Genomic DNA, 139,678 nt, shown 5'->3' with positions numbered 1-139,678 from the left:
AGAAGCTGGCTTGGAGAGAAGCCAGGAGAAGCTGGGGTTTGGTCCAGGCCTGCGGTGACAGAGTGAGCTAAGACAGGAAACATAAGAGGGGCAGAAAGCAGACCTGAAGGTGGCTACTGGTGGGGGCTCTAGGATGGCCCCTGGGCTTCTGAGGGGCCATCTTTCCTAGCTTCCATCCTCCCCATCCTCCCCCCATCCCAGCCCATTCCTGCAGCTCTGGCTTTGAACTGAAAGGAGAGACCAGCTGGTCCAACATGAAGGGACCTGGGGAGTTGGGGGAGGGCACACCTTGGAAGTTTCTCTCAGGCTGGAAGACCATCTGTTTCCGGACCCGGGTCAGCATGAGAGAGGCCCCGCCCCAGCCAGCATCCATCACCACCTGACAGGCCACCTGCCACCTCCCCGCCCACTCCTGCCCTCTCCTCTGCCAGCTCCCAGCTAACCACAGACAAAGGACTCACAGCCCTGGGCTGTTGTGGACCGGGGCAGCAACAGGGAGGAGCAAAAAGGAGGTCTCTGCACCCATCATTGAGGGAGCATGGGATCATGGGGAGCACAGAGACCATGCCACAACCTGGGTTTTGGCCTTGCAGCTCCCCTTTTGGCTAAAGGATCAAAATTGTGGCTGTTCTTTCAGCTGGCACCAATTGCTCACTGTCATGGTCCTGCAAGATGTTCATGAGCCTAGGATAATGTTTGAAGCATGTGGGACCTGGCTGTAAAACACAAGGAAAAAATTGCAAAATCAAAATTAAATAAATGTCTAATTAAATGTCTGCAACACAGAACATGATGTCAGTCAGTCAACTGCAATTTGGCTTTTATCTGGTTATATATAATTTACATTTGATGTTGCTGCAATTTAATATGCTTGACAAATGTGGAGCTCACAAGGACATGCAACCCAATATTCCTGGTCTCAGTTTTCCCTTCTCTGAAACAGGCCTTGTCATACAGACTGCATCAGGTGATGGGTTCTTATCTCAGTCATGTCTTGGTTCTGCTTTTGGTAGTCTTTTTGATTCTCTGCATCTTATTTTCTTCCTTCTGGTATTAAGTGACAGAACTGGGCATGGTGATACACACCATGAGGCAGGCGGATTCTGAGTTCATGGCAAGCCTGAACTATGCAGAGACCCTACCTCAAAAACAAAACAAAACAAAAAACCCCAAAAATTAAACCAAACCAAACCAAACCAAACCAAATTTTAAAAAATTCCCCCAAGTGGTAAGGATGCAACTCAATGGTAGAGCACTTGCTTAGCACACACAAGGCCTGGGCTCCATCCCTACGCCACAATGAACAAATACACAGTAGATTTAATACTAGAGGGTTGTGCACACACAGGCTAACACACACTGGGTAGAGGTCTCTGGCTCCTGATCACCAGGCAGCCTCTCTTGAAAACTCCTAGAAGCCCATCCTATTCCATATCCCACTCTGAAAGACAGTTGAAAGTTAAGCATAGTGGCACATGCCTGTAATCTCAGCACTCTCCTAGCACTTAGGAGGTTTAGGCAGGAGAATCACAAGTTCAAGGCCTGCAACGAGCTCTTGTTTCAAAAACTAAAAAAAAAAAAAAAAAAAAAAAAAAAAGCATGTCTGAACCATGCACCAGTGGCTCACATTTATAATCCTAGCTACTCAAGAGGCTGAAATCTGAGGATCAAAATTGAAAGTCAGCCTGGACAGGAAAATCTGTAAGACTTTTCTCTCCAATAAGCTACCCAAAAGCCAGAAAAGTTGTGCCAGTGCCAGCCTTGGGCAAAAACACTCAGGGGTAGCAAACAGACCCTGAGTTCAAGCAGTAAAACTGGCACTCAAAGAAAAAAGTCTGGGGGTATGGTTCAGCTATAGAGTGCTTGCCTAGCAAGTTCAAGGTGCTGAAATCAAACCCCTGGACCATGAAGAAGAAGAAGAAGGAGGAGGAGAAGGAGGAGGAGGAGGAGGAGGAGTAGGAGGAGGAGGAGGAGGGAGGAAGGGAGGGGTGGGGGAAGGGGGAGGAGGAGGGGAGAGCAAGAGAGAGCACAGCAAGCAAGGAAAGAAAGAAAAGGAAAGAAAAAAGAAAGAAAGGAAAGAAAAAAACAAGCAAGGAAGCAAACAACAAGCAAGCAAGAAGGCAGGAAGAAAGAAGAAAGGAAAGAAGGAAGAAAGAAAAGAAAAGCTTTGAAAGATGTTGTTCCCATGAACAGAACTCAAATGCCTCCCCCCCCCCCCCCCCCGAGAAAGAAACTTCATCTCAAGAAAAGGGCTCTGGACTTTGGGGAAGGGAGTATACATTCACTTTTCCCCCAAAATATATTCCCAGTCCACCCTTCACTCCAATGCCACCATGTGGTGCGGGTGACTGTCATCTCGTATCTGGACAGCCATGCCAGCCTTCTCTGTGGGCTCCCTGCAACCGCTCCACATGGCAACCAGCAGGGTATTTTTAAAAACCTGTGGGATTGTGTCATCCTTCTTGTAAAACTTTCCAAGGTCCTCTTATCACACTTGGACTCAAACCCAAGCCTCTCCCCTTGGCTTGCAGACTCCAAACCATCTGCCTGCCTTTTTCTCCCACATTTCAAACCATTGTTCTCTTTGTTCTTCCCACTCCAATGCTGGGGTGGTCCCTCCTAGACCCTGCATCTGGGTCATCTTGAGTCTGTACTAGGCAGGGTTCATGGCCCAGACCCAGGTCTCCATCCAGACAGTCACACACGGCCTCCACTGGTCCTCAGACCCCGGATCATTGTCTCTTGTGTGTCTGTGGCTCAGATCTGCCACATCTGTCTTCTGGATCCAGGTCAGCTCTTTATTTGATCCTCCATCAGTCCATTGGGATGCTAGAACAGCCCACCTGTGTCTGTTCCTTGAATGAGTCTCACGGTTCAAGGTGTGATTTTAGATAAGTGCTCTCAGATACTCTGTCTACCTGTCAGTCTGACGCTGGATCTTGGTTAGCCTGTCTGTCCCTGTGGCTACCACTGTCTTCCTGTCTGTCTTGGGTCTTGGCTGCATTCATGGATCGGTCTGTCTGTCTGTCTGGATCTACCTATCCCTTGCTGCCTGGTCCATCTGCTGGTTTGCTGCTCAGCTCGTGGCTCCGTGTGACTGCCAGTTTTCCAGCCATTCTACCCTGCCGGCTCCTCCTCTCCGTGACTCTGGGTCCCTCTCTGTCTGTCTGTGTCTCTCACATCCTCGGCTCCTCCATCTGTTGGTCTCTCCATGTTTCATTTCCGAGTGTGTGTTCTCCCCCTCCCCACACCCCCTCACAACTCTGGGCCAAAACCACAGCAGCTTCCAGCGGCTCCCCAGCTCTGCCATCCAGAAAGCAGCCTCCAGGGGCTCTCTCCCCTCCAGGTGGGCCAGCCCTGTAGACCCTGAAGGCTCCTCAGGGAGGGGCTGGAGAGACAACGGATGTGTAAGACCTGCTCTGCAAGGCACAGCGTGCAGGTGTTAGCAGTAATGCCAACATCTGCATTTATTAAGTGCCAATTGTATGACTGGCTGTTTTGACCCTTTTTTATCGCATTAAGTTGCATATTCCTCAGAACAAATGTTTGAGGTGGGCAATACAACCACCCCATTTTACAGATGGCAGAACCAAGACCTAGCAAGGGAGACTAGTGAGGATTTTTTTTTTTTTTTTTTTTTTTTTTTTTGCCTATCCTGGGCTTAAACTCAGGGCCTAGATGCTGTCCCCAAGCTTGCTTTCCCCCACCCCCTTTTTGGGGCTTGGATTCTGGGCCTAGGTGCTGTCCCTGAGCTCCTTTTTGCTCAAGGCTCATGTGCTACCACTTGAGCCACAGCGCCATGGATTTTTCTGTGATTAACTGGAGATGAGATTCTCGCGGACTTTCCTGCCCCAGCTGGCTTCAAACTGTGATCCTTAGATCTCAGCCTCCTGTGTAGCTAGGGTTACTGGTGCCTGGCTAACAGGGAGAGTTTTAAACAAAAGAGTGCATTTTAGAGTGAGCACTTGCTGTAGAAGACAGGAGATCCAATGCCCAGATGGTCCAGAGGCAGTTGGCAGGCATTTGGAGAAATGATTTGCCGAAGGTCAAACGGCCAGAAAGCTCAGAGCTGTGTCTTAGGTCAGGACTAACTGACCCCTGCAATCCTGCCATGGGGCATGTGTCAAGCTGAGCCAGCCACTCATGGGCTTGTGGTCACCTCACATGCTGTGTGGTCCTGGAAGCTTCTGGGAGGATGCCCTAAGACCCCCTCCTCCATCAGCTCACCCCTCAATTCTGAGCACTCCTGCAAGGATGCAAAAAATAGGACCTTCCTGGGATTGGCAGCCAAATGGATCCTAAATGTCAGTAAAGAATGTGATTTTACACGTTTTTCTCCCATTTCGTGTGCTGCTGGGTGCCAAGCTGTCTCCCTCCTCCTCAGCAGCCCCCCACCTCTTCACAGAGTCACCCCTTCTTTTGCTAAGATGAAGCCAAACACTTGCTAGCCACTAGTTTCAGGCTCTGGATGAAAAGCCAAGACCTAAAGCCAATGGTCCTTGTTTTTGTCCAGCAGAAAAAACAGGCAACTGCTAGCAAATAAAGCATCTGGGAACACATCCTGGTCTCTCAGATCTCTCACTGTATGAGTGCAGCCAGCTTTCCTCCTCTCTCTAGACCTCAGTTTCCCCTTCTGTGAAGTGGGTTGGCAAAGTGGGTGGAGGGTAGAGACTAAAAGTCAGGACTCCATAGTCTAAGAATGCAAGGCTGTTTTTGGTTCCTTCTTTCTCTCTTTTCCTGCTATCCTGTGGAGTTGAGATACTATGAGCTAGTGAGAGAGAGGGTTAGATGCCAGTCTTCTGGTGACATCTGAAGGTACAAGTTGGACTGTGAAATTCCTGACAAGTAGAGGCAGAGACTCAAACATCAAAGTTCAGAGGAGCTGAACTACCTCAGAATCTACCATGAAGACATGCCCTGACTGGAGGGGCAGCCACTCAACACTTCTCACCAGCTGTCCTGGAGTGTGAAGTTCCAATGACTGGAGTTTCAGTCATTGGGTTTTTGTTTGTTTGTTTTTTTCTCCATGCAATTTTTCAAGGATAACCAGAAATCAGGATATTGATTCCAAAAAGAGAGTGAGTCCTAATTTGGAAACTTTAGCAACTAATTAAAGAAACACCATATGAACTTTAAAAAAGCTATGATTCCTTTTTATAGGTGTGATAGCACTATTACATATTTTAAATGTTTTTAAGTCTGTTTTTAGATAGATTGAATTATGTCTGAAGGCAACAATTTGAGGTCTGAGATTTGCTCCAAAATGATCTGAAGGGAAGGAAATGGGATGGGTTCTAGACCTATGTTCTCAACACCTACACCTGCAACACAAGTTATATACAATTAACTTAAAATTCAATACAAGTAAAAGTTCAGAGCTGGGGCTGGGAAGGTGGCTCAGTGGTAGAGTGCTTGCCTTGCATGCATGTGGCCCTGGGTTCGATTCCTCAGCACCACATAAGCAAAAAGAAAAAAGCCGGAAGTGGCACTGTGGCTCAAGGGGTAGAACGCTAGCCTTGAGCTGAAGAGCTGAGGGACAGTGCCCAGGCCCAGAGTTCAGGCTCCATGACCGGACCGAAAAAACAAAACAAAAAAACAGTTTAGAGCTAGGCATTAGTGACACATGCCTGTAATCCTAGCTCTTTGGAAGGCAAAGAACAGGAGGATTGTGGTTTGAGGTCAGCGTAAGCAGAAAAGTTTGCAAGACCACTTCTGAACCTCTATCTGGGAGCAGTGACAGGCACCAAGCTACATAGGAGGCTGAGAACTGGAGGAAAAGTTCCGAAGTTCCAAAGTTCCAAGCCAGCTCAGGTAGAAAAATATGAGAGACCCCCATCTTAAAGGAGGGAAACTGGATACCACTGCATGCAACTGTGGTCCCAGCAATGACAGGGAGCCTAAAGTAGGCAGATTCAGTTTAAGCATGTGCCAGGCCAGGTCACACGACCTTAGCTCAAAAAATAACCAATGAAAACCAGGGTCAGAGGTGTGGCTTGGCGATATTGTGGCAGCCTCGCAAATGGCTCTAGTTCAGTCCCTCAGTCCTATGGCCCATTCCAGAGCCATAGGTATTGGATGGTGTGGACACAGAACATCCCTGTCCTCATAGAGGTAGAGAAGCCTGTAATTGTATAGCAGGTGGTGGTAGGTGGGTTGGATCATTAGCCTAATCTCTACTTCTGTATGTGTATACATTTTTATTTGATGAAAAGTTGCAATGAGTACATTACTTTTGGGGGACAATAAAAAATATTTATTGAGCCGGGCACTGGTGGCCTCATGCCTGCAATTCTAGCTACTCAGGAGGCTGAGATCTGAGGGCTGTGGTTCAAAGCCAGCCCAGGCAGGAAAGTCCCTGAGATTTTTATCTCCAATGAACCACAAAAGCTGGAAGTGGAGCTATGGCTCAAGTGCTAGCCTTGAGTTAAAACTCTGGGCCAGTCCCAGGCCCAGAATTCAAGCTCTGGGACCAGCAAAAAAATAAAAATATTTATTAAAACAACAAAAAAAGCCAAAACCAAGTAAGCAATGCTGCCTGGTGCTGTCGTTCAGTTGTAGAGTGCTTGCCTAGCAAGAGTGAGGACCTAAATCCATCTCTGTACTGTGAAAGGGAACAACTAAATAAAACTAAAAATGCCACTGATCTACAACCTGGGATGTGGCTGCTCAGCATCCCAGAACAGAGCGTCATAAAGCCCTAAGTTAAAGCACAGATCCTCCTTCTTCCTTTCCCTCTCCTTTGATTTCCTTTTTTATTCTCTCTTCCCTCCTTTCTTCCTTCCTTCCTTTTCTTTTCAGGAGGAGCAGTATTGGGGATCAAACTCAGTGCTAGGCAAGCATTCTACTCTGACCCACAGATTATTAAAACTGTATGTAGCTTTAGGATCACCTAGTTTGTCCCTTGGCCTGAAGTATAAGCCCCTGCTACCTCATCCCTGTCAGTCAGCTACTTCCCTCAGAACTACCGCTGGTGGGTAGTGAGTTCCTGCCTGCTCTGTTTCTGGGCAGCTTGAGTGACATGGGGTTCTGGCTTTTGTTCAAAAGCTTCTGCCTCCCTGTAACCTTGGGTCAACATCTACACACACTTTATCTGGAGCCACAGAACAAGGTCGTTCCTCACTAGGATCAGTGTTGTGGGGATCATCAAGAGTAAGGGCTCTTCGTACCTCTCTCCCATCCCCACTCTTGTTACTAAGCAAGCAAGATGCTATTTGGGCCAGTAATAATAGCCACGTTGTGTATTATGTGACAAGCCTCATACATTTACATGGCTCAAAATGTCTTTCTTTACAGGACATTACCATCATCTCCATTTCAGAGATGAGATGGGGCTCTGGCTAGCACAGCAACTTGCCCTGGGGTCATAATGGCTAGGAAGTCATGGTGTCTGTCTAGATCTATAGAGAGATGGCATCATCTCTATTTCCTTGCCTATCTCCTAGGAGAAACTCAGCCAGAACCCGTTGGACTTTCCAGATGAGGTAATCAAACTCTGAGACAGCGAAACAACTTGCCCAAGCTGCTGATCCCAAAGGTTTTAACTCAGTTCATATCAACAATTATTAGCACCACCTGTCTAGAAGGAGTTTCCTTGTCAGCCCCATCCGCACCCTCCCTGAACCCAGCCCTGTGTTACTCCTTTCACTTCTTCAGTGTTGCCCACTGACGGTGGAAGGCTGAGGCGGGAGGCCTCACAGGCTTCAGTGCTGTGCCCCTGACTACAGAGGGCTGGCTCCCTCCCCGCCTGAGCTCAGCCACTGCATCCACAGCCCCGAAACCTGTTCCAGCAGTCTCTGTGCCCCACATCCTGGTGTGGACCCCACCAGCCTTGGACACAAGGCCACCAAGGATAAAAGAACCCCATCAGAGCTGTGGGGCAGAAGAGTGAACCATAGTGTTAGGGAGGGGACCTGCAGTGGGGGTGGACAAGGATGTCTGAGAAGAAGAGCCCAGAATGTTAACAGTGAATACTTTCCTGATGTGTTTCTTCTGTTTCCCAAACATGGCTGATTATAGTGTAAGAGTTCGCACAGCTGGCTGAGGGCTGGCATGCTTAGTGGTGATGCATGCAGGCCTGATCACATGGCTTCCAACGCTGACTTTACCACTTCCTAACTGGGAGGCCACTCTTTTCTGTGCCTCTAGTTTCACATGTCTAAATAGGCCAACAAGGTGTGCTGAGTGCTCAGTGCTGAGTACTGCACAAAACATGCTCCACATATTAAGTCAGTAAGTCCGTAATATGGTCGTCGATACAAGGACCATTATCCCCATTCAGAGCCTAGAGAAGTTAATGACTTGCCCAGGACCACACAGCTTAGAAGCTGCAGCGCCAGGATCAGCTTAGAAGCAGCAGCGCCAGGATTTTGACTCTTGAGACCTTGTTCTTTATCACTGCACTCTCTGCCAGGGTTGTCGTGAAGATGAATGAGTTAATCTACATCTTTCTGTTTGTTATTTTGAGATAGGATGGCTTGGAACAATTTTCCTGCCTCTGACTCTAGTGCTGAGATTACGATGTGTGCAACCTTACCCAGCTTCCTCTAAGTGTCAATAAATGATAACTATGACTTTCAGTATTACTTGACTTCAAAAACAACACAAGTAAATGTTTACATGTATTCTTGATTAAAAACCAGCATAAAAATCTTTAAGCAACACAAGAAATACCTAGTCAGTAAGTGGAAATTCCTTTTCACCACTCCTCTGCCCTAATAGATAATGGGGTGGGGAGTTTTTCTTTAAGCTGCTCTATAATGCTGGAAATAACCAACCAAGGAGAGTTCTTCCATTAGCACTTTCCTTGTAGACTGTGCGGGGCACAGGTGGTTCACATCTGTAATTGTAGCTACGCTGGAAGCTGGGATCTGAAGATCACAGTTCAAAGCCAGCCCAGAAAAGAAAGTCCATGAAGCTGTTATTTCCAACTAACCACCAAGAAGCTGGAAGTGGAGCTGGGGCTCAAGTGGTAGAGCACTAGTCTTGAGCAAAGACAGAGCCCAGGTCCTCAGTTCAAGCCCTGGGACAGGCATACTCACACATACAAAGGCAATGACTTGCCTGGTTACAGGCGTGAGAGATGGGATCTGAGGACAGAGGGTGGGTTCAGAAAAGGTAGAAAGGAAGCTGCTAGAGGCAGCTTCTCAGACTGGGAAAATGATGGATGGCTTTGGGGGAAGGGAAACAACAGCAGATCATCCTGGGGCTATAGCAGCAAGGAGACAGGGGTGGGGGGCCCAGAGCCTTGAAGCCAAGCTAAAGCCTTTGGACTCCTTAGTGACGGGGAGGGGGAGGAGCTGGGGCTCCAGAGCAGCAGTTATAACATGGCTTTGAGTTATAGACAAGGATCCGGGATGGGATGGGAGGTAGGGAGGTTGGCAACCTGAGGCTTGCAAGATTTCCCAGGGGAGGAATTTGGACTCCCACACAAAGGCAGAGTAGTGAATGGAGGGGCCAGAGTGGATCCGAAACTGCCTCCTCCTCTCCCCAGAGACCTCTGCCCCAGCTGCCAGAGTTCAAAGCCATTTCCTGGCAGCCCTCCCTCCTCCAACTCCCCTGGGTTTCTCCTGTGTGGTCTTTATAGATCAAACAGGGGACATGGGGGCCCAACTGCCGCCTTAGTGTCTGTTAGGAGCAGCTCTAATGGCCTGCTGCAGCCGGATGGGCAGGGGGAGGAGGCTGGGTGGGGTGCGCAGTGTGCTGGAGGGGAGGTTGGCTGGAACAACCAGAGCAAGGAGGAACCTTCGTGGAGGGTCAAAGTCCAAGTTCAAGGGTTGTGATCAAAACGAAATCCTGATTTATCCAAACAAAATCCTAAAAAAAAAAATAAAAATAAAACGATATTCAGAGCTGCCCAGGTGCAAATGATGGTGAGAGGAACAGGACACACAATTTGAAAGCCACCAGAGGGCCCAACCCCTGATTCATTTACACATAGCAATGTACACAGCTATGGCTAATGGTAATTGCTGAGTACATCCTGTTCAGAGCACTATGGTAAGCACTACATACACGTTATTTCATTTGTTACACCCCAAGCCACACTGGGTAGGTACTGTTGCTGATGTCCGTTTGCAGATAACTAAACAAAGAAGTTATGCCCCTTGCCCAGAGTCACAGGACGTGGTAGACATAGGACCATGACTGATTCCAGAAAGTGGGTTCAAAACATTAACTCTCTGACCCCAGTGGAGAAACTGAGGACCAAAGAAGGACAGAGGTCTTTTTAGCTCAGCCTGAAGCATGCTCCTTCCCTCTCACATCTCCTTCATGAGACCCCTCCTGGGTCTCCAGGCTTAGCCTGGTATCCCTCTAGTCTATTCACCATCCAACAGCCAGAGTAGATATTGAAAACTGTAGATCAGACCCTGCCTTTCCTCTGGTTAGATTCTCTAGGGTCCCCTTTCATGGATTATAGGTGCTGTATGATCAGGATGGCCAGTCTGTCCATCATCTCTGATGGACAGACTCCCTTCATTCTATTGCCTCCACTTGAGCCTTCTTCTTGCCTTCTGCTTCCCTTGACCTGAAACAACCTTCAAAATCCACTCTTTCTCTCTTCTGCTCACTTTCTCTACCCTCTGACCGTGTGCCACCTCCTTAAAGAGATCTCAGCTGACCAGCTCATCTCAATGAGCTACACCCTGCTCCCTGCCACTCCCTACTCATCACCCAGTTTCATCTCTTCCTGGGGCACTTACCTCTATCTGGCCCATTACAGTTCATATTACATATGTGAAATATATATTCTATTTTGCTTGTTGGCCTCTTCCATTAGACTATTGAGCTCCAAGAGACAGAAATTGGCTTGTTCATTGTCCTAGGCTTGGCACTCAGAACAGGACTTGATGTATAGCAGGTGTTCCATAAATATCTACTAAATAAATGATTGCAGATTAAGCACACATCTGTGGTGTCCCTACGGCTTCAGGGTCCCCCTGGTTCCTCACTGGCCACTGCTCCGTGAACACACCTTGCCCTCACAGGAAACAAATTCTGGCTGACAGCACTATAATGATCACAGGGTTTGAACACTTAATGATGGGGCCAGCCCTTTACTAAACCCCTGATATACACCTCATTAAACTCCACCCAAGTTGTGGGTAGATACCATTAGGGTCCCTACTTTAGAAGGGCTGAGAGATGGTCAAGGATTTGAACTGGGAACAATTCAAGCTCTTAGACAAGAGCTAGCTTCCCAGAGGGAAGACCTAGAACCTGACTTCCACACAGGGCAGGTCACTGACTCATTTCAGAACTCTCTGGAGCAGGGCTTGTTAGTAGTCTAGACATGAAAAGGTTGTTAGCTCCCTGTCCCCAAAGCTCAACTGCCTCCCTCCCCACCTCTTTTTGAGGTGTCCAAATCCTGAGAGTCTGTGAAGATTTCCATGCCAGGTTGTCGTACAGTAATTGGCTTAGAAAGCCATGCTTATCTGGGTAAAGCTGGGGCCCATGAGTTCAAGATTAGGGAAAGCAGGATTCACAGCTTACTGCTCCACTACTCACAAGGTCAGGAAATAGGGTAAGGACTTTAATTGGTTTAACAGCCATTCAGTGGCTTACCAGATCAGAGGGCTGATGGGAAAGGAAAGGAGAGATGAAGACACAGGCTGGTGTCCAGCTCATGGACAGATTCCTGCCTTACCTGTCCTCTCGGGGATCTAACCTGTCACTGATGGAAGCCCAGTTCTGCATTTCCTCTAGCATAATCAGTATGTGATGCCAGGGACAGAGCTGGAACTGGGGATTGTACGAAGGCAGATAGGTACCACACCTCTCCCCACTGAAAGTGAGTGGGTGATCTTGGACAAATCACTTGACTGTGACCTGCACTTCCTTATCTCACAAATGGGTTTGACAAATAGCCATCAGAGGGAAGATTTCAAGGTGAGGCGAGAACAGTCTTCTAGAACACCTTGCATGGTCTCTGGTAGGTCATGGTTATGTATGCAGTATTAGTGAGTTCCTTCATTGGACGCTAAAAAAATTATAACATCTTCTGTGGGAAAAGGACCTCATCAATAGTGAGGAGCTTGCTTGAGGTTACAAAGAAGACAAACCCACAAATGTGTTTCCTTTCATTGATACTATTTTTAAGAATCTTAATTAGTAGCTGAAAATTGGGAGAGTTCATGCAAAAAAAGAAAGATTCAGTTTCACATTTCTCTTGAGAAATCAAGACTTGACTGTACTGGCCCAAAATTTCCCACAGCACTGTTGAAGAAGCAAGGCAGTAGCTTCCACTTGTCTGGAACCCTTCTTGCCCTGTGATGGCCCCTTGTCTGATACCCCATGGTCTTGACTTTATATATCCCACCTGACCCCTCAAAGCATTTCAGTGGTTGATTAAGCAATGTACAAGGCTAAAGAGCTGGGGGCAAAAAATCTTTACAATTGAAAATCGTTTTGCAAATAAGGGTTATGAGATCAGGAAGTGAAAATTTGGTTAGCCAATCAGGCTTGACCCTGGAGTGGGCCCAGGCCCACCTCTCTTTCCCCATTGGCCCAGGCCCTCCACTCCAAACATCTGCATAAACACCTGATATGCCAACTCAACATGTGCCAACATTGCTTTAATTTCTAGGAAATCTATCCCTGGTGGCTTCTGTATATCATCTCTGAATTTTCCCCATTCAGCCAAACTCTTCAGCTGGTTTAGAGTATGGAACAAGAGTCCTGAGACTTTAGCCTTGATAATAGATCCAGAGTCAGAATTCTAGCCTGGGTAAGGAGACCTAATGTGGATTTTGCATTTTTAGTAGCCATTTCTATGCAGCATCTCCTAATGGACTGCAGTATCTAAATTCAGAGAGGACAGTTGGCTGTCACCAGGTCCTTCCAGAACTCTGCAGACCTCAGTCCTGCTTGCTACTCTCTTTAAGTGATCTCTAGTCTGGGCAGAAAAATGCACCCAGCAGGTCACTATTTCAGAGCCTCTCTGGAGTGAAGGGCTTGTTAAACATAGAAGAGTATTTTTTTGGAGGGAGTCGGAGAGCCCAAATCTACCTTGATAACCTGGTAAGTTGTTCTGAGCAGAACCTTGATACCCAACTCCATGCTGGGACATTATAGAGTACCAGAAAGGCACTTTCTACCTCATTTCATTAACAAATATAATCTCATTTTTCACACAATGGGGGAACTAAGGTCCAGAGATAGGAAAACCCTGGTCCAAGGTCACTGTCCTGTCCTTCTCTCAGTCCCAAATCTGGCACTTTCCCACAATACATATCACCTTTCCTCACCCTTACCTACAGGGTTGGGCTCCCCTATTTCTTTCACATTCTTATCTCCATGCAACAGAAGCCTGGCTTTCTATCATCCAAGAATCTTGGCATCTCAGACCCATAATTCTTCAAGCTTTGGGGGAATACTTTAGAGACAGAATTAGTAGCAGTGTGGGTAAATTGAACTTGGGCTCTGAAGGCAGAGTCTCAAGTCCCGGCTAATTCTAAACCCTCACTGTGTGACCTTGGGCAAGGATGTCCTCTCTCATAGCCTGCATTCCTTCATCTGTCAGGTATAAACTGCAATATTGACCGCCTGGCAAGATTATTAGGAGGGACAGAGGAGACAAAGCAGCTTTAAAGGCAATTGGCAAGCTGCAGCACAAGGTGAGTACTTAATAAAATAATTGTTACAGAACATTAGGGCTCTGGTGCCTACGTGAGTGCCTAGAGAAATGATCCAGATGTAATCAAAGAGTAGGCAAACTAGAACACATATACCCTTCTCTAAATGGTTACAGGCTTGGTACTGCTAGAGCCAATTTTTTGTGAGAATTGCTGGGAGTCTGTTTTAAAAATACTATACAACCTACACCAAACACTTCCATAAGCCAGATTCCACCCCTAAGCCGTTAGATTGTTATTCCTGAAAACTCATCTCAAACTAACTCTCTCACTTTACAAATGGGAAACTGTAGATATAGTGGAAATAATTCTTTTCTTCTCTTTTTCCTTTTTTAAAAGTATACTTCAGTATAGAGACTGAACCCAGGAAATAGCACATTTATCTAAGAAACCATGGATCTCCATGGACTCTCAATCATTTCAATTTCTCACTCTTCTGAGATTCCCTGGCCTGTGGTCATTTTTTGTCCTATTGAGGGAACCCAAGTTTATGTTCAAGAAAGGGAAGACCTATTAGCTTCTTCAAGTGGATGCTGAATGGGGAGGAAGGTAGCCAGTGTGTCATGGGGCAGTTGGCCCACTTTAGGTCGAAGGGAAAGGGGGAAGCTTTGGCTACCAAGAATAGGAAGTTACCATTTCAGAATCTAAAAATAACTTTCACCATCTGTCCACTCGGGCACAGAATGATAAATGCAGATTAGTTCCTGGATGTAGACACGAATATTTTTGTATATCAAGCTAATAATATTACCACCACCTTGTGTGTTTAGCACTCCACCCTTTTGCCCCCAGGGCAAGCTAAGTAGATACATGCAGCGTCTTGGCAGGCATAGATGGGGAAACCAAGGCAGAGAGCGACTGGAGAACACATCAAGGGTGACACAGCAAGTGAACAGCTGGGACAAACCCTGGGAGTCCTGTTTCCTACCCTCAGGCCAGAACAGTTTTCTGAGTCAGACAGAATGCTTTAACAAGTAGCAAAATAAATAATACAACAGCAATAATCATGTTTTATATTTATAGAGACTTTTCCCTACTGTTCACCAACATCTACTGTAATCATAATTATTACATTCCCCAAATAAACTCCTTACACATACCTTCTCTCATCTGACCATCCCATCAGATAAGAAAACTATAATGGTGAGCTAATGAGATGAGAAGAGAAGGGATTCACGCTCATTTCCCAGGTAAGGAAACCTGGGGCTGGAGGGAGGAGAAGGTTTTGCCTAAGATAACATAGTAAGTAAATTTATTCTGTCACTGCACAGCGCAGCCCAAGGTACCAGAACAATTCACATTCAAGAGGAGCCCTCAGTTTAGAATTCACCCTCTCTCCAATTAACTCAGCCCAGCAGGCACCCTTCATCCTGGCAGAGGAAGAGGCCTGGAAATGAGCAGTTTGAACAAAGCCTCAGTATTTCCCACCATCTCAGGATTAAAGGGCAGCCAGTGGCCATAGAGTGTCAGGTTCACGATTCCAAATCCTCTTGACCCTTTTTGGAGAAGGAGGTTACTGATCGAGTCCTTAGGAAGTAGAAGCCAGAGAGCTTCCTAGGTGGGTCCAGCACCCCCCCACACACACCTTTCTCTCAAAAGAAGCTCCAGAAGTTTAGGCGGGATAGTCATTTAACTGCCTCCAATGTCTCTCCAGGAAGGCTGGACAGGGGCTGCTATTGAAAAAAAAAATGAGCTTCTTTGAGAGCAAGGAAGGACTTCTGAGATCTTTCCTAAGTCCAGACTCTGCATACTCCCAGAGAAGGGGAGGATCAGAGTGGTGGGGAGCCCTGTGACCCTGTTCCAAGCCTCGCACCCATCCTCAAAATCCCCCGGTTCTCCTCATTCACACAACCTCGAGGGTCTCCTTCCCTCCTTTCCTGCCTCCTCCTCTGCCCCTTGCAATGGCCAGATCCGAATGGATGGCTCCGGGGCTGGACAGGGTTCGGGGTCAGAGGTCAGGAGGTGCAGGAGAAGAAATGAAAGCTGCAACGAAGTGGGGCGGGGCCGAGGTCAGGCCAGGACGGGGTGGGGGTGGGGGGCGGAAAGGTCAGAGCAGGAATGGGGTGCAGGCAGCTACTTGCGCCCCCACCCCACCCCTTATCTCCTGGGGCTCAGCCCCCTCCACCTGCTCGTCTCCTACCTCCAGACCTGGCCGAGCTGCAGGAGGTGGACGAGGGTCTGCAGCAGCCAGACGCAGAGGCGGCAGCAGCGGCGGCGGTGGCGGGCCGAGGAGGGCGCGGGCCGGGGGCGCCCGGGCTCCGAGCCGCCTTCCTTGGTCCTGAAGGCGCCGGCGCTGTCCTTGGTGCCGATGGCGACGCCCGCGCCCGCGGCGCTGTCCTTGGTGCTGACGGCCGGCCCCGGGGCCCCGGCGGGCTCGGCGTAATCGTAGACGAACCAGCGGAAGCTGAGCAGCTGCACCACGAGCGAGGGCAGGAGCACGAAGAGCAGGGTGAGGCCGAAGTAGGTGCGCTGCCCCTGCAGGTAGTACGAGGCCGCCAGCCACAGGTCGGTGGCGCCGTCGGAGAAGAACACGAGCAGCGCGCACAGCACCCAGCAGCAGTCCCGCAGCTCGTACCGCGGGCCCGGGCCTCCCGCCTCGGCCCCCGCCGCGGCCCCGGCCCCGGCCCCGGCCGCCGCCTCCTCGCGCCCGCCCGCGCTGCCCCGCGCCGCTCCGGGCGCCCCCTCCGGCCCCGGGCCGGCCGCGGCCGCCGCTCCATCCGACTTCGCGGCCATGTTGGCGGAGCAGGAGGCGGGGAGCGACTTCCGGGCGGCGGAGGAGAGGGGGTGCGGTGCGGAGCGGGGAGGGCCCGGGCGGGCGGGCGGCTCCCGCCTCCTCCCCCTCCGCCTCCTCCCTGCTCTCCCTCCCCTCCGGTCCCTTCTCCTCCTCTCCTTCCTCCCCCCTCCTCCCCTCTTCCCTCCCCCCTTCAATTATTCATTCCTCCCGGCGCCGCGCCGCCCCTCCCCCGCCCGCCCGCCCGGGCAGAGGGCGGATGGGCGGCCCCCCCCCGAGACCCGGGAGCGGGGTTGCAGGGCTGGGGGAGCACCCCAGGTCACCTCTGCCTCCGTCCCTTGCCACATGCTCTCAACCTTTCACCTTCCTTCTTTTTCTTTTATTGCCACCCCCCACCCCCACCCCCGCCATCCTATCCCCATCCTCTTCCTCCGCAGATTTACCTCTGAGAGCCCGGTGGGGATGAAGTGGGGGTAGGTGGGGGGGGTAGCTTAACAGGCCTGGGCGCCCCTCCCTCCCCAACAACCCTTTAGCCATCACTAGGTGAGAACGTGGACCGTGCCACTTGCTAGTTTCTGAGCGTTCACTTCGTGTGCCCTCCCCTCCTTTGATCTTGAGAGGTCCTCGCTTTTATTGTCTTCCTCTAGAACCCGGGGAAAACTACAGTTCTGAGTTGCTGTCACTTCCTTGCTCTCTCTTTCCCTCCCTAGGGGACCGCTTTCCTCTGGCCACTGTCTTAGTGGGGGGGGGGGGAGGGAGGGGACATCCAGAAGGAAGATGGGTGGGAGGGAAGAGCAGGTGTAAAGTGCTGCCCCTCCCCCCACCACTGGAGGAAGTCTGGATCCTGGATCTAAGATGCTGGGGAGATGGGAAAGATGGGACTGGAGCGTTTTTGACCTGTGAGGTAGCCCTTAACTAGCCCACAACGGGGAAACCACGGAAGAATTTGAGCAGGGGACATAGGTGGTCATGTCAGGATTTAGAAAGAAGATGCAGCAGCCAGAGTAGCAAAGTGATCCCAGAGAAAAAATAGCGGAGATCCCTGATAAGTGGTTAGTCCCTCACACATCCTGTACTTGTTCCACCCCCTCCCGCAACACCTTAGCTTAGTTAGATTGGGTTTATTATACAAACACTGTCTAATAGTTCCTCTTCCGTGCTGTTCTAAGCATTGTGCAATTACGACCTCATGTTATTATTGCAATTTATGAGGGAGTTTACATATCTCCACCCATTTTACAGGAGATAAAATTGAGTCACAGAGAAGTTAATGTATTTGGTTCAGAGCCACACACTTAGTAAGTATTAGAGCCAAATTCAGGCCAATTCATCATATGGTTTCAGAGGCGAGATAGCAAATGTTGCTGTCTTGATGAAGTGAGGAAGGGAGGGTGGAGGAGGGAAGAGGACAGGGGGAGGAAGCGAAGTGAAGGACCACCCTGCCTTGGAGTGACAGGGAAGAGAAGATGAAAGGAGACAGCTGCCCTGCGTTAGGAAGGAGCAGCCATCTGCAGTCCTGCAGCCTGGCATCCCTTCCGTGTCCAGGGACTGTTTTGGTCTCAGTAATGCTCAGGAGGTTGGGGTACCAGCTGTTGCCCAAAGCTGAAAGCTGAGTGGGGAGAGTTAGGGATTCAAGGAGTTTTCCAGACTGGATTCAAAGCTGATAGCTCACGTTTTGACTAGCAGAGGGTGAAAGGTCTGAGTGTCACTGGGACTTAGAATAAGCATCTCTGCCTTTTGTCTCCTCGAACCTTGGGCAGGGAGACTTGTGGAAGGCACAGAGTCCTGAGTGGTAGGTACCGGGCAGCTCTGGCCCTGGCCACTGTCAGCACTCTGGGACAATTTCTGAGTGTGTCTGGACACTGGTACATGGATGGAGGCTGGCAGAGTTAGGCTCCCTTTGACCCCTGCCTCAAATGAAGGCAGCCCTTCTATTCCTCAGGCCTCCCTTTATCAGCATTGACCCATTCAAACAGGCAATGGAGGTCAGGTTTTTCTTGTTTGTTTGTTTTTTTTGTGGTCGTGGGGCCTGAACTCTGCGCCTGGGCACTGTCCCTCAGCTCTTCAGCTCAAGGCTAGAGTTCTACCACTTGAGCCATAGTGCCACTTCCGGCTTTTTTGGCTTATGAGGTGCTTAGGAATTGAACCCAGAGCCTCACGTATGCATGCAAGGCAAGCGCTCTACCACTGAGCCACCTTCCAAGCCCCGGAGACCAGATTTTTAGGTCTAATACTCTTAAGCCAGAAAAATCTTGGTTTGACATCCAACTATCCCTTCATGCCTCCCTAACTTTCGGTAAGTCATTCAATTGCTCTTACCTTCAGAGATAAGTGAGATGGGAGATATCCACCATCTTCCTTTAGGGCTATGGTGATGATAATTAATGGGAATTTTTAACTAGGATGAAGCTTCAGACAGGAAGCCCTCCTAGATTTCCCACCCATTTTCCCTGTTCCTATCCCTCAAAGAAATCTCCCTGACATTCTCCAGTTATGAAGTCTCTAATATACCACTCCTCCTTCACATCAGCATATTGATAGCTTGTCTGTTTGGATTTGTCTTTCCAGCCAAAACCCTCTGTGAGGGTTACAATAATTCATCTGCTTTCTTCCCCACCTGATCTCTGAGTGTCCAGTTCTATGGCTGGAACTTAATGGAAATTGGGTAAAAATCACTGAATAAGTTATTGAACGGATGAGTGGGAGTCAACTCTGAAATAGGTTCCCCTTTCTCTCCTCACTTTATAAAGGTAACTTATACAGGCAGGGGCAATACCTTGTGGAAATAAGCCCTTCTGAGTATCTACAGCTGTACAAACGTCTAAATCTGCTACTTCTATTTATTTGTTTGCTTAGTGTCAGTAATGGGGCTTGACTTCAGCACTGTCCCCTTAGCTTCTTCACTCAAGGCTGCTGCCTTTACCACTTGAGCCACACCTCCATATTTGGCTTTTTACTGGTTAATCGGATACAAGATTCTCACAGACTTTCCTGCTTGGTTAGCTTTAAGCAGCAATCCTCAGAATCTCAGCCTCCTGAGTAGCAAGGTTTACAAGTGTGAGCCACCAGCATCCAACCTTGAACTTACTACTTGCTATTCTTTTTTTTTTTCAATTCAGCTCAAGGCTCATGTTCCACCACTTGAGCCATAACGCCACTTCTAGTTTTCTGGTGGTTTTTTAATTGTGATTAAGTGATTACATAATTTCCCAAATTTTACAGTATTGTGGGATAGTGATGCTCATTTAAAGTCACAAACTCATTCTAACCTTCCTGGAGCAAAGTGTTTATCACGGTCTATAACATATAACGGCGTTCACATATACACCATACATGTGATCAGCAGCATGGGGTTATTTAGTAGTGATTACACCAGATGAGTGGAAGTTCTTTGTTTCTTTTTTTTGGGGGGGGGGTTCGGTTGCGGGGCCTGAACTCTGGGCCTGGGCGCTGTCCCTCAGCTCTTCAGCTCAAGGTTAGTGAGCCACAGCACCACTTCCGGCTTTTCTTTTCTGCTTATGTGGTGCTGAGGAATCAAACCCAGGGTCTCATGCATACAAGGCAAGCACTCTACCGCTGAGCCACCTTCCCAGCCCAGTTCTTTGTTTCTTGAGTCCTGTTAATTTTGTTGTATCACCTAACATTTTGGATTTAACACCCACTTATCAGGGAGCCCATGTACCGTTTGTCTCTTTGTTCTTGGCTTACCTTGCTCAACGTGACTTCTTCTAGCTCCATCCATTTCCCTGCGAATGCCATTATTTTGTCATTTCTAATGGCTGCGTAATATTCCATTGTGTATAGATACCACAATTTTTGGGTCCATTCATCTGTGGTGGGGCATCTTGGTTGTTTCCATATCCTGGCTATTGTGAACAGTGCTACAATAAACATGGAGGTGCATGTGTCCTTGTATATTGGTTCCTGTTGTTCAAGGTAGATGCCTAGAAGTGGTATGACTAGGTCATAAGGAAGGTCAATATTTAGCTTTCTGAGGACCTTCCAACTACTTGCTATTCTTAAACCAACCATTTTTAAGGTAGAAACTGAACCAGAAGGAAGTGCAAGGGCATTTGTTAGGAAATAACAACATTCAGGAGCCCTGTGCTAGAGTTTAGGTGACTAGAGAAAGTATCATATAGGAAGGACTCAATGGGAGACTGAAGTGTAGGTTAGTCATGGAGTTGACCCCACTTTCCAGAGGTACTGTGGAGGAGACTCCTCCCCAAAGAAGCGTGGACTGGTGTATTCTAAGTAGCCCACAGGTGCAGATATCCTGATGGGGACCAACAGGGGTGTACCCATGTGATGGTGAGGGGGTAGTCATATTTCTTTGTTTGGCCATGGGACTTGAACTCAAGGCCTGGGTGCTGTCCCTCAGCTCTTCAGCTCAAGGCTAGCGCTCTACCACTTGAACCACTTCCAGTTTTCTGGTGGTTTACTGATCTCACAGACTTTCCTGGCTGGGCTGGCTTTGAACCACGATCCTCAGATCTCAGCCTCCTGAGTAGTTAGGATTACAGGCGTGAGCCACTGGCTCCCAGAGGGGCATAGACATCTTGAAGAACATTTCTACAATGGAGCTAAGCCAGGCACATTTAAGAGCTAAGAGAGCTGGAAGCCAGTGGCTCACACCTGTAATCCTAGCTATTCAGGAGGCTGAGATCTGAGGATCTTGACTCAAAAAACCCAGCACATGCAGGAAATCTTGTGACACTCATCCCCAATTACCAAAAAGGCAAAAGTGGAGGTGTGGCACAAATGCTAGAGGGCCAATCTTGAGCAGAAAAAGCTAAAGTACAGCACACAGGGCCTGAGCTTAAGCCCTAGTAGTGGGCATGGGCGCGCACGTGTGTACATGCACACACACACACACACACACACACACACACACACACACACACACAGAGCTAAGAGAGCCAGAACTGGCTGGTGTGGAGGGAGAAGAGAAGGTGGGCCACAGCTGGACAGAACTGCACAGGTCCTTGGAGACCTTATGTAGTTGTCTAAGCCATTCCCACTTCACAGATGGAGACTCTGAGGTCCATAGAGAAGCTCTGAATTAGCAAGAGACGCTTTTCTGTAGTCCTCAAAGGCATGGTCTCTGGGCTGTTAGGAGCAGCTCTCACTGCCTTTCCAGACTGGGAGGGGCCCACAGAGGGATCCTTGCTTACTCATCCTCTGCCTTGGGCCACTTGCTAATCATTTCTCTTCAGTTCCTCTGGAAATATTTGCACCTGTGCAAACCATGCATGAGATAATTGATACTACATTGCTTGGAACAGCAAATATTGGTTATGACCCAAATGCCCATCAGGAGCCTGGCTAAATAAACCGTGGTGCTCGTGATTGTGGAAAAGCTGGAGCAGTGAACACTCTGTGTCCTAATAAGCAAAGGCCTTGGGGAGAAGGCAGCACAAACAGTGGTGGAGCAGGGTGGAAAGGTGGGAGGAGGATAAAAACTATGTCTGTTTTTAGTGTATTCCTCTATGCACAAAGAAACTTGGGAAGTTCATGCAAGAAAGTAAGAGATGATTACAAGGCACTGGGCAGTAAAGAGTAAGGATGGAAGAGAGATTTTGTATAATTTTTTTCTACAGTCATGCGGATGTATTTGCTTATTAGTAAAAATAAAGCAGTAAGGAGGATAGCCAGATGTTGTAAACGGGATGCTCAGGTTCTCTAATTATACAAGAGAAGTTAGAACTCTCCATTTTACTGTAAGATATCTTGAATTTGAATCAGACTCCAGGTTTTCTCAAATGCTTTTCAGGTCGATAAATAAGTCAGTGGGTCAGACATGGCCTGAGGGCCCCCAGTCTTCAGCCTCGGCTTTGACAGCTTCCTGCTCCCAGGGCTGGAGTTCTCAGCCCATTGCCACCCCCTGTCCTTGTATGGGCAGGTGCAGGTCCCAAAGCACTTCACCCTACTCCTGTCTTGGCCCCTTTCCAACTCCTTCCCCCTTGAAGCTGAGATGTTTGGGGCTTTTAACTCAAGATCTGGAAGGCAGAGAGGGGTTATGAACTCTTGGATAATTCTCTCCCCTGGGGTGCTGCAGGCATCAAGGCCCAGCTGCTTCCCGTGCCCACCCATCTGTCCCTGGGAGGTAGGGACAGGAGTGGGCCTGGCTGTGATGGGGGTGGGTGGGATTCCTGATCTGAGTCTCAGACCGACTCTGGGCTTTGTTAAGACCCAGACTCCCAGGGGAGAAACCTTGAGATGTCAAAAGAGAAAAGGTGATGGCTGTACCTGCTTGGTATATGCCCAGAAGTCTGTCAGATTACCAAATTCCAAAGCTGGGAAGGCCTTGAAGGCCCATCGTGTTCAACCCCCTTGCAGAACACTTGAGGAGACTAACCCCTGCTCCCCATCACACTTCCCCAGCAACACGGGTCACCTCTCCTGGATGCCTGGACTGTCCTGGCCGCCTCCTGATTGGTTTCTCTATAATCCCTCTCTCCCCTTCTAACTTCCAACTCCCTCATCAGCCTTTTGAAAAAGGAAACCTGACTATGCTTAGCCATTACTGCTTACTTTCTGACTACTTCCTTCTTTCCTTTGAGCGAAAGTCCTGAGCCCTGCCTATAAATCCCTGTTCTATCCTCCTTCCTCGTCTCTCCTCCTACCGTCTTTCACCTACTCTGTTCTAGTCACAGAGGCTACTTGCAGGTCTTTTTGTTGTTGTTGTTTTGGGAGATAGAACACAGGGCCTTGTACCACACAAGAAGCCAAACCTTCCTTGCTGTTCTTTAAAAACAAAAAGGCGGGCTGGAAAGGTGGCTCAGTGGTAGAGTGCTTGCCTTGCATGCTCGAGGCCCTGGGTTCGATTCCTCAGCACCACGTAAGCAAAAAGAAAAAAAAGCCGGAAGTGGTGCTGTGGCTCAAGTGGTGGAGCACTAGCCTTGAGCTGAAGAGCTGAGGGACAGCGCCCAGGCCCAGAGTTCAGGCCCCATGACCAGACTCAAAAAAAAAAAAAAAGGCATTTTGTGTGTGTGTGTGTGTGTGTGTGTGTGTGTGTGTGCGCGCGCGCGCGTGCATGTGTGTATGTGAACACCAGTGCTGGGGATTGAACTCAGGACCTCATGCTCTTGCTTGGCTGGTACTCAAGGATGGCACTTTACTACTTGAGCCACCCCTCCACTTCTGGCTTTTTGACAGTTAATTGAAGATAAGAATCTCACAGACTTTTCTTTCCCAGGCTGGCTTTGAGCTATGATTTTCAGATCTCAGCATCCTGAATAGTTAGGATTATAGGTTTGAGTTACTATGCCTCTTCTCTCTCCCACCTTATCATGTTTGTCCAGTTATTATTATTATTGTTGTTGTTGTTGTTCAGTCTGTAACTCATGGCCTATTAGGCCAGCCCTCCACCGCTTGAACCATGTCCCCAGACCCTTACTGTTCCTGTAACAAGCCAGGCTTCCTCTTGTGTAGGGCTTTTCTGTTTTTTTTTTTTTTTTCTGTGTCTCAGGGATTTACAAACCATGGTTCTCTAAACTATGACCTCCTCAGAAGGGTTTTATTGATTACCTCAATGCACACTCTTTATGTTGCTTCCTGTCTTATTTTCTTTTATTCATTGCATTTATTGTGACCCAACACCACCATACATAGGTGTTTGTTTCTTGTGTGGCATGTGAAGGCAGCAAACACATCCGCATTGTTCCTGCTGCATCCCCAGCACAAGGCAATGTTCGGTGACCACTGCCAGCTACCACAAGAAAGGGCACAGGTCTGCAATTTAAGTGACAACCCATCCCAACTCTGCTATTACAACCTGAAGCCAGTCGCCTACCTCTCTAGCATGGATCCCTCATTTGTAAAACTAGGAAATCACGAAACCCCTTCCAGCCTAACAATCCTGGTATGTCTTCTCTATTCCAGTATCTGGGACCTGTCAAGTCTGAAAGTCATTTAAATAAACACAACTGTTTTGGCTTCTTTGTTGAGGAGTTAATACCATCACGTGATTAAAAACTCAAAAGTAGCCAGGCACTAGTGGCTCATGCCTGTAATCCTAACTACTCAGGAGGCTGAAATCTAAGAATCACGGTTTGAAGCCAGCCTGGACAGAAAAGTTTGTGAGACTCCTCAGTTAACCCCCACAGAACCAAAAGAGCTCAGGGACAGTGCCCAGACCCCGAGTTCAAGCCCCATGATTGATAAAGAACGCATATGTGCGTGCGTTTGTGCGCATGGGCCTCCCCAAATACAAAACAACCCTCAAAAGCGCAAAGAGGACACATTAAAAACGTCTTCCTTGCCCTGTCCTCAGCCATCTCCCTTCCAGAGGTGACCAATGGTACACGTTTCTGTGTCTTTCTCCTCTCTCTCTCTACCTCTCTTCTCTCTCTCATTAACCCATATCCATATTTACTACCACCATTTAAAAGGAAATGACAACTTAATCATATCCAGCACTATACCTTGCCTCCCCCAGTGGGATGTGTGTATGTATGTCTATGTGTATGTGTGTGTGTGCACATGCGTGCATATGTGTGTGCATGTGGATGCATGTGCTGGTAATGAGGATTGAACTCTGGGCCACACACTCTCGTTTGGCTTTTTCACTCAAGATTGACACACTACCACCTGAGCCATAGCTCTACTTCTGGATTTTTTGCTAGTTAATGGAAATAAGAGTCTCATGGACTTTTCTGCTCAACCTGTGGCTTTGAACCACAACCCTCAGATCTCAGCCTTCTGAATAGCTAAGTGTACCTAGAGTTTACACTGAGTCATGGAGAGCCCCTTGATGCCTCTCATGACATTGAACTTGTCACTGTATGGATGACCTGTAACCTACTTCACCAGGTCCCCAAACTGTAAGCACTAAGATTGTCGCCATGCTGTGACAATACGTCAGTAAGTAAATTGGTGGATGCATCATTTTGCCCATCTTTGGAGTAAATTCCTAACTATAGACTTGCTGATTTGATAGTCTATGTCATTTATATTTTGACAGATGTTCTCCTTAGGGACAGCACCAATTTGTCCTTCCAACACTCACTGAAGGAAGGTGCTTGGAAAAGGCCTTTTCCTTTGGACTACAGTAAGGTCTCCAGATGCCTTACAGATGCATGCGTCTCTGAGAGTGCTCAGTGCAATTCCTGACACAGGGCAGGACCACTAGCTACTAAGGCAGATGTTTTCCTCTGCTGAGTGGTATTGTAGGGACAGAGACTATCTGCCTTGGTTATTGCCATAATACACTTCCTGGTGAGTAGCCGGTCTCCTAAGTATTTATGGAGTAAGTGCATCCATTTTCCAGTTTTTTTTCCTACCCACGAGTCCTCCATTATGATCTTCCTCTGTCTTCCTACTAAGCCTCTCCTATTTTCTGGCCCCTGATTTTTGGGCTCCAGCCACTCAGGAGCCTCCTTCAGGCTCTCCTTTGCCACAGTGCCTTTGCACCTCATTCCTTCCTCCTCTGGCTGATGCATTCCCCTCATCCTATTCTTACCTAACACCTCTATTTGCTTAGTTTATTCCTAATCGTTTTTAGATCTCAGCTTAAATGTCACTTTCTCGAGAAAGCTTTCTTGACCCTCTGAATTAAGTTAGGACTTGCCTCTTTGGACTCAGATTTTGAGTCTTTACACAATTAGAAATGATTCAGCTTGAATGTCAATCTTGTCTTCAGGGCTAATCTTGTCCTGGGCCCAAGGGGCCAGAATACATTGCGTCTCCAAGGCTCACACTATTAGAACACTCAATAACCATCACCTTGCATGCATGAGTGAATCCCAACACCCATTTTACAGATGGGTTCAGACATAGATCCCCACCTAAGAGGACATATTTTGACTCCATTCCATTCTTTTACCAGAAGGAGGAGTCATTCCTGCCAGGTTCTGGTTGGTAAAGAGGTGGAGGGAGGGAGACTGGATCCTTCCCACTCTCCAGAATCATAGATCTCTGGCTCAATCAATCATTCTGCAGACTTCTCCCCTTAGTCCCCTCTGAGTTCATTGAGTTCATGTACCCGCCTCGGGGATCACAGGTTGGTGTGAAAGCTAACTCCATGAAATAAATGGTCTGATCCAAAACAGGAAGAAGTGAGGACCAAAGTACTTTAGGGAGTCCTTGGGGAGAGGGGGCAGGAGGACATCGTCAGGACCTGGTGGAGGGGGGCAGTTTTCCAGGAGGAGGGTCCTTGGGGGACACATTAAGCACTTAGCAAGCAAGGAAGGCAAGCAAAGGATGTGCCAGGTGTGGGCACAGCCTGTGCAAGGGCAGAGGGGAAGGAAAGCCAGTGTGCATTGAGAGACTAGGGTTTGAGAAGAGCAGAGGTCAGGAACCAGCCTGTACTAGCTGCTCAGGAGGCTGAGCTCTATGGATCACAGTTTGAAGTCCGCCTGGGCAGGAAAGTTAACTGGAGACTCTCATCTCCAGTTAACCAGCAAAAAGGTGGAAGTGGATCGGTGGCTCAAGTGGTAGAATACTAGTCTTGAGTGGAAAAAGCCTCAGTCCAACGCAGAGAGAGAGAGAGAGAGAGAGAGAGAGAGAGAGAGAGAGAGAGAGAGAGAGAGAGAGAGAGAGAGAGAGAGAGAGAGAGAGAAATCAGTAACAGTAGGACTTACAGCTCAAGCATTGTTATGTATGTTAAAAAATGCACCCCCAAAGCTGGGCACCGGTGGCTCATACCTGCAATTCTAGCTACTCAGAAGGCTGAGATCTGAGAATCTTGGTTCAAAGCCAGCTCAGTGAGAAAGTCTTATCTCCACTCTTATCTCTTACCTCCAATTAACCACCTGAAAACTGGAAGTGGAGCTGTGGCTCAAAGTGGTGGAGCACTAGCCTTGAGCAACATAGCTCAGGGACAATGCCCAGGTCCTGAGTTTAAGCCCCAAGACCAGAGGGAAAAAAAGCACTCCCAAAGACTAGGACCTTTGTTCAAGTGATAGAGAGCTTGCCTATAATTTACAATTGCTGGGTTCAATATTCAGTGCCACCAAAATAAAAACAAAACCCCACATATCTAGTTCATTTAATATATAGAAAAACAGAACATGACCAACGATTGGGCCCCCAGGTCACATCTGACAGAAACACACCAAAGACACTCTTAGGAATGTTTGTGAATAATTAATGCACTGTTTGTGATGATCCCAAGCTGGAAACTACACTCCTGTCCATAACATAGGCCAGCTTAATTCAGGCACATAAAAGCCTCACAGCATTGAAGTGAACCATCTACAACCACACACATGAAGGAAAGGCAGTCAGACACAGAAGAGCCTTCACCGTGTATTCCATGTTACCATGGTCAAAGCCCAGCAGAGCTAACTGTGGTGTGGTCACCCTTGGGCGCAGTGGGAGAGCTTGAGGAATCTCTGTTCTGTTCCTTGATCCTCCTATTGGTGACATGGGTGTGTTCAGAGATGGAAAGTTCACAAACAGTTCTACAATGACCTGGGGTTGAGTCATGAGCAGTAAGATGAACTCAACCCTCTGTACTTCAGGGAATATTTTAAAAGTACACATTTGAATTGAGGAATTGAGGTGCACAATGACCATGTGTTAATTCACTCAAAATATTTTGCAGCTGTTGGAAAAGAGGAGAGTAATTGGAATACACCACTCAAAGATGTTCCAAACATGTTCCTCCACGTCCTCCTGCCCACTCCATGCTTGGGGTAAGAATAAATTCTCAGGACTTCGCATGAATGAATGTAGGATGTGAAGGCAACAAGGAAGGCCAGCTGTAGGAAGCATGAAGTGCTCTGGGCTTGTACTCTCTTTGGGGTCACTTCATATTTTTCAAGTCAAGCCATGGGGCCATCTGTTGCCTGGTGAAGATCGAAGCATGGAGAATTGGGAGACATGTCCCCATCTGGCGTCCCCATCTGGCTGTATGACCTCGGCAGGCTTGTGGCCCCTTTCTTGGCCTTGATGTCCTCATCTGCCCAATGGGAATCGGCTTTCTGCCTTATGCAGCGATGTAGGAGGATGAAGGGAGGGGCGGAGGAAGAATCCTATGAATGGGAGGGATTATTCTCTGGGTCAGGGGAGGACGGGGAGGGAGGCCTTGTTTCCACCTGCCAAGCCCACAAAGGAAGTGGGGGGAGGAGTTAGAGACCACCCAGGCCAGCACCCAGCATCTATGGAACAGGAGTAGAGGCGTGGCATCCTGGATCACTGCACAGGCTAGAGCTGGTAGAACAGCCACCCAGGCTGCCTAGGGAATTGGGATACTTAGTGGCTGCTCTTCTGTGCTTTCCCTGCCCCTGTGCAGCAGCTGCAGCCTGTTAACCTCTAAAACCCCAGCAGCACCCTCCCACCCCCACCCAATACATACAGCCCCCAGGACAGTGGCCACCTTCCTCTTTCAACTCATGTGCTCCCATTAGAGCCAGAGGGGCTCTTATGGGCAAACCCCATCAGGTCTAGGCTTGGTCAACCTCCTCCCGGAACTCCCATGGAGCTGAGAACATCACCCCCACCATCTTTGCAGACAACACCCAATGCCAAACTTCTGGAATAGAGCTAGGAACATGGAACAGAAAGGGTCTGCCTTGATTAGAATTCTAGCTCATCTCATTCATTCACTCTGAAATGTTTATTGAGCATCTACTGGACAGTAACTGTTCTAGACGTTCAAGATATATCAGTGAACAAATGAGATAAAAATTCCTTTCCTCTGTCCAACACTGGTGGCTCACACCTAGCTACTTGGGAAGCCGAGAAGACTGAGGTTCAAAGTCAACTCAGGCAGGGAAGTCCCTGAGACTCTTATCTCCACTTGATTACCAAAAAGCCAAAAGTAGAACTGTGGCTCAAGAAGTAGAGTGCTGGCTTTGAGCAAAAACACAAACAAACAAGCAAAAAAGCAACAGCAACAACAAATCTCAGGAACAGCACCCAGGCCCTGAGTTCAAGCCCCAGGAAAGGCACCAAAAAGGAAAAGGACCAGAAAGGGGAGGGGAGTGTTGTTCCTGTTGTCCCAGTCTCCAAACAACACAGCCCCAGGAGTCACATCCCTGACTGGGCTGGCTGAAGCAGGGACATGCCCCGGTGAGGTTAGGGAAGACTGAAGAACCATCCTGCCCTGACACTGAATCATCTCTTCAAAATCCTGGCCATGTGGCCATCAGCCTTGATGTACCTGTTTTCTGTGATGGGAACTGGGTCCCACAGTTAGCTCTGTTCAGCCCTGCATTCACTCACTCACTGGGCACCATAGTGTACCAGGCAACTTGGTTCTAGAGAAACTAGCTCCATTCCAGAATGTGTGCAGAGACCCGAGATCCTCCTCCCCTGACCCCATAGGTCACCACTCCTGCTGCCCAAGGACGTGACCCTGACGGCTGATGGCAGCAGCCTCCTCTTGGGTCTCCCACGGAGGGGCAAGGATGCTGGGAGATGCAACCACTAATTCTTCTTTCTTCTTGTCAAAGGTCTATGCCTGCAGCCTGTAACTCAGTGGTGTTCTCTGCTCACCCTGAAACAGGAAGCAGAGACAAGCAGTAGCCACAGGCATATACAGCAAGCATCCGGGGAAAGCTTTGTCTATTTGGGTGGGGTTCTGTCAGCCTTTTTCTGTCTTGCTCTGACTGCATCTCCTACAGTCTCCCCATCACTCATCTTGTTCTGCCTGCACTAGCCTCAAAGGCTCATCCCAGGGTCTTTATACTTGCTGCTGTTCCTGATGCCTGCAATGCGGGCCACCAGCAATCCACATGGTCTACCCTTCTCCTCCACATCTTGCTTCAATGCCTCCTCCTCAGAGAAGCCCTCCCCCACCACCTTCTATCCAACAGCTCCTGTGTCATTCCCCTCCACTTGTCTTGCTGTTTTTTCTCCATAGCACTCATCATCACCCAATATATTTATTGATCCTTCATTTGTTTGTTATCGGTCTCACCTACCAGCCTGGGAGCTCTCTGAAGGCCAGCAATTATGTCTGGTTTTGCTTCTGATGAGTTTGATTCCCTATTACACATTTGATGAAAGTGAACTAAGCAACTTAAGGGCAGCAATGGGAGGGAGAGATTGAGAGAGAGAAAAAAGGAACTGCTTAAGCAAAAGAAATGTACATATCACCCAATCTGGAAAAAATAGTTGTAGTGTTCAAGTTTGTAGAGTTCATAAGCTTTATAGACCATGATTGTGTTTGTGACTTTAAGTCTCGTTATCCCACAATACTGTGACATTTGTAAAATTTTTGTAATCACTTAATCTCAATAAAGAAAAAAAAAAGTTCTGAAACCTAAGTGATCTCAGAGTCCTGAACCTGACCATCTTGAAGCTGTAACACCCACCCCCAACTTCCAATAGCCAGGGCTGGTCTCTAGGGCCTGTCACAGCAAAAAACCTGCTAGTGTGGAAATTTGCCTCAATTCCTCCCATCCAGGTCCATCTGGCAGGGGTCAGGGGTGGGTCTTCTTTTGGCCCCAAGGTAGAAAAGCTCCAGGGCTAGGGCCCAGGCTCTAGAGAATGTCTGGTAAGGCCTATCTTTCTTTGGCAAGTGTCCCCACTTCTTTCGCAGGGCCTGTGCCTGCATTTCTGAAGCAGAAGGTGTTTACACAAAACATCCTGGGTTTGGCGACAAATTCACCCTCCATGAAGAATCCTTAATGAATCTCCTCCTCTCTCTCTATGCCAGGCGGCTGCAGAAGAAACTAGCTCTGTCTCTCTGAGTCCAAGGCAGCCCAAGGCCAGGCAAAGAGAGATGCTGTAGGCACTGCCGGGACCGCAGCTCAGGGAAGACAGCTGTGGGATGGGGGAACAGAACCGCTCCAGATCCAGGTTTGCATCCAACTGGCTTTGTGAGGAGGAATAGCCCTTCTGGTCTCAATCTGCAGCTGTGTAATGGAGCCATGACCATCTGGTCTATACAAAAATGGTGGTGAATTCAAGGAAGACGGTGTGTGAAGAGCCTAAGTTACCAGGAGTCAAAAGAATAAAAGGCCATTATCAGGGAGGCAGGAGGTCAAAGTCCTCACTTTCCTCTGCATCTTGGGTTTTGCAGCTATACAATGAGAGGTTTGGGCAAAAAATATCTCTAACTCCTCCCCCTCCTCCTCCCCCCTCCCCGCCCCCCCCCCCCCGTGGTTCTTTTGGGCATCCTCAGCATGCCGCCTCTGGGAAGTCCTCCTGGATCCTCTGGCACACATTCTCTTTTCAGCCCTCGTAGGGCTGTTTTTCTGTGCTGGCATCGCTCACTGTTCCATGTTTCATTGTTCATTGTCCATAGTTTTCCACCACCTCCTGTGGGTCCCCATCAATTGGTTGGCTCAACAAAGGGTTGTAATGACGACTGTGGTCAGATGAAATGTAAAAGGTTTACTGCTGCTTTTCCACGCTCTTATCACTACCCTCCATAGTATGTAATTGTTTTCTCATTCATTGTCAATGCTTCCCACTAGGATGAGAGAGGGCAAAAGTGTTGCTTTGTCCGCTGCGCCTGCATTCTCAGCATCAGAAACCGCGCACAGTCTGTGCTCAAGCGGCAGGTAAAGGCAGTGCGGCGGACAGTACCCTCCGCGCTCTGCAAGGGGCGCTCCTACCCCACCCCAAGGCTAGGCCCCTCCTCTTGCGTTCTACCGACGCGCGTGCGCTGGTGCCTGCTTGACGCCAGTCTTCTCATTGCGCAGGCGCGCCGGAAGCCCAGCGCAGCGCATGCGCAGAAGGAGTCCGAGGCGTCGGCTCTGGAGGAGCCTAACTGGAAGCCGCTCGGGGTCCTGACCGCGGGCAGAGCTAGTGCGCGCCATGCTGTCCCCGGAGGCGGAGCGGGTGCTGCAGTACCTGGTAGAGGTGGAGGAGCTCGCGGAGGAGGTGCTGGCGGACAAGCGGCAGGTGAGAGGCGGCGCGGCAGGGCCGCGGGGAGGGGCCCGGGCCGGGGTGAAGGGCCCGGCGCGCATCCCGAGCCCCGCCGCCGGCGCAGCCCTTCCTTGGTTCGGCCGGTGTGAAGCGAACGCCTGCTCCGTGCTAGGCGCTCCCTTTCCCCTCTGCTCCTTCTCCCCGGGGCTGGATCGGAGACTCGAGGCCTGAGGACAGCTGTGATTGGCCGGGTGAGGACATGGAGAAGGTGGGACCCCGGCTAGGCAGGGCCTGGGGGACTCGCACAGGCAGTTTGGAGTGTGGTGCTCATTCAAGGGCAAGTCAGAGAGTCGAGGATGCTGGTGATGCAGGATTCGGGAGTTTAGGATTGGAAAGGAACCGGGAGGAGTTTTATAGGGGCGCAGAGTTAGTGGCAGGGTCTGAGACCCTCAAGGGGCCACTGCCACCGACACGGGTGCTGGTGATGGGGAGTGAACGAGTGGCCAGGGAATTTTGGAGTTGGACGCAGGAGGCAGTGTCCTGCCATGGGGGAAGGGCCTAAGGAGTCCCTCTTGTCTCCATTGAGTAGGTGTGGGGGATGGGAAGGATTGGGGGAAGTATCTTCTAAATTAAATACTGTATCACGGTGTGCCCAAGGAGAATAACAGCAGTTAAAGTTTGCCTAGTGTATTGGGGCTCGCCTGTCGTTTCAGCACTCTGAGGCTGAAGACCTTGCAGATCAGCCTAGGCTATATAGCGAGACCTCTCCCAAAGCACTAAAGGAAAAAAAAAAATTCAGGTACTTAACCTATGTCAGGTACTGCTAAACATATTTAGTTCTTGTCCAGAAACCTCTGGCTTTTCAGAGGACATAAGATAAAATAACACAACAGTTAGCTGGCAGCAGGATTCACACCTAGGTGTTTGAGCCCCACAACTGTCACTCAAGCAGTGCTCTGTACTGCCACCTCACTCCTTACACCAATGAAGTAATCAGAATACTGGTCTGCTCCTGGTTTCAGATTGTGGACCTAGACACCAAAAGGAATCAGAACCGAGAAGGCCTGCGGGCCCTGCAGAGAGATCTCAGCCTCTCTGGTAAGTTGGGACTTCCTCACTGTAGCCCTGGAGGCCTAGTCAGTCTTCTTTTGAAGACCTATGTTGTTCCTAATAGAAACCAGGCAGAAGGCCACAGAAATGACTCAGCCTCCTCGGCAATTAAAACAGCTTGTGAAGACGAGGGAGCAAATATTGCAGGTCTGACACAGACTGGCTCAGGATTTTAGCTGCTCACTTGAGTGACAGGCCATTAGCTCCTTGCTCATCGATGACAAGTTGACATTGGAGAGTGCTGGCAGCATGTGAAAGTGATGCTTTCGCTTTTGTAATACAGATAAGAAAAAGTGTAAAATATATAGCTGTAAATTGTGAGAAAGCTAAAGATGGAATTGGACATGGGTGGATTGGGAACATCCAGGAGGAAGGGTGGGATGAGTTCTTTAATGGGACTACTGGTGTGACAGTAAGCAAACAGGGAGGAGCCTGTAGAAATGAGCAACAACCAGGCCGTAATCAAGGGCTTTGGGAGCAAAAAGAAGATGTCTGTGTTTTGTTTAAAGTGCACTTGCATGTATAAAATTTTACACGTAGCAGCAAGACTCCATAAAACCCAGATCCCCATGAACTTTCCAGTATCATTCCCTCATCTCAAATTGTTGATTCACACTGGTCTCTTCATTATTCCTGACACCTAGCATACTGCAGATCTTTATCATTTCCTCGGTCCCATTTCATTTCCTTAGATATCTTCAGGGCCATACCCTCACTTTTTTCAGTTCTCTGTCCAAGTGTTAACATCAGTGAGGCCTCAGATAAACTGGTGTAGCTCTGGCATCAGTAACAAGTTCCTCCCCTACTCCAGCATTCCCTGTCCCCCTTAGCCAGCTTCATCTCTCACTACAGTTCTTAGTACTGTCTGACAAATCATTTGTTGATCCCATCTTTCACTATGAGGGTAGGAACGGTCTTGTCCTGCTATGTTCTCAACATCTAAAACAATGCCTGACAGGTAGTAGGTGCTAAAAAGCATTCCTGTTGAAGAAATGATCACATGATCACTTGTTATTTCAGAAGATGTGATGGTTTGCTTCGGGAACATGTTTATCAAGATGCCTCATTGTCAGACAAAGGAGATGATTGAGAAAGGTAGGACCTGGGGATGGGTCAGGAATGGCACTGCTTTTCCCAGAGCTGAGAGGCAGATTTTGGGCAGTTTGATGGGTGGTGGCTGTGTTACAGAGTTCAGATTGCTTAGGATTTTCATGCCTGATCTGCCACTGTGGGTTATTTCCTCATCTGTAATTTGGGAGACATCTATGTAACAAAGTTGTGAAGCTAGATAAAATGGTATGTGTATATCTAACATAGTCTTGCTTGTCAGTGAGGAACAAGTTGGATTGCAAATAACAGGAAACCCAGCAAGTTGAGGCTCATGAAAATGCAGGTCTATTTCTCACATAAGGAGTTACCCAGAGGACTGACACACAGCTGCCTGGCAGTGTCACCATAGCATATTCTCGTCATCATTGTGCCATCCTCACAGTATTGGAGTCCTTGTGCCCATGTGCCAGGTTTCAAGGGAAGGATAAAAAGCTTTCTCCCTTTCTCCATATGTGACCTTTGCCTTCTGTTTGAAAAGAAGGACATCCTGCCAGTATTTCACTATGGCTCCTCAAAGCTGTAAGGGAACCTGGGCCAGTAAGCTTTTAATTTCTGACCCCTTACAGTTGACATAGTTGAAAAATGGAGATTGGGGGACAACAGATGTCTAGGGCCTGCCACTGCCTGGGCACTTAATATGAATTACTTAAGGTCCCCAAGCTGAGAGATTCTGGGTGTTTTTGAGATGCATAAAGGCACAGAAGCTGTAAATGGTTCTTGGCTGGGAAAGAGCAGGTTAGGCATAATTTCTCCTGCATATCTTTGAAGGTTTACAGGCCAAGAAGAGGACCACAGGACCCTTTTTTATCTCTGCAGGCTTATCTCTTACCCCTCCCTGCTTGCTTACTCAGCCACAACCACTAGCCTCATCAAAGAACCCATGCCATCCTTGCTGGATAGTCTCACTCAGCACCCATCTGTGTCCAATTCCATAAGACAGTGTTTCTCCAGTCTCTGTTGATTGATTGATTGATTGATTGATTGATGCTGGTCCTGTTGCTTGAACTCAGGACCTGCGCACTGTCCCTGAACTATTTTGTACAAGGCTAGTACTCTACCATTTGATCTACAGTTCCACTTCTAGCTTTTTGGTGGTTAATTAGAGATAAGAGCCTTCCTGGAGCTTCAAATCATAATCCTCAGATCTCTGAGTGTCTAGGATTACAAGTGTGATCCACTGGCACCTGGCTTTCATACCTTTCAAACCAAGATTCTAATAGAAGAAATTGGATTTAACTTGAAGCAGAGCTTTCCAGCTATTCTGTTGAGATATATACATGGATTGTGTTTTGACTTTTGGCAGGTGTTACTGTGTATGCAAGGTAGCTTTGGACAGGCATCACTGCTTAGATTCAGGATCTCCTGGGCCCTACTGGTCTATAATTGTGGTCTAATCACTATACCTACAAGTGTTCTAGGTCACTATTAGGGTTATCAAGGACTGACACAGGCTATACAAGCTCATAAGACACCTCCTTATTTACAATGGGAAATAGAATCATTGCCAAGGCATGAAGCTTGGCCAGTCAGAGCTTCTCCCTGTCAGAAAGTGTACAAATCTGAGGGAAGGCTGTCTGCCCATACCATCACTTGTAGCTGGTAGAATGTCGCACCAGTTGTTCATTGATTATCAAACTTTTTTTCCCCAAGACTGAGGATTGAACTTGGCCTCACACTTGCTAATAAGCAAGCCCCATTTTGTGTTGATTTTCAAGGTATGATCTTGCTTTATGCCCAGGCCAGTGTGCATGATGATCCTCCTATTTGTATGTCCTTGTGTCACTGGGGATGGCAGGTGCTTGCCACTGTGCCCAGCCAGTTGAGATCTAGTCTCAGGAACTTCTTTTAGCCTGGGGCTGGTCTTGAATTGTGATCACCTGATCTTTGTTTCCAAAGTAGCCAGGATTACAGGCTATTGTGCTCCATTACACACTTTGAATAGTGAAATAAAAATCAGTGAGCCAAAAGTTGGGGCTGGGTACTCAAATTCTGTCCAGGATTGCCTCTGGTATAGCCTTGTCCTCTGCCCACCTCTTTCTTCAGATCAGGACCACCTGGATAAAGAAATAGAAAAACTCCGAAAACAACTTAAAGTGAAGGTCAACCGCCTCTTTGAGGCTCAAGGTATTAGCCTGGGGGAACTGGCAACCATGGGTGGGGATGGGGGGAATGAACCATCAGTATGTACTCTTGAAGGGCAGCAGGGAACAGCCCCTCAGCAGTGGAGATTTAGCTGGGGCTGAATGTGAATGGCACTGGGACAGTAGCAATGGTTATCTGTAGCCACCCACAGGTAGAGCAGCCTGGGAGGTTTGTGGGTCTTTTTTTTTTTTTTTTTTTTGTCGGTCGTGGGGCTTGAACTCTGGGCCTGAGTGCTGTCCCTCAGCTCTTCAGCTCAAGGCGAGCGCTCTACCACTTGAGCTACTGCGCCACTTCCAGTTTTCTGGTGGTTTATTGGAGATAGGAGTCTCACGGTCTTTCCTGCCCGGGCTGGCTTTGAACCGCGATCCTCAGATCTCAGCCTCCTGAGTAGCTAGGATTACAGGCGTGAGCCACCAGCTCCCGGCAGGTTTGTGGGTCTTATTGCTGCCACAGCTGCTTTTCTAGACCCCAGGAGATGCCTGGGATGATCTCTCATCACATGCTGGAGTGTGGTGTGGGGATCAGGCTAGCTTACCCTGAGGAAACTCAGAAAGCCTTAATCTGGTGGTCAGGGTCAGAGCTGAAATTCTAAATAAACCCAGGCAGTGTGAGCAGGTCACAGTTGTGGTAGATTTGGGGGTTTCTGGGTGGGAGTCATGACTGCAGGTTCCTGACCGTCAGGATCAGTGTGGATGTGCACCATCCCAGGCATTATGGAGTCTGAGGCCCATCAGTCAGACCTAAGGCTGAATTTGACAGCACTCCTGCAGTGTTAGCTGCTGGCCTGGGGTGGGGGTAGGGGTAGGTCTGGGTCTAGAACCAGCAGGATGTTCAGCTTGCTCATGGAATCCATTAATCTTCTTCCTCCAGGCAAACCGGAACTGAAAGGTTTTAACCTGAATCCCCTCAACCAGGATGAGCTCAAAGCTCTTAAGGTCATCTTGAAAGGATGAGATTCAAGTGTGAAGATGGGGGAACCTATTGCCAGCACCCCTCTGGACAGGAGGACCTGGGTGTTCAAACCTTGAGACCTAGAAGACAATGACACTTTGTGTCTGTGGTTCCTCTGCAGAAGTTCTTTTTGTAGTTCTCAACTGCTTAGTGGTGGCAGGAGGGATCCCTCAGCCTGTCCCTGCCTGCCTGCCTGGCCATCAGGACTTGGTGGTCACAAGACCTATTGACAGGCCTTGGCAGCTGCTAGTAGGTGTGTGGGGGTGTGGGAGCGACCACAGCAGGCATTTCTCAACAGTAGCCTGCTGTTCAGATGGCCTCAGCAGGGAGGGAACAGAGCAGGAGCTTCATTTGGGGTTCTCTGTTCCTTTCAAAGGGGAGAGGCATTTTCACCCTGCTAGAATATAGCAGGAGGCCGGCAGGTGCCTCTTAGTGCTCCATGTTCATCAAGCTTTTGCAGCAGACACACTTCTTCCCTGCTGCCTCTGGCTTTGCCCTTTGTCTTGCTGCCTTCTGGAGCAGGGGCTGCTTATCCATTGTGACCCTTACAGGGTCCTGCCATGGGGCTTCCTCCTTATGGCTCACAGGGAGTGCACCCCACTGCCTCTGCAAACAGGGCCTGGCCAGTGCTGTCCCGAGTCCCAGCCACCGTCCTGGTCTGCAGTCCTGATGTGAGGGCTGAATTGTGCTTTGTATTCACTGAGGGCTCGATAAGCGTTACCCATGCAGATGAACAGCTTCTAGTCACCTTGTTCAGCCCAGCATCCTTGTATGGTACCACCTATGAAAAGATGTAGTGCTGCCTTGAAATGCTGCCAGGACTGGCACATGGCAAAACTGAAGGGTGGGAGCATTTTGCCAAGTCCGTCCCAGACCACAGACCTGCATCTTAGCTTTGTTTTGTTTTTGGTGCTGGCCCTGGGACTTGAGCTTTTCAGCTCACTTTCCCTGAGCTTTTCAGCTCAAGGCTAGCTCTCTGCTACTCTGAGCCACAGCTCCACATCTTGCTTTATGGTAGTTAATTGGAGATAAGAGTCTTACAGACTTTTTTGCTTGGCCTGGCACTTCTTGAGTTTTATACTAGTCCCCGTGTTCTTTCCTGTAGTAGGTGAGCAAGAAGAAGCTCCCTTTCCATCCACAGAGGAGTGGTTCAGGGATCCACATTCCTGTGGGGCATTACAGACAGTGTGGAAGCTCCTTGAAGACTGGATTGGGACAAGATGCACTGAGACAAGCCACGGCAGGACAGTGTAGACTTGTTCCCTGAGGACCGCAGCTGCTGGGTTGGAACACAAGGGTAGAAGGGAAGGCGCACTAAACGGTACCTGCCGGCCTCCTGCTGGTACTCTAGCAGGGTGAAAATGCTTCTCCCCTTTGAAAGGAACAGAACCCCAAATGAAGCTCCTGCTCTGCTCTGCTGAGGAGATTTGAACTTTAAATCCTGTGACTATGGCATGTTTTAAAATACAAATGTAAAAATATAGAGAAGAGCAGAACCCACCTTAGTAGATGCTGTCTTATATAACTGCCTGGCTTAGTTTCTCCATCAGAACATCATCCCCAAAATGCATCCAAGTCAGAGTGCCTAGCTATCTCATGCACCTCTTTGGGGTTTCTTGTTTGAAGTTGGAAGCTGGGGTTTTTTAAATCAGAAAGCTAGGACTGACAGCAAGATGGTGTGGACTGCCTTCCCAGTCCTCACCTTAGCCATGGGAGAAATGGGCATGCACTGACCAGCATCATCTCATGGATGATAGTCAGGAGGGTCCATGGTGTCCTTCTCTGACATAAGGTTGGGTGTTGCAGAGGAGAAGATGGGTTCTGGGCTCAGCACATTCTCAGGTTCCCAGGAAACACTCTTAACTGCTTTGCAAGCATGCACAAGACAAATTCCCTAGCCCCAGGGACCCTTTCTGCAGGCTGAGATGTCCAAATGCCAACATTGCAGCCAGCAGCCTCCCCTGAGCCAGGCCCAATGCCCAGTGACTCCAAGGAAGGCCTATACTCATTTATTAGGTGTGATCTCTGAGTGACAGAACTCCCTGCCCTTGTCCTCATTGGCCCAGTCACCAGGGCCTGTCTAGGTTAAACCCATCCAGTCCTAGGGATTGGCTGCCTCCTGGTGCAAAGGTGCCCAGGGCCCTGGGAGATGCAGGGGACTGGCCACGCAGCAAACTGCAGCTGCTTAGCCAGCAGAGCTGCTGCTGCCAGTGAGAAGAAGGTAAACACTGCGAGGTGCGCTGTACTGCAGGGAACGGGAAAGGCCTCGCCACACCTACCAGGGCCTCCTCCCACCTCAGCTGGGTCAGCTGGGGGTTTTCTTCTGCACTTGAAGGGAGTGGAACAGCTGCCTCAACTGTTTTTTCCGGTCGTTGATGCAGCCTGAAAGAGAAGTGGGGTGGTTGGCAGGTGGTTGTCCTGGGACAAGGGGGTGAAGGGGCTTGTGTGCCCTTAGCTGTTAAGCAGAGACAGCAGGAGTCTCTTGAAGCCACAAAAAGCTCATTCCAGCCCTGCCCTGCCCTCCAGCAGGTCATCACTGGAAGACCAGCCTTGTTCAGAGAGCCCTGGGAGCATCAGCAAAGGCTCTTAACCCATCCCACACTACCTTGCCTCCTGGTTTTGCTCAGTGAATGCATAAGGTAGCACAGTGCCTGGTGTCTAGTGGAGTGCACTGTCAGCTTTCTTTCCTGACAGGCCCTGCTAGTGGCCCCTGGCCACACAGTCTGTGGAGTGGCTACCTCCACCTTCACCTGCAACCTGCTTCCTGCTGGCCCTCAGAGCTGGTTGATAGGGCAACTCCAGGGCCATTTAACCTTGATGACACCGATGGCGCTCACAATGCTGCTGGGGCACTTGAGTATCTGTAGCCTCAAGTGGGAGGCAACTATCATCCCAGCACCTAAAACCCCAGCCCTGCCTCAGGTGCTCACTAGCCCTCAAGGCTTCACTGAGCTCAGCCAGAAGGTGCACCACAAACCTCCCCAGGATTTTGTTTTGCTTTTGGTTCTGGTCCTAGGCACTGTCCATGAGCTTTTGTGCTTAGGGATGGTCCACCACCACTTTGAGCCACAGCAAGTGTGATGTCCTGAGTTCAAACCTCAGTATTTCCCCAAAAACAAGACAACCAGAAAACTGATGTCTGTCAGAGGTAAACATACAGGTCTGGCTGGATTTTGAGGATCAAAAGTTTCAAAGCCAGCTTGGGCAGCAAAGTCTGTGAGATTATCTCCAATAAACTAGTCAGAAAAAGCCAGAAGTGGCACTGTGGCTCAAAAGTGGTAGAGGACTAGCCTTGAGCAAAAAGGAGCTTAGGGATAGTGTCCAGGCCCAGAGTTCAAACCCCAGGACTGGCCAAAAAAAGGGTGAATATATTCTTTTTTTCCAAAAATGCATGAGATTGTTAATGATGGTTTCACCTGGATGATTCCACCACCACCCCCATTTTCTCTTTAGTTTTCAAACATTCTACAGGGAGTGTGAATAGCTGTTACAATCAAGGAAACTTCACATTTTAAAAATCAACTTTAAGCCTGGTGTCAGTAGCGCACGCCTGTAATCTAAGCTACTCAGGAGGCTGAGATCTGAGGATCGTTCAAAGCTAGTCTGGGCAGAAAAGTCCATGAGACTCATCTCCAAAAAGCCACTCAGTAAAATGGAAGTGTTGCTGTGGCTCAAGTGGTAGAGCCCTTGCCTTGAGCTGAAGAGCTGATGGACAGTGCCTAGGCCTAGAGTTCAAGACACATGACCGACAAAAACAAAAAATCAACTTTAGTGATGTGCTGATGTCTCATGCCTGTAATTCTAGCTACTCAGGATGCTGAGACCCACGAATCACAGTTCAAAGACAGTCCAGGCAGTCCCTGGGACCCTTCTCTCCAACGAACCACCAGGAAACCAGAAGTATTACTGTGACTCAAAGTGGTAGAGCACTAGCCTTGAGCAAGAACTCAGGGACAGTGCTCAGGCCCCAAGTTCAAGCCCCACGACCGACAAAAATAAATAACAACTCTGGACTTGAGTTCCAGAGTTGTCCTCATATTACACATATTTTGTTTGTTTTCTGATAAAGTCTTTTGAAATCTACCTTTTAACATTACTAATCACATCACACAGTGTCCTAGGTATATATACAAGTGATCCCATGTCTATTTTACAGAGATTAAGTCTTGCCCAAGATTACACAGCTGCAGAGATTGAGGTGCAATTCAATTTCTCTGGTGCACCAAGCTATCTAGACCGCAGGGCACCTCCCATGCCAGTTGCAGGCTCCCCCTCCCCCAACATACCCAGATGTGTGTTGGTCACAAAGGTTCCTATCCCTGACAGGTCTGGCGTCCCCTCCTCTCTGCTGACAGGGCCATCATTCCACATGAGGTCAAAGCCCCCGACTCGCTTTTCCCTTCCCGTGAGCCTGGACAGGCAAGAGATACAAGGGTTAAAGAAGATGCTGCTTTGCCTGATGCTGATGGTTCATACCTGTAATCCTAGCTACTCAGGAGGCTGATAGAGGATTGTGGTTCAAAGCCAGCCTGGACAGGAAAATCTGTGAGACACTTTTCTCCAATTAACCACCAGAAAACCAGAAGTGGCACTGTGGCTCAAAGTGGTACAGCATTAGTCTTGCATAAAGAGCTCAGGGGCAACACCTGAGTTCAAGCCCCATAAGAAAGAAGAGGGGCTGGGAAGGTGGCTCAGTGGTAGAGCGCTTGCCAAGCATGCATGAGGCCCTGGGTTCTATTCCTCAGCACCACATACACAAAAACAAACAACAAAGTGGTCCTGTGGCTCAAGTGGTAGAGTGTTAACCTTGAGCTGCAGAGCTCAGGGACAGCACCCAGGCTTAGAGTTCAAGACCCATGACCGGCAAGCAAAAAAAAAAAAAAAAAAAAAAAAAAAAAATGGGAGGGAGAGAAAGAAGATGTATCTGATGGAGATCTCAAGTCAGGTCATCCTGGTCCTGAAGCCCACTGTTGACCACTTTGGCCCAACCATTCCTAGGTGTTTCTTCGGGTCTCTGGGGGTTGTCTGTGTGTGTCTGTGTGTCTGGGTTTCCCCGAGGCCCCCACACTTGCCCCTGGAAACATGCTACTCTTTGTGATTTATGGTTTAAGTCTGCCTTCCTCCCCAGACCCCAGTTCCATGAAGGCAGGAACTAGGTCATGTCATGTTTGGCTTGGTGCACAGCAGGGCTCAAGTATGTATGGAATGAATAGTGGATGTCACATTCCTCCACTCCTGTCTGCCTCAGTTTTTCCTGTAAGAACCTCTTCCTTCCCTCCCCGGTCACCTGGGAAGTGGGCATAAGATCTAGGCGTGGTCAAGCAGTCACAAGGAGTGATTCAGGGATGGGCATGTGACTTGGTCTCAGCAAGGACAATTTCAAATTCTGGGGAATAAGTGGAAGAAAACTTATATGGTAGGAGGGAAGGTGAGATGGGGGGGGGGGAAGAGAAAGAACATTTAAGTATATACCAGAACAAGTGTAAGTATGAGTACACAGGCACATGGCAGGGGGCAGGCAAACCATCACTGAGCACCTGAATTTGCCCCTTCCTAAAGCCTGCCCCTAACTCTTTCCACTGTATGCACATCGTCAGAGCTTATTGCTTACTAGCCTCCTACCAGGCATCTACTGTGACCCAGGCGCTTCCCAGTGCCTTGTGTTGATAAATTAATCCCACCACCCTGGGAGATCCTCATGTTTCCTATTTTACAGATGAGAAAATTGAGGCTTCCAGAGCCCCAGAGTCATAGGGTGGCGGTGGGGGGGGGGGAGCGGTTCCTGAGTGAGTTCTGCTACTTTGAGTCCGTTTCCTGGAAAGGTTGAATTCTTAAGTCAGGATTGGAGCCTGTGGATGCCTCAGTTTCTCCACCTGGGAATGGGGGCATCACAAGGTTCTGAGTACTCTCTCCCATGGGGGAGAGAGGGACAGGCAGCGATGGGCAGTGACCACACATACACACACCTGGCTTCCATGTCCACCACGTTCAGAGTGTCCTCCAGCAGGCAGGTCTTCAGCTCGTAGTCTTCCTGGCTGCTGGCAGTGAGTGACGGGGACGCGTTGACCTCCAGGAGCCACCTAGGGAAGACAGGGAGGGAGCAGCTGAGTCACTGGGTGCCCAGAGCCCTGTGGTATTTCATTGAGGCAACAGGGGGTGTGGACCCCTCTCCCAGCTCACCGGGACGGGGATGGGGGGTGGGGGGGAGACTGGTGGGAGAACCATGCCCTTTAGTGAAAGTTCTACTATGGCTGGACCTGGAAAGGCAGAGGGAGGGTGGCCACAGTCAGCTGGAAAAGGCAGCCCGTCATCTAAAGGGCTACAGCCTTGTGGGCGTATGAGCCCAGTATTGTAAGAGCGAATGATTCCCCCCCCCCTTTTGTTTTTTGGTGCTTGTTCTGAGGCTTGAACTCAGGCCTGGGCACTGTCCCTGAGCTTCTTTTGCTCAAGGCTAGCACTCTGCCACTTGAACCACAGTGCCATTTCAAGCTTTTTTCTGTGTATGTGGTACTGAGGAATCAAACCCATGGCTCTGTGCATGCTAGGTAAACACTCTTAACTACTAAGCCACCTTCCCAGCCCTTTCAGCTTTTTTTTTTTTTAAATCATGTAGAGTCTCACAGACTTTCCTGCCTGAGCTGGCTTAGATCTCAGCCTCCTGAGTAGTTAGGATTACAGGTGTGAGCCATCAGTGCCCAGCTCCATCCTAATTTCTATGTAAACATCAATTTTTAGAGCTTATCGGCCAATTTAAATTAAACACGTAATAACATTCTGAATATCAAATCTGGCCAAGTCCTTGCACGTGCAGGCCAAGAGTGCAGGATTCTAACTTGGGATGGTCTCGTGTTCTAGAAAACTCTGTGAGGGTACAGAGAAGGAAGGCTCCCAGCAAAAGACAAGGGAGCATGGACACCCTCCTTTCACAATTTGCCACTTCCTCCCACACCCCCCCCCAGTATGCACCCTAAATTGCAGCCATTCTTGCCGCAGGGCCTAAAGGAGAGAAATCATGAGTGTGGGCTGAATTAGGGTTTGCTCTTGTGCCCTCCTTCCTGTCTCCCTTGGCAAAGATGTGGTAGGCCAGGGCATCCAGCTGTACTGGGGCATGGGGGGAGCCCAGTGCAGGCACTGAGACCCGGGGCCTGGCTTTACCCTTGACTTGCCACTAAGCTCAGGCTCTCTGAAGCACCCAGGAGTCTGCACGCTGCGTGTGTGCTGTGCGGCCGTCTCAGTGGTCCCTGCCAGCTCATGCTTGTTCTCTTGCTAACTCCCACCCTCTAGGGTGCTGTGGGAGCGTGCCGCATTCTTGGCAGGGCCTGTTCAAGATTTCCTTACACAGCATTTTGCCTCCTCCATGTGCCAAGACTTCCAGAGGTGAAATTTCTTGCCTGGTATAAAGGGTGTATCTCTGACTCAGCTGACCATCAGGACATGCTCTAAGAGAAGGCGACAGCTCATTTACTCCTAACCAACTTCTAAGGACAGGCATGGGGCACAGATCCATTATACAGACTGGCAATCTAAGGCCCAGCAAAGGTTGGGTGCCCAAGTTTCCACTACTAGGAAGTGGCAGAGCTGGTATCCAAACCCGGGTGTTCTGAGTGGCGTGTGGGAAGAACCATGGGCCCCGGTCCTCGGCCCCGTCCACTCACGGCTTGAGGTCCTGGTCGATGAGGATGTCGTAGCCATAGAGCTCGAAGCAGTGTTTGTCGCTGATGATCACCTTCTGCACACTCTGCAGGCTCTTGACAAAGATGTTGTCCATGTCGCTGAAGAGCACCTCCACCACCTGGGGGCCGTGCTTGGAGGCCAGGTACTGCCGAAAGCGCTGGAGCATCCACTTACAGCCCTGGAACAAGCAGCAGGGGTGCAAGAGGGTTATCTGGAGGGGCAAGAGGGGCCCCACCTTGACTCCCATGGCTGGGGAGGAGATGTAGCATAACCAAGAAAACTGATCTTCCCCTGGGTGCCCTGCACTGGCCGTGTGTGCCCACCACCAGTAAGTGTTCCAGAGGCCACTGCCCCCACCTCCCTTCCCACCGCTGGGACTGGAGTGTGAGCATGTAGGAGAGGGAAAAGATGGGAGTGGGTAAGAGCTAGGGGCTCACTCTCCTGGGCCCCCTGACCTCAGCCTTAACTCCGAGAAGTCCGTATTGGAACCTAGCCTTGCAAATATAGGGATAAGATACACAAAAAGACAGACAGATGAGAATCTATCAGTATGATAAGTTGATCGATCAACTGATTGATAGGAGAGCTCCAAGATGGAAGAATGGATGGTGTTTTTTGTTTTGTTTTGGTCAGCCATGGGGCTTGAACTCAGGGCCTGGACGCTGTCCCTGAGCTCTTTTGCTCAAGGCTGGTCCTCTACCACTTGAGCTACAGCTTCACTTCCAGTTTTCTGGTATTTAATTGGAGATCAGCATTTCACAGACTTTGCTGCCTGGGCTGGCTTTGAACCACAATCCTCAGATCTCAGCCTCCCCAGTAGCTAGGATTACAGGTGTGAGCCACCAGCACCTGGCTTGCATTTTGGCTTTAGGGGCAAATTAGTTCAAAGGTCACATGGTTAGTGGCCTTTGATGTATCCTTGCCCTGACTGTCGATGGGAAAGGTGAGCCTGCCCTCGCTGGAAAACCATATCCAGCCCTGGGCTCCTTGTCATGTCACTCATCCCGCCCCATCCCATCCCAGGGCTGGACCCAGGGGAGAATGCAGCGTCCTCACCTTCTTTGGGTGGTAGTCAGGAGATGTCTTTTGTACTGCAACGTTGGTGAGGTGCACATCTGACAGAGGCTGTGGTCAAGGGCCAGAGGGCGCAGGAAGGAAGGACAAGCCCTGCCCCGTGAAGTCCCCAGGGACTGAACCAAGCCTTTGGTTTGGAACTGGGTGGAAAAGTCACAAACCAGCCCTCTAAGTCAGCATATTTGAACTTTGCAGGCAGAACTTGGCCTGGGTTCAAATCTTAACAGCACCTGGCTTTACAGGCTTATTGAAGGGTCTGATAAAAATCCTGTGTAAGAGCTGGGAAGGTGGCTCAGTGGTAGAGTGCTTGCCTTGCATGCATGAGGCCCTGGGTTCCATTCCTTAGCACCACATAAGCAGAAAGCCAGGAGTGGCTCTGTAGCTCAAGTGGTAGAGCACTAGCCTTGAGCTGAAGAGCTGAGAGACAGCGCCCAGGCCCAGAGTTCAGGCCCCATGACTGACAAAAAAGAAAAAAAAATCCTGTGTTAAAGAGCCTCTCAGATCACCTGGCATAGTTGATAAGATAGACTTGAATTCAGGGCCTGGGCACTATTGCTGAGCTTTCTCATTCAAGGTTAGTGCTCTACCACCTGAGTCACAGCTCTACTTCTGGCTTTTTGGTGGTAAGTTGAAGATAAGCATCTCATAGATTTTCCTGCCTAAGCTGGGTTTGAACTGAGATCCTTAGATCTCAGCCTCCTGAGTAGCTGGGATCACAGGCGGGAGCTCCTGGAGCTCTGCAGCTGGTAGGATTTCATTATGAGTTTTCAACTCAGAGACAACTAAACTTCTGACAAAGATAGAGACCAAATCCAGATCAGCCAGCACCATGGTGATTCAAAAGGAGACTCTCAGGCCTGTGGGCCACCCTGGCCCGGCCCCTGTGCAGGACTCCACCTCCAGTGTGACTACAAAGAGCATCCCAGCTGAAAGTTGTCTGGTGACAGGTGGCCTGGCTCTACCCTTCCCTGCCCTGCTCTGTTCCAGCTACATGGGACAGGACCAGACAGGAAAGAACTGGAGGCCACTTCCCTAAGCTCAAAGGAGAAGCAGGACTTCATTTTGAGACTATGAGCAGACACACACACACACACACACACACACACACACACACACACACACACACACACACACACACACACACACACACACACACACACCAGGCTGACCTACTGCCCACTCTCCCTTTGTCCAGCAACAAAGACACACACACACACACACACACACACACACACACACACACACACCCCAGGCTGACCTACTGCCCACTCTCCCTTTGTCCAGCAACAAAGAGCAGACAACAGTCAGTCTGCAGAGAAATATAGTTGAGTAGCTATGAAATCTTCAATGGACAGGGGGAGGTAGGGGAAGGAAGGAAGGGAGGGAGAGAGGAAGGAAGGAGGAGGGAGGGAAGGAGGGAGGGAAGGAGGGAGGGATGACAGAGGAACCGATGAATTACTATGGGAATCAACTGTAAAAACAGAAATAATCACATCAGGACAAAAATGAAAGGCTAGCATGAAAATCTCATATAAATTATTGACAATAAAACATTATGACCTTAATAAAAACTGTGGAAACATAAAAGAGAAAGTGTAACCAGTAGAAGACCATCTGGGAAAGTGCTCAAAGTTTCTAGTCAGAGAAACCATTTTGAGGGTAGTAATCAGGGCATCGAGGAGTGTGGGATGGGGTAGGACAGGGTGGGGGAGGCAAATTTCAGGAGATGCAAAATGTAAGGCAAAGCCTCCTTTCTCATGCTGTCAGGAAAAAAAATCGGAACTCAGAATAGTTACAAGAAGTAGCCTAGGGGCTGGGGGTTTAGCCCAGTGGAAGGGCACCCGCCCGGCGCGGGCAAGGCCCTGGGTTCGGTCCTCAGCCCTGGGAAAAAAAAAAAAAAGAAGTAGCCTGAGCAATGTTCACCCTTACTTACATGTGTCCACTGTCTTAGAAATGCCTCCTTAAAAGCTGGGCACTGGTGGCTCACGCCTGTAACCCTAGCTACTCAGGAGGCTGAGATCTGAGCATCATGGTTCAAAGCCAGCCCTGGGCAAGAAAGTCTGTGAGACTCTTACCTCCAATAAACTACCAGAAAACCAGAAGTGGCGCTGTGGCTCAAGTGGTAGAGCATTCTCCTTGAGCTGAAGAGCTGAGGGACAGGGCCTAGGCCCAGAGTTCAAGCCCCAAGACCGACAGAAAGAAAAAGAAAAAAGAAAAAGAAATGTCTTCTTCAAGCGGCTGCTCCCAGCACTGGGGATCTGGGATGAAATGGTATGTTCATGGAGAGGGCAGTGAACATGTAGAGAACTCTTCTAGAAAGAATCTTCCCAGATGCCTCTGGCCTAGTATTTATTCTACTGTGACACCATTCAAAAGAGGAAATGTTAAGTACGGTAAAAAGTTTGCCCCAAACACTCTTGCTTATGCCTGGATATCTAGCTACTCAGGAGGCTGAGATCTGAGGATCATGGTTTGAAGCCAGACAGGAGAGTCCGAGAGGCTCCTGTCTCCTGAAGGTTTCCTCTGCCAGCACTGCTCTGTGCCCTGTGTGCATTATTAAAAAAAACAAAAACTCAGCAATAAAACTAACTACAACTACATCTGATGGCATAGTATGTGATAAATGCTTGTTAGAATTGCACTATAAAATTAACATGCTGGAGATGAGATTGGCAAAGTAGAAAAACCAAACAGAAAAACACGGCAGAAGGGCCTGATCCTCATCCTGCATTCAGTCATGCCCCCGCCCCCCCCCCCCCCGTGCTCCCTGAAATTGGTGTGTGTGTGTGTGTGTGTGCACGCGTGTGTGTGTGTGTGTGTGTGTGTGTGGCGGATGGGGGGGAGGATCAGGACACAAATCCCAGCGCTGGCTGGGATCCCCAGCCCTGGTAGGGGTGGGGTGGGGGAAACACCCTCTCTTCATGCAGGTAATGTATGTGCCGACTCAGCAACTATATATTTCTGATCGCCTCCCTTTTCTTCTGAAACCCAGGCCTAAAAATCTTTACAACTTTTTTTGCTGTTTTTTGGGGGAGGGGCAGTATGTAGTCCTCCAATTTGAGGTCTTCCTGCCTCAACTTTTTTTCCTGGTTGTGGGGCTTGAACTCTGGGCCTGGGCGCTGTACCTGAGCTTGTCAGCTCCAGGGGAACACTCTACCACTTGAGCCACAGCACCACTTCTGGTTTCCTGGTGATGACTTGGAGATGAGAATCTCATGGACTTTCCTGCCCGGGCTGGCTTTGAACCGCGATCCTCAGATCTCAGCCCCCTGAGTAGCTAGGATTACAGGCGTGAGGCACTGGTGGGCAGCTTTGCCTCAGCTTTCTGAATGCTGGGATTACAGGTGTGTGCCACCACACCTGCCAAGACTTTTTAAAAAAAATGTTTCTATTTTGTAGATAATAATATACTTATATGTTCAAAAGTAAAAGAGTACAAAAATTGTATATAAGGAAGTATCTTTTTTTTTGCATCCCATCCCTACCCAACCATATCTCCTCCCAAAAAAACTTTTATTTCCAGTCTCTTTTTCCTTCCTTCTTATGTGTGTGTGTGGGGGGGGGCCGCAGGGAGGTGGTACAAGGATTGAAGTTTAGTCCTTGAGGATGCCAGGCAAGCACTCTGACATTGAGCTATGTCCCAGTCACGTTAGCTTCTTTCCTTCCTTCCTTCCTTCCTTCCTTCCTTCCTTCCTTCCTTCCTTCCTTCCTTCCTTCCTTCCTTCCTTCCGTCTTGAGCTTGCTAGGCTGGTGCTTTAGCACATGACCATGCACACTTCCAGTGTTTCCAGCTTTAGCATAAATGAGAGCATCCTTTCCACTCTCATGACCGTTTACTTTCAGTTAACAATCAATACATCTTGGAGACGGTTCCATGGCAACACATAAAGCACTTCCCCACTCATTTTAGCAGCTGCATAGTATTCCACTGTATAATGTGCCATCCATCTAGCTTTGCTCTCACAAGCAAGGCAGTACAGGCGTGACCTTTAGTGTGAGTGCACCTGCATAAATCCACAAATGGTAATTGCTGGATCAGAAGGCACGAGTATAACTGGCATTGGATAGATATTAACCAGATGGCCTAGCAAAGGCCCTCCCCAGTCTCACCAAGAAAGTGGGCTGTTCCACTTTGTGCTCTGCCAATCAGACAGATAACATCAGAATCATACTGGAATGGATGAGTGAGTAAAAGGGGAAAGGGTGAGTTTGAGGGAAAAGGTGCAGAAAAGGGTGTCAATGCAGCCCGGAGAGTTGGTACGAATGCCTGTGATCTCAGCACTCAGGAGGCTGAGGCAGAAGGATCATGAGTTCAAGGAAACCTGAGCTAAAGAGCACCATTTCCGGCTTTTCCTGTGTATGTGATACTGAGGAATCGAACCCAGGGCCTCATGCATGCAAGGCAAGCACTCTACCACTGAGCCACCTTCCCAGCCCCAGACATGACTGTTAAGCACACCGCCAAGACCATCACCCAGCAACATAGTTCAGGGTGAGCTGCTTTGAGCAGGGGTCACACCCCCATGCCTGGGAGCTCCCTGAGGGAGGTACTGGGCCTGTCTTGTTCACTGATGTATTTCTCACACCCAGACCCAGCAGGCACCCAACACACATTGGGGGAGACAGGCCAGGTGGGGACAGGTGTGCAGGGTGGGGTTAGTGGGCTCCAGGATACACTGGTCATCCAGGCTGTTCAGAGTGAAGCGCGTGTTGGAGAAACGGGCGAAGCCATCTCGGTAGAGCCAGGCCCGCAGTGGAATGTACTGAGGTGGGAGAGAGAAAAGGCAGGGGCTGTACAGACGAACACTTCCATGCCTCCTGGGCCTGTCTAGCCTCCTCCAGCAATGTCCTTCTTTCTTTCTGCTTTGCCATCAGGGAACAAAAGGACCCAGCCTCTTCTTGCTCTACCACATGTGACACTGCCAGACTTCAAGTCCAAGAAGACAGGGGTTGAGCCCACCTAGATACCCTTACCCTTGTGCCCAGCACAAGTAGCCACCATGAAGGTTTCAATATCTGATGAATGGATGGATGGATGGATGAGTGGAGAGAGTACAGCAACTGTTTGTTTAAAAGAGGAGGTTCTGGGCCAGGCTGTCTGGAGTTTAATGCCAGTTCACCACTGCCCTACTGTGTGACCTTGGGCAAGTCACTCAGCCTCTCTTTGTCTGTTCTTATCTGTAAAATGAAGATGATAATAACCTAAGACCTCACTGTGTGATTAGGAATGGATGGGATACAGCCTGCTGGGTACTAGGACCTGGTACTTAAGAGATACTCAGTAAATGTCCATTGGGGTTGCTACAGATGAATGAATAAAGGACAAGTTAAAGGGCAAAGCTAGATGTCCCTGGGCTTCTCTGGGCAGAGAAGCGAGAAGACAAGTTGACACCATGTTTCCACAATGGCCCCTGCTAGAGGAAGGGGCCCCACAGCTCACCGACATCACCAGCACATAGACACGCAGGTCAAACTTGCGGCCTGTGGGCAGAGAAAGAATGAATTCCTGCAGCATATATTACTGGATGTCAGACTCCATCCTAGGCTGGGGGACCGCCAGGCATGAATGAATCCCTGTGGCTACAGAGCTCCAGCCAAACTTCCCAGGGGACAGGACAGCTGGGGGAGGGATCCCCGCTGGGGAAAGGCTTGAGGTTTCGTGATCAAAGAGGGCTTCGTGGGAAATGATGAGTGACAGGCTGCAAGGCGGGCAGGGACAGAGGCCCAGATGGGCAAGGAGCCTGGGGCCCAGGGCAGGAAGGAGGGGAGGGGAGGCAGGTAGCAGAGTCAGGTCAAATACAGATGAGGTGCATGAGGCTGGCAGGGCCAGTGCCTGTGCAGTCTTTGGGGTCTGTTCTGTAAGCCATGAGGAGTCACAAAAGGGAGACCAAAGTCCCTGGAAATGGCATTGGAGTGGAGTGGTACCAGAGCAGTGGTAGTTGCACCAGGGAGGTCAACACAGCTGCCTGAGGGGACACGGTCAGGAATGGATGGAGGCCAGAAAGGTGGCCAGACAGCTTCTAGCTTCTTCTGGTGAAGAACCAGAGGTAACTACAATGGTTCCTAGATTCTGGCTTAGCCACCTAGGGATTGGAGTTGCTGTGACCCAGATGCACAAACTGGGGAAGAGCCAGGCTGGGGGAGAGGGTTAAATCTTGGGCACCCTGGGCTGGAGTTGCTGGAAGATGACCCAAGATGTTTGGGGTTCAAGGGCAAGGTCTAGGCTGGAAACATAAAGTGGGAGTTACTGGTATCTGGGTGGGGGTTAAAGGTAGAGACAGGATGGCTCACTGGAGGAAGGAAGAGAAGAGACAAGACCTAGGAATGGCCAGTGCCCATGGACATGGCAGAGGCATGAAAACAGTTGCAAGGCCCCCCAGGTCAGCCCATGTCTCCAGGCCTGCAGTCATAGACCCCATGTGGGAAAGGCAGGCACAGGTTGGCCTGAGGACAGGTTTGACTTTGTCATGCCCTCTCCCTGTGTTCCATGGCCAAGCCAACCCATGGGTGACTGCTTGAAATCACTCGGGTCTCAGATCACAAGTCTCTGAGGGCCCTCCTAATCTCATGACACCCTATGTTACTTCATAACACCCAACTCCGTGCGGGACAGTTGTTGATTTCTACTTCCCAGCCTGAGGCTCAGCTAGGGTACAAGTTCCATGAGAGCAGGACAGCTGACCAGAGCCCCAGACACGGGGAGGGGATGCCCAAACCAGAGGCAGCAGACACCCAGGGGAGCCTTGGAACTGCTTGTTAGCTGAAGGCAGGAGTGAAGGACCTGGTTCTCCACGGAAGAGGAGAATGTTTGAGACTCCTGTCAGGCAGAGGGAACCATGTGGCAGCGGATGGGAGTGGGAAGGTCTCCCGGCTCTCTCCTGCTGTCAGACTGGGCCCAGACAGTCTGCTAGCCAAGGCCTTTTGACCTGACTGCATGACTGACAGGCAGAAGTGGGTTGTGGCAGCCGGGGGGAGGGGAGGTTGGGGGTGGCCGGTGCAGATAGGAGCCATCTCACCGCCTATCAGGTACGGATTTTCAATGTAACGCTGAGCTACGTAGTTCTCCACAGGAATCTCATCTTTCTGGTCGTCGGAACTGCGTGTGTCCTAGTTGTAAAAATATCAATAACATTTAGCCAGCCCTTCCTGTGTACTAGGCAAAATATGAAGCACTATGTCCAGGCATATGCAGGTCATTATGTCTTTGGGGTATATTCTTTGGACCTTAAATCAGCCCTCTTATGCAAGTATTAATGTGATTGCCATCCAATGAGAAACGGAAGCACAGAGAAGCTTAGCCAAGGTCATACAGCTGATGAGTGGTACAGCAGGGGTGTGGACCCACACAGTTTGGGCCCTGGGCCTGAGCATTTAATCTCTAGACCTGTGTGGTACTCATTACTTGACTTAAGTAAGTATAACTCCTCTGTATATCACCTTTGTAATACAATTTTAAAAAACAAAAAAAAATTTAAATGACTAAAATGATGAAGGTAATGTCATATGTGGTTTACCACAATTTTTAGGGGTGCTGGAAACCAGGACTTCCAACATGTTTAGCGTACCCCCATCTCTTGTACAATTTTTACAGGGGAAATGAAAGTTTAACAAGGGGCCAGCTCGGGCTGGGAAGGTGGCTCAGTGGTAGAGCGCTTGCCTTGCATGCCTGGGGCCCTGGGTTCAATTCCTCAGCACCACATAAGCAAAAAGAAAAAAGCCGGAAGTGGCGCTGTGGCTCAAGTGGTAGAGTGCTAGCCTTAAGCTGAAGAGCTGAGGGACAGCGCCCAGGCCCAGAGTTCAGGCCCCACGACCGGACCCAAAACAAACAAACAAACAAAAAAAAAAAGGGCCAGCTGTTAGCCTGGGTGCCCAGCTGTCACCTTTGCCATCGCTGCAGAAAGTTCTAGCTGTGGTGCAGCCCCAGACCCCGGGCTGTCCTCTCCCTCCCCAACCTGCCAGCCCAGTTCTGGACCACAGCAGGGCTGGGGAGGCAGGTGCACCCACACGCATGCGCGCATGGTCCCCACCCAACCTGAGGTCCTTTCCCACCCATTGTTTCCTTTGTCCTTTCCTGTCCGTTGAACCCTTGCAAGCAATCTTGTGAGAACTGTGACCTCAACTGTGGGTCCTCAAGGGTCCTTGTGATGGACCCACAAAGCCACCCACAGCGGGAGCACTGGGACTCAGGGCTTCCTTCCAGCTCTGGGGCAGGCCCCCCCTCCCCTTTTGGGGACCCTAGTCTCTCCCCCTGGTACTCACATGGCTGCCTGAGGGATTGCTGGCGCTGCTGCGGGGGGCCGGGGCCTCCAGGCTGGTGAGCTTCTTTCCCACAGTGCCCTGACAGTGATCGAGGAACGAGGAACAGGGACACAGGGTGTAAGGGGAGAAGCATTGATTAAGCACCTGCTGTAGCCTGGGAGCTGGGTCAGCCTGCCCTTCCCTGTCCATGAATGCATCTGTATCCTGGGTGGGCTGTGCCCAGGTGAGGTCACTTGCCCAATGCCACACAGCTACAGAGGGGCCACATCAGGATCTGAACCCAGACCATGTGTTCCAGAGACTTCTGCTCCTGTGGCAGGCCTGTGGGCAGAGCTCCCTGCCAGCAGTCTAGGGCAGGCAGGGCAGAGGTTTGGAGAGGAAGGGGAAGAGGCAGGCTCACCTTCCTCCAGTCCATGATGTCCTTCAGCCTCCGGAAGAGAAAGATGCCCTTCCCCTGAGAACGGGCTACCTGGGATGGGCAGGTGCAGAAAGGCTGCTCTAGCCCCGAGGTTCCTTGCTGGTCCTCTCACTAGCATTTCTCTAGCCATCTCCCCCGTGGGCTCCCAGCGATACCCAGAGGAATGTCCAGCTCAGCCCGAAAGGACTAGAGCAGGGGGAACTGGCAGGAGGGGGACCATTTGCATGAATAATGCAAAAGAACAGACAATTAAAAAACCATTTCTAACAGTCCTGGGAACATATCATCCAATTCTTTTTTTGGAAATCAATTTGCCTTCCTAATTAGGTTTTGCTTCAGCTAATAGTCAAATCAGTCTGCCTCTGCTGAGCCCCTGCATGGATAATTCATGGCTGCACAGAGGCAAGGGGCTGGGAGGGTCTTTAATACTTTGCACAGTGGCCCTCCTCCCCCTCCCCCCCCCCCCCCCGGCTTGTCACCCTCCTGTGAGAAAAGCCTCCAGTGGGAGCCTCCTGCCTGGTCTTGCACACACACAGTACCCAGGAGCTCACCACCCTACCAGTCTCCCAACTTAGCCCATTTTATTTCAGGAAAGCTTTGTTAAGCAGACGGCTTTGTTCCTTGTTCCGGGCAGTATGCTACAGGTGTAACTTATACCTCATAGAATTTCTGCAGCCTAACCAACATGGAGTTCAAATTTGCCAACTGGGCTGGCTTTTCCAGCTTCCAAGAACAAATCTGACACGTGGAAGCCAGGAGTCCTTTTGTTATCCAAGCCTTTAAGCTTGTCAGCATAAATGCACCCTACAGGTACAAACTCCCACTCCCCAAGTTCTCCTGTGTGCATGGTCTACTGGGGCTGCTCATGGTAGGGCGCCTGCTCTGCCTGCCATGCTGTGCACCCTGCCTCGGGGCACACCCTGTGGGTCACCAGTGACATCAGAGGCAGCCAGATGTGACCAGTGACTTTGGAAAACAGTAAATCAGTGCACATCAAAGGCTTCCAACCATCCACAGCCTGGAAAAAGAAGCACTTGGAAGAATGCTATCCATCTTCTATAACTCCAACTTATAAAGTACTACAATTACTGAATCAGACCAAATAAATATATCTTATTCGTGGCTTAGGGAGTGAATGAGTGAGTGTGTGTGTGTGTGTGAGTGTGTGTGTGTGTGTGAGTGTGTGTGTGTGTAGGGAAGTCTGAGGGGGAACTGCTGAGGTACTAGTGATATTGTGTTTAAGACCTGGGTGCTGTGTACTGGAGTTCATTTGCTTTGTGAAAATTCATACTATACTTCCTTCACTTGGGCACTTTTAAAAAAAATAAATGGGTAGTAATAGGGTTTGAACTCCTGGCTAGGTACGTATACTACTGGTTGAGCCATCTACCAGTCCATCTTGGGAGGCACTGTCCTTGAGCCTCTCCGTGCTCAAAGCTAACTCAAAGCTAGCACTCTACCACTTGAGCCACAGCACTGCTTCCGGCTTTTTCAGTTTATGTGGTACTGAGGAATCGAACCCAGGGCTTCATGCATGCTAGGCAAGCACTCTACTGCTAAGCCACCTTCCCAGCCCTCCTCTTTTCTTTGAATGCTGTCTGTGAAGTGTGAAGTGATAGTTTTTTTTTAAAGCCACACACTGAGGCTGCAGAGCAGGCAAGGAAGAGTGTGGGCTTACAGTGACATCACTGAGCACCTTCCGCAACATGACAGTGCCAACCTTCAGCTTTCTTCTTCTTCTGTTTTGTTATTGTTTTGTTTTGCAGTACTAGGAGGTTTGAACTCAGGGCCTTAGACTTGGTAGGCAGGGATTCTACCACATAATCACATCTCTAGCCCTTTTTTGTGTGTTATTTTTGAGATCCAGTCTTTTTTTTTTTTTTTTTTTTTGGTCAGTTATGGGGCTTGAACTCTGGGCCTGGGCACTGCCCCTGAACTCTTCAGCTCAAGGCTAGTGCTCTATCACTTGAGCCACAGCACCACTTCTGGTTTTCTAGTAGTTAACTGGAGATAAGAGTCTCACAGGAACTGGCGCTGTGGCTCAAGCGGTAGAGCGCTTGCCTTGAATTGAAGAGCGCAAGGGCAGCGCCCAGGCCCAGAGTTCAAGCCCCAGGATCAACCAAAAAAAAAAAAAAAAAGAAATCTACTTTTGGGGCTGGGAAGTTGGCTCAGTGGTAGAGCGCTTGCCTTGCATGCCTGAGGCCCTGGGTTCGATTCCTCAGCACCACATAAGCAAAAAGAAAAAAGCCGGAAGTGGCGCTGTGGCTCAAGTGGTAGAGCACTGGCCTTGAGCTGAAGAGCTGAGGGACAGTGCTCAGGCCCAGAGTTCAGGCCCCACAACCGGACCAAAAAAAAAAAAAAAAGAGTCTCACAGACTTTCCTGCCTTGACTGGCTTTGAACCCAGATCCTCAGCTCTCAGCCTCCTGAGTAGCGAGGATTATAGGCATGAGCTACTGGCACCTGGCTTGAGATAGGGTCTTATTTCCTGCCTGGGGACAAGCCTGGACTGTGAGCCTCCGATCTTTGCTTCCCACCATAGCTGGGAAGACAGATGTACACCTCCACACCCAGATTTTTTGGTTGCAAGAAAGGCTTACAGACTTTTCTGTCTGGGCTGACATGGAACCATGATCTTCCTGATCTCAGCCTCCCAAGTGGATAGGATTTCAGGCCTGAGCCTATGGCACTGAGATAATGAAATATCTTTATTTTTCAAACCATTTTTTAGCAGCTTTCCATCCCTATTCTGAAGGGAAGACACCCAAAGAATGACAAGTAACTTTCCACACAATAAGACTTCAGAGATTTAAGACAATAAACCATAGTGGTGGGCTGGGAAGGTGGCTCAGTGGTAGAGTGCTTGCCTTGCATGCATGGATCTCTGGGTTTGATTCCTCAGCACCACATAAGCAGAGAAAGCCTGAAGTGGTGCTGTGGCTCAAGTGGTAGAGCACTAGCCTTGAGCTGAAGAGCTGAGGGACAGTGCCCAGGCCCAGAGTTCAGGCCCTATGACTGAGAAAAACAGAACAAAACAAAACATAATGGTATCTCCAGTCCCATGTGAGTTCCAGAGCCATCAAGAGTGAGGTCAGTATTTCCCATTGAATCTGGGTGAGCCTTCAGTACTGTTTTGAATAATCACATGAAGTCCAAGTGTCACTGTCTGCTTTCACCTGCTGTCTCTTAGGATAGTGGCCCTGGAAGCCCAGAGCCATGCTATGAAGAAAACCAGGTCACACAAAGAAGCCACCGGGAGGATACTGAGTCATCTCCAGCCCTCAGCCCTGGTGGAACTCCCAGCCAACAGCATGGGGCAGCCCCAGCGTTCAGCAGAATGCCCCAGTGGATGCAGAATTACAGGGAACTTGCCCTGGCCAGATGCCCATGCTGGAGGCTCGTGGGCTGAAAAGACCTGATTGTTGGTTCAAGTCTCCCGCTTTGTGGTGGCTTAGTACCCAGCAACAGATAATCAAAGCACTGTGAGTAAGCAGTGTGTGTGTGTGTGTGTGTGTGTGCGTGCGTGTGTGTGTGTGTGTGTGTGTGTGTGTGTGTGTGTGTGTGTGTGTGTGTGCTGGTTTTGGGGTTTGAAATTCAGGTCTTGGGCATTGTCTCTGAGTTTTATTTTGGTTTTTACTCAAGGCTAGCACTCTATCATTTGAGCCATAGCTCCACATTGGGTTTGGTTTTGTTTTGTTTGTTTTCATGAATTTTCTGCCAGGCTGGCTTTGAACTGTGATCTTCAAGGATCAGCCTCCTAAGGAGCTAGGATGCAGAGCACTAACTTTTAAAGAATGCTTCCAAACAATGAGAGCAAATGCTTGCTCAGACACATGTCTACATTACCTCATGTAAGCATCAAAAAAAAAAAAAAAAGCCCTATGGAAGGGCACTGTGGCTCAAGCCTATAATCCCAGCTACTCTGGAAGAATAGACTGGAGGGCTGTAGTTCTAGTCAGGCCCAGGCAAAATGCTAGTAACCCTAATTCATATATAAAAAGATGTACTTGTGATTGAAAGACAATATTAGGATGGATTATGAATGAGTCATAGATTTGGTACAGCTCAAGCCTCTCATCCTTATCCCCTTGTCAACCCTTCCCTGTCCCTAGGGGGCCACATTTGTCATGGGACAGTCAAGGCTGTCACCATTCCCCAGGTGCTGAATGAAGTCAGTGGGTGGTCTCCCACACACCCACCAATCATCTTGCTGTCCAATCCCTCCTGTGGTCCTGTGGGCTGGGGAAGTAAGAGCCCCCACCTGCCACTTGAGCCACAGTCCTACCTCTGGCTCTTTATTGATTAATTGGAGATAAGAGTCTCATAGATTCTCTTGCTCAAGCTGGCTTCGAACCACCATCCTCAGATTTCAGCCTCCTGAATAGCTAAGATTCCAGGTGTCCAGCTAGATTAACTGCTGTTACTAGAGGATAAGTCTATGGACTTTTCAATAGCCTTTAACTATATTTTGAATTTCCTTCTCCTGTGCAACACTTCACAAGAGTATTCGCTCTGCCTATGGTGTTGCCAATCAGAAGAAATCAGTTCTTTTCATAACACAATGGTTGCAGAGATCTCAAAGTAGTGTTTATGCAACTTGTGACTTGGAGATGATGGTAGCGAGGGGGCCTGCTGTTAGGCCTTTAATAGTTAATGAAAAACACATACATTACGGTGGCACACGGGATTTTTTAATTCCATGTGTGGCAGCCATAAGATGCACTTCCCAGGCCTCCAGCTGCAGGAGGATAATCCAGTGAGAGCACCAGCTGCAGCCTGCTAAGCAGGGTTGGGACCCATACCTTACCAGGCCTCCTTGCCAGGGCTGTTCCCAGTCAAGGGCAGGAATGAGGAGCAAGCAGAAGGGACTTCCCCAAAACTAGGTCCTTCCCTCCCTCCCTCCCTCCCTTCCTTCTTTCCCTCTCTCTCTCCCTCCCTCTCTAGCTATCCTCCCCTGCCACATTCTCTCTCAACATACAAAACACTGGCATGCTTCATCTTTTTGGGCATCTGTTTCTTGGAGGAGTAGCATGGACTGATAACTGTCTTCCAACATAGTTGTTTTCTTTTGTAATCAAAAATACTTTATCCTCTGAAAAACACCATGGCTACGGTTACCTCTAAATTCATTCATTGTGTAGCTTAAATACATATAGCCTTTTATGTCTATTATATCTCAATAAAGAAGATTTATTTTACTGTGATGGTACTGGGGCTTGAACTCAGGGCCTAGACACTGTCCCTTAGCTTTTTTGCTTAAGATTGGTGCTCTACCACTTGTGCCACATCTCCACTTCCAGGTTTTTGCTGGTTATTGTCTATAAGAGTCTCAGGGACTTGTGTGCCCTGGCACCTCAGATCTCAGCTTTCTGAGTAGCTAGGATTATAGATGGGAGCCACCAGTGCCCAGCTGTATTCAGGTTTAAGCAGTACCATTTCCCAGGGTGAAGAGAGGATGTTCCCTGGCCTCCTAGAAATTGGTAAGAAGAACAGCCAACTATTGGGCATCTCCTGCCAAGCCCTTGACACTCCTGGTGATTCTCGTATACAACATGTATAATTCGGCAACTATCTCTGCCTTCTAAGGCAGATCTGCAACCCCCCAGCTTGTGGGTGAGGAGGAGGATGTGGGTTGGTGGTATGAATAACTTGCTTGGGGGTCACAGGGTCATGGGGCCCATGACTGGCAGACACACAATTATCTAGAGCTGACTAGACAGCACTGCTCCCACAGCCCCCGCTACAAGGGGCGAGGATAAGCAAGGTGCAGGGACAGTGCACGCGCGCGTGCGCACACACAGAGCAAAGATCCCGCCTCTTAATTACAGCTGTCGCTGTGTGTGCTGTTAACAAAGGCCGTGGGCTGGGAAAGGAATCGGCGTAATATGCAATTGCTCATTCCCAATTAGCACAAATTATCATCTGTCTGAGAGGATAATGTTAGGAGCTGGAATCCTTTCCTGGTGGATCAATGGTGCTCCTGTGCCACACCTCTGCTGCCAACCACAGCTCTGCCTGGTGGCTTCCCAGGATGCCCCAGCCACTAGTGCCGTCCCCCACCCCCCCAGGCACAGCGTCCCTCGTTCAGGGTACCCTCTGTGCATTTTCTTCTGCTCTGCCCTGCCCTGCTCTGCCCAGGCTCCCCTTCCACGCATCTACACTAACTGGCTAAATCTGCCAGGCCACTGGCTATGTCCCTCTCCAGCTCCATGGGGAAGGCTGCACCATCCCACCAGCCCCCTACCCCCTTCTCTGGGCCCCTTCTCAGGCCCAGAGAACAGAAGCAGGCCTTGGTGGTACCCTTCCAGGCTGTGATGGCACACCACTGTATGGCAGCCGGGCCGCAAGGAGGAAGGGCTGGTCTGTTCACGGGTGCTCTCTCACCTTGCCTTTCCTCCTCCCTTCTCTTCCCTTCCTCCCTTTCATCTTTGACAGGGCCTCTTTATGGAGCCTAAACTACCCTCAAACTCATGATCCTCCTGCCTCAGCTTCCAGAGAGCTGGGAGGGCAGGTGCGCACCACCATGCTCAGCCTTCTGCTCATTTTTCATTTTCATTCCCCAAGGGCTGCCGTTTCCCCTGCCCTCCCTTCCTCCCCTGTTTTCCAGGCTGATGCCACGACACCCTGTGGGTTAAAGCTCAGTACTCATTCTTAGCGTCCTAACACTTGTTGATTACTTATAATGTTACCCACGTTAACTCGTTTACTCATGCAACGGCTGAGTACTGCAGTTATTTCCACTTTGCAAGTGGGGACCCGGGGCACAGAGAAGTTGACTAACCTGCCTAAGGTCACACAACTTAATAAGTGATTTCACGAGTACATGAATCAAAGGGTTTGGCCTCAGGCCTCAGGCAGCTGGCCCAGCTGGGGAGACGCCCCTGCCACTTCCGCTCTTGACACTGTTCTCTTTAGGGACTCAGAGCACACCTGTGACCTCACACACGACCTTGCTGGGCTTTCGGCCTGCCCTCACCACGACTGACCTGCGAGAGCCTGGGGGGGGGGGCTGGCACACTGCGCATGCTCACTCTACCCGCCCCAGCCCAGCACTCACAGGCTTCATGATCCAGGTGATCCCGGGGTTCTTGCGGAACTCCTCCACGAACAGGTGGTACTCGCAAGGCATCTCGAAGGTTTTGGGGAAGAAGTCGCACTTGGCGGCCTCCAGCTTCCCGGCCTCGCGCTCCAGCTGCTTCCGGAACCGCTTCAGGTTCTTCACCATGTAGTTCTTGCGGGTGAGCTGGGCAGCAGCGGGGTGGGCAGGGCGGGAGGTGAGCCCCTCCCCTCCCCCTCTCCCTCCCCCTGTTCCCCTCCCCTCCCCCTTTTCCCCTCCCCTCCCCTGTTCCCTTCCCCCTTCCCCCTCTCCCTGTCCCCTCCCCCTCCCCCTGTCCTCTCCCTCTCCCCCATCCCCTCCCTTCCCCCTGTTCTCTTCCCCCTTCCCCTGTTCCCCTCCCCCTCCCCCTGTTCCCTCCCCGTCCCCTCCCCTGTTCCCCTCCCCCTCCCCCTGTTCCCTCCCCGTCCCCTCCCCTGGTCCCCTCCCCCTCCCCCTGTCCTCTCCCTCTCCCCCATCCCCTCTCTTCCCCCTGTTCTCTCCCCCTTCCCCTGTTCCCCTCCCCTCCCCCTGTTCTCTCCCCCTTCCCCTGTTCCCCTCCCTCCCTCCCCCTCCCCCTTTTCCCTCCCCCGTCCCCTCCCCTCCCCCTTAACCAGAGGGACAGCGGTGTGGCAGAGCTGCACGCATGCGCATGCGCGGTACCAGCGGGTAGGCGGCGGCCGGCTCACCTCGTAGTGGTTCCGGAAGTGGCTGATCCGCACGTGCTCGTCCATGTAGATGTGGTCAAAGTTCTCCCGGAGCCAGCTGACGTCACACCAGTAGAAATCCCACTCCCCCTCACTGGGGTGGGAGGACAAGGGTCATGACCTGAGGGCTGGGGCAGGGGAGGGGGCCTGCAGCAGATCTGGCCACGCGCAGCCCCTCGGCACCGCAGTCCCCACCTCGCCCCAGGACGCAGGACGGGCCAGCCCATGCCACCTGCCTGGGCATCCACTGTCACCTCACCTGCCCACACCATCCAGGGGGGATCCAGTCACATCTGTAAGCTCTTTCCAGATCCCTGAGTCCCCTCTCACTAAACCTCAGAGCCGCCCCAGGAGGGGACAATGATCTGAGCGCTAAGGTACAATGGCCATGCTTGGTCCCCACACTGGCTTGACCGCAGTCTAACCCTGCCCTTCATCACCTCGCCCAGGAGGGGGACAAATCGGAGCTAGTGCTGGGGTGCACAAAAGAAATGTGACAGCCTGGCACTGGTGGCTCATGCCTACAATCCTAGCTGCTCAGGAAGCTGAGATCTGAGGATCCTGGTTCAAAGCCAGCCCAGTCAGGAAAGCCTGCGAGACTCTTATCTCCAATTAACCACCAGAAAACTGGAAATAGAGCTGTGACTCAAAGTGATACAGCACTATCCTTTAGCAGAAGAGCCCAGGGACAGTGCCCAGACCCCAACCAGATAATAAGTAACAAACCAGCACTACTGGATAGCTTCTACTTGTTGAGACAGGGTCTCACTGTACAGCCCAAGCCAGCCTGGAACTTGAGATCCTCCTGCTCAGATACCGAGGTGCTGGGATTCATTACACCAGGTACGTGCCACCATGCCAGGTGTAAATAATGAAGCCTTTGTTTTATGTAGGGAATCAAACCCAGGTAAGTCCTTGTACAGAGCAATGTCACTAAGGCACAGCCCTGCATCCTATTTTTTAGTTGAAAAATTATAGCTAATGCTGGATGCCAGTGGCTTACATCTGTAATGCTAGCTCCTCAGAAGGCTAAGATTTGAGATCCTGGTCCGGAGCCAGTCCAGGCAGAAAACTGTAAGACTCTTATATCCATTTAACCAGCAAAAAGCCAGAAGTAGAGGTGTGGCTAAAGTGGTAGACACTAGCCTTGAAGGAAAAAACAAACAAACAAACAAGAGAGCGTTTGAGCCCTACTACTACAACACCCTTTAGATTCTCCCTACGTAGCCCAGACTGGTCTGGAACTCATGATTCTCCTGACTCAGCCTCCTGAATGCTGAGATTACAGGGATGTGTCACCATGCCTGGATAAACAGCTAAACTTTCAGATTTGTTACAGAGCAAGCACACCTGGAGCCATGGCCCAGAAGTTTGGCTATCTGTTGTGAATGAAAGCTCACTTTAGAATTTCCCTGAAATAGGGCTGGGAAGTTGGCTCAGTGGTAGAGCACTTGCCTTGCATGCCTGAGGCCCTGGGTTTGATTCCTCAGCACCACATAAGCAAAAAGAAAAAAGCCGGAAGTGGCACTGTGGCTCAGGTGGTAGAGCACTAGCCTTGAGCTGAAGAGCTGAGGGACAGTGCTCAGGCCCAGAGTTCAGGCCCCACGACCGGACCAAAAAAAAAAATTATTTCCCTGAAATAAAAACCAGATTTTCTCTTGCTTCCTTGTGGCTGTCAACTGGATGGCTCTCCTGGAGTGTTGACCATACATACAGGAGCCTATGGCGTGGAGATAGTAGCAGCCTGACACTAAGCTCAGAGGTGGCAGTGGGGGTGGACTGGGCACGGTGTGGTGACGTCTCTCAGTACATGGGTCTCCAACTTCCCACCTCCAAATACAATTTTACAAGTTTCACAGGCAGGTCCCTGCTTAATGTTCATTAGCAGGTGTGGGGGGGGGGGGCGGGGAGCTCCAGAGAAATAGCAGAACAAACCCATAATCTTACAGATACTATCATAGTGACATAAAAGCACTTTCATTTAAGCAAATGAGTCAATCTAAGTATGCAGCAAACACCACACACAGATGGTGACACTCATGGCTGGGAGTGACACTGGAGTCAGACATTACATTCCCAAGCCAGGCAGTGGTGGCTCATGCCTGTAATCCTAGCTACCAGGACCCTGAGATCTGAAGACAGACAGCCCAGACACAAAAGTCTATGAGACTCTATCTCCAATTAACCACCAGGAAACCAGAAGTGGAGCTGTGGCTCAAACTGTTAGAGCATTAGCCTTGAGCACAAAACCTCAGGGACAGCGCCCAGGCCCTGAATTCAAGCCCCACAACCGACAAAAGCAATAAATAAATATCATTCCTACTTTTGTCATATGTGATGAATGAAAATCCATGTCCTCCTCCAAGCCTTCCCCAGGCTGTTCCTGCAGGCACAGCGAACATGAGGAGCTTTCTCAAGCAATGGAAACCCACCCGAGAAATGTTGCTGTGCTTTGTAAACTGCAGACACACAGCCACACAGTCTGGGGTGTGGGCTGGGATGTTCACCTAGACACATTGGCCATCTTCTCTTCCAACTTGGACCATGCCAGGCAGGGCCCACCAAGCAGCAGTCATGAGCTCTGACTCTCCTCCTGCTGCAGACCACCACACTTGTGTGTCTTGGCCTGCCTCCCCTGGCCTCAGTTTCCCTACTGGGGAAAAAAAAATCAAGGAAGGGAAAGTCTGCTCAAGATGGGGGGCAAATCAATCACAATGAATAAACATGGGTAGAAATTCCTTTCACTCAGAAAAATAGGTAATAAGTGAAGACGGCATGAATTGAGTGAGAGTTTCCATTTTGAAATTGTAATAACAAAAACTTATTTGAAAAAAACCCACTGGGCACCAGTGGCTTGTGCTCCTAATCTTAGCTATTCAGGAGGTTGAGATCTGAGGATCACAGTTCAAAGCCAGATCAGGTAGGAAAGTCCATGAAACTCCTATCTCCAACTAACCACAAAATAATCATAATAAAGGCCAGAAGTAGAGCTGTGGCTCAAGTGGTAGAGTATTAGTCTTGAGCACTAAAGCTCAGAGACAGCCAGGCACTGATAGCTCCTGCCATAATCCTAGCTATTCAAGAGGCTGAGATCTGAGGCTCTGGTTCAAAGCCAGCCCAGGAAGGAAAAACCCAAGAGACTCTTTATTATTTATTTTTTGTCGGTCATGGGGCTTGAACTCTGGGCTTGGGCACTGTCCCTCAGCTCTTCAGCTCAAGGTGAGCTCTCTACCGCTTGAGCCACAATGCCACTTCCAGTTTTCTAGTAGTTTATTGGAGATCAGAGTCTCACGGACTTTCCTGCCCAGGCTGGCTTTGAACCATGATCCAGATCTCAGCCTCCTGAGTAGCTAGGAGTACAGGTGTGAGCCACCGGCACCGGGCTCCAAGAGACTCTTACACACACACACACACACACACACACACACACACACACACACACACACAAATGGAGCTGTAGCTCAAGTGGTAGAGCACTAGCCTTGAGCAAACCAGCTCAGGGATAGTGCCTAGGCTCTGGTTCAAGCCCCAGAATTGGCGTGTGCGCATGCGCGCACATGCACAAACACCCACACAGATTATAAAATCACTTTGTGAAGTTGTGTTGATGACAGGATATTTACAGAGTGTCAAAGTATCTTCCCACAAAGAGAACTTCCTAGTTGAAAAAAACAAATTAAAAAGAAAGAAAAAAAAGACAAATTTTCATTGGCAATTCCTGGCACGCCTTGCTTTAACTTGGCAATGGAGGAAACATCCCCATTGGTGAGACACACCGGCATCATGAACTCTGAATGTGGCACAGTGGGCTGGGGGACGCATGGCACTACTCTGTGCTGTTCCTGCCTCTGGCCAGGGGTGGAGCTCAGGGAGCTCAGGTGGGGCATGCTTGCCTAATATGAGCAAAGTCCTGGGTTCCAGCCTTAGTGCCACAGAAAACAAACAAATAAGAGGGTTTTCTATGTTTTTGTTTTTGTTTTGTCAATTATGAGGCTTGCTTGAACTCTGGGCCTGAGCACTGTCCCTCAGCTCTTCAAAGGCAATCACTCTACCACTTGAGCCACAGTGTCACTTCCAGTTTTCTAGTAGTTAATTGGAGATAAGAGTCTCATGGACTTTCCTGCCCAGGCAGGCTTTGAACCGCGATCCTCAGATCTCAGCCTCCTGAGTAGCTAGGATTACAGGCATGAGCCACTGGTACCTGGCTACAAATAAGAGTTGTAAATGCAGAGCCTCATGATCCTTCCCTAAGAGGCTGCTAGGATAGGGTGGAGTTACACCTGACCCTGCTGAAGACTAGGCACAAACCCTAGCTCAAACGTGGCATGCCCATTCCTCTGTGCCCAGGTTTCTCTTTAGTGAGGCAGGGATGGTAAGAACCCCCACTGAAAGACTAGAGGGTGACTACTCAATGGTGTTGCAGTGTCTAGTAGGCGCAGCTGTTGCTAAGCAACAGGTGTAGACAGACTAGCCATCTATTCCTCTTCCTCCTCCTCCTTCTTCCTTCTTCCTTGTCCTCTTCCTTCTTCCTTCCTCCTCCTCCTTCTCCTTCCTTCTTCTGTCCTCCTCCTCCCCTCTTCTGTCCCCCTTCTCCTCCTCCTTTTTTTGTGCCAATCCAGGGACTTCAACTCAGGGCCTGGACAGTGTCCCTGAGCTTTTGTGATTCTACCACTTGAGACATACCTCTGCTTCCCAGCTTTTTGCTAGCTAATTGGTTATCAGAGTCTCTTGGTTTTGTCTGCCCAGGCTGGCTTTGAACTGTGACCCTCAGATCTCAATCTCCTGAGTAACTAAGATGACAAGTATAAGCTGCCTGCACCTGGCTTCCATTCTCCCCATTTCTACAACAACATAATTTCAGAGTTTACCTGAGAAATGAGGTGGACATTTGTCAGATTTCCTTACAGCTAGGTGAAGCTACATGGCTAAGATCTTCTAGCAAGATGTGACTTTAGAGTTTGTCCTTCTTATTCTTGCCAACTTCCTTCCTACTGCTACCTGGAGTTTGAGGGCAGGACCAGAGCTGCACCTGGACCATGAAACCTTGCTCAGAGGCAGGCAGAATGGAAAGACAGAACTAGACAGTGTCTGTAATGCCCTCCCCATCTCTAACTTCCTGATGTGGACCTCAATGGGACAGACAGATGGATACACAGCCACACTGAAGAAGCCTCTAAACTTCAGCCGCACTAACAACAGCCAGCCAGTTTGTGTGGCCCAAGTCCTTGTTTCTATCAAGAGCCAATTACTGAATGTCCAGCTGGGGAGGAGCTACACACTTTCTCCAACTGGTCCTAAGCAGCAACTCTTAAGACAGCTTTATCTTACTGAGTGGTTGTAGAGCTTAAATACCATAGAGATGATGTCACTAATGCACCTGACACATTTGAGTGCTAATGAATGACGCTGGCACTTTAGACTAAGACTCTGTGAGTACCCAGGGAAGGAAAAACTCAGGAAGACAGGGACTAAGAGGAGAAGGAATAGAGTTGAGCTGGTGGTGGGGGTGAGGGCTAGGGTGGGGGTGGGGTGGGGGTCTTACTCTTTCACTTCCACCCATCCTGGCCTGCGACGTAGAACATCCATGAGTGTGTTCATAAGCGTTGTCTTGAACCGGACTAATGTTCTCTGCTCTCTGCAAATCAAGGCAACAGAAAGAATACTTGCTTAGGATCAACCTTTGTACTAGGTTGATCCACAGATGGGAAAAGGAAGGAAGGAAAGAAGATCAAATTCCACATCTAGAATTCCAAAACCATGACAAGAAGCCAGTGGCTCATGCTTGTAATCCTAGCTACTCAGGAGGCTAAGGTCTAAGGATCTCAGTTTGAAGCCAGCCCAGGCAAGAAAGTTCCTAACACTGCTATCTCTAATTAGCCATCAAAAAGCCAGAAATAGAGCTGTGACTCAAGTGGTAGAGCACCCTCCATGAGTGAAAAAAAGCTAAAAAAAAACAATGCTCAGACCCTGAATTCAAGCTGTAGTACTGGTACCAAAAATATATGTAAAATAATAAAAAAAATCTTTGAGTTGTTGGAAAATAGCAAGTATTTACTATGTCCCAGGCACAGTCTGGCTGCTTTCCATGAGCCATGACAGATGCTTGCATCACGTGACAAGTGTTTGCAAGGCCTCTTCTGGAAATTCATCTGGGAAGATGGAACAGATGAACTTTCCCCCATTCCTCCTACATAGACGACTAAACACCATAAACAGTGTCTAGGAAACAGACTTAGGATGACTGAAAGGTAGAGAAGAAGGCAGACCAGCTAGGGACCTGAAGCCTAAAGGTGACACAGTAAGAATGCTTGAGTTTGCTTTTTGTCTCATAGCCCAGATTGAAGATTTTAAAAAGCCAGTGAATTGCTAATGGGCACATATAAAACGAAAACCAGCTATTCCAACAAACAAACAACAAACAAGCCAGCTCTCTAGCCAAAGGATGGAATGGAAAACAGACAGGAAAACAATAACTGTATGTCCATTTATGTCAGAGGTGGCCAGGAGGAGTCTAGAGATCCTACAAGATTATAGAAGATAACCCAACACCACTGCTGGGGTGACAATGGAGAAGGCCAAGGCCAAGGCCAAGGCGTGCTTTCATCTTGCTCTCCTTCTGCACACGCACACACACACACACATGCACACACATATGTGTCACTGGAGGCCACATAGAAAGCCTGGAATTCCCTGCTACCCAATCATGAGGTGTCCCTCCTACTGTGGGGTGACATCAAAGGAGGCCTATAGGACAGCTAGAGATCAATGACATTGAAAATCAAGCAAATTACAGGCTAGTTCTTGGAAAATATTTTTTTAATTGACAAATGCATTCATCAGCCAAACTGACAAAGGAAAGAGAAGAAGACACAATTCCTGGAGGAGTGATAGAATGGGGAAGTACTACAGACTCTGCAGACACCGCAGGGGCAGTAAGGAGTACAAACACCTCCTCCACACCTAAGGGTGACAGCGTGGGAGGATACAGTCCTTAAAGCACATGACACAGCTCATCTGGGATGAAACATGTTCAAACAGCTCCATAACTACTAAGGAAATCGAGTTCATCATATAACAACTCTCAAAGGAGACATCTTGGGGGTTGGAAGTGTGGCTTAGTTGGAAGAGCACTAGCAAATGAGAGAAAGTATTAGGTAAGAGTCCTAGTCTTGGAAAGGAAAGGAAAGAGAGAAAGATGACATCGCCAGGCTCAGAGGGTTACCCTGGAGAATTCTCCAAAATGCTAAAAGTCAGATTCCACCCCAATTCTATGCAATTTCTTCCAGAATAAAAGGAAGAGGAGGGATGAAAGCTTCTGAACCTATTTTGTGAAGCTAGTATAACCTGATTTCAAAAATCAAAAAGAGCACACAAAACGAAAACTATAAACTGGGCACTGGTGGCTCATGCCTGTAGTCCTAGTTATTCAGGAAGCTGAGATCTGAGGATTGCAGTTCAATGCTAGCCTGGGCAGGAAAGTCTGTGAGATTCTTATCTCTAATTAACCACCAGAAAATGATGCTTTGACACAAATGGTAGAGCACTAGACTTGAGCAAAAAAGCTCAGGGACAGTGCCCAGGCCCTCTGAGTTCAAGCACTACTACCAACAAAAAAGAAAAGAAAAAAAGAAAGCTATAGACCAGGATGGAGGGTGTAGTTTGGTGACAGAGCACTTACCCAGCATGCTCAAGGTTCTAGGTTCCATCCCCAGCACCAAAAATGAAATAATAAATTTCAAAATCAGCAAATAGAATTCAGCATTATATAAAAAGAATTGTATACCAGAGCCAAATGGATTTTTTTCTGTAGGCAAAGCTGATTCAATATTACAAAATCAATGTAATCTATCCTCTTAATAGGATAAAGAAGGAAAATCACATGATCATATCAATTGATGCATAAAAAGAATTTGACAAGGCTGTGATCTCAGCTACTCATAAGACGGAAATTGGGAGGATTTTGGTTTGAAGCCACTTTAGTCAAAAAGTTAATTTTTGATTCTCATCTCAACTAATAAGATGGCATGTTGGTCTATGTCTGCAATTCAAGCTACATGGAAGGCCATAGATAGGAGGATGGTAGTCAGAAGCCTATTCCACATGAAAATGTGAAGCCCTTCCTGAAGAATAACTCAAGCATAAAAGAGCTAAAGATGAGGCTCAAGTGCTAGATTACCTGCCCAGCAAGTGTGAGATCCTGAGTTCAAATCCCAGCAGCACAGAAAAGAAGGAAAAATAAGTAAAAGTGTTTGACAAAGTTAAATATCCATTCAAGATTAAAAAAAAAAACTAAGAAACCTCCCCATTGTAATGAACACTGAAAAAGCAGGCAGCTAGTATTGCAATGATGGTGAAATGACGGTCTCTACACCACTCACTACTCACACAGTGCAGCCCTGGAAGTCCCCACCTCCAGCCCCACAAAAGGTAAAGGACGGATGCAGATGGCGAAGGAAGGAAGGAGTCTGTTCATTTTGTTGGTGGTGGTGGTAGTGGTGGTGCAGGGCTTGAACTCAGGGCCTGGGTACTGCCCTGGGTTCTGCCTTTTGCAGAAACCTAGCACTTTGAGCCACAACTCCACTTCTGGTTTTTGAGTTTTTGAGTGGTTAGTTGGAGATAAGAATCTCACAGGGACTTTTCTGCCCTTGCTGGCTTTGAACAGTAATCCTCAGATCTCGGCCTCCTGCGTAGGTAGGATGACAGGGGTGAGCCATTGGTGCCTGACTGTAGGTAACTGTAAAAACTCCCAAGTAACCTAAAACAACTCCTGTTTAGTTCAACTCATAGTTTAGTTCAATCAAAAGACACAAGACAATAGATAAATCAACTGTATTCCCACATATGGTCAGTGCACACAGGAACAGAAGGTACAATGTACAGCCACTATATAGCTCAGCAAATGCAGGGCAGGGAATATAGTTACAGTACCCAAAAATATGTGAGTTATCCTACTGTGGAATAAGAATATTATTGAAGTATTTTTTTGGTGATACTGGCTTTTTAACTCAGGGCCTTGCACTTCCTGGGCAAGTGTCTACCATTTGAACTATGCTTCTAGCCCTGTTGTAATTGTTAAAATAAATTAATAAGTATTTAACATTTTTACCAGTTTGTTTGTAATATGGTAACTGTTAATATATACAAGCCACATAAACATGTTAATTTGGGCCTTTACTAATTTTTAAGTTGTAAAGGGATCCAGGGTTCAAAACTTGAGAAACACTGTTACAAAGAAACTATTTAAAAAATAAAATAAGAGCTGGGCATCAGTGGCTCATTCTTGTCATCCTAAATCCTCAGGAGGCTGAGATCTGAGGATTATAGTTTGAAGCCAGTCTGGGCAGCAAAGTCCATGAGAGTCATATCTCCAATAATCACACACACACACACACACACACACACACACACACACACACACACACACACACACACACACAGACTGGAAGTGTGAGCTATGGCTCAAGTGATAGAGCCCTAACCATAAGCAAAATTGCTCAGGGACAGCAGCTTGGCCTTGAGTTCTCAAGCCCCAGGACTGGCATGATCATCATCATCAACAACAACAACAAGAAGTAAATAAAAATAAAAACAAGGGAAGTGGAGCTGTGGCCTTGAGCTGAAGAGCTGAGGGACAGCGCCCAGGCCCAGAGTTCAAGCCCCATAACCGATCCAAAAAAAAAAAAAAAGTACAATCCTTTGGGGCAGGAAAGGTGGCTCAGTGGTAGAGTGCTTGCCTCGAATGCATGAGGCCCTGGGTTTGATTCCTCAGCACCACATAAGTAGAAAAAGTCGGAAGTGGTGCTGTGGCTCAAGTGGTAGAGTGCTAGCCTTGAGCTGAAGAGCTCAGGGATAGTGCCCAGGCCCAGAGTTCAGGTCCCACGACTGACTAAATAAATAAATAAATAAATAAATAAAATAAGTTAGCTGTGGCAGTACAAGAAGCTAATCCCAGCATTCCAAAGATGGAGGCAGGAAGACTGCAAGTTCAAGGCCAGTGTGGGCTACCTAGAAAGACCTATCTAAAAAATGATCATAATCAATTAAATAAGTAGGTTTAACTAAAAATCAACAGAGAAGAGCAAGTAGATACTAAAAACAAACAAAAAACTTAAAACATACAGTTTTAAAATCCATCAAGTTGGAGAGAATGGTGGCATCACACAAACACCAAGTGTTTCTTGCAAAAAATGACAATGATTGCACAATGCCACTAAGAGCAACCTGGATAAGCTTTGGAGAGTAACTTGGCATTATCAGTGCCAGCAGGTGCCATGGAAAAAGCCTACCCATCCAAGTTTCAGCAACCCAGGGACTGACGAAAATTTCTCCTCTGCTGGTGGAAGACACATGGTGGCTTCTTTTTTTTTTTTTTGCCAGTCTTGGGGCTTGAACTCAGGGTCTGGGCACTGTCCCTAAGCTTCTTTTGCTGAAGGCTAGAGCTCTGCCACTTGAGCCACAGCGCCACTTCCGGCTTTTTCTGTTTATGTGGTATTGAGGAATCAAACCCAGGGCTTTGTGCATGCTAGGCAAGCACTCTACCACTACGCCACATTCTCAGCACCCTGGTGACTTTTAATAAAGTCAAGGTATGTGTGTCTGGACCTTGGGAGTTTATCCTAGATAGGCACCTGTGTGTCTATTAAGATGCTCATCTAGAATTGTGAATACTTTCTGGGAAAGAACCTATAGCTCTTACAATTGAGAGGGACTGGTCTGCTCACATCCCTTGGGCAGTCTCCATTTCTGTGCATGCCAATAGTGGGCCTTTCACTGCCAGCCCCTGCCAGTCCCTGTAGCTCTCTCACCAGGACTCTCTCTGGCCCCAAACTTGCTTAGCCAGGACTTGTCTTTCCACAGCTGCACACACTCAGCGAAGCTGGGGAGGAATCCTCTAGCTCTGTCACTGAGGCAGTGGGGGTGGGGGTCTACATTCTCTCCCAGGAATCTCCAGAGGGCTGGAACCACCAGCCAGCCCCCAGCAATTGCCTGGTGGGGATGGACCTCTCACTGCTTTCTTCCTCTCCCACTTCTGGTGCTTACTAGGATCTCCCTCCAAATCAGCTTGTTCACCCAGGCTTGCCTCCAGGCCTGGTTCACAAAGAACTGACAAAGCAGTTACAACGCATCCAGAGCTGCAGGCATCTGAGGGTCAACTCAGAAAATACAGTGTCAGGGGATGAAAGCAGGCCACAGAATAGTAACACAGTATAATGCCCCTAGCATAACGTATGGTCCTAGCTCTCACACAGATCGATTCTGATCAATAAAACATTGCCCCTGGTGTGCACAATGTGAACTCCAACTCCCACCAAACAGCTTCAGGAAAGTGCAGTGCTCACCTCTGCCTGATGCAGATGGATTCCTTAGGAAACTCAAAGAGGTTCTGCACTCAGGCTGCTCTGCATAGAGTGACAGGGGGCTGGGCCCGGGAGACACTGGAGGCATTGGGGCATCACATCGTGGTGAAGAAGTAGGAGAGTAGAGTTAGATAGTGGGCCACAGAAGCCAACAGGCTCTGCTGCTAACTGACCAGAGGATCTCTTCTTTAGCAAGTCATTTCGCCTCACTGAGCTTCAGTTTCTCCATGGACAGTATCAATAGCAGTGTCTATTTCAAAGGGTGGTAGTATGGACTCAAGGAGATGATACAGAGAAAGCAAGTAGCCAGGGCCTGGCACATAGAAAGTGCACAATAGATGTTTATTATTATTACTACACAATAGTGCTTATTATTATTACTACTATTACTATCATCATGGAATTACCATTAGAGCGTGTCACTGTTATCATTATAATTATTGAAGGAAAGAAAATAGAGAGAGAGAGATTGAGGGAAAGGGGAATGGGAGGAAGGGAGGGAAAGGAATGCAGGGAGTGAAAAAAATTAATCCCGTATTTATAGACAGTGGGACCACTCACCGTTCTTTTCCCTTGGACACTCCATGGCCCTTATAGTTTTGATTCTGCAAGGAGAAAAAAGAAAAGGAAATAACTGGCTTTGCATACCCACCTTCCTTTTGCCCAGGTCCTGACCTGGGAAGGCCATCTTGACCAGGTTTTCATCTGCTAGTAATCATGAACCCTGAAAATTGGGGCAGAATTTACCAGTCTCGCAGGGCCCACTTCATGGCAGGCTTGCTCCACAGGCAAAACCAGTTCTAGGTGCCCACGATGGGAGATGGGTGAACATTGCTTTATAAAATCCAAGGAAATTAGTCCCTCAAAAAGGAAATGCAATTGTATTCTATTCTGCCATCCAAGCCTCTCCAACTCAGTCAGCATTTATTTGTCAAACCATGCTAATCTTTTATACTTTTTTTGTTTTGTTTTATTTATTTATTTATTTTTGTCGGTCATGGAGCTTGAACTCTGGGCCTGGGCACTGTCCCTCAGCAATTCAGTTCAAGGCTAGTGCTCTACCACTTGAGCCACAGCACCATTTCCGGCTTTTTCTGTTTATATGGTGCTAAGGAATCGAACCCAGGGCCTCATGCATGCAAGGCAAGCACTCTATCACTAAACCACCTTCCCAGCCCCAATGCTAATCTTTTAAACATCACATTGTGAATCCTATTTCCTTGTTTTCAATTCTATTTTTCCATAGACTGCTCCAGAGCCTTTTTTTTCTTTTTTGTCAGTGGTGGGGCTTGAACTCGAGTCCTAGGTGCTGTCTCAGTTCTTTTGCTCAAGGCTAGCACTCTATTACTTTGAGTCACAGCTTCATTTCCACTTTTCTGGTGGTTAGCTGGAGTTAAGAGACTCACAGCCTTTCCTGCCTGGAGCTGGCTTTGACCTGTAATCTTCATATCTTAGCCTCCTGAGTAGCTAGGATTACAGGCATGAGCCACAGCACCCCGACTCCAGAGCCTTTGATTGCAAAGTTTTCCTTTCTTCACTGACTCACACTGGTATGTCTGTCAAAATTCAATCAACCATGTGTGTTTGGATCTATTGCTAGACTCTATTTTCTTGTGTTTACTTGCTTGTTTGCTGTCCTTATGTCACTGTCACATTATCTTAATTGCTGTAGCTTTCTAGTAAATCTTGAAATCAGGTAGCATAAGGTAGCAACTGTGTTTTTTTCAATATTGTCTTTTCAAGTACGAATCCTTTGCATTTGTTTCGTCTATATTTGGTGCTGAGAGATTGAACCCAGGATTCTGTATATTCTACACATGCATTTTATAATTGAGCTCTATCCCTCACCCTAGCAATATAAATTTTAGAATCAGCTTGCCAATTTCTACTAAAAGGCACATTGGGATTTTTTTTTGAATTACCATGAATTCCAATCTGGGATGATTACACATCATTCATGGGAAGAAGTGATATCATAATGTACTGAGTCTTCCATGAATGTGGTCCATCTCTCCATCAATCTACATTTTTAATTTCCTTTCTAATAGTTTCTCATTTCCAATATAGAAGTATTGCATGTTCTAAATTAATTGTACCCATAGTTATCTGATATCATGATGCTATTGTACATAGTATTTTTATTTCATTTTTAATTATCTGATGAATGTAACATGTGAACTTGTAAATACCCCCACCTTACAAGGCAAAGGGAAGTGAAAGATGGGATTAGGTTGCTAATCAATTGACCTTCACATACATAATTCCGGATCATCTGGGTGGGCCTGGCATAATCACCAGGGTCCTTAAATGTGGATCAAGGAGGCAGAAGAATCTGTGGTAAGGTTACATAATGAGAGAAAGACAGGATCCAAGGAATAGCTATAGACTCTACAAATTTAAAAGTGAGAACATAGATTCTTCCCTAGCATCGTGGCCCTCTTCACATCAGACTTCCAATCTCAAGAATGGTGTGTTGTTTTTTTTTTTTTTAGTCGGTGGTGGGGCTTGAACTCTGGGCCTGGGCGCTGTCCCTCAGCTCTTCAGCTCAAGGCGAGCGCTCTACCACTTGAGCTACAGCGCCACTTCCGGTTTTCTGATGGTTTATTGGAGATAGGAGTCTCACAGTCTCTCCTGCCCGGGCTGGCTTTGAACCGCGATCCTCAGATCTCAGCCTCCTGAGTAGCTAGGATTACAGGCGTGAGCCACCAGTGCCCGGCTGAATGGTGTGGTTTTTAAAGCAACTAAATTGGTGATTTGTTATAGCCGCCATTAGAAACTAATACAAGTGCAGAAGCCCATTTATATATTTTGATCTAGTATTGAATGCTCTAGTTAAATGATTAGTGGTGTTATTTTGTAGATTTTTTGAGGGGGTTTCTTTTTTTTGGGTCCGGTCGTGGGGCCTGAACTCTGGGCCTGGGCACTGTCCCTCAGCTCTTCAGCTCAAGGCTAGCACTCTACCACTTGAGCCACAGCGCCACTTCCGGCTTTTTTTCTTTTTGCTTATGTGGTGCTGAGGAATCGAACCCAGGGCCTCAGGCATGCAAGGCAAGCACTCTACCACTGAGCCACCTTCCCAGCCTGAGGGGGTTTCTATGTATACAATTATGTCATCTGTGAAGAAGGGCGTGTTTGCTTTCTTCTTTTCAATATTGATGCCTCTTATTTCCTTTTGCTTGTTCTTAACTGTTCTGGCCAATATCTAATACTGTGTTGACTGCAAGTGATGACAGCAGACATCTTCAGCCTGCTCCTGATTTTAGGAGGAAGTACTCCCTATTTCAAGAATGAGGGATGGAGATGTGATTCAAACGGTAGAGCCCTAAGGCCCTGAGTTCAATTCTCAGTACCAGAAAACAAAAACCAGCCTCAGGTTCTAATATTTGTCTTCTACCAAACTGAGCACATTTATTATTATGATTCCCTAATTTTCTGAGGATTTATCACAAGCAGGTATAATTAGAATGCAATTATTATATGTAACTCAAGCATTATAAAGTCAGAGTCATGGATCTTGGGAGATGTTTAATTTGCTTCTGCATGATACTCCAAGAACTAAAACTTTCATATCTTAGTTAGCAATTCCTAGACTAGCCTGAAGACCCATCCAAGGTTGAGTTCTGGGGAGAGAGTTGCTTTTTTAAGTGTTTTAAATATTTAGTGGTTTATCCCAAATGCTATTACAAAGTACACAAATAACAGCCAGCCAGCAGGAATTGCTGAGATGGGTGAGGCATACAAGAAAAGTACAGAGCTCCAGAGACTCCCCCACCCCCCCACCCCGGGGAAGAACCCACATCCTCCCAACCCTCCCAAGGGATCAGAAACCTGGAAGCTCCTAGGGAGAAAATTTTTTCCACTGAGCTCCCAGCTAAGGGTGACTAGCCTTCTAGTTGTCTCCCACTGCCCAAGGGTAAACTGATGCTATGGATAAAGAGGTCAAGAAACAAAGAGAGCTGTCAGTCCTGTGCAGAGGGCCCCACAACATGTCTCCTACTCCTCAAGTCTCTTGTTTGTGGGATGAGCAAATTTCTCCCAAGGAGAAGGAAGAATTAGAAGTGACGTTTTTGTTTTCCTTTTTTTTTTTAAATGTGTCTTGGATATCTATCTCTGTTACACACACACATACACACACAGAGAGACATAAAAACTCAACTATATCTTTCCAAAGGTATCTGTTATATTTTAATATAAGTGTGTCAGGAGTATTTTCAAGAATTTCATCTGCCATATTGCCTGAAATAGAAGTCCTATTACCATCTTGATGTGAAAAGCATTTCCAGGGATATGAATAATACCCCAAACTACTAAAATAGTGCATTTAAATTATACAAAATCTTTAGAAAATAGCTTTTTTGGGGAAAAAAACAACTCAGATGACTTGATTCTCATATTGCTTTGTACAAAATGGAAAGAGGGCATGAATGGCACAGTTGGTGCTGAGTCAGGAAGAATACTTGTTCACGTCAGGAGCAGTTTCCTTCATGCCTGATAATAGAGCGTGCCGCAGGCCTTGCTCCAACTCCCTGGACCTACCTGTCAGGTGGAAACATCCATGCTGAGACCTTCCACAAGGTGGCTGACCTTGCACCAACCCACCAGAGGCCGCTTCACTGCCTACCTAGCTCCTTCAGCCCTAGCTTCTCTCTTCCTGATTCAATTTATTACCTCTACTTGGTCCTTACATAGTTCCCAGCATGCCTCAGATGCCTCAGAGCTGAGGCCAAAGGGGCTATACCCTGAGAAGGGAAGATGAAAGGTTGAAACACAGGGCATTCTGACCTCTGACCCTCTCTGGGCATATTTTTGTGAAGGCAAATACAGTATATCATGTACATTCTCTTCATATGTTCAAATTCCCATTTCCCTAGATGATTTAAAAGAAACCCCCAAATTCCTACATCCATATGTAGATGACAGTTGCTTCTCTATCCAACAGGAACAATGAGATACGTAATGTCACAAAGAAGCAGTCTATTTTTTTTCCTCTCATCCAACATGGGCCAGCCACATTGACACTCGCAGGACAAACTGCCAAGAGTCTACTGCTATATCCCCCAGTTCCCTTTCTGTCAGGTTGATATGGGAAGGGGCTAGTGAAGAAGAAATATTTCCCTTCTAATAATATTCTAAAAAGTGAAGTGTGAGCTCGGCACCAGTAGCTCATGAATATAATCTTAGCTGCTTGGAGACTGAATCTGAGGTCCATCTGAATCATGGGACTCAAAGCCAGCCCAGACAGGAAAGTCTCTGAGACTCTTATCTCCAATTAACCACCCATGGAGGCATGGGCTGGGAAGGTGGCTCAGTGGTAGAGCGCTTGCCTTGCATGCTTGAGGCCCTGGGTTCAATTCCTCAGCACCACATAAGCAAAAAGAAAAAAGCCAGAAGTGGCGCTGTAGCTCAAGTAGTAGAGCGCTAGCCTTGAGCTGAAGAGCTGAGGGACAACACCCAGGCCCAGCGTTCAGGCCCCACGACCGGACACCCCCCCCAAAAAAAAAAAAAGTTGGAGGCAGATCTGTGGCTCAAGTGGTAGAGTGCCAACCTTGAGCAAAAAAGTACCCACACCCTGGTTTCAAGCCTCATTAGTAGCACACACACACACACACACTTTTGAATTAAGAAGTGGACATAATTAGCATAAGGTAGCTGAGGTAGAGAGAAGAATGAAGAAGAATGAATTCAGTATTCATTCAGTGAGTTAGAAGAGAAGGTATTCCTGGATGTGAGATATGGGGGAGTCAAACTGGAGATCCAGTTTTTTGCTTGAGCAACTACATGGGTAGTCTACAGTAGTAATGCAAAAGTTATCACCTGTAATTTAGCTCTGAGCTGGGCACTAGGGATATAGGGAATGGAAACTAGGTCCCAGAATCTAGCAGGGAATACAGACATGAAACAAACATCCACAGGAGCAATGTATCCTTGTTAACAGGGGACACGCAGCACTCTGAAAGCAGATAAACTTGGTATTGGTTTGTTTTGTCAGTACTGGGATTTGAAATCAGGGTCTCACCTTGCTTGCCTTGTTGGAGCTCTACCACTTAAGCCACTCCTCTAGCTGTTTGTTTGGGGCTTTTTTTTTTTTTTTGAGACAGAATTAAAGAAATGGAGGTACAATTCTTGGGAGGTTGGAACACTACATAAGCAGGTTGGTGGTACTGCTGGATTCTAGAGTAATCCATTTGTTTTTCTTCTACGCGTCTTATTTTTCCTAACGTTCAAATGGAGCTGGCTTACCTGCCTGTCCCTAGAGGGCAGGGACTTGTCTGATTTACCTCTGTGACCCTAGCCAGCAATGAAGATGAAAAAGGCACTAATGAGGTTGTGCGGATGGGTGCACAGACAGACAGACGGATGACTGCCTGGGCGGGAGGCAGGATGAAAAAGAAGTCTCTAAATGCTTTCCAGGTTAGGAAACCCAGAGTAGGTTTAGACTCAGACAGGGCAACTCTCCCGCCAGTAGGCTGGGCTCGCGGGGCATGCGCGGCATCTCAGGTGGAACGCGCAGCATGCCGGAACTTGTAGTCTTTCTTCCGCGCTCGTGTGCCTCACTCCTCGCAGCCCGAAACCATCCACGAGATGCTCCCTCCCCAGCTCTGAATCCCTCCTGCGGCTCCCCTCCCACTCTCTACAGACCACAAAAGCATCTGTAGTGCTTCCACACCTACCTTCGGTCGTGACATGACACTGTTCTCCAGGGCCCGATCCAAACCGCCAGCGCGCCGCGGGCCAGCCTGGGCGTCTCGTTGCCAGGGCGACGGAGAGGGCGCCCGGATTTGTCATTCTGATTGGATGATCCGAGGACACGCCTCTCGGCGGAGTAGGAAGGCCCCGCCCACTGGAGCCCCTGAAAGCTAGGGTGTTTTGGCAGCACTGATCCCGGGATTTTGTCAACTCCCAGCCCCACTTTTCCATGACCCTGGAATACACAAAAGGATTACTCTGGAATCGAGCACTACCACCAACCTGCTTATGTGGTGTCCCAACCTCCCAAGAATTAAACCTTCATTTCTTTAATTTCGTCTAAAAAAAAACAGCTGGAGGAGTAGCTCAAGTGGTAAAGCTCCAACAAGGCAAACAAGGTCCTGATTTCAAACCCCAGTACTGACAAAACAAACAAAAACCAATGGCTGAGTGTTTGCTGAGGGCACTTACTGTCCAGTGCCGCCCTCAGGTCTAAGCTTTGCATCTAAAAAGACTGCAAGTCACCTTCGGTGAATGGCATAACTTGGTTTCCTTATTCAAGACACTTGGTCATTTGGTAACATGACTAGTCACTAGTGCTGGTGATCTTTCCCACTGTGGTAGCATATGAGTGTAATCCTGGCATCCTAGAGACTGCAACAAGATAGCAAATTGGAGGCCACCTGGGGCACATAGTGGACCCTGTCTCAAAAAGAGAGAGAAAAAAAGAAGTCTCTTCTGCCATATTGATTGACTGGGATAGAATCACTATCACCATGTTTGTTTTGTTGTGCGGGGGTTTTAACTCAGAGTCTTGAGCTTTCTTTCCTTATTTTCAGATAGGATCTGGAACTTTTGCAGGACCTACCTCAGACCCCAGTGTGTGCGTGCGTGCACGCGCACATACACACACACACACACACACACACACACACACACACACACACACACACACACACACACACAGAGCTTAACACCTGGATTCAAAATAAAATCTAAGCCTCGTACTTATGGCTCACACCTGTAATCCTATCTGCTCTGGGGGCAGACGTGAGAGGATTGCAGTTCAAAGGCAGCTGGGGCAGGAAAGCCCAGGAGATAATCTCCAATTAACCACCAACTCAACCAGAAATAGAGCTGTGACTAAAGTGGAAGAGTATTGCCTTGAGCAAAAAAGCTCAGGAACGGGGCTCAAGCTTTGAGTTCAAGGCCCAGACTGGGGCCACAAAAAATACAATCCATGCCAGGTGCTGGTAGTTCATGCCTGAAATCCCAGACAAATCTGAAATACTTGTATCTCCAACTTACCAGCAAAAAGCTGGAAGTAGAGGTATACCATAACTACCCTTGAGTCAAAAAGCTAAGCAAGAGCAGCAGGCCCTGAGTTAAAGCCACTATACTGGCATAAAATAAAAACAAAAACAAACAAATGAAGAAAAACAGTCTAGAGATAGGAAGGCACCTTTGTCTCCTGGGTTCTTTCCATCTTCCATCCAGAGAGGGATATCTTTAGGGAATTACTTCACTGCCACCACAGTGAAAGATTTTTAAGCAAGGGAATGACAGGGCGAGACCAGCCTTTTAGCATCTTCATATTAATGGTTTTGTAAAACAGTTACTTCATAACTTAAGGAAAACTGTGCTTTGCAAGTACAAACACTTTCAAAGTCTCAACAGTTTGTAGCTATTTAAATGGGCTAAGTTTGATAACTGCATCCTTTTTTTTTTCCACCCTCAAGACTTTTAATCTGACATGTGATTTAGCTGACTCCACCTAACTACTGAGTAGAGTTTCCAAGGACTATTATAATTGCTTTATGGATGAGGAAACAGACCCAGGGCACTCACCTGCCCAGGCTGACAAAGCCAGTAGGGCTTTGACGATGAGGACCTAGTCCTGAGACTCCTTTACCAGCATTTCTTTATGCTAGCCAGGGTCAGGGTATTCTGGAAACAGATCAATGTCAGTACTCTGCTTTCATTTCTGTGACATGGATTGTGATCTTTAAGATAGGGAACCCAGTTGGCTGCTGGTGGCTCATGCCTGTAATCCTAACTACTCAGGAGGCTGGATCTGAGAATGGCAGTACAAAGCCAGCCATGGCAAGAAAGTCCATGAGACTCTTATCTGCAATTAACCACCAGAAAACCGGAAGTGGCACTGTGGTTCAAGTGGTAGAGCACTTGCCTTGAGCTAAAGAGCTCAGAGATAGTGCCCAGGCCCAGAGTTCAAGCCCCAGGACCACCCAAAAAAAATTATAGGGAACCTGGGAATCACACTGGAATTCTTCATTTCCTTCCCTCCACCATGTTGGGTGCCTCCCTTCTTTCCAGCTTCTTTAGTGGAGCTCCATGTTCTGGGGCTCCATCATCTCTCACCTGTACTGCTGCAGTAGCCTCCTCACTGACCAAAGAACCAAAGTGAGGGACTTAAGCTGGTGTTCATGCCTATAACCCTAGTCACTCAGGCGACTGAGATCTGAGGATCATGGTTTGAAGTCAGCCTGGGCAAGAAAGTTCATGAGACTCTTATCTCCAAGTAACCACTAAAAAGCCAGAAATGGAGTTGTGGCTCAAGTGGTAAAGCACCAGCCTTAAGCAAAAAAGCTTAGGGACAGTACCAGGATCCTGAGTTTAAGCCCCAGTACCCACCGAGTGCGCATGCGCACACACAGAGTTAAGTTTAAATTGCAGAAGTGGTTTGCTGGCACTCTTGGTAGTAAGCTGCTGAAGGGAGGAGTCATCTTATCCGTAGCTAAGTCCCTGCTACTTATCATAGAATAGGTACACAAAAAGTATCTGCTGAATGATGTTTTTATGAGAACCGGGTACACACAGAGCTGAGATAGGAAGCCCCCTGTACACTGTGAACTTGAGGAAGGAAGGAACATGAAGAAAAGGGGGTTTCTCCAGTTACTGCCTTTCAATGGACTCCATGGTCTCTCTGTCCTGCCTGTGTTCACCTCCCCTGCATTCACTTGCCACTATAGATGGAGGAGTGGACGTGATGATAGAAAGAACCAAGTTGGTTCTGCAGCTCTGTTCAGCCCCATAGGAGGTGTCTGGTCGCAAGTGTTTCACTTGCCTGGTCAGTAATTGGGAAGGGCTCTTCTCCTCATCCTGAGACATACAGATAGGGTCTCATGAGAGCTTTCCCAGCATCACTTAGCAAGTCAGGGGTGAAAGGGTTTTTAACCTGTATCTCTCAGGACTCTGAGAACATCATGTTGTAGTTCCCTAACCCTAAACTGAGTGACTGGAACCTTCTTACTTAGTTCCTCACATTTCCTGACTTCTTGGGTCCACTAATAGCAATTAAGGCTGGTCCCAACAGAGCTTACCCATATGGCCCCATCCTTATAAGGGGCTAGAGTAGATAGAAAGAAGAGAGGGAATGATGGATGGGTGGGTAAGATGGGTTGATGGAGGGAGGGATGGAGGGATGGGTAGGTAGATAGATGGATGGATGGATGGATGGATGGCAGACAGATGAATGGATGGGAAGATGGGTGGATGGGAAATGAGTGGATGGAGGATGCACGGATAGGGGAGTGGGTGGGTGGACGTGTGAGCGGAAGAATGGACTGAAGGGGATGAGGGGATGGATGGGCAGAATGAACGGATGGAGGAGTAGGAAGGGGGCGGAGTATGGCTGGCGGGCGGAGAGGGAAAGGAAGAAGGCTGGCTGGCAGGGTGGCCGCGTGGGTAGGGAGCATGCCACCGAAGAGGCGTGCCCCCGGCGGAGCCGGAAGGGGGCCCTGCGCTTCTGGGGGGTCTCCCGGCGGCATCTCCCCCGGGGGGCCCGCGCCTGACGGTGCCAGGAGGGGGGCGCCCCGCCCCCACGCGAGGCGGCCTCTCCCACGCGGCCGCAACAAGCTGCCGTTGTCCCGCGGGCCGTGGGCCCGGCACACTGGGGCTTTGTCCGGCCCCCCGCCACGACCCACGGGGGAGGGGGACCCCACATGACCAAGGGGGTAGGAGGAGCCTGCGGCGGCGGCGGCGGTGGTGGAGGCTGCGGCGGCGGCGGCGGCGGCGGCGGCGGCTCCATCGTTTCGCTCCGGGGTCCGGGGTCGACAGGCGGCGGCGGCGGCGGCGGCCGCGTTGAGCGACGCAGAACCGCGGACCTCAGCCCCCCGAGGCCCCGCCAGGCCACAGGCGCCCGGCCTGGGCCAGCAGAGCAGCAGTGACCCGACCGTTTTCCGGGTGGCGAGCTGGGGGTGCGCCCGGCCCCCCGCCCCAGGGACCATGGGAAATGGCATGACCAAGGTAGGGGGCGGGGCCGCGCAGCCCGCACTCACCTGGCCGCCCCGCCCCGCGGCCCGGGCCGCGCCGGGTCGGGGTGCCCGCCGCTGACCTTCGGGTCCTGCCCTCCGCCCGGTGCGCCCGCCTCTCCTCTCCGCCTCCTCGCCCCGAGGCCCGCGTGGCTGTCCTCTCTCCCCCCCTGTCGGTCGGTCGGTCGGTCTGTCCTGCCTTTCTCTGGCCCCCTGTCACTTTCAGGACTCTTCCTCCGCCGCCGCCGCCTCCACCCATCCATGTGTCTGTCTCCCTGGCTCTGGCTCCTTGGACCCCGGCAGCGATTTCTCCCTCGGCCTGGCGCCCTCCCTGCCCGCCCGAGCCCACCCCCGCCCGGCTCACTCCTCCTCCTCTTTGGGATTTTTCCGCCCCTCCCTCACTGTCCCCTCGGCTTCCCCCTCTTCCCTTTCACCTTACTGGCCTCCCTTGGTCCCCCCAGTAATGAACTTGTCACCCGGTTGGTCCGCCACCCGCCCCAGAGCCCCAGAGCCCTCTCACAGAGGGCCTACTCGACCCTAGCACAGGGAGGACCTTGTTCCCTCGGCTCCCATCATGGGACAGAGTGGTCCCCCAGCCCCTCGGGGTAGGAAGAGGTAGGGCCTTTTCCACTGACCCGGGCCTGTCCTTCTTCTAGGTGCTTCCTGGACTCTACCTGGGAAACTTCATTGGTGAGCACCACCCCCTCTGTCCCAAGGCCGTGGCACTCTGCCTTGTCCAGGCTGGTATCCACCATTCATTTGGTGCCTACGCACCTTAGAAGGGCTCAGGAATGGGGTTGGGGGTAGAGAAGCCATGCCAGGCTGGGAAGGACAAGAACTCATGGAGGAGTAGTGGGTATATGGTCCCTAGGCTTGAAAGGGAGAGGGAGGTATCAGGGGTCAAAGGGCAGCACCGGGGACTCCAGTCTGAGCCTCAGCCACTGCACAAGTCCCTTCAGCCCCTGAGTTCCCCCAGCCTTGAAGCTCTGGGTTCAGTTCCACTTGATAATGATTCTTCCAAGTGGGAGGGTTCCCCACTGTTGTAAGGCTTCCTCTCCTCTTGGAGAGGAGACAGGCTGGACACTCTAGTAAATAGAGTCATAAGCTCCTAGGAGAGGCAGCTGGGTGGCCCAGCACCAGGGGAGATGGTGTTTGACAGGCCTACAATTTCCTGCCTTCTCCCTAGCCCTCATCCATCCCTTCTACACTCTTCCATGGGGACAGCAAAAGTGTAGAGCCTGGGGCTGGGAAGGTGGCTCAGTGGTAGAGCGCTTGCCTTGCATGCTTGAGGCCCTGGGTTCAATTCCTCAGAACCACATAAGCAAAAAGAAAAAAGCCGGAAGTGGCGCTGTGGCTCAAGTGGTAGAGCACTAGCCTTGAGCTGAAGAGCTGAGGGACAGCGCCCAGGCCCAGAGTTCAGGCCCCACGACCGGACCCAAAAAAAAAAAAAGTGTAGAGCCTCCCGCTGCTGCCTTCAGGGATTTCCAGGGTGGCAAGAACTGAACATAAACTGTGTAGGAGAAGAATGTGCTGAGGGGACCCAAAGTGGAAAAGTCACAGAAGGGAGAGGCTAAGGTCCTCCCCCTGAGAGCTTCCTCCGTGTCCTCCACATCCATGTCTGTGAGTGTCTGCCTGAGTGAGGTCTGAGCCCTCTGAAAGGGCCCAGGTTCCTCGAGGACAGGCGCTATGAGGTTGGTCCCAGTGCCCACCCAAGACTGTACAGTGAGCTTTCAAGGAGTGATTGTTGAATGAGAAAGTGGATCTGTGCGTCTAAGTTGTTTTACCCTGATAATGAAAGGGGGACATATGCTGAATACCCAGCCCTGACACAGAGCCACTGACAGGCAGCACAGCGGGGCAGAGCTCTGGGCCACTTGTCATTTATCTTAGATACACATATGTAATATTTAAAACAAAGGCAAGCCCCATTTTACACACTGTCTGGAGCCATGCTTCTACTTAGAAATAATTGTGGACATCTTTGTGCATTAGTGCAAGAGATTATTTTGATTGCTGAACAGTATCCAAAAGTATGGATATAGCTGGGCACAGGTAGCTCACACCTATAATCCTAGCTACTCAGGAGGCTGCGATCTGAAGATCTAGGTTCAAAGCCAGCCAGAGCAGGAAAGTCTATGAGACTTTTATCTCCACTAAACAGCCCCCCCCCCAAAAAAAAAAGTCAAGGACAGCCAGGTGCTAGTGGCTCACACCTGTAATTTTAGCTACTCAGGAGGCTGAGACCTGAGGATCACAGTTCAAAGCCAGCCTGGGCAGGAATGTCCATGAGACTCTTATCTCCAATTAACCACCAGAAAACAGGAAGTGGTACTTTGGCTTAAGAGCCCTTGCCTTGAGCTGAAGAGTGCAGGAACAGCGCCCAGGCCTAGAGTTCAAGCCCCACAACTGACCAAACAAAAAAGGTCAGGGACAGAGCTTAGGCCCTAAATTCAAGCCCCAAGGTTGGTGCCCATGTATGTGCACGTGTGTGTGCATGCACACACACACACACACCAGAGTATGGATATACCATTTCTTACCCAGTCCCTTCTTGATAGACATTTGGTGTTACAATTGCTTAACTATTTCTGATTTTTAAAATAAAAAAATAAAAAAACACTGCTGCATAGAACAGTGGCTTCCACATGCAGTTCAGTGCAAACCCTTGAGCATGTAGTTCCTAGAAGAATTGTTGAAGGATATGCTGGTGTTGGGGATGGAAAGAACAGCCAGAGTAAGGCTGGGTTTGCTGGTCTGTGTCTGGTGGATTTTCCCCAAGGCAAGATGAAAGCCTTGGGGTGCACAGGACCTGTCACACTAAGAGCGCGAGGTGAGGAGGGAGCAAGCAGCCGGTGGAAGGTGGGCCAGGCTGGAGTGGGGGTAGGGTGGGGAGATCTGTGCACAGGCAAAAGCTGCACTTGGCCACTAAGAGTGGATAAGTTTCACCTGCCAGCTTGGCTCAAGCATCCCGTTTCTTTCAGATGCCAAAGACTCAGATCAGCTGAGCCGGAATAAGATCACACACATACTCTCTATCCACGAGTCACCCCAGCCTCTGCTGAAGGTACTTGAAACCCCCATCCCAGGGCTGTACGTAGGTGGGGAGGGAGGCTGTAGACTCCCATACCACCCCTTTAGCAAGTACCTACTATGCTAGGTTTGGGTTGTATTTTTTTTTCTTTTTCAGTACTGGGGATGGGACCCAGGGCCTTGCACACCATGCTAGGCAAGTGCTCTACCATTAAGCTAAATCCTCAGCTCCCAGGCTGCCCTCTTGATTCGTGCTATCTTATTCCATCTACCACTAGATTGTTTGATGTTTTCATCTCTATTTGGCAACTGAAGCACAGAGAGATAAATTAACTCACCAGAGGTCACACATGCAAGAAGCTGGCCAGCTGGGATTTGAATACAGGCCATCTGGCCCCAGAGATCTCACCCCAAACCTTAAAAAGTCTCCCTTACCAGGCGCTGGTGGCTCATGCCTATAATCCTAGCTACTCAGGAAGCTGAGATCTGAGGATCAAAGTTTCCTACCAGCCCAGTCAGGAAAGTCCATGAGACTCGTATCTCCAATTAAACACCAAAAAAAGCTGGAAATGGAGCTATGGCTCAAGTGGTAGAGCACTAACCTTAAACAAAAAAGCCCAGGGACAGTGCCCCAGGACCAGCACAAAAAGAAAAGGAAAGGGGCTCCGTTATTGGCTTCTCATTGCACACCTAGATAGATGATTACAGATGGTTCTGGGTATTGCTATGTAACCTTGATTGGTGACTTTACCTCTCAGGGCTTTTGATTCCTGAGTCCTGGCTGTCCCCAGATGGCTATGGAGCTGTAGGATGGTGGTGATGCTGGGCAGGGGGCTGCTGCTGGAATCTAGGGAGTGAGGCTGTGAGGACTCTGAGAAGCCAAGTAGGAAATCCAGACCCCTGGTGCTGGAGTCAGGAGATCCGCCTTCACATTGTCACTGGATTATTCTCTGAGCCTACATCTGAGTAAGTGGGCATGTTGCTTTGAGCCTACAAATTAGCGCTGATAGACTAACAAAGCTAAAGTATCCTTGTCCCATAAGCTGAGCATTATCTTCCTCTTCATCTCACAGTGTGTATGGCCCACAGAAAGGAAGGAACTAGGGGTAGGCAATGGCCCCAGAGCTCTGAGCTCCATGGACTTGCTGTGTGACCCTAGTAGGGTCTTTTACCCTCTCTGTCTCAGCTTTTAGTCTCTACAGGCAGTCTCTAACGATCTATGACTTTGGGTGTCAAAGAAGAAATTTCCAGGCCAGTGGAATCGGATTTTGCTTTTGTAGGGCAGCCTCGTTTGGGAGTATTCGGTCCAGATAGATTGCATGGGAGACTTGACAGGTTATTAATATATTTACTAAAGAAGTGAGTACTTCGAAAATGAGTCCCTGTCCCCAAAGCCCCTCCTCACTGGTGCCCCAGCCTTCCCTCCCCCCCTCAGGAAACTTAGCAGTCAGGGTTTGGGGCTCCTTTGCACTCCCCAAGGCCAAATGTGTGGGAAAGGGAAACTGCAAAGCTTGCAAAAGTTGCAGGATTTCATGACCTTGGGGGATTCACTTAGCGAAGCCTCTGTGCAAAGCTACAGTTAAATGAGGACGAATGAGGACCCAGGTGAGTGGTTCCGTAGTCACAACCAGAGGTGGGCCAGGCACCCACCCCAAAAGATTCATTTAAAGTATCAGAGGGTGTCCTTGAGAAAAGCAATGAGGTCCAGTGCTCCCACCTGTAATCCTAGCTACTTAGGAGGCTGACATCTGAGGAATGTAGTTCAAAACCAGCCCAGGCAGGAAAGCTCCTGAGACTCTTATCTCCAATTAACTACCAAACAAGCCAGAAGTGGTGCTGTGGCTCAAGTGGTAGAATGCTAGCCTTGAGCACAGAAGTTCAAGGGCAGTGTCCAGGCTCTGAGTTCAAACCCCAGGACTGGCACACAAAACAAACAACCAAAAACAAAACTTTACAATACTATCTGGAGGTTAAGCATGAAGCAAAAGTTACCACATGTGATAAAAATACTGACAGCTTATTCCTTGACTATTCTAATAATTAGCAATGTCTGTTGTAAGTAAATATTTTAAGCACCAAGAGTATCAATAAAAGAGCTGAAGGGCAGACTCAGCATACCAACAGGTTTTATTTGGGATAAAATCCTGGGATGGGTACCAAGTCTCAGAAAGAAAACAGCACCCTTCCCTTACAATTAGTGTCTCTCTTTATTAGGGGAAAAAAATTTGAAGTGAGGTGGGGCAGACGGAAGTGGGGTGAGTGGAGGCGGGTGGGAGAGCAATGTCATCTTAAGCAGGGGATGTCAGGGCTGCCAGGGCATCCGCGCCTTCCTCGGCCTTGTTCTCAGGCTGTCTTCCAGGGCCAGGTGCATTTGTTCAGGGGGAAGGAGAGGGGAGGTGAATCAAGGCAGCAAGATGGAAAGCAAGGACAGTTCTAAGATATGGCTGTCAGTGGGGAAGGTGAGTGCTTTCAGCTTGTTATTTTCCATCAGTTTTTCTGACTATAATTCATGAAATGTAAACATTTTTTGAGAAAGTATCTCACTATGTAGCCCTGATTCTCCATCCTCCTGTCTCAGCCTCCTGAGTGCTAGGATCACAGGCATGTGACATTATGCCCAGCTATTTTTTTAAAATAAATTTTGCCTCTGGTCAAGATAACCTAAGCTTCCCTTCCCTTTTTACTGTGTAATTTTGTCATCCCTGCTTGGAGATGGTGACTTTAAGAAGCCTTTTTCCCAGCTGTAAGAGGAATAGTTTCTAAATCCTTCTAATCAAGTTCTCAGGACACTGGCTATTCAGAAGGTTCTGGAACCACAGACAAGAGTTGGGAGGCTCATAGAGATTGTGTCTATTTTGGAGGGACAGAGAGATCATAATGGCTCAGAAGGCTGGAGGAGTTGGCAGCCTGGCCCAGGTTCCCCTCTCTACCCCCAATGAGAATATTTTGTACTTGCAGGATATTACCTACCTTCGCATCCCAGTGGCTGATACTCCTGAGGTACTCATGTAAGTCCCCCTGGATGGGCCAACACGTAGGTAGACAGCTACTCCTATGCTCTGGGGGGAAGCAGGTGGGTCTGGGGTGGGGGTGGGGGCAGAGAGTACTCAGCCCAGAGAGCAGTCATAGTTTTCAACCATGTCCTTGTTGGAAGTCCCTGGCCAAGACTGATCCTGCCAAGCCTCAGCCTCCTCAACTGTGAAATGGAGGAAGTGCCCCGTCTCTTGGGTCCAGCTGCACCAGCAGATTTGAAAGGGTCAGGCTCAGCCTGTACCTGGCCTTGGAGTTGAGACATCTGGCTCCCTTCCAGGCCCTGCCATTCATTTACTGCTATGTGACCTTGGGCTTCCATTCTCTGAGCTCAATCATCAAAAGGTCGTCCAGGAGACTCTCAAAGATCAGACAGCACAGGTTGAGAATCTAGAACACAGCCTGGTGTCACAGGGTCTCAGAAAACAAACAAAACAAACACACACAGGACTTTTGTTTAGGTTATTGGCATTAGCACCCCAGTTTGGGATGTTTTATGCCCTTTGCTGCTTTATGCCCTTTGCTGACTCTCATTGTTGGGAATGTTCCACTTGCAGACACCAGAGGATGAGCTCCTACCCTTTACCTTGAAAGGCCAAAAGACACTCACAATGATGGGCTGGGACGGTAGCTCAGTGGTAGAGCGCTTGCCTTGCATGCCTGAAGCCCTGGGTTCGATTCCTCAGCACCACATAAGCAAAAAGAAAGGGGCTGGGAAGGTGGCTCAGTGGTAGAGCACTTGCCTTGCATGCCTGAGGCCCTGGGTTCAATTCCTCAGCACCACATAAGCAAAAAGAAAAAAGCCAGAAGTGGCGCTGTGGCTCAAGCGGTAGAGCGCTAGCCTTGAGCTGAAGAGCTGAAGGACAGCGCCCAAGCCGAGAGTTCAGGCCCCACTACCGGACCCAAAAAAGAAAAAAAACAAAAAACAAAAGCAAAAAGAAAAAAGCCGGAAGTGGCGCTGTGGCTCAAGTGGTAGAGCGCTCGCCTTGAGCTGAAGAGCTGAGGGACAGCGCCCAGGCCCAGAGTTCAGGCCCCACGACCGGACCCCCCCCCCCAAAAAAAAGACACTCACAATGAAAAGGAGGTCCTTGGGACCCACAGACTCCAGAGCTCATTGTTTTTTACAATTCCAAAAGTGGAGGGGGGGATTATTGTCATGAGACCTACCCAACCCGCAGTGCTTCTTACCCTATTGCTTTCTTTTCTAGAAAAAAGCACTTCAAAGAATGTATCAACTTCATCCACTGTTGCCGCCTTGGTGGGGGGAACTGCCTTGTGCACTGGTGAGTCCCCAGAGCTGCGGGGGAGATGAGGCTGGCTGCCCTCCATCCCAGTACTCCTTCTTCCTTTAAGAAGGTAGCCCATCATTCACACAGAGAGACCCACAGCGGCTGTGGGCTCTGGCCTTAGCCAGCAGTGGCTTCCCAGGCTATGTTTCCTCATCTGTTAAATGGGGAGAATGTTGAGCTGACAAGGCAGTCAGAGAAAGGTGAGGACAGGTGTTTATCCCCTCTGCTCCCCTTCTAGCCATTAACACTGGGCTGCAGGCCCAGAAACCCTGAGCTAGGAGGTGGGACAGGGCCTCAGAGCCTCCTTGGAGACCCCTGGAGCCACTGGTATCATTCATTCCAGACCTTCTAACAAAAACCTATTGTGCTCCAGGCCCAGGGCTTTCTCAAGTCTAGTCTTGTTTCCCTGACCCTGGCCACACCTCCTCCTACTTTGAAACCCTCTAGTCATCCACCTTATCAGCTTAATACACACTACCCACCACACCTTTCCTCTCCTCTTCATTTATTCTGACAATAATAGGTATTGAACTCATGGCTTCCCTGCTTGCTAAGCAGGTACTCTACCACTTGAACTTCACCAACAGCCCATTTATTTTATTTTATTTTATTTTATTTTTGCTATTCCTGAGGCTTGAACTCTGAGCCTGGGTGCTGGCCCTGAGCTTTTGTGCTCAAGGCTAGCATGCTACCACTTGAGCAGCTCTACTTCCAGCAATTTTTGTAGTTTAGTGGAGATAAAAGTCTCGTGAACTTTCCGGGCTGGGAAGGTGGCTCAGTGGTAGAGCGCTTGCCTTGCATGCCTGAGGCCCTGGGTTCGATTCCTCAGCACCACATAAGCAAAAAGAAAAAAGCCGGAAGTGGTGCTGTGGCTCAAGTGGTAGAGCGCTAGTCTTGAGCTGAAGAGCTGAGGGACAGCGCCCAGGCCCAGAGTTCAGGCCCCACAACCAGACCCAAAAAAAAAAAAAAAAAAGTCTCATGAACTTTCCTTCCCCAGGCTGGCTTTGAACCACAATCCTCAGTAGCTGGGATTACAGGTGTAAGCCTCCAGTGTTCAACCCGTTTACGTTTGGTTTTGGTTTTTTGTTGTTGCCGTTGTTGGTCGTGGGGTCTGAACACTGGGTCTGGACACTGTCCCTCAGCTCTTCAGCTCAAGGCTAGGAGCTCTACCACTTGAGCCACAGCACCACTTCCGGCTTTTTCTGCTTATGTGGTACTGAGGAATCGAACCCAGGGCCTCATGCATGCGAGGCAAGCGCTCTACCACTGAGCCACCTTCCCAGCCCTCATTTACTATGTTGGCCTGTATTGTGATCCTTCTACTTGTGTCTCCCAGGGTCTCTGGGGATGCCAGGCACTTGTCATTGCATGCAGGCACAGTTCTCCCCTGAGATGACAGGCACCAAACACCATGTGCAGCCACTGGTTGAAATGGAATCTTGCACCATTTTACCTGGGCTGTCCTTAAACTAATCTTCAGATGTCTGCTTCCCACATAGCTAGAATTACAGGCTTGAGCCACGGCACCTAGCTTTTTTTGTGGGTGTGGGGGGTGTATACTGCTGAGAACTAAATACAGGGTCTTATACACAGATGACATGTTTCCCCACACACACACACTGAACCATTCCCAGCCCTAGCCAAAACTTAACCTAGCCTTTAAAACTCTTTTGATGTCACTTCCTAAGACATCTCTTCACTAGACCTTCCCATCCTCCCACAGCAATGCTTTTCTAGTGTGAGTTCCCCCGCCCCAGACTTCATTTCAAAACAGGTGCCACCCCTGGAAATTGATTTTCTGGGTAATGTATGTTCCCCAAAACGCTGGACAGCAGAGGCCATGTCTCTTTTTCTCCCTGGTATCTGAAAAGGAAAAGGCAATCAGATGTTTGTTGAACGAATGAGTGCTATTTCAGCCAGGCCTTTGATGTGGGGCAAAGGAAGGAAAGGAACCTCACAGACAAAGGCCTAGCGCTGGGAAGACAGGCCCTAAGGGCTCTTGGTGTTGGCACTCAGGAAAGCAGGATATGGGGGCTGCAGTGGGAGGAGGCATCTGGGAGCATAGAGGCCCTACCTGAAGCCTAGGGTTGTTGGGGATCCAGTTTTGCAGGCATCTCCCGCAGCACCACCATTGTGACGGCTTACGTGATGACGGTGACCGGGCTAGGCTGGCGGGAAGTGCTGGAAGCCATCAAGGCCACCCGGCCCATCGCCAACCCCAACCCAGGCTTTAGGCAGCAGCTTGAAGAGTTTGGCTGGGGGAGTTCACGGAAGGTAGGGGCTGGGCAGGGCTGGCTGGCTGGGATGGGTGGACTGGGTGGGCCAGGGAGAAACCTTTGTTCCCACTGGAACACAGCACCCATGGAAAAGAATTCAGCTTCAGACCTGGCTGGTAATTGTTCAGCATCTCAAACTTGTGACCTTGAGCTAATCCCACTCTGAAGTATAGTTTGTCTTAATGCCAAGTGTCCTTCCTTCCTTCCTTCCTTCCTTCCTTCCTTCCTTCCTTCTTTCTTTCCCTTTCTTTCTCCTTTTCTCCCTTCTCCCCCTTACTCCCCTCCATTTTCTCTTCACTCAACCACTTTGAGTCAAACCTGTATTTTTTGCTTTTAGATCTGACACCAAAGTCTGGGTTCAGATCTTAATTCTCTCACCAATGACTGATGTAGTTGAGACAGAAGTGTATACCACCATAGCCACTTACTGACTGAGATGAGGTCTTGTTAGCATTTTGTCCTGGCTAGCCTCAGATGGGGGTCTTCCCTGTGTCTACTCCCTGAGTAGCTGGGATTGCCTTGTGAGCCACCACGCCTGGGCTCCCTTCCTTCCTTCCTTTTGAGACAAGGACTTGCTATATGGTCCAGGCAGGCCTGGAACTTCTGATCTTTCTGCCTCGGTCTCCCTAGGGAGAACAGGCATGCACAACCATACTTGGTTTGATTTTTCTTTCTTTGTAGTACTTATTTATTTTGTGTTTGTACTGGGGTTTGAACTCAGGACCTTGGCATTCTCCCTTGTCATTTTTGCTCAAGGAAGCTCCACTTACAGCTTTTTGGTGGTTAATTGGAGAGGAATCTCATGGACTTTCCTGCTCAGGCCTGGCTTCCAGCTGGGATTCTCAAATCTCAGCCTCCTGAGTAGGTAGCTAGGATTACAGGCGTGAGCTATTGGTTGCCTGGCCTTCTGGATCTTTCTGAAGCCAAAGCAGTGGCTTTCCATCACTCCTGAGCAGGTGGCATGCAAATGTCAGGGGTGAGAGGGAAGAGTCTATAGAGTGCTGGCAGGTCCTCTGCAGGTGGCAGGTATTGGGGTGTGGGAGTGTTGAGCTCAGCTTTTGTGGGCAGAGTGTTGCCAGTCTGGAAGTGCTCAAGGGGGTTCGGGCGGAGGAAAGGGGCACGAAGGAGGGAGGGGCACTCGGTGGGGGGGCGGGGCGGGGCGGGGCACTGCGGGGGGGGAGGGCACGGCGGGGGCGGGGCCCTAACCAGCCCCGCCCCCGTCCGGCCCCCAGCTCCGGCGGCAGCTGGAGGAGCGCTTCGGGGAGAACCCGTTCCACGACGAGGAGGACCTGCGCGCGCTGCTGCCGCTGTGCCGCCGCTGCCGCCAGGGCTCGGCCGTCCCGACCGCCACGCACCCGTCCACGTCGGACGGGACCCTGCAGCGCCTGGTGCCGCGCGCGCCCCGGGACGCGCACCGGCCGCTGCCGCTGCTGGCGCGCGTCAAGCAGACCTTCTCCTGCCTCCCGCGCTGTCTGTCCCGCAAGGGCGGCAAGTGAGGAGCGCCCCGCCCCGCCCCGGCGCCCCCTCTTCCTCCCGGCCCGCCCCTCGGCGGGACGGCGGGCCCCACCCCCACCCCCGGCCACGACGCGCCCCGAGTCTACGGGGAGCCCCCGCCCCACGCCCGCCCCGCTTGTGCGCGCCCCCTCCCGCCCCCTCCGTGCGTCTTGTCCGGGACGGCCTGCTGCAGCCACCTGGTGCCTTAGTCCTCGGGCTGGGGGGAAGGGGTCCCGCGCGGGAGGGGCCGGGGGTGGGGACGCGGGGGTATTAAAGAGACTGAGAAGCTGCCTCTCCGTCTTTGTGCCCAGGTCAAGCCCCGAATCTGCGGGAGGCAGGGCGGGAGCGAGGCCGTGTTTGCGTCCTCCGTCGGAGCTGAATTCTGGAAACAGGCTTTTCTAGCCACTCCCCTGACCCCCCCTCCTCAGAACCCCCTCCCCCTTCTCTCCTTCAACTCCCCTTCCACTGCTTGAGTTCACTTTGTCCTCAGGGAGGCTACTGGGGCTCCGAAAGGTCAGGCAGCTTGCCCAAGGACACACAGCTGGAGCAGGAACGCTGGGCAGAAACTGCATCCGACTAGGTCTCATGACTCGCATGGGAACTTAGCCTGAGTCCCAAGACAGGCGTTGGGAAGCAGCGCCTTCTTCCCCACAGAAGGACCCCGGGAGGCTAGTGGGAATGGCCCTTGCCCAGGACAGCCACTGACGGATGGAGGAATGAAGTCATCAGAGCTGAAATTAACTGGAAGCTGAGAGGGGTGGGGAGGCCTGATCACTTGAATGGGTTTCTTCTTCTGCCTGAGTGCTGGGCTCAGGGTTGGTGCCGGGACTCGCATCCCAGTGGTGGGGGGAATGGGTAGGCAGAATAACCCTTCCCATCCCCTACTCCTCTTCACTCAAGGAGCATCCACTGCTGGCTGAGGGAAACCTCTGCCCCACCTAGCTGACACGGCTAGTGAAGATGACAGATAAAGACAGCTAGGTCCCGGTGAGGGAGGGGACCACTGCACAGCTGAGGAGGGCGGGGTTCCAGACCTAACAGTAAGTGAAAAAGCCCTGGGTTAGGGTGGAGTGTAAAGAGCAAGCTAACAGGGCTGCCCAGAGTGTGGGGAGCACGCACCCCAGGGTGCTTGTGGCAGCACCATCCACCCATTTTCAAGCACCTTCGCATCTCACATGCTGCCTTCCCCTATTTAACCCCAAGAACCCATCATCTACGAGACCAAAGAGCCCTGCGTCTAGTGCTTCAGGTCCTTCTGACACTACCTCCCCGCGCTGACTCAACAATACACGGCTCATTTACTGAGCCTCGGCTGAGGTGGCTGTGCCAGACACTTCATCTGCATCTCAGTTAATCCTCAAGCAACCTGCTAGTCGGTGTTGCTCTTTATCAGCTGGGACAAGGCTGGTGTCAGGGTGGTCAGCAAGCGGTGGGGCTGGGGTGGGAACTGAGGCAGCCTGGTTGAAGACCTCTCTCCTCCCCTCCTCTTCCTGATTACCCTTTGAATATCTAAAAATTCACCCAACCTCAGATATAAAAAGGGGGGCTGGGAAGGTGACTCAGTGGTAGATTGCTTACCTTGCATGCATGAGGCCCTGGGTTCGATTCCTCAGCACCACCTAAGCAGAAAAAAGCCGGAAGTGGCGTTGTGGCTCAAGTGGTAGAGAGCTAGCCTTGAGCTGAAGAGCTGAGGGACAGTGCTCAGGCCCAGAGTTCAGACCCCACAACTGGCCTCCCCCCCAAAAAAAACTGCATCTGGGCCAGGTACCGGTGGCTCACACCTGTAATTCTAGCAACTCAGGAGGCTGAGATCTGAGGATCACGGTTCAAAGCCAGCCAGAGTAGCAAAGTCCGAGAAACTCTTGTCTCCAATTAACCACCAGAAAACCACAAGTGGCGCTGTGGCTCAAGTGGTAGTGTGCTAGCCTTGAGCTGAAGAGCTGAGGGACAGTGCCCATGCCCAGAGTTCAAGCCCTAAGACTGGGGGAAAAAATGCATTTGGCTGCCGCAGACCGGGTTCTGTCGGGACGACGGAGGATACCTAGGGGAGGAACCTGGAATAGGATGGGGAGATGGCAAACAGACAACTCACACACAAGAGGAGTGGATGCTGAGTGCTCAGTGCGATTTAATGCAGAGGATAACAAACTTTTATAACAGAAGTCTTCATAAGAAAAGGGCAAAAGGTTACATAATCTTGCTACAGGGCTTCATTCTTGGGTGGTCACCAGCTGGTAGCCTGAAAGGGCAAAAGTTTACACAATCTTGCTGCAGGGCTTCATTCTTGGGTGGTCACCAGCTGGTCGCCTGAAAGGCACTTGTTTCCGGCTTATCTCAAAGAAATATAATGGGTTTCGGCATTTGTCACCATCTAACCATTACCTTATTTCTATAGAGGCCTTAATTATCCCATAAGATTTTTCCTGTTCCTTCTTTAATAGTAAGGTCACGGAGGCCTAGATCTAGCAAGTCTCTTAGTAAATGAGAGTACCAGGAAGTTCTTTCTCCTAAGTAGTTATCTCCGCAATTGCCATACATTCTTTCTGTTCTAGCCGCGCCTACAGCTTCTTGTAAATCTCTTACAATTCCTTCTGCTGAAGTGACTTTGTGAAACCCCCAATACTTTTATATTTACTTATGACTTGTCTACCAGCCTCCATAAGAGGGGTTTCAGGGTAGCACTTAACTCTGGTGAGTTAGTCATATTTTTGAGACACTCATCAGATATTGGAGTCGTCAACACTCTTAAGAAAGAGCTTTGAATAAGGGAACGTTGACAATGAGTAAGCACAATGAGCAGCAGAAACAGTAAAAGATTAATAGGCACTCTTATACAGTGAGGAAAAGAAAGGCAGAAACACATCTTTCCCAGGGGCTTGCCAGCCTTTTTCCAGGAGTAGGCCTCTTAGAAGCCCTATTCTCCAAGGTAGACTTTGGTGAAGTCCCAAAACTTGGAGATAGGTTTCTGTAAAGCCCCATTCTCTGAGGTAGACTTCGGTGAAGTCCCAAAACTTGGAGATAGGTCTCTGAAGCCCCTATCTTGGTCTGATAGATGGTTTCCCATGCTAAGCAGACTCCACTGGAGTCGGCGTGGCATTTGGCCAAGTGTGGTGGCTCACTCCAGTCATCCTAGCTACTCAGGAGGCTGAGATTTGAGGATCACAGTCCACAGCTAGCCTGGGTAGGAAAGTTCGTGAGATGATCTCCAATTAACCACCAGAAAACTAGAACTGGTACTGTGGCTCAAGTGGTAGAGGGCTAGCCTTGAGCAAAAGGAGCTCAGGGACAACACCCAGGCCTAGTGTCCAAGCCCCAGGACTGGCAAAAAAAAAAAAAAAAATGCATGTGTAACTGAATGTGTACAGATTTTTCTTGCCACTATGTCCTACATGGTATGAGGTAACAAGTATGAAGCATTTAGATTGGGTTCACTACAGTAGGTAAGTAGACATGGTTTAAAATCTGCAGAAGGATGTGCACTGGCTTGCAAATACCACCCCATTCTGTATAAGGATTTGGGGGTCCACAGATTTCAGAATTAGTACCTCATGGAGACCAAAGGAGGGCTGTGGTGACTCAGATGAAATGCTTTGCCCCTCAGTGTAACCCGGCAGGCCTGTGTGAATCTGAGTGTGGACACAGAAGGGTGAGAACCAGCTACCTGCTGGCTACTAGCACATGAGGTGCGGATAGACGAAGAGCACAACGCCAACACCCCTAACAGGTCCCTCCTCTTGCTCTGTGCCCTGTACCCAACTCTCTGCCCCCTGCAGGAGATTTTTTTTTCTCCTGGAGCCTCAATTTCACCACGAACCCAAACAAGGAATAGAGGAGTCTGAGCTCTCTTAGCATCTTCCATACCATAAATATCTGTTGACAATTTAATAAAAGATTCAAGCCTCACAGCCAGGCATGGCTGCAGATGCCTGTAATTCCAGCACTCAGGAAGTTGGTGGTGGTAAGGAAAATCAAGAGCTGGAGGGCAGCTTTTGGTATATAGTAAGACCTTGTCTCAAAACCACATTTTCACACAAATTCAGGGGCTCACAGATCTCACAAGAAGTCCATAAACTCCAGGTGTAGCAAACGGAAGGCAGTGGGGGCATTTTTCGAAGCTTCTGGGCTGTGGAGCACAGACACACACAGCTCTTACCCTTTTCCTTGGCTGTCCGATCCAGTTGAGTGTCTCTGTTCCAGGGCTTTAACCTCGCTGAGCCCCAGTCTTTTTAACATTAGACAAGGCTATTTAACTACCTCGTGGGTGGTGGGCTCTGGCAGGAAGGGTTTAGCCTGTGCTGCCCCTCTGATGAGCCATAAAAGGGGACTTCCAATCTAGAAATACAACCCTGCTGTTCCCCGACTGTGTCAGAACTCCATCAAAGTCGCTCCTGAGCTGCCAGTCGCAATGTCAGACTCAGCCAGTGTGGCAGGGAGATCACAAGTGTGTGTCTGAGACTAGCCACTGCCTCCCAAATGTGACAGGAACACTTCCCTCCGTTCCAGCTGGAGTAAGCCAGGTCCTAAAGAGAGACCAGCAGCCCGTGTGTGTGTGTGTGTGTGTGTGTGTGTGTGTGTGTGTGTGTGTGTGTATGTGTGTGAGAGGATCACCAGAATCCAGGAGTTCAAGACCAGCCTGGGCAACATCTTGAGACACCATGCAGACAAGCACAGGAGTGGGGTGAGGTTCCCTCTCTGAATGCCTGCTGGGGTTCTCCTGGGGCAGGCTGAGCCCCTTGGCCACTCAGGGTGTCAGTGGCGCCTGGGGGTCAGGGGCGGGCCTGGGCCCAGCCCAGCCTCTGCGCGGCAGGGGTGCCACGCGGGGGAGGGGGGGAGGACAAATCGAAACCCGCAGCACTTTCGCTTTCGTCGACGGTGGTCCCGCACCCCCTGGTCCGCGAGGGTCCAGCCACCTTCCTCTGCGCCCCTGCAGTCCTTGCTGCCAGGAGGACGGGAGGGTTCCCCTCCAGCATGCGCCTCCGGACTGGCTGGTGGCCCAGATGGAGAGGGACGGCTGGCGGGGCTGCGCCCGGGCGGGTGGGGCGGGGGAGAGGGGGGCAGACCCTCTTCCGGATGCGCCCGGCCTCGCGGGGCTCCGGGGCGCTCTTCAGGGTAAGGCCCGGCGGTGGGGGGGGTGTGCAGACCCCCTCCCCCAGCCCAGGAGAGCTCCGGATCAACCCAACCCCCAGACACAACCCCCTGAACCCCCTCCGCCCCAGCTGCGGCGCCTGGCCTCCAGCGCCCCCCGCGGGAGTCCTGCAACTCCCAGCCCCAAACTACACGAGGGGGGACCTGTGCGCCCCCAGCCCTTTTGCAGGGGGGGGGGGACCTCCTGCAGGGCTGGTCTCATTGCTCACTCTGGGCCTGGGCGCTGTCCCTCAGCTCTTCAGCTCAAGGCCAGCGCTCTACCACTTGAGCCTCAGCGCCACTTCTGGTTTCCTGGTGGTTCATTGGAGATCAGAGTCTCATGGACTTTCCTGCCTGGGCTGGCTTTGAACCATGATCCTGAGATCTCAGCCTCCTGAGTAGCTAGGATTACAGGATCACACCACCCCAACCCCCCACGCCAGTCACCTCCAGCTCCCCTTCTCTGTCACCTCTCTCCTTTCATAGCACCTCTCTCCTCCCCGCAGGCTCCCCTCCCTCCCCAGCTCCCACCGGGCTTCTGCCCCTCCTCTGATCCAGCCATGCAGCCCCGCCTTCACTTTGCCAGCTGCTGGGCTAGCCTGTACCTGGCCATCTCCCCTCCTCCCTAACACACTCAGTGGCCTCCCTCCTCCACCCCTCTCTTCCTCCTACCTCCCAGGCCCTGCCCTCCGGCCTCTGACATCACCCAGCCTTTATTCCCAGACCTCCTTCCTCAGTCTCCCTCTCCTCCTCTATGGCCCCCATCTAGAAGCCCCAAGCCTCTCAGTCCTAAGCCTGCTGGTCTCACTGTCTGCCAGCCAGACACTGCTTCTTGGATTACCCCCCACCCCCGTCCCTCAGCCAAAGCCACACTCACCAGTTCACCCCACACACTCCAGCAATCTCATTGCACCCCATTTCAGAGCCCTCCCCACCCCACCAGGCTCTTTCTGCACACGTTGAACTCATTTCCACAGTTCTCCTGGGAACAGCTACAGTAACCTTTCTGGGCATCCTCCTTCCTGGGCCCTTGGCCGCTCCCTCAGTCCTCCAGAGGGTTCTTCCTAAATGCAACTAAGGTCTTAACACTCTTCTCCCCAGGGGCCTGGCCCTGGGGACAAAGTCCCAGCTCCTCAGCTGGGCCCCAGAGCACCAACAGGAGCTGTCTCCAACTCCCCCACCCCCCACCCTCACCCTCCTATCTCTGGGTCCCTCCCTTCCCTCCCCAACTTTAGTTCTTTCACTTTCTAGATGCTCCTTTTCTCACCACTAGGGATTTTGTACATGCTGTTCCCTTGCCTACCACGGCCTCATCTCCACTTTCACTCAGCCACTGCGCCCAACGCTCCAGCCAATCCGGAGAGAGCCAGCTCTGCTCACTCACTCACTGAGTCAGTTCACTTCTCAGCAATTCTGGGCACAGTGCCTGGCACATAGTAGGTGCTCAATAAGTGTTGAACAGGTCTGTTCCCTTGAGATTTCCATGCTGTTGTCCAGAGGAAGAGAATCTTTCGGGTGCTCCCACCTCTCCCTTCATCCGCCATGGCGCACATGTGATCCCTTAGCTTCCAGAGGTACTGGTGCCTCAGAGCCCATGGGATCAAGCTTAGCCTTCAAAGATAGTTATCATCTGGCTCTAACTAGCTCGTTTTTTCTTAAGTCCTCCTCCTCTTTCCCCCAGCACGTACAGCTTGCAAACTCTTCTGTTCCCTATCACGTACCAGTCATCTCTAAACCAAGTGTTACGTTGCCTTTGTGACCATTTCATGGACATGCAGAACAGCAGGGAACGCTTGCTTTCATAGTGCAGGGGATGGAACCCACAGCCTCATGCATCATAGTCCTGTGTTACCACTGAGCCATGCCCTAGTGTCCCATAAATAATTTGGTACACTACAATCTGAGGTCAGATAAGGCCAGTCCCAGCTCTCATGCTGCAAACTAGTTTCACTAGTGCCACATTTGTGTGTGTGTGTGTGTGTGTGTGTGTGTGTGTGTGTGTGTGTGTGCTGGTCCTGAGGCTTGAACTCAGGACTTAGGTATTATCTCCTGAACTTTTTTTGCCCAAGGCTGGTGCTCTACCACCTGAGCCACAACTCTACTTTTGGCTCTTTTGGTGGTTAATTAGAGATAAGAGTCCCAGGGCTGGCTTTGAACCATGATCCTCAAACCTCAGATTTGATGAATAGCTAGGATTTCTGGTGTGAGCCCGGGCCACTGACATCTTTGTGCTTTTCTTTGGTGCTACCACTATTTAGAAAAACCCCCATGAGTGTTGCTGGGTGCTGTCTAGTTGTTCCTGATACACAAAGACTGTGGTGGTCTCGCACTGAAGATGTGTGCTAAAATACTTGGTTCGAGCATGCGGTGTAGGGCTAGAGGAAGGAGTTCAATGCTAACAAGTCACCATGCCTACTCAATAATGTGTCCTTACACAAACCCCATAAACAAGGTTATGAGCTGATGAACGTGATGTGAGCAGTGCTTGCAGGAACCTGGCCCTGTTTCCCCTAGGAGCCGTAACTATGTTCACACACTCAGTGTTTGTGGAGATGCGATGAATAACGAACAATGAGAATCAGCTATGCACAACCCCTCAGACACACAGGCTCAGCACCAGCATGCTCCCGCTTCTTACTGTCCCTGAGATGCACCATGCCCTTCCACGCTGCAGGCTGTGCCCCTGCTGTTCCCTCAGCCATGGAGGTCAGTCAACAAGTCAGAACTGAGCACCTCCCATGCCAGGGTGGTGCTGGGGACACAGTAGTGAAGGAAACAAAGCTCCCTGTAGTTATGGTGACAGCACACTCTACCAGTGCCCACCGTGCCTGCAAGTCACATGACCTTTAGTACCATAAATAAGTGCGGCAACAAATAGACTCTGACTGTGTGCTTATGTATCCCACCACACGCACACACAACATTCACAACAAAGAACAAATCTCAGAAGGACCTACTTACCGATCCCAACACAAGAACGTTTGATTCCTATGTTGCATAGTAGATCTGGAGTTTCATTCAGCAGTTCAACCCCCTTAGCCCTAGAGCTAGCAATACATCTCCTAATGCCTTCCCTTTTCTAACCCCGACCCAGCCATGTTATCCTGTCTTTCACTTACCAATCCTTTTCCTGTCTCAGGCCCTTTACACATGCCATTCTTCTTCCCTAGAACACCCCTCTCAGAGCTTTCTGTCAGACCCCCGCCTTCTTTCCATTCAGGTTTCAGTCCAATGTCACTCCTCAGAGAAGCTTTTTCCAAACGCCCTTCAGATTCTTTATTCGTTTAACCCCTCTATCACAATTATTCTACTATGTGTCTTCTTGTAGATATTCTGGCAAAAAGGATGCGGCTGTTTTTTGCATGTTCTTGCCTTGAACACATCCTATTATGGTGTAGAGTTCAGTAGTTTCCCCACCCTCACAACCATGCTTTGGAGACGTTGGTACTCTGTACATTTAACCTGTGGCTTTGAGGTACTGCAAAGGCTCTACAGTGGGCCTCCATTACACATACAGCCATCCTCTTTATGGACATCCATTTGCTTCTGACTCCCAGCACCACAGCTATCGCTTCCCTCCGACTCCCCTACAAGCCCCTGTGAGGATTCCTCTTGGAATTCAGGCTTCTGCGGCCAGATCTGTTCACACGCCTTAATTTAACTGGGCAGGGCAGAGTGCCCATCTCACACCCACACCCACGTCCACCTCGCCGGCTCCTGACATGATCCAGATGGTTGCACTTGCCCGACAGGTGAGCTCACACCTGTGTGTTCATGTTTCCTCAACACTACTGCGTTTAGGCATCTCCTAAATACGTTCCTGGTCTTTGGGGGGCTGATCTGTTTCTTGCTGATTCACAGGAGTTCCTTACATGTTCAATTGAGTTCTTAGTCTTTTGATGGTTCCAAACATTGCCACTCCCATTCTCTCTCTCTCTCTCTCTCTCTCTCTCTCTGATCTTACAGTTTATTAAGTTTTGCTTCAAAGGCATCCTCTGTGTCTAGAAGGCTTTCTCCTATGTCATTATCTATTAACTTTATAGTGTTACCTCTTATCAATCATTGTTGAGGTCCTGTGAATTGGCAGGTATTTAGTTTTACCGTTCTGCACATAGTACATTACCATCAGTGTTTCATATTTGTCACCTTATTTACTTGTTACTGTTTATCACAAGCCACTATTTGGCATATTCCTGATCAGTGACATCTATCTTGTTCCCTGTCCATCCTCCCCCACCACCAGCCCTCTCTAAAAGACAGGAGTTCAAGGAATATGGGATGGATGGAGAAGGGAAATGAAAGGGAGGGAGAGAAAAAACGATGAGACAAGGTAATCCTTCATCCCTCCACACAGCGTCAGCTCCATCCAGGCCATTCCTCCCAACCCCCACCCCCCACCTCCAGACCTGGGCTGGGTACAAAGGCAAGCATCTGACCCAGGTGTCAGTGGCTCACGCTTGTAGTCCTAGCTACTCAGGAGGCTGAGATCTGAGGATTGTGCAGTTCAAAGCCAGCCCTGGCAGGAAAGTCTGTGAGACTCTTGTCTCCAATAAACCACCAGAAAACTAGAAAGGGCACTGTGGCTCAAATGGTAGAGAGCTAGCCTTGAGCTGAAGAGCTGAGGGACAGCACCCAGGCCCAGAGTTCAAGCCCCATGACTGACCCAAAAAAGGCAAGTTTCTGGAGGGCACTGACAAAGAGAACCCTTCTACCTGGAAGACCCGGCTCCAATGTGTGCTCAACAAGAGTGTGGACTTCTGTGAGGTGTGCGAGTGCAGTCAGCCCTACCAGGTCCATCAGCTTGTGTCTGGCCCTGCCTGCGGCCCAGGTCCTGCACTGCACCGGTGATGGTGGCTGGAGCAACGGTGGACTCACTGAACTTGAATTCACGTTCAAGGACTGTCAGACCACCCAGTGTGTCTCCCCATGTGGAAAGGAGGAGGCTGATGACTCACACCTATAATCCTAGCAACTCAGGAGGCTGAGATTGGAGGGTCATAGTTCAAAGCCAGACCAGGCAGGAACGTCTCTGAGGCTCTTTTCTCCAATTTTCTCCAGAAAACTGGAAGTGGCATCGTGGCTCAATATGGTAGAGTACTAGACTTGAGCAAAAGAGCTCGGGGACAGCACCCAGGCCATGAGTTCAAGCCCCATGACCAACAAGAAAGGAAAGAGGGAGGAAGGAAGGAAAGAAGGAGAGGAAGGGAGGGAAGAGAGGAAGGGAGGGAGAAGAAGAAGGAAGAAAGGAAGGAAAGAAGGAAGGAAGGAAGGAAAGAAGGAAGGAAAGAGAAAAAGAAGGAAAGAAAGAAAAAGGAAGGAAGAAAGAAAGAAAGAAAAGTGGAGCGCTGGCAGCTCACACTGATAATCCTAGCTAGCCCAGGGGGTCACCAACTCAGCACCCTGGGTGGATGGTGTCCCCCAGCTTCTGACGCCTCCAAGGACTCAGCCCTAGCAGGCTGCTCCTGGCCCCACACCCACTAACGGCAGCCTCCCAAGAAGGGCCAAGCCCCACCCAAGCCCACCCTCACTGAACCGGTGGGCTGGGGATCAACCACCCATGTGCCCTCTCCACAGCAGGCGTGGAGTCCTGGCATGCAAGAGCAGAGGAAGGACCTGGCAACCGGGAAGGGGCATCAGCTGGAAATTGAATTGGACCTCTAGCCGCCCCCTCCCCACCGGAAATTGGCAGAGGAACCATTAAATTGTATGCTGAGAGCCCATAATGCCAATAGCTGTTTATCCAGAGGCAGCCATTGAGTTTTATATAACATTTCCTTCACCAAAGCTGAGTTTACCAGTTAATTAGATCCCCAGGCTGTTTAAAGCCAGGCAAACCCTTAGCAAAATGGCCTGGCTTCTCAAGGGCTCTGAATCTCCAGATCCTGCCTCTCACCTGTACCACTAGTGTCTGTCTGTCTGTCTGTCTGTCTGTCTGTCTGTCTGTCTGTCTGTCTGTCTGTCTGTCTGTCTCTCTCTCTCTCTCTCTCTCTCTCTCTCTCTCTCTCTCTCTCTCTCTCTCATTTTTGGGGACCCATGAGTTCCCAGAGGAAAACCTGAGCATTCAATGCTAACCACTGAACACCAGCTCCTGCAGTCTTTGGATAACTTAAGCTGGCTCCCAGATACTTCTAGCTCCAGGTCAGAGGTCAAAGTGGAAGATTCTCTCTAAGCCCGACTATTGCTTGAAAAAAAAATGTGTAGGGAACTCTGCAGAACTGGATCCCCCCTGACTTGTGGGTAGAGTAACTTTTTTTCCCCTTTTCTGATTTCGGACTTTATGTCCAGGAATCCTCTTATAGATACCAACATGATCAATCTCCTTTTGTGAGATCTGAGTAAGCCACTTTATTGCTGGCGCAGCGGTGCATGGTAAGAGCACACCCATTCTACCTCTGAACTGCAGCCTCAGCCAGGAAGCCACTTGCATGTGAGGGGGAAATGATGAACCCACCAAGGACAGAAGTTATTTGACTGCTGTTTTTCACAGTCACTCCACAGACATTCAGTGAACATCTACTCTGTTCCAAGCCTCTGTTCCAATGTCCAGTGCTGGAGACCAAGGACAGAGCAAAACTGCTCTCACTGCTCTCTTGAAGTTCCCAGTCTGTCTTCTGGCTGAGGTCCTATGACAGTCCCCCCTCCTGACTGGCAAAAGTTATAAAATCCTGCATTCAAACTCCAACTTTATCATTCACTAGCTGTGTAATCTCCAGCAAGTTACTTCTCTGAGCCTCATCTATTCAAAAGAAGCTATGAGGACTTCCAGAACAGGGTCGGTCCAAGAAGGAAATGTTACCCAGGAGGAGGTGACCACTCACGTGGGAGTGGGCAGGCAGAGGGTGATACTGATCCATTCTTCAGAAGGGCTGTCAGCTGGACCTCGACCTGGGCCTGCAGCTAGGGGAGCCTCCGTGACAATCCACACCCATGTCAGGCACCCCTAAAGTTCTGGCTTCTGTGGAAGGCAGCCTACACCCTCACAGTGCTCTGGACAGAAAAGACTTGTCAGTTCCATTTTAGAATGGGGACACAGGCCAGGCCAGGGGCTTAGAAGCATCTCTGCCCTGATAGCTGTCCTCCCCACACCAGTCACTAGAGGGCGCCAGGGTGCAGCGGCACTGGGGAGTGCGGCCTCCTCACCGAGTGTCCAAACCCCATTTGGAAGGAGGGCTGGGAACAGAGTGGCACCCAAGGCTCTGCACTGCTGGGAGGAAAGGAAATGGGAGGGGCGGGGGAAGGAGGGAGGGACTAGGGTCAAGACTGCAGAGGAGACTCCTGGGGGTTTCCCCACTCTAAGGAGTCTCTGCTCAAATTCTGCCCTGCGGTCTCCGTCCTCGCATCAGCCTGCCCCCTCCCCCTGCCCCACCTTGGCTCCCTACCTGTGCCTCTCTGTGGCTCCTTCTGTCTGTCTGTAGATTGGTTCTTTGTCTCTCAACGATTCTCATTCTCCCTGTAGTATGTCTCCCTCTTGCCTGTGTCTGCCCATTTGATGTCTCACCTCTTTCTCTTCCCTGTCTGTTTTCCTCTGCCTCGGCTTCTTTAGGTTTCTGATCCTAGCTGGCTTGGTTTCTAGCTTAATTTCACATCCTGTCCCTCCCTGGCCACCACCACCCAGCCTGTGTGAGCTGAGGGGGTTCTCGGTCCTTCCCTCCCACCTTCTGTGAGTGAGCGACTCACAGCTTCCCAGCCCTGGCCTCTCCTGCCCGCCCCTCTTGGGTCTTGCAGAGGGGGGGTGGGGGGTGGGAGGGGGCAGTGAGGAGGAAGGGAGGGCAGCCTGGCCGGCCCACCCCTTTTTGCCTTTCCAGGCTGGGAGGCTGGGCCACTGGGCCTTTAACAGCCCGGGCAGGCTGTGCCGGCCCGCCAACCCTGGATGCTGTGCCTGGCCACCATGGAGCAGCAGCCCCCCTCCGGGCCCCTGCCCCCCTCCGCTGAGCCCACCAAGCCCCCCTACAGCTACATAGCCCTGATCGCCATGGCTATCCAGAGCTCCCCGGGGCAGCGGGCCACGCTCAGTGGTATCTACCGCTACATCATGGGTCGCTTTGCTTTCTACCGCCACAACCGGCCCGGCTGGCAGAACAGCATCCGCCACAACCTGTCTCTCAACGAATGCTTCGTCAAGGTGCCCCGCGATGACCGCAAGCCAGGCAAGGGCAGCTACTGGACTCTGGACCCCGACTGCCACGACATGTTCCAGCACGGCAGCTTCCTCCGCCGCCGCCGCCGCTTCACTCGGCGAGCAGGTGCCCAGGGCACCAAGGGCCCTGCCCGGGCAGCCCGGGCAGCCCTCAGAGCCACCAGCCAGGACCCCGGAGTCCCCAACACCACGCCTGACAGACAGTGCCCTTTCTTGTCAGAGCTGCCAGACCCCAAAAGCCTAAGCTTTGGGGGTCCGGAAGGTGCCTTGCCAGCCAGCACGGGCCCAGCAACCTCTGATGCCAGGCCTCGCCTACCCACGGAGCCCAAAGAATTGTGCATGCCCAAGGCCGCAGGCCCAGGCCAGGCCCCTGGGACCGCTTCGGCCTCTCCATGCCCAGCCTTTAGTTTTCCCAGCGGCTTCTCGGAAGCTGAGGGTTTCAGCAAGACGCCGACGCCCATCCTGGCCCCCGAGGCAGGCAGCGGGAGCAGCTACCAGTGCCGGCTGCAGGCGCTGAATTTCTGCATGGGGGCCGACCCCGGCCTTGACCACCTCTTGGCTTCCACAGCCCCGGCACCAGCCACCCCTCCAGCTTCACTCCAGGCCCCACTACCCCTGCCAGCTGACCCCAAGGAACCATGGGTAACAGGGGGCTTTCCCGTCCAGGGAGGCCCTGGCTACCCACTGGGGCTGCCCCCGTGCCTCTACCGGGCGCCAGGAATGTTCTTCTTCGAGTGAAGGAAGCCGCACCTCCGCGGGGTTCCCCCCCCCACACAAAGGCTGAGCCTGGCTTCGGGGACTGGAGCACCCTGGAAGGACCCGGTCCTCCCAGACCAAGGCCAGCAGGACAGGAAGCCAAGACTGGAGCGGCAACACTCATCTAGGCCTTGGGGGCCTCCGCACAGACTCGGGGTGAGGGGAAGCAGGGCTCTTTGGGATTCACTCTGTGGCTGTCAAGGCCAATAAAGGCAGTGTGGTGAAGAGGGTCAGCTTATTGGGTGGTTGGGGGCGAGGGCCAGGATGCTGGATTGTGGGGGGGGGTTGTGAGTGGTATTGGCGGGGGGCACCTGCATGAAAATGTCTCACTTGAGATTCCTCCTGCTGGGGACTTTCTCAGGGAAAGTGGGAAATGAGGAGGGAGAGGGGAGGGGTGCAACCTGGGGAGAGACGAGGCAGGGTAGAGTTGGGGCTGGCTTGTAGCTCTGTACCCCTTATCATGAGCCGTCATGCCGACGGCAAAACGGCCTCGTTTCTACCCCTGGCTTGTAGCTATCTCTCCTAGGTGGCCTGGAATATCAGCCTGTTTACAGGAATGGAAACTGAGGCTCCCTAGCTAGCTCTGACTCCAGGTGGCAAATGAGGAAATGGTACCAGGTCTGTGTGGGTCTGACCTCAGCTGGAGAGAATGCAGGGTGGCCAGCAGGCCGAGGCTCAAGGGAGAGCTCAGTATGTGAAATCCTGGAATGCCAGGAGCAAACGGGTCCCTTGTGCAGACAGGGACCCCATGGGAAAAGGCAGTACTGACCTGCCTCTTAGGATTTCCCACACGAACAGGGAGCTCTCCTGGCCACCCCCCCTCCCGCTTCTTGAGGGGTCCTGAGGAAGGGGCAGGGGCAGAGATCGTGTCTGTGGCTTCGTAGGCATCCATCAGACATTGAGTCCTGAGTGTTGATCTTCTAGCCACCTGCTTTATATCAAAACAGGAGGCATGGGATACTCATGGCACCCCTCAAATGAACAGAAAACCTGAAACCTCGCTGTCCCCGGCCTTGGGGACACCAGAGGCATATTGTTCCCTCTTGGAGCCTCAGTTGCCTGTCTGGACTGTGATATAAGGAGAAGAAGGGACGGGGATGCCGGGGGGGCTCCCCCACTTTGATGTCTAGTATGGAGCCCTGGGGCCCTATGTCCCACAAGGTGACACCCAGGGGACTGGGAGCCCTCCGTGGGCAGGCAGCCCGGGTCCCTGCAGAGGCCTTGCCTGGGCAGCCGGCCACACTGCCCTCGCTCTGGCCTCCCCTCCTTCCGCACGTCCCCTGGGGCCGGGGAGGAAGCGAGCCCGGCTGGACACGCTGCTCTGTCTGGTTCCCACAGACTCCAGAGCTGAGACGAGGGGGGGACCGAAGGAGCACCGGCTCCCCTCCCCGCGGGTGGAAGGGCTGGGACCGCCCCCTCCCCACCAGGGCTGCCACACCCCGCCTGGAGACCTGGGGAGGAGGGAGGGTCTGTCCACCTCAGGAAGCTGCTTCGTGGGTGGGCAGGAGGGGACGCGGCCCTGCGTGAGCAAGGGGGGAGACGGAGGGCAGATACCCCGCATGGCTGTGTACCACGGGGTATGCGTGTGTGTGTGTGTGAGAGAGAGAGTGAGAGACAGACAGACAGACAGACAGACAGACAGACAGGCAGGCAGGCAGGCAGGCGGGCAGGTGGGCAGGCGGGCAGGCGGGCAGGCGGGCAGGCGGGCAGGCGGGCAGGTGGGCAGGCAGGCAGTTGGAGGGGCTGCTTTCTTGACTGGCTGCTTTCTGGCTGGGTGTGTGGGAGGTTGGGAGGTACAGAGGCAGGGGAGCATCCTGCCTGCCCCCCACTCCCAAGGAGTCTCAGCCTGGGAGCTAGGAAGGGTGTTGTGGAGAATGCTAGGCCTCTGCTCTTCTGGGCCCCCGGGGCCCATGTGGAAGGCCCAGTCACACCCAGGGCACAGCTCAGCTCTGGTCTACCCCTCTCTGCCCCCCCCCCAAAGATGTCTCGTCTGTCAAAAAAGTAGAGACATCACCTCCCCCTGCCCCAATCAGTCCCACTCCCCAAGCACAACCCAGGGCTGAGCTCCGGCCCTAGACTCCCCCTGCGAGCCTGGCTCAGTGCCCGCTTCTCTGGGCCTTGAGTTCACTCCCTCTGCCCAGCAGAGTGGGGTGGGCAGCCTGACTCTCTGGGTCTGAGTCCCAGGGGAGAGTCTGACCTGGCTGATGGCCCGGAGGAGGCCCATGCCCGGAGGTTTAGACACTGTGAGCCCACGCCGCCCCCTGCCCGCTGCCCAGCCGGACACCCCACCCACAGGGCTTCCTGCCCTCACATTCTTTCCATCACCAACAGACACCCAGACACCTCTGGCTCTGTGTGATCACACCACCACCACCACCCCAACCTGGGTGCGGGTGCCAGAGGGCGGCAAGGGCTCCTCACCTAGCCCTGCCCAAAGAGCATCTTGACATAGCTGGAGGCTGAGATCCGGGAAGGCGGGCAGCGTGCTCAGGGTCACACAGCAAGGGGGAAGCGGAGCTGTCTTCTCAGCCCACCCATGGGACCCCCCCCCCCTTGCTCTAAAGCTACGGAGAGGGACTGTGGCATTTGGCTCTGCTTCTAGGGTCCCCACCTGTAGAGGGTGCTCTGCCTCCAGACTGATCCCTGGTACCGTGCCGCCTCTGCAGGCCAGAGCAGAAAAGGTATTGGTCCCTTGCCTTGTAGCACAGGGCTCAAATCCTAACAGGGCAGAATCAGTAGTTACGAATATTCCAGGCAGGGCAGTGGTGGTTTACACCTGTTATCCTAGCTATTCGGGAGGCTGAGATCACAGTTCAAAGCCAGCCGGGGAAGGAAAATCCTTGAGACTCTTATCTCCAATGAACCACCAGAAGACTGGAAGTGGAGCTGTGGCTCAAAGTGGTAAAGCACTAGCTTTGAACAAAAGAGCTCAGGGACAGCACCCAGGCCTTGAATTCAAACCCCACAACGGGGGTGGGGTGGGGGTGGGGAATATTCCAGACTCCTTAATCACAGCCGCTCAGATTCTCAGAATACCAGTGTTGACAGCGCTTCCATGAGCTCATGCAAGGTTCAGGAAACAGGGAGGCCGCCTTCCCTGCCAAAGAACTGCAGGGCCTCTCCACCTGCTGGCCTCTGGTCTGAGGTCAAGTGGGGAGAGGACGCCCCCCGCCCAGGAGACCACCCCCACCCAGCACTGGCCTTCCTCGGCCTCCTCCACCCCTCTTATCTCAGGCCCGCCTTCCGCCCACTGCTTCCTTCCCCCGCCATGGCATTCCACAGCCCCGGTTCCACGCCTTCCCACAGCCCAGACAGCGCTTTGGCCGGCAGAGACCCTCTCCCCCAGAGGCCCGGGCTGCCACAAGGATGAGGAAGCAGGGGGAGGTGGTAGCGGCCTGGCACGTCTGTCTGTCCGTCTCTTGGCCTGCAGGGAGTGCAAAAACCCAGGAATCCAGGCTTCAGCCAGAACCTCCCTTCTTTGCCCAGACTCCCATCACCACCCAGGCCCGGCTGCCAGAGGCCCGGCTGCACTCATCCCAGCGCCGCCACTTCCTTGCTGGGTGACCTTGTGCAAGTAGCTTCCCGTCTCTGTGTCCCTCGTGTGGACATTCCCAGTACTTACCCCATGGGGTGGCTGCGAGGATGACCGCAGAGCAAGTGGGGCGCATGGAAATCACAATGTGTTTGTTTGGTGCAATGCATATGCCTTTGGGTCCTGGGCTTGTCCCCTGCCCCCTCCTCCCTGTCCTGGTAATGGAAGGAGGAGAGGACACAGAGGGAGGGTAGACTGTGCCTTCGGCAAGGCCATGAGCTCCCCTACTTCCTGGCTCTCTGAGCCTCAGTTTCCTCATCTGTAAAATGGAGATAAGGTCTCTGTCCCTCGCTCCCCCCCACCCTCAGAACTGGTCTGTAGGAAGTCCCATCCTGCATACTACAAGGGACAGTAGGATCAAGGGGATGAACTTAGAACAAAAAAACCAACCCCGCCAGACACCTAGCTGCTCAGGAGGCTGAGATCTGAGGATCGTGGTTCAAAGCCAGCCCAGACAGACTAGTCTGTGAGACTCATTTCCAACTAACCACCCAAAACCTAGAAGTAGAACTGTGGCTCAAAGTAGTAGAGCACTAGCCTTGAGCCTAAAGAGCTCGGGGCTAGCACCTAGGCCCTGAGTTCAAGCCGCAGGACTGACAAAAAGCAAAAAGAAAAAGAAAACCAGCCCCACTGGAGGGCCTGGAGGCCTGGGCCGGGCCTCTGGCTGCTTTCTCCACACAGGGGAAGAAACCGCATTCCCAGAGTGGAGCTTCAGAGGTGCTTAGTCCCCTATTCCTGTCTGCTATTCCTGTGATTGGGCATGACTCAGGGAGGCAGCTGGTGGGACAGGAGGAAGTGGTCTTGAGGCTAAAAACAGGCCAGAGGCTCATTTAGTCACTTGGTCATCCCGGAAGACTAGAGCTGACTGGAGCTGCCTCCTCCCAACCACAGTCTTCGGTGCCAAGCCTCAGGCTACCCTGCTCTCACTTGAGTACTTGAGAGAAAGGCTTGCCCTTTGGCTGCAGCCAGCTTCTGGCTCCCGTGTGATTCTTCTCCCCTCCTCGGGGCCTTTGCACAAGCTGTTCACACTACCTGGAAATTCTCTGTCTCTGCCTGCGGAGCTCACGTCAAACACCATCACGCCTCCAGCAACCTCTACAGTGTTCTCTCCTTGTCTCTGCTTCCACAGAAGACCTGTTTCAATGCACCGTGACACAGGTGTGTGCACGCCTTCCATCCTGTGTCTCCACCTTAGCATGAAAACTTCAGGGGGACAGGAACTGGGGTCTGTCTTGTTCACTTCCTCCATTCCAACCCCTAGAGAGACCTCAGTAAGTGAATGTCTGCTGAGTGGAATCACAGCCACCCACTCACCGTTTACCATGGACGGAATCTCAAAGAGCCCAGGGGCTCCTCTGGTTTTGAGCAACAGCCCGGCGGGAGTTTATGGGTAAGGGCCTGCGTGGTGTGGCTTCATCTGCCTCCTTCCCCCGTCCTCCCCTGGCCCTGAGCAGCCTTCGTGCCTGCTCCTCCTTTAGCCCGGACGCCTTCCAGCGGCACGGCAGCCTCGGGCTTCTCTCCTTCAGGTTCAGCCTCTGACTGAGATTGATTGAGCCTCTGAGAGGATAAATAGGGAATCTGAACTGTGTTCTGTTCAACCTGGAGCCCAATGTCTGTTACGTACCTGTCTGCCTAAGAGGGGCCTGAGCTTGGTGCTTCCCTCTCCAACCTGGATCCTTACAGCCTCTCTCATGCAAATGGGGCTTGGCCTCCCCTGGTCTTCTGGCCTCCGATCTCTTTCTCTCTCACACATTTACTGACCTGCCTGACCTGGCTGTGGGGATCCAGTGACAGTGTGGATGTGACCACATCCTTCCTTTGCTCAGAACCTTTCTATGGCTCCCTCTTGCCCCGAGTCAGCCTGCCTCTCAAGCTTCTGACCACCTTCCCAGACTTGATTTCTACTTTGCCGTCCCACACAAAGACCCCATTGTGTAGAAGCTCCAATCAAGTGTATTCTCAGTCTGAGGGCGTGCCTCGGCCTACAACATCCTCAGTGCTGTCTGAGCCATCCTTCCCTGAGCTCCCCGTGGGTGCCACGCCCCCCCACCCTGTCCCCCAGAAGAGAATATTGCTTCCTGTCCCTTTCCCTCCCCATGGTTTCAAGAGTTATATAGTCCCAGAGGTCGTGCGCTCCCTTAGTGTAGAAGTCATTACTTCCTGTCTGGCCTCCTGCTTGAGCCAGGCCCACCGGAGCGGGACGGGACCTACAGGGCTGAAGTCATTGGACTGTCTGCCTTGCCATCTGACTCTGCTGGCTGGGGGCCATTTCCTTGCCCATGTACTCTGCCTGCCTCAGTTTCCCCCACCTGTGCTCTGCTGCTGGGGAAGCTACGCCCTCTAGTTGAGTGTGTCCTGTCACCCTCCAGCACTCAAGAGGCTGAAGCAACAGGGTTGAGAGTTGGAGGCCAGGCCGGGCTACAGAGCAAGACTGGGTCTCAAAGAAACGAAGGAGACAAGGCAAAGAAAAGAAAGTACCTGCTGAGTAAACACCACTCGTCTAAGGGATGGAAGGAGGGCGGGCCGGACACAGGCGCACGGGCGGGCGGCTCTCAGGGTCCAGTCCAGGCCTTTGGGGCACCTCCTTCAGGACCGCCCAGGCTGCCTTACACCCTGTCACTGGCTGAATCTTTTCCCACCGCCGCCTTGTTGGGTCCAAGGTGGCCGGTGGAATTTGAGGCCACTCGACCCAGACAGGAAAAGGCAACGTCACCAGCCCTGGGGTAATCCAAACCAGATGTGGTCTCAGTGGCTTCCAGACCCATGGGGGTGCTCACTGTGGGCCCAGCCAAGGCTCAGAGGCAGGAAATGGGCTTGGAGGGGAACTCTGGGCTGGGACCAGCTGGGAGGAAAGGGTCCCACAGAGCGTCTTAACCCTTCTTGGCCCATGAGGATGACCAGGATCCTGTGGAGGGAGGGCTTGGGGCCCGGCATCTTGAAGGCCTACCATGCACCAGGGAAGACATGGGACGGACACTGGGGGGCTGCGCCATGCCCCAGGGAGGAGGCTCACAGCCTGGCGCCCTGGGGACCGCAGGACCCTCGATTCAGAGCCCAGGTCCAGTCCTGGAGCTTGGCAATTCCAAACCAGCCATGGACTTCCCCCCCCTCCGTCTGGGCTGCTCCTAGGGTGAAAAATTCTTCCTCTGTGACAGCCAGGGATGGGAACTCTACTGAGAGCACTGGGGCTGGAGTCCAGGCCTCCAGAGAGGGCAGCTCTGCCCCAACGGCTGTGGCCCCAGCTTTGCCTGCAGTAAGAACGAAATCTCTCTTAAGACCCCATTGTCCCCATCTCTACGATCAAATCTATATTCTCTGCCTATAGAGACCAGGAGATGCCCAAAAGAGAGGCCTGACTACCTAAAGAGCTTTCCAAACCTGTGGTCCTAGCCGCGCAGGAGGCTGAGATCTAAGGATTGCAGTTCAAAGCCAGCCTGAGCAGGAAAGTCTACATGATTCTTATGTGCAATTAATCAACTAAAAGAGAGCAATAGAGGTGTGGCTCAAGTGGTAGAGCTGAGTGAAAAAGCTAAGGGAGAGCAACCAAGCCCAGTTCTGGCACATCCACGTGCATGTGTGTGCACGTGCGTGCACACACACACACACACACACACACACACACACACACACACACAAACTTTCCAAAATGCGCTCTGGGAAGGAGAGCAAGACCAGCCCCAGTCCCATGGTTCTGGGTGGGCTTTGGCCCAGGACATGTTCGTTTCCTGTGTGGCCTTGGGTAAGTCACGTCTCCTCTCTGAACCTATTTCCTCACCTGGGAAATATGATGATGGGGCATCCCATCCCCGCTCTCGACTGTCATAGGACCCTAGAAGCGGCAGAGGACAGAAGGGCTGAGGTTGTCAGTCTCACGTTACAAAGGAGGGAACAGAGGCTGGAGTTTGGAGGGCGGCATTCCAGTCCCAGTTGCTGCCATCTTTGATGTAGGACCCTCCTCATGGGGGCCTTGGTTTCCCCCATATGGATTCAGGCCTTGGTTCTCTGCTCTGGCTGAACCTCCCCTCCTCCCCTCCCCCCAGTGGTGACTCATCCCTCATCATCGAGCTGTGTGGCCGAGGCTCAGCCTGGGTGGAGGCCAGTGAGGCCAAGCGGGCCACTCAGCGGAAACCACAGGCCTGGCCCAGCTGGCAGGTGGCGGGCGGGCCGGCGAGTGGACGGGCAGGGGTGCGTGGCTGTGGGGCCACCTCCCACAGAGATCCCAAGCCAGGCTCTGAGCCTCCCAGCTCCCCACAGCGGCAGGGCCAAGCTGGGGCCCAGAAGTCCTCCATCCTGTACCCGGCATGGCATCTACCACAAGGCAGAGCGCGGCGAGGTGCCTAGCCCCGCCCTCCAGGAGGCAGCACATCCAAGGCACAGCTGAGCTCTCTCTGTCCCTGCAGGCCCAGGCTTGGTGGGAAGAGGCTGGGGTACAGGGGTGAGCGCAGGGGCTCTGTGCCCAGCCCGGCTGGACTCAGGGTCTGGTCCACCACTGACTTGCTGGGTGAGCAGAGGCTGAGCCTCTCTGAGCCTGGCACTCCCATCCGGTCCCTGTGAGCAGAGCAGCAGCCCCTAGTGGGGAGCGGAGAGCCATGGCAGGGCAATGGCAAATGGCCACTGCCCTGCAGGGACAACCCTGCTGTCTGCTCAGCAGGTGGAGAAGACCTCATTTCCAGCCCCAGCCCCTAACTTGTTGAGCAGCCATCAAGTTCCTTCTCTGCTCGGCCTGTTTCCCCATGCATCAGATGAAGACGAGTACACTGGCAGCTCCCCCTGCCCAGCCCCGCCCTGTGACATCCAGGGATCCCACTGATGGGCTCTCTATCTGCCACGTGAGTGGAGTCTTCTCCCACCTCGACCCCTCCATCCCCTCCCCTCTAAGCGATCTCCCACCCTCCTGCTGTGGGAATCATGGGACCCAGAATTCAGACAGAGGCTCAACCAGAGGCTTGCTCGGTCATCCCAGGGCAGGCTGGCTAGTATGATACTGCTCTCATAGTGTGGAAACTGAGGCACAGTGCTGGGAAGTCACCTGCCCAGACAGACCCCACGCTGGTCAGGCAGGCTTCTGAGTCTGCCTGTGTAAGCAGCACGCTGTAGGTACATGTACTCCAGTGCCTGGCACACAGTAGGCCCTCAGCCAATCGTAGTCATCTGATCACACACAAGCATGGGCACGCACCCAGGGCAGCAGGCCGCACCGACCTGTACATTTATTTACAAGGCACAAGCTAAGAGCAGGTTGGGGGCTGCCCAACGGCCTTCGATCGCCTGGGCCTGCCGAGCCCATGGGCTTGAGGCCATGAGCGCCCTCTGGGGCAGGCAGCAGGCTCAGCCCTTGGGTGAGCTTGGAGATGGTTTCCTGTGTTCCCAGGCCTCTTCCCTCACCCCGGCAGACCTGGGCTGGGTGCCTTGGCTCCCAGAATTCCTGTGTCTTGGTGGTCACACAAAGAAGGTGGGTGGGGGCCAGATGGTGTGTGTGTGTGTGTGTGTGTGTGTGTGTGTGTGTGCAAGGCCTTATCTATTGGGAGAGGACATGGGGGAGGGCGCGTGGAATCCTCCTTCACAAAGCCTGCTCTGTCTCCCCTGGCAGCTGGACCTTAGAAATCATATGCACAACTCCCTGCCTGCCCCCGGCCGGAAGTCCCCCATCCACAACTGCAGAAGCCCTCCTGCTGAACACCCCCCCCAGCCCCCCAGCCGCCATCATTTCCCCCCCCCAGCTAGGAGCAAGCCCAGGCTGCCCATATCCTGGGTGGGGCAAAGCAGGGGCCACAGGGGCAGCTAAGGGGAGCTAAGGCAGGGACAGGGCGCAGCCCCACACCGTGGATCGATGCCGTGGAGTGTCATGTGGCGGATGGGTCCGATGTCTATCGGGGAGGCAGTAGCGAGATGGATCAGGCCACACTCTGAGGTCCAAGGCGGCTCATGTCGGGGAAGCATCACTGCATGGGGGGCGTGGGGAGCCCCGAGCCTCCCAGCCTGGCACAGCCGGTCCTGGCCAGCCGGCCCCAGGGATCTGGCCTGCCTTCTCCGGCCTTCGGGGCTGTGTGCCCTCAGCCCTGGCCACTGCGCGGCTGTGTTCAGACCTCGGTGGCTCCTGGGGCTCAGACCCCCAGAGCCATGAGGGCCCCTGAGCTGCTGATCTTCTTGAAGCGGTTGGCTGCGCTGACAGCAATGAAGTTTTTCTGAAGAGAGGGGGGGATGAGAGAGAAGGAGTCCCAGTCAATGATTATTCCAGAAGGATCCATGGCTAGGGAGGGTGCAATACCCAACCTGGCCACCGGAGGTGCCATGACACCTATGAGGCCATGGAGCCCCGGCTATGTGTATCTTGGTCTCCTCGTTCCTCTCTGACTTCATCACTTCTCCCTTTCTCACCCCATTCCAGCAATAATGGCTTTTTCCCTGTTCCTCAAACTTGTCACCTGCCACAGGGCCTTTGGTACTGGCAGCACTCACTGCCTGGAGGATGGTAGAAGTAGAAAGTTTCTACTTCCCACCCAAGGAAATCCCACTTTCTACTTCCCACCAAAGGACGTCCACAAAGATTGGGATCCTTGTCTCCTGCCGGGTCCACTGTTGCATCCTAGAAGCCTGGAATAACTGTTCAAGAAATATTTGGGGACCTGGGAAGGTGGCTCAGTGGTAGAGCGCTTGCCTTGCATGCATGAGGCCCTGGGTTCGATTCCTTAGCACCAAATAAGCAAAAAGAAAAAAGCCAGAAGTGGCGCTGTGGCTCAAGTGGTAGAGCGCTAGCCTTGAGCTGAAGAGCTGAGGGACAGAGCCCAGGCCCAGAGTTCAGGCCCCACGACCAGACCCAAAAAAAAAAAAAAAAGAAAGAAATATTTGGGAGCTGGGTCCTGTAGATCACACCTGTAATCCTAGCTACTCAGGAGGCTGAGATCTGAGGATCATGGTTTGAAGCCAGGCCTGGCAGGAAAGTCCATGAGACTCTTATTTCCAATTAACCACCAGAAAACTGGAAGCGGCACTGTGGCTGAAAGTGGTAGAGCACTAGCTTTGAGCAAAAAAGCTCAGGGGCAGCACCGAGGCCTTTAGTTCAAGCCCCATGGCCACCCGAAAAAACAAAAAATTGGGGGGAAAACGAAAGAACTATGACCAGGTCAGAGACCCTTCCCTGAAGAAGGCTCCGCTCTGGGAGGAGAGCCAGCCCAGGCATGAGAGGGAAGAGATAGGACCCGGCCTGGTCAACAGAACCTGCCAAGGCAGGGTTGCGAGCTGGGCTCAGGAGCCAAGCTGCTCCCCAGCCGGAGGCTCCCCCACCCCCTGTCCCCTGCCTTCCCCAGCCCCGGCACCTTCCAGCGTCTCTTCATAAGGTATTTCTTCAGCAGAATCTGGGATTTGAGGCGGCGATTACAGCGCTTGGCTTTCTCAGCGAGGTTGTTGAGCCAGGGGTGGGCGAGGCACTGGGCAGCGCTCATCCGGGCCCTGTGTGGGAGGGCAGCTCAGTGAGCGTGGGCATGCCCAGGTCCCCGGGGCTCCCGGCCTGGGGCCTACTTTGTGGGCAGATGCACTGAGCTTGCACACTCACAGTGCATGCCCTGGGTAAGTCTTACCCCTGGTCCTTGACGATAAGATTGGAGACAAAATCTTTGGCCTCATCTGACACCGCCTCGAAGGTCTCCTCATCAAAGTACCAGTTGCCAGACAGAATATTGTTTAGAGTCTCTGTGTCATCGTCTCCCAGGAACGGGGAGAGGCCACTCAGCCTGGAAGAAGAGGAAGACAAGAGTGGGAGGTGAGGTTGAGGTGCTGGGGTCAAGGGTGGGGGCAGAGCCTAGGAGGTAGCACCGTGTGCTAGAAAGACCCCCAGCTTTCCAAGTGGGACAGACCTGGGTATGAATCTGGCTGGGTGACTTTGGGCAAGTCACTTCCCCTCTCTGAGCCTCACTCTTCTCATCTGTAAAATGGGCATGAGCATCCTAGCTTCCCAGGATGAGGAATGTGAGTACCAGGTGTATGATGAGTACACAACAAAATAAAAAAGAAAATGTCCACCGTCCCTCTCCTCCCACCCTGAACCATCTGCAATCTGCTGTCCAGAGATCTTGGCTGGGGTTCTACGCCATTCAGGGCCTTGGCTTTTCCATCTAGAAAATAGGCACCAAATCTCCCTCTCTGGCACTCCCAACCCCCCACCCAAAAAGTAAACTCTGGCTGAGGGATCAGGGAGGAGGCGCCACCTCATCAGGACCCTGAGGCCAAGCTCGGCCTCTGTGACCCCCCCACCTGCCCCAACCCACCCCGGCACTGGTACTCTCCCTCGGGCCTCACAGCATGTAGGTGATGACCCCCATACTCCACATGTCTGTCTTGTCAGAGATCTGGTCGTAATTCACCACCTCCGGGGACAGGAACTCTGGGGTCCCAAAATTCACCTTCAGCTTCTCATCAGGGTTATACCTGGGGGTGAGATCAAGAGCTCAGGACTCAGCCTGTCCCCAAGGCCCTCTCCACCTTCTGCTGACCCTCACCAGCCCGCCCCGGTGGTACCTCCGCGCCAGGCCGAAGTCAATGATCTTCACCAAGTGGCCGGTGGTGTTGACACACAGGATGTTCTCTGGCTGGAGAGACGAGGGAGGGGTGGAAGGGTGGCCTGAATTGGCCTCTGACCCAGCTAACACTCCCTCTTTGGGACCCCTTCACACCTGCCTGCCCCTGACACAACAAAGGATGCTGAAGCCCTGCAAGAGAATTGTCAGATGGAGGCCAAAACCCCTTAGTGCGCTTGACTGAGCCTGATTTCCCTCCCTTGAGCCAGGAGAGCCAGCTAATCCTGAGGCTGTAGAGGTGTGGCTCCCTGCCCACCGGGGCATGGATCCCTAAAGACCTGAGCAGGAAAACATCAGAGCAGGGACCCTGAGATCCCTGGCTTCCTTCCACCAACTCTCACATGCGCACATCCTGCACACACAAGAACTGATCATGGTCAGCTATGAATGACTGAATGCTACTCACTGAATGCTACTGAAATCACATTCAGCTAGTATTTACTTATTTATTTATTTAGGCTCTTGCACCACCTAGACATGCGCTCTACCACTTGAGCCACAATATCACTTCCAGTTTTCTGGTGGTTTATTGGAGAGAAGAGTCTCATAAGGGCTGGGAAGGTGGCTCAGTGGTAGAGCGCTTGCCTTGCATGCATGAGGCCCTGGGTTCGATTCCTTAGCACCACATAAGCAAAAAGAAAAAAAAGCCGGAAGTGGCGCTGTGGCTCAAGTGGTAGAGTGCTAGCTTTGAGCTGAACTGCTGAGGGACAGTGCCCAGGCCCAGAGTTCAGGCCCCATGACTGGACCCAAAAAAAAAAAAAAAAGAGTCTCATAAGCCAGGCACCAGTGGCTCAGGCCTGTAATCATAGCTACTCAGGAGGCTGAGATCTGAGGATCTCCATTCAGAGCCAGCCCAGGCAGGAAAGTCCGTGAAACTCTTGTCCCCAATAAACCACCAGAAAACCAGAAGTGGTACTATAGCTCAAATGGTAGAGCACTAGCTCTGAGCTGAAGAGCTGAAGGACAGCACTCAGGCCCAGAGTTCAAGCCCCATGACTAACAAAAAAAAAAGAGTCTCATAAACTTTCCTGCCTGGGCTGGCTTTGAACCATGGTCCTTAGATCTCAGCCTCCTGAGAAGCTAGGATTACAGGTGTGAGGCCCCCCAGCCCCTGCCCCGGCTTCCTGGAGTCTTTACAGAACCAACGTAAGGGAAGGACAAAGTTCAGCCTCATGTCCCACCATGGCAGGGAAAGAGAAGATGCAAGTGTGTGGGATGAGGCTGAGCTTTTTCTGCTTATGTGGTGCTGAGGAATGGAACCCAGGGTCTCGTGCATTCAAGGTAAGCGCTCTACCACTGAGCCACCTTCCCAGCCCCTCCTTTCCTTTCTTATGGGGCAAGGCGCCAGGCCAAGGGTGGTCTTACCATGAGGGGGCGGGTCTTAGCTGCCATCAGCAGCACATGTTGTCAAGGAAATGGGTGGAAAGGCCACCCATATGCTGAAAAGAGGTTCGCATTCCTCAGCATTAATATCTCATCTAACCTTGCCACTTACCCACGCACACTTGCTGCGAGGGTGGCATCGTACCCCTCACTCCACCCCTCCCCATGCCATGCCACCCCCTGGCAGGCATCCCTAAGCTACAGACAGCTTCTACCACTCGATGGCAATTGGTATTTCAGGAGAGCTGCCATGTGCATGGCTCTGTGCTGGCTCAGGAAAGGATGTACATAGTTCTGTTGCTGTACACGTGTGTCTGCACATGTGCACGTGCATGCATGTGCTTGAACATGCATGCATGGGGCTTGAACTCAGAGCCTGAGTATTGTTCCTTAGCTTTTTTGCCCCAGGCTGGCATTCTGCCACTTGAGCTATGGCTCCACTTCCTACTTTTTTGGTGGGTAATTAGAAATAAGAGTCTCACAGACTTTCCCATCCAGGCTGGGTTTGAACCACAATCCTCAGATCTCAGCCTCCTGAGCAAGTAGGATTACAAGCATGAGCCACTGGCTGTCAGCAGGGATTTAGACTTAGTCAGTTTGGCCTTGAATCTCTACTATGAGGCACTGGCTACAGAAAGCAGACCCTGAGCACCTATGTGTTGGCTCTGAATGAATGAACCAATATTCTCAGCACCTCTCACGGGCCACACTGAGGTGGGTGCATGAGGAACACCAACTAGACCAGAGCTTGGGGCTCATGGGGTGCAAATGATTGGGGAAATACTTAGTGCTAGACTAGAAGTTACGAGACAGCTGGGGCATCCTCTCTGCCCCATCTCTCTTGTGCCTAGCTCCTGGCATGTTTGGTAAGTACTAAACTCAGAATCTATGAATGGAAGGAGGACTGGACGGGGAGAAGGAGGGATGGGGAGATGGAAGGGTGCTCCCTGCACCCCTCCCAGGGGCCCTGGGGCAGCACCTTGAGGTCCAAGTGCAGAACGTTCATCTTGTGCATGAAGAGGATTCCGTCACAGATCTGCCTGACGAACACCATGGTGTCCACCTCAGTCAGAGGGTAGTCCTCATCCACAATCCTCTCGAACAGCTCACCACCCTCGATGCTGCACACAGAGACCCCCTCTGCAGCCTTGTGCTGGGCTGCCGGCCTCCCTCAGCCCAGCTCCCAACCCCATAGGTGCTACTCACTACTCCATGAACAGGATGATCTCATGCGAGGTCTCTATGGCTGCGTAGAGCTGGATCAGGTTGCGGTGGTTCAACTGGTTCATGACCTCAATTTCCAGCATCACCATTTCCTGGGGGTCAGAGAAGTCAAAGGGACCAGGGGAGCATCATCAGCCCCGGCCCTCAGACCTCTGCACCTTGCCCTCTGCCAGACCTGTGGTGCCCTGCACGGGACCTCTGCCAGACCAGCTTCCTCCCGTGTGTTCTCTCTCTCTCTCTGTCTCTGTCTCTCCGTCTCTCCCTCTCCCTCCCCCCCCCATACTCCTCAGGCCTCTACCTCGAGTCCGTGCCTTGACACTGTATCCAAATATGATTGACTTGCAATTCTCTAGCTCTGCCTCTGAGCTCTCCTCCCACTCCGGGTTCCAAAATATCCAGCCGCGTCCTTTCCATGTTCCTCAGATGGCCAAGAGGACCTCAAATGGATCGTGTCCACAGTGAAGCCTTTGATGACACCACTATGCCCGTGGAGCTGCCTCCCCCGCCTCAAGCTTGCCCACCAGAAGGAGGCTGCCAAGCTTCACCCACACACTCAGGACAGAAGGCCGGGAGCCACCTTCGACGCTCCTCTTTCCCATTCTGCAGAGAGTGCTTTAATGAACTCCATCTTCAAACTAGATTCTAAATCCAATCATGACTCACCACCTCCATCTCTACTCTCTGGACCTAAGCCAGCATTATTTGTCACTTTCAGAACAATTGCCAGTCAGTTGTCACATTACGGGGGGACAGCAATATGTCTAGGACTATTCACACTGTGGAAGTTCATGTAATATCAGGCCTCTCCCTACAGCTGCTCCCCCCAGGGCCGACATTAAATGCCAGGCGCCACAAGGCTGCTCTTGATTCTGTCCCCTCAGCTCCCGCCTCCCTGCCACTTTCTCAGCCAAGCTGCGTCCCATCCTCCCGCCGTCCCACCGCCCTATCGACAGTGAGCAGCCACTGTGAGCTCCCTGTTCGCTCTTCCTTACCTGGCTCTATCTTCCCTCCTGGCACTTCTCAGTTCCTGACACGGTGCCTTTTTATTTTGCTTTAGCTTCTAGCTGTGTCTCCCAGTGCTCACACACATCACACCCAGTCCCCAGCACAGTGAATGGCAAGAAAAACGCCCAGTCACCAATTAACCAATCACTGGTGCCAACAAATTCATGCCGCACATAGGTATTGAGCATCTACTGAACCAAGTCCTGGGATAGAGGCTGGGAACAACTGTGGATACTCTAGGTGCCAGCACTGACTACCGAGGATACAGCTGGATATGGCTGCATAGGAAAGATGCACCTTCCCACTATACTTACAGCTGCAAAGTGACTCTGGGCTGCAGAGATCAGGAGTGGCTTCTCATACCCTTGCTGCACTCTACCTGGTGTGCCTGCAGCTCTCCAAACCTTACTTTTCTGCCTCCCAGCTATTTCTGACCTATAGGTCTTTCCTCCTACAGCTTCTCTGTCCTTTTCCCTTTCCTGCCTTTCTCTTCCTTCCCCTTTCCTCCCATTCTACTCCATGCTATCCTATCCCATTCTATTCTTTTCTATTGTATTCTATTCTTTCCCATGCCATTCTATCCTATCCTATTCTTTCTCATTCTATCCTTTTATTTTGGTTAGGCTTGAACTCAGGGCCTGGGCCCTGTCCCTGAGTTTTTTTGCTCAAGGCTAGCACTCTACCACTTGAGCCACAGCGCCACTTCTGGTTTTCTGGTGGTTAATTGGAAATAAGAGCCTCATAGACTCATGCCTACACTGGCTTCGAACCCCAGTCCTCAGATCTCAGCCTCCTGAATAGCTAGGATTACAGGCATGAGCCACCAGCATCGGAATGCTATCCTATTCTGCTATTCTTGCCCATACTATTCTATTCTTTTCTATTCTATACTATTCCTTTCTTTCTCATTTTACTTTCTTCTTTTCTTTTCCATTCTATCTTATTTGTGTGTGTGTGTGTGTGTGTGTGTGTGTGTGTGTGTGTGTGTGTCATTAGGCTTGAACTCTGGGCCTGGGTGCTCTCCATCAGCTCTTCAACTCAAGGCTAGTGCTCTACCACTTGAGCCACAGTGTCACTCCAGTTTTCTGGTGATGTATTGGAAATAAGAGTCTTCTGAAGTTTTCTTCCCTGGGCTGGCTTTGAACCATGATCCTCAGTTCTCAGCCTCCTGAGTAGCTAGGATTACAGGTGTGAGCCACTGACACCGGGCTCATTCTATCCTTTTCTATTCTCTCCCATTTTATTCTCTTCTTCTCCATCCTATTCTATCCCATTCTTCTAATCTATTCTTTCTCTGCAAAGCCTTCACCCTGGAGAAACTGGTCCAGGAAGCTTCCTCAGGCTCCCAGGATTGAGCCAGGAACCTCTCTACCCTCTCCCTTACTCTGGACTCCTCAGCTTCCCTGAGTTACAGCTCCAAGCACATCAATTTGTAAGGCTGTCCTCATCTCCTTACACACCAGCTCCTCACCCCTCGTGAGCCTCTGTCTGTATTCCCAGGACAAGAACTGCTCTTGGCCTTGAGCCTGGCCCATACCAGGGGTGTAAGGCAAAGCACTCCACTGGCTTCCTCACCTTGCTGTCAGCTCCCAGAGGGCACCTGAGGACCCCAGTGCCCAGCAGAAGCCTGCCTCACAGCCACACGTGTATCACTGAATCGAGCCCGAGGGCATAAACAGCCTGTACCTAGCAAAAGATGTCCCTGGAGAAGTTCACTAACTGGGTATATGATTTATGGTTTGGGGTACCAGGGCCCTTAAGATGGTGCGCTCTCTCTCTCTCTCTCTCTCTCTCTCTCTCTCTCTCTCTCTGTGTGTGTGTGTGTGTGTGTGTCTGTGTGTCTGTGTGTGTGTGTCTCTCTCAAACCTTCAATGTAGCAAGTTTCACGCACCAGCCTGGGCCCAGGGGCACAGGCTGAGGGAGACTAGAGGTGCCTGCTCCAGGAACCCCTCTCCCACAGAGCCAGCTCTCCCCCATTACCTTGTCCTTGGGAGTCTGTTTCTTGATGACCTTGGCTGCCAGTTTGAGGCCCGTAGCTTTCTCTGTACAGGTACAAACAGCTCCAAACTTGCCACTGGAGAGACAAAAGGTGGGATTGAGGGGAGTCTGAAGACCCAGGGCTCCCTAGGGGACTGAGCTCCAGAACATTCACCCCTGCCAGCCCCAAACCTCTCTCCTAAAGCCAGGAGCCATATGTGTGCCAGGACAAGGTGTGGAGGAGTCTCTGAACTGCACATACCAAGTGCATGGAGCACACTGTGCCCCGGCTCCTGAGGAGCGCAGCCCTGAGAGGGACCCTTACAGGGTAAGGTGTAAGGTGGGCAGGGATACCGGGGAGGCCCCTTTTAGGTAACAGGGAGGGAACTCTCTGTTAGGGGTGCTGGCCCAAACTAGTGCTTGCTTGACCTGAGGAGCCACTATGGCATATGGAATGAAGGCAGAGGTCAATTGTTTCTGACTGCCTCTTTCCTCTGGGACACTGAATGGTGTCCGTGGAAATGGCACATGCATACCAGTACATGACCGCTGACACACCACGCGTGTGACCACGTGAAGTGAATGCACATGGGCCCCTCTCCTGTGCACTGAGGCCTGCTCTCCTGCCCGGGTTTCCCACCCCAGGATCCCTCTCGCACCCTCCCAACGCCTCCTTGGAGTTCATGCTGAATTCACTGTTCACATTTCCGGTCCTCAGCTCCACAATGCGATGCGGGAAGGGGGCCGGGGGTGGTGGGCAGTCATCTGGGGAGGCAGAGCAGAGTTGAGGTCTTTGTCAGGATTTCTGGGGATCAAGCTTAATCAGCGAGCCCCTCCCTGGCCTGGGTGCCCCCTCCCTCCAGGGAACTTAAGTTCACTCTGTGATACCTGGGGGACACCTGGCTCCAGGATAGGGGATAGGAGACCCAGTTTCCTATTTCAGTTCTGCCGCTGACACCCAAAATAGTCTTGGAAAGTGTCTGCCCCTGTCAGAGGGGACTCAGCTTCTCCTGGCAGAAGAATGAGACAGCTGAGTGGACCTCTCTGACCTTTATTGTAAGATAGGAGAGCATCACCCCAAGCTATCTGCATTTCTATTAAAAATATAATAACCATGAAGTGGAATCTCAGAGAGAGCAGGGTTTTCTGTGTCTGAAGGATGGGACCTACTCACCATTCCCTCTTGATTTCCCTACAGCCCTGGGACAGAGCTGTTTGGTAGGAAGAGGCTGCCATCTAGTGGCTACTTGGGGAACTGTGGGCCCTGAAGGCCACGGGCTGAGTCATCGGGAATGGAAACCTCTTTATAAATAGCAAGAGACGCCAGGGAAGCCGGGCTGGTGATAAATCAGACAGCCCTTGGAGGTGGTTCAGGTCCTGTCACCCTGAGGATGTGATCTCTGGGCGGGGCGGAGGTCTCTGTCGCCGCTGGGGGCAGGAGGCAGGGCCCCTGGCTGCCGCCCAGCCGCCAGGTCCTCCCACCCAGTCTGGGTGGCACTGTGCCGCTCACCAGGCAGACTGGCGGGTCTCCCAGGGCACCTCAGCCCGGAGGAAGGGGTATCAGGACAGTCTGGCCTCTTCTGACCCCATCTCACCTCATCCCCAGCCCACTGTGTCCCTTCCCTCTTCCCAAGCTCCCCCAGCTTGGTCATATTCAACTCTGAGCCCCTATAGAGCTGTGCCCCATCCTGCCCCCATCTCACGTGCCCAGCCTCCTTAGTGATCGAACCTACACAAACACTCTGCTCCTAGTTCATGACACTCAGGATGGCGTTTACAGATTGTCCCCAGATTCCAATGCCAACAAGTTTGTGTTGCCCCAATGATCTGCCTGATTTCCTAAAACCAGGTTTGAAAACCTGGTTTTAAAAAAATCACGCTAGCCAGGCGTTGCTGGCTCACACCTGTACTCCTAGCTACTCAGGAGGCTGAGATCTGAGGATCAAGGTTCAAAGCCAGCCCAGGGAAGAAAACTCCAGCTGGCTCACACCTGTAATCCTAGCTACTCAGGAGGCTGAGATCTGAGGATCAGCCCAGGGAAGAAAACTCCAGAAGACTCTTATCTCCAATAAACCACTCAGAAAACCAGAAGTAGCACTGTGGCTCAAGTGGTAGAATGCTTGCCTTCAGCTAAAAGAAAAATCACGCTAAGATCCAAAGTAGGCCGTGGAGTTAAGATGTCTTTGCTGTATGTTTTCAGACCCGCCATTTCTCCTTTTCCATTTCTTTCCAAATGAAACACTTCCTGGGACCAAGTGGCATTTAGACAGGTTGAGCCTGCCCGAGGCCTAGACCAAGGTAGTTCAGCCCCCTGACTGGAGCCACTTGGGATGGATGGGCCCCTTCCCTCCCCATCCCCAGGGTAGCCCCAGCCACCACCCTTCCCTGGCCTACCCAAAATCTGGAAGCAGTCCTCGTCCCTGGCTGTGAGACAGAGAGCCTGCCCCACCTCTGATGTCTCTGAGGGAACAGCCTGGAACTTGATCCCCGGCGAGGTGTCCCCTTGCACCTTCGCCTGGCCAGCCTGGCTTGGGGCTTTCTGTGCTGCTTCCTCCTGGCTCCCCGCCAGGGTGTTCTTCCCTCCTTCTGCCTTGGCTGGCCCAGGAGCTGGAGGGGCAGGGGTCACAGGCACCCCTTCGAAGATGAGCTCTGACGCTTCACTTGGGGGCTTCTCAGCCAGCAGCTTCTCAGAGCTAGAAAGTGAGAAACGAGATGACGTGCCTTAGAGAAGTCTGGAGGCTTCTAGAAACTCACCTGTCATCTAGAGCTAATACAAGCCTGGCTCCCTCCACACCCCCACAAGGCCTCCACATTCACCTTGTATGAAATCGAGGGATGTCTGTGCCCATTTCTTTCCACTATTGATTCAAAATCATTAATAACTATCAAGAGAATTGTTGGTCCTAGTGTAGATACAACCAGGGAGCTACACAGATCTAGAGTCATAAAATTTGTGAGGATGTTAATGGATATGAATGTACAATCACCAAATTGATGATAATGATCGTCGTGGCTTATAACATATGAATGAGTTCATTTTAGCCAACTGAGCGGTCATCTTTTCCTATTATACTAGCCATTGTATTAAGAAAAAGCTATCCTCTCCTGCTGACATCTTAATCCTGTCCTTCACTAGACCCAAGCCCTTGGAATAAAGAGCACTCTGCATCCTGGAAGCCTAGAGAAATGCAGCATGGATGGTCTGTGGGGTACACCTGCGGCATGTCATTCCAACATTCTGAAGGGACAGGGTGGTCAAGCCAGCACCCAGGACAGAGGCTGTGGAATGCCAGTGCTACCCTCCCCAGTCCCGAACATGATGACAGCAGGGCCTGACTCCTGGAAAGCAATGGCAGGACCCCTCCCACTCCGGGGCAGAGAGCACTCACCTTGAGATGGCGGCAGGGCAGCTGGGGCTATGCAGAAAAGCAGGTGAGCCCCTCCTGACTGCTGCTTGGCTCTCTGTTTCCTTCTTGCCCATTTTGGGCTCTCTGGGGTCCTGGCAGCCTGAGGGTCCCTGCTCAGCATCAGGCTTCTTGCTGCTGGCCTGGGCCGTGGACGTCCCCTGAGGCAGGGCTGCTGGCGGCCCCGCACGGCCCTCCGCAGCCCTGCCCTCCGCAGGGCCCCCACCCTCATCGCCCCTGCCCACTTCCTCAGGGCCCTGGCTGCTAGGAGGGGGTACAGGCAGGGCACCATCCCCTTTCTCTGGAGCAGGGGTTTTGGCTTCTTCTTTCAGAGAGGATGGGTCTGGATCTTTCTTGAGGCCTTTTTCTGTGTCTGGGGGACTCGAGCCTTTCTCTATAGCGGGAGGTCCTTCCCCTGCAGTGCCATTGGATGCCTTGTCTGCAAAGGACGTGAGAAACTCATCAGGACCAACCTTCTCCTCCTCCCTCCCCAGCCTGGCTGGGCAGACCAGCTCTGTGCCTGCCTCTCCCCCAAGGCAGTCACTCACAAACGTAGGTCCTGTTGAGCCTCTGGGACCACTTGCTGGCCCTGGAGATTGGCTGCCAGGACCTTGGAGGCTTCTGGGACTTCCTGGGTGGGCCTCACTGCCCCTGCCTCCACCCCTCACACAGTGTTTAGCATCCCAGCAGCCTTCCAGGGAGGCTGCAGGTCTTCCTGGTCTCTCCAGGGAGGGCTACATGTGGGACCTGGACATAGCCCAACCCCGCCCAGAGATCATTCTGACTTCTGAGTACCCCAGGCACCTCACCCATGCAAAGACACCTCTGCCACACAGCTCCCTCTGAGCAATTCAAACACCCACTCCCAAGCTCCTCCTCCACCCGCCTTGGCACCTGTTGATGGGCTCTGGGTTTCCAGCTCAACTGCTCCATTTTCTGTTGCCATGAGGTAGGAAGGATGTGCTTCTGTTCGTCTAAATCAAGTCTTTCTAGTTGCAGAGAGAAGTATGAGGTGTGCCGGGGTTGTCAGCTGGCCTCCTCTTGGCCTGGCTGTGGCAATGGCTATGGTGACAGGAGGCCAAGGGCTGCTGACCAAGGGAGAGAGACAGACCTACAGTGGAGAGGGACAATCGTGGTGGCTGCGGGCTGCTCACAGCAGTGGTTGTAAGGGATTGAGCTTGGTGGGCAGAGGCAGAGGCAGGGTTGCGGGCAGTGGAGGCGGGGACGGGGAAGAGGATCTCTTACACCAGGGGCCATGCAGCTCAGGCTGCCACCACCTGTCACTCTTGGCCCCTGTTCAGAGGACACGGCATTCTTCCCACGGCCTGACTGGGGGTAACATGGTGTTGGAACCAGCAGGAAGAGAAAAGGGGATAGCCCTTTCCCAGAACCCCAACTTGGACAGGATCAGAGAGGGTCTTTGGAAGGAAGAGGGGCTTTCAGACATTGCAGAAGGGCAAGATTCTGCCAGGCTCAGCTTCAGCTCTGACCTCTAGCGTGCCAAAGCTCCTAGGGCTCCCCAGAACCTGGGGAGAACCAGGCAGGCCCAGGATAACCACCTTGACCCCAGTGCCCAGCTCTGTGCTTCTGGTATCTGGACCTACTTGGACCACCTTTGGGTAAGAAATTGCCTCAGTCCTGAAAATACTTTCTTTGGAAAAAAAAAATCTGTATTTCTCAGGCTCCTGGGTTACAGAGGCTGCCTAAGTGCCTGCAGATGCCCACAGCTCCTCCCTTGGGCAACGCTGATGGTCTTCCTGGAATCAGGGGCTAGTGGAATCTGTTCAAAAAGTCAGTTGCTCAGCAGAGATGGGGTGGGGAGAATCCTGCTCCTTGGGGCCTTCCATCAGTCAGCTTTTCCTGCGAGCAGTCCAGGGCTGAGTGCATCCAAAAGAGCAGTGCTCATCTGGGTTCAGGCCCTGACTGTGGCCAACCAATCCTATCACTATTCTCTACATCAACTGAGGGAAACAACTACTTCCCTGACATGGAGAAGGAAGAAAGGGAGGACCAAGGAGAATGTAGAAGCTTGATGAAGTGTGAAACAGCCTCCCAGGTGGAAGGGAGAAAAGCAAAGCAAGCAAACAGCATGTGGAAAATGTTACCTGGTATGCAAAAGAGGAAGAGGATGGGGCTGGGAAGGTGGCTCAGTGGTAGAGCACTTGCCTTGCATGCATGAGGCCCTGGGTTCAATTCCTCAGCACCACATAAGCAAAAAGAAAAAAAAGCCGGAAGTGGCGCTGTGGCTCAAGTGGTAGAGCGCTAGCCTTGAGCTGAAGAGCTGAGGGACAGTGACCAGGTCCAGAGTTCAGGCCCCACGACCGGACCCAAAAAAAAAAAAAAAAAAAAAAAAAAAAGAGGAAGAGGATGATATGGAAGTTGTTTACTTTATACACCTAAGAATTGGATCTGAGTGTCAGGGGCTCACATCTGTAATTCTTGATACATAGGAAGCTGAAATCAGGAAGGTTTGAGGCCAGCCTGGGCGAAAAGTCTTGAGACTCGATCTCTAAAATAGCCAGCTGGGGTTACTTTGCAACAATAACAAAAAACAAGGCTGCAAAAAGCAAAGCTGAAAGCATGGCTCAAATGAGAGAGGGCCAAGCAAGTTAGCCGAGTGCTACACCAAGTAAGCAAGCATAAAGTCCTGAGTTCAAACCCTGGTACTGGGAGAAAAGAAATGAATTTTCTTTAGCAGGACAAGCAAGAAATTGGGGCCAGAAGTGGGAGGGAGATTTCCTTATGGAGGGGAGGGTACTGGCGATTGAATCTAGGACCTAAGGTGCTCGTACCCTCAGCCCTTTTGTTTTGTATTTGTCTTTGCCTGGGCTGGCCTTGAAATTGTGGTCATTCTGACTCCCCAAGTAGCTGGGACTATAGATGTGGCCCCCACCATGCTCAACACTTTTTACTTTTTCACTTGAACTAGGAATTAGGTGAATGCATTGTATTCCAAGAGGAGTAACTTCTTTTTTTTCCCCAAAAAAGCAAGCTTGTTTTTTTCTATTAGAGTATGTTCATTGTAAGGGGGGAGGGTCATTGTGATATTTCCACACATGCAAACAATGTAGCCTGATCAACCCCACACCCTTTCATCACTCTCTCCCGGCCTATTCCTCCTTCTTAAAACGCAACAGGTTTTATTGTTCTGTTTCCATTATCACTCTGTTTACCAGTCCTCCCTTCCATTTCAAACCCCACCCACCAAACCTGAGCCTGTTTTAATTTTTAGAAGCAAGGTTCTTTGTGTGTGTGTACACGCGCCAATCCTGGGGCTTGAACTCAGGGCCTGGGCACTGTCCCTGAGCTTCTTTTGCTCAAGGCTAGTGCTCTACCACTTGAGCCACAGTGTCACTCCTGGTATTTTCTGAGTAATTTGTTGGAGATAAAAATTTCACAGTCTTTCCTGCTCTGGCTGGCTTTGAACTGTGATTCTCAGATCTCAGCCTTCTGAGTAGGTGGTAGGGTCACAGACATAAACCACCAGCACCTAGCTCAGAAGCAAGGTCCTTGATACAAACTAGTAAAACCAGAGTCAGAGCTCCTGTTCCAGTCTGGACTGGGTGGGTAGTCTGGCCCTCCTTTAAGCCTGGCCCTCCTCTCTTCCATTTCTTTTTCAAAGTCTAGTTGACTACCTGCCTCTTCCAGATGCCTGTGTAACACTTGCAGTGTGCAATGGCCTGGCTCTTTGTAGATCATTCACTCATACCCCTTTGAGGCAAGTATTTCTAGCAAGGGAAAGTGAGGCAAGGTTGAATAACTTACCTAAAATCAGCTGGCTTAGGAGTACCTGAGCTGGGGCCTGACCCTCATATCTCCTAACAGTAGGAGCTCCTATTCACTGAGCACCCACCTTTGGCTTTATCTATCCTGTCCACACATCATCTGGGTAATCTCTGTGAGCTATGCTTACCCCATTTTCTGGAGTTAAAGGAATGGGTAGCTTACCTAAAGTCAGCAAAGAAGGGAGGGCTGGAGGTGGAGCTCAGTGGTAGAGCACTTGCTCAGCCCAAGCATGAGGCCTGTGGTTTATTCCCAGCACTGAAACACACCACACACACAGACACAGACACACACACACGTATGTGTGTGTATATATATACATATATGTGTATGTATGTATATGTATATGTATATGTGTGTGAGTGTATATATATATATATTATGGTCCCAAATGTACTTTTTCAAAATGTTCTTTCCTCACTAAAATTTACCAGGATGTACCTTGTTCCCTTCTCCCTGCCGGCTACCACCCCTGCACCCCAACCCTATGGATATCAGCATTCTGAAGGGCAAAATGGTTCCTGTCCTTGCCTATGATTGGAACTTTCTGGAAATGTTGGCCATGCCCACCCCCTTCAATGCCCCAGGCTGATCCCACCATGGTTTGACAATCTGGGCACGTGATACCTGTATCCCCAGCACTGACTGAACATGACTGTCAATCAATATTTGATGAGTAATGTCTGAGTGGTTACGAGGCTCCAGCCTGGAGTTTAGAGCATTACTTTACCCCTGCTGACATATGTGACTGTCACTGTGGTTATCAGCAGTCACTGAGTGCCGTCCACTACAGGTCAGGCCCAACTATGCCAAGGGCTTTACCCAGCTTCCTAAACCTTCATAAGAGACCATGCTAGGGCTTGAGTTCAGGGCCTCTCATACTTGCTTGACTCTGTGTGTGTGTGTGTGTGTGTACACACACGCGCATGCGCATGTGCATGCACCAGTCCTGGGACTTGAATTCAGGGCTTGGACATTCTCCCTTTTTTACTCAAGGGACAACTTTTTGCTGGAACCACAGCTCTACTTCTGGCTTTGTGGTGATTAATTGTATATAAAAATTTCACAGACTTGGAGGAGGTTACAATACTTGATAGGAAATGTACTCATTATCTTGCCCATGTAATTGTAACCCCTCTGTACAGTATGTTCACAATAAAAAATAAATAAATAAAATAAAATAAAAATTTCACGGACTTTACTGCCCAGGCTGGCTTTGAACCTTGACCCTCAGTTCACAGCCTCCTGAGTAGCTAAGATTACAGGCGTGAGACCCTTAGCTTGCTTGGCTTTTTTGCTCAAGATTGGTGCTCTGCCACTTGAATCACAACTTCACTAAGACTGATGCTTAGAGAGGGTAAGTGGCTTGTCCCCAAAGTCACAAAGCTTAGTAAGTGGCTTTACAGAGATTCAAATCCAGAGAGACTGCTCAATGAGACCAAAAGTTAGGCTAGGACAATTTATGGGGCTTTACTTGCTAATTGTGTTACTGTTATGATTCTCAAATAGAAACAACTAAGACTTACTGAACTCTGCTAAATAGGCCAGGCACTGAGGTCAATAACTTGATGTGTGTTTTGACTGTCCTGTTCATTGGGCCGTGAAGTTCTGCAACCACCAAACTGTATGGTTTCCAAGTGCCTTCACTGGCTTCCTGTTTGGGGAAGCTTTGTAAAACAAAGCATTTAGGGTGGTTCAGGAATGACAGCAATTCCATCCCATTTCACAGATGTGGAAGGAAAACTGAGTCACAGGGCCAAATCACAAAGCTGGGATTGGAACCATCTAACTCACCCAAGGCTTAGCTTATAATCACTCTACCCTATTACCTTCCACTAACTGACAGGGTGGCTAGGGGCAGTGCTTAGCCTACTGCTGTGGATCCAAGGGGCTCCAAATGTGGTGGAAACCTTGGTTAGAGGCCCCAGCTATTCCTGTCCACTCTGTCACAGTGCCTTCTGCTGGGACACCAGGCTGGCCTGGTTCTGATCCTTGGGATTGCCTGATCCAGCCAGCTGTTCCCAGGGAGTCCCCAAGCTTCTTCTCAAATCTCCCTTGGAGGCACAGGGGTGGGGCACAGGGAAATCTCCACCCAGCTGGGGGCTGCCAGCGCCCCTGCCCACCCCACACCAGCTGTGCAGGCACCCTCTTTGTCTCTACAGGGACAGGACCAGAAGTGGGGCAATGCCAGCACCAATTAAACCCAGCCAGGGGAATTAAGGTCAGCAGGATGCAATTATGCCTGTTGGATTTAACAAGGCTGGGGGAAGGTTTCTCCAGCCAGAGTTCACGGCTCCTTAGGCCTTTTGCCCTGAGTAGTACTGCCTTCCAGGAGCCTGGGCTCTGAGGCCCTTCTATCTCTGGGTAAATGTGTTGGGAGCAGAGGGGTTAAGTCCACTGGGCACCGCTTGTTTGGCTCTTAAGAGGAAACCAGTCTAGCCAAGAGGCTTTAAAAGGACCTGCTCAGAGGAGACACTCCCAGCCTGACTCTTACCCTGCTCTGCCGTGATGGAAAATCCAAGGAGTTGAGCAACAACCTTTTTGCCTCAGGAAGAGAGCAGCCAACTCTCCATTCTGCTCCTAGTTTGAAAGCCTCTCAGGAAAGTTGTTAGTCTGAGATCCCTTGCCCTCTCCCACCTTGGACTTCTGAGCTCAGAGCCTTGGCACTAGCTCCTGGCAGTGCCTCCCAGGCCTCTGGAAAAACCCTATGTAAGGCTTGGTCTCTACAGAAGATCCTGTTCTTGCCACAATGCTGGTAAGCAGAAATCTGTGCGCATCCTTATAGCAGCTGAGATGCCAGTTTCTCCAGAAGTCCCATAACAACTGTCCTGTACCAGACTAGCAAGCTTTTAGGCCAAGATTATTTACTCTTGGCGCTACTCTGCACCAAGAACTAACTGGTCATCAGAATCACCACTTATTCAATGGAATCTTCCGGTGTATAATTAATGCAAGCTAATAAAAATGCCTCAGCGTTGGGTGCCAGAGGCTCACACCTGTAATCCTAGCTACTCAGGAGACTGAGATTTAAGGATTGTGGTTCAAAGACAGCCCAGGGAAGGAAGTCTATAAGACTCTTATCTCCAATTAACCACCAAAAAGCTAGAAGTGGAGCTGTGACTCAAGTAGTAGAGTGCTAGCTAGCTTTGAACAAAAAAATTCAGAGACAGCACCCAGCCCCTGAGTTCAAACCTCAGGACCAGCACACATACAAGAAAATCATCCATATAGTAGAACCACCTTGTCATTCAAGATATTCATAGGGATGTCTGGAGAGCTATAGATACGTTTTAACAGATACGGGAATGGAGCTTATTTTCACTCTTTTATTCCTCTAGATTTTTTCCAATTTAAAAATGACCCTTTATAACATACTCAAAACATGTTATAACTCTGGGCTGGGAATGTGGCTTATTGGTAGAGTGCTTGCCTCCCATGCATGAAGCCCTGGGTTCAATTCCTCAGTACCACATACAGAGAAAAGTGGCATTGTGGCTCAAGTGGTAGAGTGCTAGCCTTGAGCACAGAGAGGCTCAGGGACAGTTCTCAGGCCCTGAGTTCAAGCCCCAGGATTGGCAAAAACAAAGACCCATAAATCAAAACATTATGTACATGGACACAGACTAAGACAGAAAATGGGAAGAGTGATGAAATGTAAATTACCTTGGAAGCAGTCTTTGAGACTGATGGCCAGATGCACAGTTCATATCTCAGAGGGTCATATTTCAGCTCCCTTGGGATTCTCAGTGCTTAATTCTCCAGAAGTTTTAAAATCAGAGCTACTTAGAACAGGGCCTTAGGACTCCCTCTTTATTTGTGTATGCTAGTCCCAGGGCTTGAATTCTGAGCCGGAGTGCTGTCCCTCAGCTGTGTGTGTGTGTGTGTGTGTGTGTGTGCTAGTCCTAGGGCTTGAAATCAGGGTTTGGGCATTGTGTGTGTGTGTGTGTGTGTGTACCGGTCCTAGGGCTTGAAATCAGGGTTTGGGCATTGTGTGTGTGTGTGTGTGTGTGTGTGTGTGTGTGTGTGTGTGTGTGTGTGTGTGTGTGTGTGTGTGTGTGTGTGTGTGTGTGTGTGTGTACCGGTCCTAGGGCTTGAAATCAGGGTTTGGGCATTGTGTGTGTGTGTGTGTGTGTGTGTGTGTGTGTGTGTGTGGTGTGTGTGTGTGCGCTGGTCCTAGGACTTGAAATCAGGGTTTGGGCATTGTGTGTGTGTGTGTGTGTGAGCGCTGGTCCTAGGACTTGAAATCAGGGTTTGGGCAGTGTGTGTGTGTGTGTGTGTGTGTGTGTGTGTGTGTGTGTGTGTGTGCTGGGCTTGAAATCAGGGTTTGGGCACTGTGCCTAAGCTTTTTTTTTTTTTTTTTTATTGTCGGTCGTGGGGCTTGAACTCTGGGCCTGGGCGCTGTCCCTCAGCTCTTCAGCTCAAGGCTAGCGCTCTACCACTTGAGCCACAGCGCCACTTCTGGTTTTCTGGTGGTTTATTGGAGATAGGAGTCTCACGGTCTTTCCTGCCCAGGCTGGCTTTGAACCGAGATCCTCAGATCTCAGCCTCCTGAGTAGCTAGGATTACAGGCGTGAGCCACCAGCGCCCGGCTGTGCTTAAGCTTTTGTGCTGAAGGATAGTGCT

At 50.8% G+C, this 139,678-nt stretch overlaps 6 protein-coding genes across 9 annotated transcripts in view; 3 read left to right on the top strand and 3 right to left on the bottom strand.

Moving 5' to 3' along the window:
• Xkr7 (XK related 7) overlaps positions 1 to 16,364 on the bottom strand; it is a 22,746-nt gene extending 6,382 nt beyond the window's left edge. Inside the window, exon 1 of the mRNA XM_070007778.1 lies at positions 15,772 to 16,364. Within this exon, the coding sequence (XP_069863879.1) occupies positions 15,772 to 16,364 (593 nt within the window). The remainder of the gene's footprint in view (positions 1 to 15,771) is intronic.
• Positions 16,365 to 31,999: 15,635 nt separating this feature from the next.
• Positions 32,000 to 38,940, top strand: Pdrg1 (p53 and DNA damage regulated 1). 3 transcript variants are annotated; one of them, XM_070007021.1, is made up of 5 exons: positions 32,000 to 32,163; positions 33,150 to 33,225; positions 34,261 to 34,332; positions 36,391 to 36,471; positions 37,360 to 38,940. In XM_070007021.1, exons 1-5 carry the CDS (start codon positions 32,077 to 32,079, stop codon positions 37,440 to 37,442), a joined length of 399 nt encoding a protein of 132 aa, XP_069863122.1. In that variant the 5' UTR covers positions 32,000 to 32,076; the 3' UTR covers positions 37,443 to 38,940. The 3 variants fall into 3 exon arrangements, with proteins under 3 accessions (XP_069863122.1, XP_069863121.1, XP_069863123.1); XM_070007020.1 differs by having other exon boundaries at positions 34,258 to 34,332; XM_070007022.1 differs by lacking the exon at positions 34,261 to 34,332.
• A 79-nt stretch (positions 38,941 to 39,019) lies between these two features.
• Positions 39,020 to 80,782, bottom strand: Ttll9 (tubulin tyrosine ligase like 9). Of its 2 annotated transcripts, XM_070007018.1 has the most exons (15): positions 80,692 to 80,782; positions 74,582 to 74,625; positions 68,206 to 68,298; positions 62,646 to 62,757; positions 61,921 to 62,106; positions 54,848 to 54,916; positions 54,448 to 54,525; positions 53,205 to 53,295; positions 51,629 to 51,669; positions 50,864 to 50,951; positions 46,171 to 46,229; positions 45,096 to 45,292; positions 43,407 to 43,520; positions 41,727 to 41,851; positions 39,020 to 39,822 (listed from the first exon to the last, which is right to left on the bottom strand). In XM_070007018.1, exons 1-15 carry the CDS (start codon positions 80,704 to 80,706, stop codon positions 39,746 to 39,748), a joined length of 1,389 nt encoding a protein of 462 aa, XP_069863119.1. In that variant the 5' UTR covers positions 80,707 to 80,782; the 3' UTR covers positions 39,020 to 39,745. The 2 variants fall into 2 exon arrangements, with proteins under 2 accessions (XP_069863119.1, XP_069863120.1); XM_070007019.1 differs by lacking the exon at positions 54,848 to 54,916.
• A 3,796-nt stretch (positions 80,783 to 84,578) lies between these two features.
• Positions 84,579 to 96,376, top strand: Dusp15 (dual specificity phosphatase 15). Its single transcript, XM_070007776.1, has 7 exons — positions 84,579 to 84,973; positions 85,635 to 85,668; positions 87,960 to 88,042; positions 90,967 to 91,016; positions 92,247 to 92,321; positions 94,430 to 94,601; positions 95,836 to 96,376. Exons 1-7 carry the CDS (start codon positions 84,953 to 84,955, stop codon positions 96,097 to 96,099), a joined length of 699 nt encoding a protein of 232 aa, XP_069863877.1. The 5' UTR covers positions 84,579 to 84,952; the 3' UTR covers positions 96,100 to 96,376.
• Positions 96,377 to 109,091: 12,715 nt separating this feature from the next.
• On the top strand, positions 109,092 to 110,324 carry Foxs1 (forkhead box S1). Its single transcript, XM_070007775.1, has one exon. It carries the CDS (start codon positions 109,092 to 109,094, stop codon positions 110,094 to 110,096), a length of 1,005 nt encoding a protein of 334 aa, XP_069863876.1. The 3' UTR covers positions 110,097 to 110,324.
• Positions 110,325 to 119,459: 9,135 nt separating this feature from the next.
• Mylk2 (myosin light chain kinase 2) lies at positions 119,460 to 132,329 on the bottom strand. Its single transcript, XM_070007774.1, has 12 exons — positions 132,167 to 132,329; positions 131,258 to 131,711; positions 130,263 to 130,561; positions 128,528 to 128,633; positions 127,872 to 127,965; positions 124,869 to 124,978; positions 124,642 to 124,783; positions 122,221 to 122,291; positions 122,002 to 122,130; positions 121,284 to 121,436; positions 121,023 to 121,155; positions 119,460 to 119,891 (listed from the first exon to the last, which is right to left on the bottom strand). Exons 1-12 carry the CDS (start codon positions 132,216 to 132,218, stop codon positions 119,811 to 119,813), a joined length of 1,824 nt encoding a protein of 607 aa, XP_069863875.1. The 5' UTR covers positions 132,219 to 132,329; the 3' UTR covers positions 119,460 to 119,810.
• Positions 132,330 to 139,678: the final 7,349 nt, after the last annotated feature.

Source organism: Dipodomys merriami, unplaced genomic scaffold (genome assembly GCF_024711535.1).
Source record: "Dipodomys merriami isolate MVZ:Mamm:240054 unplaced genomic scaffold, mDipMer1.0.p SCAF_7, whole genome shotgun sequence".
Lineage (NCBI taxonomy): Eukaryota > Metazoa > Chordata > Mammalia > Rodentia > Heteromyidae > Dipodomys > Dipodomys merriami.
Note: the sequence above shows the minus strand (reverse complement) of the source record. Positions and strands in the feature narration are given on the sequence as shown.

What these genes read in the sequence shown, in the direction of transcription:
- Pdrg1 (XM_070007020.1), top strand. Translation starts at nt 32,077, where the DNA reads ATGCTGTCCCCGGAGGCGGAGCGGGTGCTGCAGTACCTGGTAGAGGTG. An exon ending in AAAGGAGATGATTGAGAAAG is followed by an intron (nt 34,333 to 36,390) that starts GTAGGACCTGGG and finishes CTCTTTCTTCAG; the next exon opens with ATCAGGACCACCTGGATAAA. An exon ending in CCGCCTCTTTGAGGCTCAAG is followed by an intron (nt 36,472 to 37,359) that starts GTATTAGCCTGG and finishes TTCTTCCTCCAG; the next exon opens with GCAAACCGGAACTGAAAGGT.
- Ttll9 (XM_070007018.1), bottom strand. An exon ending in GCAATCCCTCAGGCAGCCAT is followed by an intron (nt 53,296 to 54,447) that starts GTGAGTACCAGG and finishes TTTTACAACTAG; the next exon opens with GACACACGCAGTTCCGACGA. An exon ending in CTGACTACCACCCAAAGAAG is followed by an intron (nt 45,293 to 46,170) that starts GTGAGGACGCTG and finishes TGCTTGTTCCAG; the next exon opens with GGCTGTAAGTGGATGCTCCA.
- Dusp15 (XM_070007776.1), top strand. Translation starts at nt 84,953, where the DNA reads ATGGGAAATGGCATGACCAAG. An exon ending in CTACCTGGGAAACTTCATTG is followed by an intron (nt 85,669 to 87,959) that starts GTGAGCACCACC and finishes CGTTTCTTTCAG; the next exon opens with ATGCCAAAGACTCAGATCAG. An exon ending in GCTGGGGGAGTTCACGGAAG is followed by an intron (nt 94,602 to 95,835) that starts GTAGGGGCTGGG and finishes TCCGGCCCCCAG; the next exon opens with CTCCGGCGGCAGCTGGAGGA.
- Foxs1 (XM_070007775.1), top strand. Translation starts at nt 109,092, where the DNA reads ATGCTGTGCCTGGCCACCATGGAGCAGCAGCCCCCCTCCGGGCCCCTG.
- Mylk2 (XM_070007774.1), bottom strand. Translation starts at nt 132,218, where the DNA reads ATGGCAACAGAAAATGGAGCAGTTGAGCTGGAAACCCAGAGCCCATCA. An exon ending in AACCCAGAGCCCATCAACAG is followed by an intron (nt 131,712 to 132,166) that starts GTGCCAAGGCGG and finishes CGTCCTTTGCAG; the next exon opens with ACAAGGCATCCAATGGCACT. An exon ending in AACAGACTCCCAAGGACAAG is followed by an intron (nt 124,979 to 127,871) that starts GTAATGGGGGAG and finishes TCTGACCCCCAG; the next exon opens with GAAATGGTGATGCTGGAAAT.